Source organism: Symphalangus syndactylus, chromosome 3, assembly GCF_028878055.3.
Source record: "Symphalangus syndactylus isolate Jambi chromosome 3, NHGRI_mSymSyn1-v2.1_pri, whole genome shotgun sequence".
Lineage (NCBI taxonomy): Eukaryota > Metazoa > Chordata > Mammalia > Primates > Hylobatidae > Symphalangus > Symphalangus syndactylus.
In genome coordinates, this window is record NC_072425.2 from 59058997 (window position 1) to 59180892 (window position 121896).

Here is a 121896-nt window from a genome sequence, read left to right on the forward strand (position 1 = left end):
CTTTTGAGGGGAGGAGGCATATGATCTGACTTATGCTTTAACAGGATCAGTCTGGTTCCCATGTTGAGAGTCAAGAAAGGACAGAAGAGTGCACAGGAAGACTAGGTAGGGGCCCATAACAGGAATCCAGGTGAGAGATGATGGTGGCTCAGACCTGGGTAGGAGCCATGTGTTGTGAGAAGGGGTCAGATTTTGGATGTATATCGAAGGTAGAGAATACAGTTCTTTGATGAATTAGATAAGAAAAAGGAGTTAGGAATAACTCCAAGGTTTTTGGCCTGAGTCACTGGAAAGATGGAGTTTGCATCATTTGAGATGGAAAGGTTGCAGTTGGAATGGGTTTTGTGAGGAAGAGCCAAAGTTCAGGTTTGGACATGCTCAGTTTGAGGAGCCCACCAGGTAACCAAGCAATGGTGTTGAATAGGCTGTTGAATATATCAGTCTAAAGTTCCAAAGAAAGAATGGAGCTGGAAATAAAAATTTGGAAATTGTTGGCATAGAGAGCATGTCCTATGTGCCAGATATCATGCTAGGTGCTAGGAATACACGGTGAATAAGATGAACTCAAGATCTTGTGCAAAGTTTTCCAAACTATGCTTTCCAACCATGGTTCTGCATAGGTTAATGAGTATTCTGAGGGGGGAAAAAAGCTCTATAGTCAAATAAATTGCAGAAATGTTACGTGTCAGTCTTTGGATTCATAATGCATATGAACGTCTTAAAGGCTTTGAGAAGTACTGTGCTAAAGAAATCTGTTTAAATGTGTTGAACCCAGATTTCCCCAAATTTATTCTTCATTGCATTTTTCATTCCCTTTTGTAGACATACATATTACCCTCTGAAGATAACAAATTTGGAAATCCTGAACTGGCACAATTGATAATGCAAATAACTAATTATATTGTGATGTGACAAGGGTTTCAAGTGAGATGTTCACTAAGTTTTATGGAAGACAAACGTAATATTTTTCCACCTGGAAAGGCAAGGAGAGGCTTTTATCCATATTTGTTAAACCTCAGAACAATAGACTCATGCCTTATGGATGAGGTCCAAATACAGCCCCAACAATAATAAGTTCTGATTCACTGGATGAGCCAGAGTAAGTTACATTTCTGTTTCTTTCTCAACTGGAAAATTAAGACAGAAATATTGACCTATACATCAAGGATACCATAAAAAGCAGTTATCTGTTTTGCAAGCATTATATTTGATTAAATTGCATTCACTTCTTGGGAAATACATTTGTTAAGAGTAAGTTGTCAATTATTGATTAATAAGCACACTTTACTTAGCCTAATTACCCCTGCATTCATGACTTTAATTAGCACCCAAAATGAATTAATTAGAGGATAAGGGTGGTACAGTTTATGGCAGCCCAGTTTAGTTTGATCAGAGAATGGTGCTAGCCTGAGAGATTTTAGAAAACTTGTAAGTTTTGAAGGAGTTGAACTGCATAGAATGCATCACAGGTGGGTTGTAATTGCCTCGTCCTTTTGATATTAATATGTGGAGTACGCACAGAGGGGAGCTGTACTTAGATTCTATTATTGACATCCTCCTAAACGTTCCCACCCACAAACTCAATGAGGAATCCCACAAGACTTTGCTCAATTCTTTCTTCCCAGATGATGTGCTAATTTAAAAAAAAATTACTTGCTGAGACGTATGACTTCATTACGTTATGTAACATAGGTTCAGTTGCAACTAAAAGTGCTGAATGGAATGGAAGAAATGGGATGATGGAAGAACAGATTTGGGCAATTAATGATTACATTTGCACCAACAACCATCGGCTTTCATTTTAGGCTTAGTCTCAAAGGTAGTTGTTTCCACCTGTTTTTTCTCCCATTCCTTTTTACCCCAATCTTGCTTCGCGTTTCTCATGTTGAGAAATGTCTGACAATCATGACTTTTAATATATAGCCTTATCTCCTATCCTACCAGTGCAAAATCAGAATAATAGATTGAACATCTTTGTTTTGTTTTTCTTTCCCTTATTTTAATTAGAATGTGATTTCAAAAAGCATTGCCTGTATTTCCCCATTTTATCGAACACAATATTATTTTTCCTGTTTTGCCTGCCGTGCTTGGTGTGCCTACCTTTATGTCTTCTACAGTTTCGAAACACTTCTAATTTCCGCACTGGAATGGCAATGTGTGCTGCAGCTCTTAAAAACATCTCCACACTTGAGAAGTTGGGAAGAAATGTACAGACAATTGAATTGTCACGCCATGACCTAGTTTAATGAAACAATATCATTCCGATTACATAATTTCTAATGCAATCTCAAGAAGGAAAAGTGAAAAATTGGAGGCAGGAGATGTCAAGAGGTATCATAATAGAAACTGGAAACTGTCTTCAAGGGAAGTTGGTACATGAATATATATTTGGAAGTGATCAAACCTCCTGGCCACTGGCAGTACCAAAAGCTGACTTATCTAACAGTAGATTTCTCAAAGTAGCCCAGTGGACTTGCTTTTGAATTTACCAATAATTCTCTCTTTAAGCACCTAACTCAAGATGACTATGATCGAAATCATAATTACTACCGTCATCTCCCATTTTCCTTATCCCTCTTTTCAGTGTTTTTCCCCTTGGTGAACGGAACCAACATCCACTTGGTAGCACAAGACCAAATCCTTTGAGTGACTCTCTAGTGCCCAATGGAAAGACTTACTTCTTCTCCTCTAGATATTGTTTAAAGACATTTCTTTGTTTCATCGCCACTGTCCTAGTCCAAGCCACCCTCCTCTCTTGTGAGGACCTCTGCGGTAGCCTGCTAATGGTCTCTCTTGCATTTTTACCTTCAGTCTGATTCCTGTGCTACAGCTGGAATTAGCATATGCATCAAAATGCCAATCTTTTTTAGAAAGCCTGTAAGCTTCTATTAGCATATGCATCAAAATGCCAATCTTAGGACATGTCCCCCTTTCCCCTGGTAAAACACTTCAGTGGCTCCCTATCACTTTAAAATTCAGCAACAAGTCCTTTTAACAACAGTATACCTCCCCCTACTCTGGCTTCCTCTCACCTCCACTGCTCCTTTCTCCCTGATCCCCAGCCAGGCCGCTTTCTTTCAGGCCCTTGCACCAACCCTGTTCCCTCTTGTCCTGTGGACATGCTGGTCTCTGCCTGTAACCTCTTTCCTCATCTTTGCTCCAATCCTGTGTACCCTTTAGGTTCCAGGTCAATCACCATGTCCTCACTGCAGCTTTTTAACCCCCAGACCAGGTCATTCCTCCCTGCCCATTACATGGTCTTACTCACCTGCCCCTCCTTCACAGCACTTCACTTAATTGTGATTTTATAAGTATTTCTGTGATGACTTAATTCATATTCATCTCTACCACTAGGCTATAATTGCCATGAGTCAAGGGCCATCTGTCTCTCCATCATCTATCAATCATCTATCTATCCATCTTCTATCTTTAAAATATATGTATTCAAATTCAGAAATACACATTCAAAAATATATATTCAAAATTATACATCAGTTTTTTTTCTTTTAACACAGATCCTAGCACAAGTAGGAGCTTGACACATATTTGGGAAATTGATCATTTTTAATTTTCTACCTGGTTTACAAAGTTTTCCCAGAATGAACAACTCCACTGCGTCAAAGCAGGAAGCAAACTGCTTCTCACCCATCTGCTATTTTCTAAGAATTTTTAGGGTAAAACCTAAGACCATTAGTTGGTTTTACTTCAACTTTCTTTTGTCTATATTTTCTCTGCGGTCTTTCTTTGTATTCTCTCCTTTTTTTCTCATTCATGCCTTCTAAATTATGTTAAAATCTCATAAAAGCTGTGCCTTTGGTTTTATTGCTCTCTTTTTGTAGTGTGTATCACTGCAGCCTGAGCAGAAAGGTGCTGTTAAGTGATTAAAAAAAATTTATGATGGGAATGACAAAAGCATTGCTCCACCAATGTGTTCCACTCTCAATAACTTTACCTCCTCCTGGATACTGAGACAGTATCAGTGGACATATAATTTCTCTATCATGAGATCAGACTCCAACCATTCCCACCCAATAGCTTCCTTCATGTGCCATAGTGTGTGTGTGTGTGTGTGGGCGTTACCAGAGTAGCTTGATTATGGTAATGACTCATAGGGAGAGTCATTCAGCTTCTCATATCTGAAAAATGATCAATGACTTAATTAACACATTGCTCCTCCAAGTTCCCAGGGGTAAATATATGCATATGGACAAAATAAACTAATCCATAACGTCAATGATCATTTCAGTACATTCATATGGAATTTCACATAAAAAGTTGAAAATATGAAATGGCTTATAAACAATATTCTCTAACGAAACTTTAAATTTAAGTTAGCAGGATGAAAAATAAAGTAACGTTTGTTTGTTCAGCTGAATCTTTGAGGCAGTTTGGTAACACGATGAGCACTAGTCCCTGAGTTAGATCTGGGCTTAATTTTTGGTTCCTTGTTTTCTATGCAGTTGATCTTAGGCGAGAGATCTACCTGGACCTCATTTTCCTCTTCAGTAAAATTAGAAGCACAATGCCTCTCACACAGGAATGTTTTTATAAAACACAGAACACCATATTGTTCGTGCTGTTATTGCTAATTACCAAGTGAAAGCAGTCTGAAGGTCGTTTGTCAAAATGTTATAGCCTCCAAGTGTGAGGATGATCTCAGGAATAAAGTGGTCTCAGGAATCTGCCTTTCCTTTAGTAAGATCCAGTAATAATCATGAGGAGTGGCAAAGTGGGTGCATGACTCATTCATTCAGACACATCCAGGAAAGAACCAAATCAGCAAACCAGCCTGTGTGTCTGAGTGCATGTGTGTGCATGTAAGTGTGTGTGTAAGTCTATGTGTGAAGACTGCTGATTCCTTCACTTCAATCACTGTCACAAAGTGGGTGTCATAAAAATGAAGCCAAATGCTTTCCTGGTTCAGGAAGAAATAAACCCAGGCAGCTAAAATGAGTCCACAAAAAGCAGTAATATTGCAGTTAAGTGTTGGAATGAGCAAGACTTCTGCAATTGATTCCTAGTTAGAGAATGAAGACATTCTTTTCTTTCCCTAAATGTGAAAAGATAATTTTCAAAAATCTAAAAACAGGACTCATTCAAATATAGAATGAACAAATAACAAAATATATTAATTCATTACTAAGGGAACAAGTAAGTTGATGAAACTGCAAGGAACGTTTAAGAAACTGGGGTTCGCACAGATCTTTAGGGAGGGCACACTGAAATCTGGACACTATCCTACAGGGCCATGCAACTATAACCTTTGAGGGCATTTTTTTTTTCCTACTGAATAGAAGTAATTTGCATTTTCACCAGACTAAAATCTACAATTTAGCATATAACATCACAGTGTCTGGGCTCTAATCAATAGTAAACAGAAATGTCAACAGAGGCACATTCTCTTAGAGATTTAACCCCTACTGGGCCAGCTGAACAATGCTTCAGTGTTTCAGAATGGCATTAAAGAGTTTGCAGCCACCATCTTCGCTCTGTTTCCAAGTTTGCATACATTTTCTTAACACAAGTGGTTACTTAAATCTAATTTTCTGATTTTTCCAATGTAGGGGAACACCTCCAGCAACCTGATATCCTCTCGTATGCTGGCTGTGAGCAGGAGTTCAGCATTGTGTCAGCAACACAGCTGACGTTGAAGACTTTGGTGGTGTGGCTGGCAGTCATTCTGCCCCGAGCAACGCAGATACGGGAGAGTATCAGGTTGAGCCCTCATTTTAAAGCTGAGGAAACGGAGGCCATAGAGGGAAGTGATTGTCTGGCATTTCTTTTCCTGCCTTGTTTTTTAAGGTCCAACTCAAGAATTCTCTTTCTTTTGAAATCGTCTCTGACACCTAATGCCCAAACCCTACCCACCTTAACAGAAAATAGGGCATCCCCACCACTGTGATCCCATAGAATTGTATTCGTATCTCTACCATCATGTGTGCCATATTGCTTTATACCCATTTGTTTGTTTGCTTATCTCCCTGGCTAGGCTTGGGGTATTTCAGTGTAGGAAGAGTGTCATATTCATTTTTGTATGCTAGTGTTGAGTTCTGTGCCTGACATATAATAAATGCTCAATAAGTGTTTATTGATTTGAATTGAAATTGTCTGAGATTCAACAAGTTTAGTGGCAGAGTTGTGAGAGGACCCACCTCTCCTATATTTCAGACCATCACTCCTTCTGTGACATCTCGGTATCCCTAAACAAGGCAGCACTGTGTTATCGTAAATGAATGCCTAGTGTCATGGACTGTGTAATAAGTGATACAAAGAGGAATTTTGAACAGATGAAATCTTTCTTTCTTTAGGCTTTCCATTTGCTTTAGTACTCAGGAAAGTAGCGCAGAAAGGACAGGAAACACCCTTCCCCACTTCTCACTGCCTTAGAGTGGGAGGTCCTCCTGCCTTTCAAGTCTCACGGCCTTGCTAGCGTACATGAGCACGCAGCTCTGGCTGCAGGGCTAACGGCCTTCAGGGAATATACGTGGTATCTGGTGTCTAGGCATAGCTTCTCAGTGAAAGGCAGCTTTTTATCTTTTCTAGAATTCCCAATTTTCATAACAATTTTATATATTTCATTCAGCCCTCTATATCCTGCAGGTTTCTCATCTGTGGATTCAACCAACTGCAGCTCAAAAATATTTAAAAACACACAGTAAAAACAACAATGCAACAATAAATAATAAAAATTTTAAAATACAATATAATAACTATATTACAAAGCATTTACATTGCATTATGTATTATAAATAATCTAGAGATAATTGAAAGTATACAGGAGGATGTACGTAGGTTATATGCGAATACAATGCCATTTGATATCTAGGGACATAAGCATCTGAGGATTTTGGTATCCACTGGAGTCCTGGAACAATCCCCTATGGATACCAAGGGAAGACTGTAAAATTATCTGATGAACGTGTAGATAATTCTTATTGGAGAAAATCTCAAAACTATTAGAGAAAAGCAGAGCATTAAATCACCTAAAATTTCATTGTTAAAAGCTAACTACTTGTAACACTTTGGTGTAAATTCTTAACATATTGTTCTATACACCTGTATCTATCTATCTATATGAATTATTTAACCAAATTGTGATCACACAGTCTTTAGTTTTTATAATTGCATTTTATAACTTAACTATATATATGAGCTTACTGCCCTGTTGGAAAGTAGAGTTGTATATATAATTTGTAATCACTGCATATCATGCCATTGTCTAGCTGACCATTATTTAGCCATTTAAAAAATATTGTTGGCCATACTGGCTGTTTCTAATTTATGATAATTATAAACAATCTCAAGATAAATATCATTGAGGCTAAATCTTGGCATACAACATTTAAAATAATATTTCTTGTACGGGGATTTTATTATTATTATTATTTGTGTGGTTTTTATTTTTTTGAGACAGGCTCTCGTTCTCTCACCCAGGCTGGAGTACAGTGGCACAATCATGGCTCACTTCTGCCTAGGCCTCCTGGGTTCAAGTGATCCTCCCACCTCAGCCCGCTGAGTAGCTAGAACTACAGGCACATGCCATTGTGCCAGACTAAGTTTTTAAACTTTTTGGAAGAGATGGGGTCTCACTATGTTGCCCAGGCTCGTCTCCAACTCCTGGGCTCAAGTGATCCTCCTGTCTCAGCCTCCCAAAGTGCTGGGATTATAGGCATGAGCCACTCGGTATTTGTTCTCTGTTTACAAAATTTAGTTTCCTTATTTCTTGCTTCAGTTCTCTCTACCTTAGTGTCTCACGTTTTTGTTTCTCTGAATGCCTTGGCCCAGATGGAGTTAAGAGAAGTAATATGCCTCTCTTTGCTTCCCTGGTCCCATTTGCTGGTTCTCTTTATTTGAAAAGAAGTAACATCAAAATGAATAAGGAGAGATGAAGTCTCTGGTTCACCATGGTTCCTCTGTTCTTTCTTATCTATTTTTCACATTCTCTTCACCTCCTTCCCTTTTCTTCAATTTAATTCAGGGCTACCCTTCTGAATGGTCAGAAACCTGGAGGAATAACAAAACAACACGATAGCCATGGCCAGCAGACAGGCCACATGCCACTGATGGCCACCATCAAGATATTTCATCTCCATTGATGTTATCTGTGCTTCTTCAAGAAGAAAAAAACTAAACAACCCAAAATTCCCTAAGAAAGAACCATATGCTTTTAACTGTTAATGAATCATTGAAAACTATTATTTTAACAATATTCCTGGGAGTGAAATGTTTTCCATATGTGTGATTGTCCAAGACATCTTGATAGCTCCTGCCATCTGGAATGGTTATTTGGGATCTCTAGCTATGCAGCTTTCCCAACTCTTTGTGACATCTCCAGAAACCTTGCTTGTCTTGAAATGCTTATTTCTCTGAATTTTAATTAACAACGTAACAGCTGAGAACATGGTTGATTGGAGAGGAGAGCTGTGAGAGTTCTGCTCTGTCTGGGTGTCCTGATGTCAGGCGTGACAGCAAAACTGTCCTATCACCTTCTTTTCTCCTCTTCTGCTCTGCACGGTTAGCTTGTTGTCTGCACAAGGCCCTCTTCCTTTCAGAAGGCATCACTCTGACATCATGTATAGGACCGGCAATGTCAAATTCATACAGTTGTGAAAGATTAGAACTGACAGAAGAGTGGGGGTGAGGTGGTAGGGAAACCATCACGCGTGATTACTAGCTTCCTCATACATATTTCATTAAACTGCAGATTGGTGGTCTTCCCTGCTTTTCCTTTCTGCTGACCCTCCTTGGAAGGTGAAGAAAGGTTGTGTGTGTGTGTGTGTGTGTGTGTGTGTGTGTGTCTGAGACAGGATTATTACAAAAGGGATTCTGTCTTAGAGTTGGCTGAAGGCACACAAGAATTGGTGTCAACATATTCACATTCCAAAGCCAGGTGCTCTCTCAGCCTCCTAAGCTGACATTTAGGTACTGATATAGAGACCACTGACTCCCATCTACAAGAAGTTGGAGATGCCACAAAAGAGGTTGAAGATGAGGTCAAGAATTTCTTTGGAGAGAGAACTTTGTGTTGGGTCCCATTCCCATCCCTCATGGAGGAGGGCTGGGGGTGTTCCTCTCTTTCCTAGTGACCTGGGCTTCAAGAGACCATTGGAGACCTTGGTCTGGAGGGGATAGTGTTGATTCAGGATGGCTCATACAGTCTGTGTGAATTAGTCTGTTTTCATGCTGCTGATAAAAACATACCCAAGACTGGCCAATTTACAAAGGAAAGAGGTTTAATTGGATTCACAGTTCCTCGTGACTGGGAAGACCTCACAATCATGGCAGAAGGCAAGGAGGAGCAAGTCATGTCTTACATGGATGGCAGCAGGCAAAAAGAGAGCTTGTATGGGAAACTCCCATTTTTAAAACCATCAGATCTCATGAGACCCATTCACTATCACAAGAACAGCACAGGATAGACCCACCTCCATGATTCAGTGATCTCTCACCAGTTCCCTCCCACAACATGTGAGAATTATGGGAGCTACAAATGAGATTTGGGTGGGGACACAGAGCCAAACCATATCACAGTGTTAGTAGAGTGGAAGCTCCCATTAAGCAGCGGGACCCCCAGAGTGAAAGGTAGTGTGCAGGTAACTGGCAGGGAAAACATGATGTCATCCTGCCAGAGACCTACGGGTAGGGGAGTCCAGTGAATGAGTGTCCCCAAACCAGCAAAGCACCCCATGAGAGGGCAATTCCCACAGCCAGAAAACCCTGGCACAAGACCAAAGTTGGTGACATAAGTATTTTTCTCTCTTTACTTCTCCCCATCCTCTTCCTACCTTCACCCTTCCCACCCCCAAAGGGTTAGAAGCAGCTTGGTAGGTGGAGGGTTTGCAGAGAATATAAGTGAGGGAAATCAAGAAGCTGACTGTGAGCTCCTGCCCCATGAGCTTTCTGCCTGAAGCAGGCCTAGACTGGAAAAGGAAGAAGCTTAATTTGTAAGTGAAGTTTAGCATTTGATTATTATGTTGGACTGGGTATCTAAATACTGAAATGAGATAGATTGGGAGATTAAAGTGACAGAGGTTGTTTTATTACCCAAGGGGAGCAGGTAAGCCCTGATACCTGATGGAGATTTTTTGCAGGGCAAGGGAAGAAGTAGCCATACAGCGGATTTGATCAGGCAGTGGGAAAAATAAAGCTGCCTTATGATTTGATAATATGCGTCTTACTCTTTCAACATCCAAGTTAATGTTATTTGTCTGAAAAAAACTTTAGCCTTAAAGAGACACTAACATGCTTATTTTGCATTATGAAAGGGCCATGACTTTTGTACCTTCCCTGCTACAGAGTCCAAGAATTACTCAGGTTATAATAAATGTAAGAAATCTTGACAAAATCTGTGAATTACAACACTCTCTACACATAAGAACATACTTGTTTTTATTATTGGGAAACTCCTCCAAGATAAAATTAGAGTCCAATCATCCATGAATGACAAAGCTACTGGATAGGCCTACCTCTTATTAACAAATATTTAATATCAAAATGTTCTTTTCCTCTATTATAAGGAAATGGCCCAAAGCAATTATTCTTGTGTGAGGCAGTGTATTGATTGGCTAATTACTGTTGCATGACAAACTCAATGACCTAAAGCAACAAGCTTTTATTGTCGGCCAGTGTGAGTGGACCTAGCCTGGCCTCGACTGGGTGGCTGGGTGGCTCTATTCTGGGCTGGCTCTCATGCCTGTGGCTTGGTGAGGGGTCAGTTCATCTTGGCAGGGCTCAGCTGGCCAGATCTGCTTCTCAGGATAGGTCTAGGGGAGAGATGGCGCAGTTCTGCCTCAAGCTGCCATGGTAGGGGCAGTTCTGCTCCATTGTTCCATCCTCCTCCTGGGACCAGTGGGCTATCCCAGGCATGTTCTCATGGCAACAGCAAAGGCACCAGATGACACATGGAAAAATGTGCGAGGTCTCTTAAGACCTGGGCTCAAAACTGGTACATTGCCACTTCTGGTCCCATGCCCTTGACCAGAGCTAGTCACATGTCCAAGTCCAAAGTCAAGGGGCAGGGGTAGATGCTTCATCTATGATGGGACCAAATGTAGAGATGCAGCAAGTGATAAAGAAAGGGGGACCCAAAATACAATCACCATCAACTGAGCTCTGGGAAACGATGAAGACCAGGGACTCAGCATTGCGTGCTGGAGACAAGCAAACACCTCTCGTTTCTGCGTTGCTTGTCCCTTTAGTGCAGATCTGCCTTGGGCGCAGTAGGTCTCAAAAGCACTGAGGGGGCCGGGCGCAGTGGCTCACGCCTGTAATCCCAGCACTTTGGGAGGCCGAGGCGGGCGGATCACAAGGTCAGGAGATCGAGACCGTCCTGGCTAACACGGTGAAACCCCGTCTCTACTAAAAATAAAAAAATTAGCCGGGCGCAGCGGCGGGTGCCTGTAGTCCCAGCTACTGGGGAGGCTGAGGCAGGAGAATGGCTGAACCTGGGAGGCGGAGCTTGCAGTGAGCTGAGATCGTGCCACTGCACTCCAGCCTGGGCTACAGAGGGAGACTCCATCTCAAAAAAAAAAAAAAAAAAAAAAAAGGCATTGAGGGAGGGAGGAGACTTGGTGAACTGCTCACAGGGTGGGAATTATCTTGGGGGCGTGTTCTTAGCAGGGAGCTGAGGAAACTGCATCCCATCCTCTACTAACTCTTCCAAGGAGAATAACCTTGGAAAACTGAACAGATCATGTCAGCCAGTAAGGGCCAAGAACAGCTGGTTGAGCCTTGGGGTGTCCACTGAAGGAAAGCAAAAGGGGAAATTATTATAATAATAATTATTATTGTTGAGACGGAGTCTAGCTCTGTCACCAGGCTGGAGTGCCGTGGTGTGATCTCAGCTCACTGCAACCTCCACCTCTTGGGTTCAAGTGATTCTCCTCCCTCAGCCTCCCGAATAGCTGGGACTACAGGTGCATGCCACCATGCCAGGCTAATTTTTGTATTTTTAGTAAAGACAGGGTTTCACCATGTTGGCCAGGATGGTCTCCATCTCCTGGCCTCATGATCTGCCCGCCTTGGCCTCCCAAAGTGCTGGGATTACAGGCGTGAGCCACTGCACCTGGCCAGGGGAAACTATTATTTATTGAATACCTGCTATATTCCAGGAACTATGGTAGATGTTTTCGTGGAGCATCTGATTTCATCTTCACCAAAACTACACTGTGTGGTAGTCATTGATATTCCCATTTAATAAATGAGGAAACTGATGCAAAAAGAAGCGAGTCACCTTCCCAGGGTCACATCATTAGTACATGACTGAGGCAAATGAAGTCGGTAATCTGTGCTACATTCACTGCTGCAATTAAGGCCCGAGATAAGGAATCTGGTGTAGAAAGGGGTCCTCAGTGTCCCCAGAGCTATGGGCTCACATTCTTGCACTACTTCCCACATTCTTACTGAGATCCAGGGGTAAAAAAAAGTGCACAGAGAGAGACAGGGAAGGCACATGTGTATTGATTGCCTTCTCAAGATGAGGCATGTGACGGGGGCTGGTTGGATCATCTAGCTGAGGCTCATATGTAACACTTCCAGAAATATCTAGCTTCCTAATCGTTATGAAATCTTGCCTCTTAAACTGAGGCTTTCGGTCTCCCTGAATGAAAATTTGAATCCATGCCTGGTTTATTTTTCAGGAAGAGAGTAACTTTCCCTTTTCAAAATCCCAGACATCTTGACGTGATTTCTGCCTATGGCAGGACGGGAGGCAGGCTCCCCTTGTGCAGCACCCTTCATTATTTTCCAAGAAATGAAAACACGGACTCTGCATCTCACTGTCATCTTTCATAGGCCCAATGCAGGACACTGTCACCATGGCAACTGCAGCAGAATTTAGGACATAGAGGATATTTAGGCCTTGCTTCATCTTTGACCAAAAGTTATGCCATGCGACTGTTACAGCATTGTAACTGGCTACCTGTCTCCCCTCTCACAGTTAAAAGCATTTGGGTGAATCACTTTCTCTTTTTGGATACTTGGCACTCACAGTTGCTACCTAGTTTCACATTCAACTCACGAATCAGGAAGCAATATTTCAAATGTTTGATTGCCAGGCCAGCAGCAGAGGACAACATATATGTGTCTTCTGTTGTGTGCTGTTTTCCGTCTCTTCTTACTGACCTCTCCCAAAGTCTTCCCTACCACCTTCTCCAAGACAGACTCTGAAATATCAGTCACATATAGGACTTCAAATGTCAGTGACTGAATTGAGTTATCTTTGAAGGATTTCTCAAAATAATTTTCTTAAGCTATGTTAATTTTATCTTTGGGGCAACCACGGGAAATTTGAATGTGAATTGGGTATTTGATGTGGTGAAAATTAATTGACACTAAAGTGGTGATCGTTAAGATCTGGTAGCATATACACTAAAATGTTAGTAGTATTAGTCTCTGTTTATGAGGATATGGTGTATTTGTTTTCAAATTTTTGCTTCATTTTTTTTACAGGGAACATCTACTGCTTTTGTAATTATAAAAATTAAAAAAGAAAATGTCAGTGTCCTTTTTTAATGCTATTAAAATTTCAAACCAGTTAAAGTTTGTGGCAAAAAAAAATATATCAAAGGAGTGGGTTAAAATTCTGCTTTCTTTTCACACTACACTTGCATCCCCAGAAATTCTGATCTGTAACCACTACAGAATCACTTTTGAATATATGAAAAGAGAAAAACAAAGGAGATGGTAGAAATAGATTCTCTTCCATAGATTGTTATCTTTCCTTCCAGCCAAGAGCCTAAGATACTCTAAGTCCATGAGAGAGTGAACAGTGAATCCACATCCACATCCTCTAAAGGGCCACAGCTTCCACCAGTCTGGCTTATTGCCCAGTTGGGCCCTTAGCAAGGAAAAATGTCTTGAAATCTTGCTCCTGACCCTGAATGTGAGAACCAGCAGCATCTGCATCATCTGGGAGCTTATTAACAAAGCAGAAACTCCGGCCCCACCCAGACCTGCTACATCAGACCGCGTATTTGGCAAGATTGAAAGGAGACTCAAGAGAATATTAAAATTTGAGAAACACTGCTTTCTATACCACCTCTGGGCTCAAGGATGTTTTTTATTTCCCATTAATTGGGGACCCAGGAATTCTTGACTACAGCTCATACCTCATCAGATACATAGAATGCCCTGTGAATGGGTACTAGTTATCAGTTGCTGCATTCCAAATTACACCACAACGTAGTGACTGAACACAACAACAAGCATTTGTTATCTTGCAGCTTCTGTGGGTCAGGAAAGCCCAATACAGCTTAGCCGACTGGGTGCCTCTGACTCAAGGTCTAGGGTTGTCAGATTTAGCAAATTAAGATGCAGGATGCCCAGTTAAATTTGAATTTCAGGCCAGGCATGGTGGCTCATGTTTGTAACCCCAGCACTTTGTGAGGCTGAAACAGGAGAATTGCTTGAGCTCAGGAGTTCGAGACAAGCCTGGGCAACAGGGTGAGACTCCTGTCTCTACAAAAATAAAAATAAAAATAATTGGCTGGGCACGGTGGCGCATGCCTGTAGTCCCAGCTACTCTGGAGGCTGAGGCGGGAGTACCCTGTGGGTTCAGGGGGTGTAAACTGCAGTGAGCCATGATCATTCCACTGTGCTCCAGCCTGGGCGACAGTGAGACCCTATCTAAAACAAAAATGTGAATTTAGGATAAATAATGGATAATGTTTAAGTCCTATTTAATATTTGAGACATTTCTAACAAAAAGTTATTTGTTGCAGCCCTGTCAAGGTCTCTCATTAGGTTACAGTTAAGCCGTCAACCAGGACTCTAGTCATCTCAAAGGTCTCTGTGATAGTTAATTTTATGGGTCAACTTGGCCAGAGTATGGAGAATGCAGACATGTGGTCAAACATTATTCTGGATGTTTCTGTGAGGGTATTTTGGGCTGAGATTAACATTGGAATCAGTAGACTGAGTAAAGCAGATTGCACTGTCTACCACAGATGGCTCTCATCCCATCAGTGGTGACATGGCTTGGCTGTATCCTCACCTAAATCTCATCTTGAATTGTATAATAGTTCCCAGAATCCTCATGTGTCATGGGAGGGAAACAGTGGGAGGTAATTGAATCATAGGGGCGGTTACCTTCATGTTGCTCTTGTAATAATGAGTTCTCACGAGATCTGATGGTTTTATAAGGGGCTTTTTCCCCTTTTGCTCAGCACTTCTTCTTCCTGCCACCATGTGAGGAGGACGTGTTTGCTTCCCCTTCCATCATGATTGTAAGTTTCCTGAGGCCTCCTCAGCCCTGTGGAACTGTGAGTCAATTAAACCTCTTTCCTTTTAAATTACTCAGTCTCAGCCTATTCTGGAAGGGCCATCCACGAAAAAATAAGAGAGAGCACACACCCAGTATGGAAACCAGTCTTCTTACAACCTAAACTTGGAAGTGATATCCCACACCTCAATTCTTTCTTTTTAAATTACTCAGTCTCAGGCAGTTCTTTATAGCAGTGTGAGAACTGACAAAAACAAGCGGGAAGGCTGAAGAGAACGAAACGGCTACCCCTCTTGCAATTAAAGCAGAACTCCTCCTGCCTGACTACCTTGAGCTGGGACATCATATTTTTTCCTGCCTTTAGATTTGAACTGAAATATTGACTATTCTTGGGTTTTGAACCTGCTGGCTTTCAGACTTGAACTACACCGTTGGCTCTCCTGGGTCTCAGGCCTTAGGACTTGGGCTGGAACTACACAATTGGCTGTCCTGGGTCTTAAGCCTTAAGACTTGGACTGGAACTATACTTCTGGCTCTCCTGGTTCCTGGATCTCTAGCTGGCCAACTGCAGATTTGGGGACTTCTCAGCTTCCATAGCTGCATAAGCCAATTGCTTATCATAAATCTGTGTATATACTCTCGATTCAGTTTCTCCGGAGAATCTGACTCATAGAATCTGGCACATGGTTGTTGGCTTTGGACACTTGCCATGTGTGTCTCTTCCCAGGAATGCCTCCTGACATGGCAGTTAGCCAATTCTGGAAGGGCCATCCATGAAAAGATAAGAGAGGGCACACACCCAGCATGGAAACCAGTCTTCTTACAACCTAAACTTGGAAGTGATATCCCACACCCCAATACTTCTGCCACGTTCTAATCACAAGTCAGTGTGTCCAGCTCTCACACAAAGGGAGATTACCGAAAGATGTGAAAATCAGGAAGTAGGAATTACTGGAGGCTGTATTAGAGACTGCCTACCATATCCTTACTTCTTCCCAACAGCATGGAATTATGGGTTGGAAGGGGACACAGGTACTCTCATTTGTAATGTATATTTGAGCAGCTTATAAAACTTGCAAGAAGGTAGCAGAGAAGTTTGAACCTTACTCAAAAGATGACGGTCATTCCAATGAGGACAATACAAAGAACTCTGAAAAACATGGATTCAGAAATTAAGCTAGTGGGCGGCCCTCTAAGTCCTGTTGGTTCCCTGCCTAGGGACCTGCTGCACCACCACTCATGTCCTGACTCAGCCACCAAGACCTCTGCTGAGTTTCACTTGGAGGCTGTGATAGACCGCCTGGTCTTCTCAGTCCTGTCAAAATTACATGCTAGTGTTGAAAGGGAAATGTCCCAATAAAATTTATTTCGCACTTTGAAAACAAGATGTCTTTAGACGGTGGAGGAAACAGACTAGGATTGGGGCAGAGGATGTATTCTAGATAAAGCCATCCAGAAGAATCCTTCTTTTAAATTGGCTTTCCAGAGCTCTTTTCCACAAGAGAGAAAAGGGACTGTTTTCCTTCTACGTGCCTTTTTTCTCTCTCTCTGCTCATAAAGAGAGGGGTCACAGATGTTGCTGTGCCATAAGCCAGCCTAATTCTGAATCCAATCATGCTTAGAGCATTTTATGGTCGGAGAAAGTGGGATCAAATATAAAGGGAGAAATAAAATGGTAGTAATAAAAGGCTTTGAGCCAAAAGCACCATTAAAATAAGAGCATGAAATAAACTACATTTCACCATCTTAAGGTCTTTTTGTTTCTGTTGTGTGGGCTTTCTTTTTTTCCTTTTTTAAAAAATAACTATACTATGCAAACATTAAGAAAATTGTTTGCACAGAACTCAGCTTCATTTGAAGCAGTTATGTAGAGCCAACTCCTAATAATTATAAGGCAATCTCACAAAATAAAGCTAATTCCATGGCAGCATATCAATTTAAATTTTTGTGAAACAAAATGTCTTTCCAAAGTTTCCATTAAGCATGGGCTGGCCTTGTAAGCATATATGTATTTGATTTAAAAAAATAGAGTAGAAATTGAACTAAGTGGCTTTTGCATTGAATTCTCCCAGCATTTTGTACATTGTATAACATCATCTGTATCCCAAAAGTAGGCTACTCATTTAAGTTTCATAGGATGAAATTGGAAACAGGTTCACTGTGGTGATATCCTCAGTGACCAGAGAATTTTCCTTTTATTTATATTACAAAATTGGATAACATCCCTTGTTTAAACATATTACAGAAACAATGCTTATTGAGGACTTCTAACTCCTAGTGATTCTTGTCAGAAAAAAAAAAAATTTTTTTTTGTGGAGTTTAAGTGGTATTGCATACTTGGTTTGGCTGAGTACACTGGCCTTGGCATTTTCAAAAGGGGCAAGGAAAAAAACGTGGGTTTTGTTTTTTTAATAGAGTTATATACAACTTATGTTTTCCTCTCAGGATCGCTTCCACCCAATTTAGCACTTATAAAAAAAGATTAAGCATTGAGTTTAAATATATTTATCATGTTGAAGGCACTGTCTTAGGAAAAACAGAAGAAAGAGGCTGGGTGTGGTGGCTCATGCCTATAATCCCAGCACTTTGGGAGGCTGAGGCAGGCAGATCATGAGGTCAGGAGTTCAAGACCAGCCTGGCCAACATGGTGAAGTCCTGTCTCTACTAAAAATACAAAAATTAGCCAGGTGTGGTGCTGTGCACCTGTAGCTCCAGCTACTGGGGAGACTGAGGCAGGAGAATTGCTTGAACCTGGGAGGCAGACCTTGCAGTGAGCCACGATTGCACCACTGCACTCCAGCCCAGGTGACAGTGCAAGACTCCGTCTCACAAAAAAAAAAAGAGATGGATATGATGCCATCTCTGCCCTCGAGGAAGCCCTCCACGTGATAGTGGGGATCAGGCAAATGCACCAAGCTGTGGTGATTGTTGTCTTTCTTGGTATCTTCATCTATGTTCCGGGGTCTGTTTCTGGTGCTTTATGTGAAACAACTCATTTAATTTCTATAACAGCCATGTGAAGCAAGTTTCGTTACCATCCTCATTTTAGGGATAAGGTAACCAAGGCTAACTGAGATGTTAAGAACTCTTCCCAAGATGAAATACCCGGATGGTGGTATGGACAGTGTTATGGGCTCAATTGTGTCCTTCCTTCTCCCTCTGTATCTATATGCTGAAGTCCTAATCCCAGGACCTTGGAAAATGACTCTATTTGGATATCGAATCTTTAAAGAGGTAATTAAATTAAAATGAGGTCATTAACATGGGCCCCAATCCAATGACTGGTCTCCTTATAACGAGAGGAAATTAGGACACAGATAGGTACAGAGAGAAGAACATGTGAAGACACAGAAAGAGGATGACCTTATACAAGCCAAGCAGGGAGGCCTCAGAAAAAAACCAACCCTGCTGACACCTTGGTATTGGACTTCTAGACTCCAGAATTATGAGTGGCCGGATGTGGTGGCTCACACCTGTAATTCCAGAACTTTGGGAGGCTGAGGCTGATGGATCACCTGAGGTCAGGAGTTCGAGACCAGTCTGGCCAACATAGTGAAACCCCGTCTCTACTAAAAATACAAAAATTAGCCAGGCATGGTGGTGCACACCTGTAATCCCAGCTACTGAGGCGGGGGTGCGGGGGTTGGGGGTGCCGGGGCTGAAGCAGGAAAATCGCTTGAACCCTGGAGGCGGAGGTTGCAGTGAGCCAAGATCACACCACTGGACTCCAGCCTGGGCAACAAGAGTGAAACTCCGTCTTAAAAAAAAATAAAAACAAAAAACAAGGAAATAAGTTTCTGTTGTTGAAGCCACTCATCTGTGATACTTTGTTATGTCAGCCTCAGCAAACTCACACAGACAGGATTCAGACTCAAACTGGCTGGTGTGAGAGTTCTTTACCATCCTGTGCTTGGCTCTGTTGCCTCCTTTAACTTAAGAGCAACACAGGAGAGATGCAAGCATGTGGCAATGAGATGCAAAAGATGCAGCAATTGCCTCTTTTGTTTGGGAAAAAAAAAAAGGTTCCTATGTGAAGAAGCACTTGATATGATCCTTGCAAGTGAGAAGAATTTGGACAGATTTTAACAGCTGGGAAAAGGCATTTCACAGGCCACAAACAGAAGAAACAAGAGTGCTTCTGTTGGGACAACTATTTGTGTGAAAAAGTGAATGGATACTTGGAGTGCTGTGCTTGGAAAGCTTGAGACAAACTCATCACACCAGGAGCTGACCTGGCCTGGCTAGTGTTGAGTACAGGTAGGTGTCTAGATCAGGGGGTCTTAAACTTTTCTGTGTATGTGGCATGTAACTCTTTAGCAATAGGGTGAATTCTGTGAACGCTTGTGTAGATTAATGTTTTTAATTACATAAAAAATACAAAAAATTGTTTAATAGCAGTCATCAAAATAAATATTAAAAAATTAGGGTATGTAATAAATAATACATGTGCTTCTTTATTAATGCATTAGAATACTAAATCTAGTGGCAGGTCTAAGAACTCTCATAATTTTGAAGTAGTACTTAACACATTTGATCTTTTGAGATGTCTGCCATACCTGCAGTGCAATTGGAAAACATCCTTAATTTCTACTGATAGCAAAATCATAGGCACTACAATTAATTATGTGCTTTGCAGCCTACGTTCACAAAGAAAAGAAATGCTAAAGTTCAGTTAGAGGTTAGTAGAAATAAAGATTCACTTTTTCCATCTAAATTTACAGACCTCTGGCACAAAGCAATAGTTTTTCGTCTCTTTGGGTTTCTTCCCTCTTTCTGGAATCTGATGTTAGTTGTAGATTTTCCTGCCTCTCACCTATACAAGAAAAAAGAAAGCCCATGTAAGTCCACGGAGGATTTTCAGAAGAAAAGAATGCAATTGAGGACGTGATGTCAGAAGACTTATGATAAACGATTTCTTTAAAAGTGAAATACTCTGTTTTTAATGGTTCCTTAATTTAGTTTTTACAAATGTATGAATCTTCTAAATACCTGTAGAATCTGAATAATGCATTTTGCATGTGATTTCTTAGTAATGCAATGTTATTGCTTACAAACTTTGTGAGGGGAATCAATAGTCGAAGAAGCTCTGGCAGGGCCTGCAGCAAAGGCATTGGAGACCACCGTATTTCAGGTGTTGTGTGCGTGGCAAGGGCTGAGCACGGAGCCATTGATCAACTGCCAAGCATTCAATCCAATTTATTTGTTGAAATGGCCGGAACAACTAGGCAAGTGCCACTACAAATGCTTAACCACAGAGCTGGTGTAACCACTCATCCATCAGTTGATTTTTTTTAGCCCTTATGACAGCTGGGAAACATAAGAATAATCTCCCAACAGTTCATTCATTGCCATTCCTCAGACTTGGCTGCTCCAAGGAGCAGGGGCCCTTCCTTTTCTGCCTGGTGCCAACCGTAGTGGTTCTCAGGACTCAGAGCGACCCTCCTGGAGGGAGCCCCTCACAGTCTCTGAGGGTTGTGATGGTCCGTAAGATATCTTGATGCAGCAGCCATAACTCAAAACTCCGTCCCTCAGGGCTCAGCCTTCCACAGCACTCATGGTCAAGGCAATAGTCCTGTACAAGTTAGCCAAATCCTTTCAGACTTGCACTCTGAAAAAGCCACGTGGGGATCCACAGGAGCTCATGCAGGCAGCCCTGGCTTCTGTCGACTTCCGGCACGCCCTGGAGAGGTTCTTTTACATTGTCTTCACCATCACCCACCAAACCTCTCTCAACTTTTAGGCCTGTTCTGCTTCTATCTCCTTCTTCCATTCTCTCCATTTCTTTGTTTTTTGTTTGTTTCTCATTGACACATAATAATTGTACCTATTTATGGGGTACAATGTAAAGTTTTGATACACATATTCATTGTGTAATAATCAAATCAGAGTAATTGGCATAACCATATTACCTTGCACACTCGTGACTTCTTTGTGGTGACATCATTCAAATTTCTCTCTTCTAGCCATTTGGAAGTATACAGTACATTATTGTTGACTGCAGTGACCCTAATGTGCAATGCAACACCAGAAATTATTCCTCCTAACTAACTTTGTACCTGTTGACAAACTCTCCCAATCCACCTCCCCACTACTTTCCCGAGGCTCTGGTAACCATTACATATCCAAAGAAAATGAAATCAGTATGTCGAAGAGATATTTGCATACCTACATTATTGCAGCACTGTTCACAGTAGCCAAGATATGGAATCAACCGAAGTGTCTATCAACAGATCAACAGACAAAATATGGTATAGATACACAATGGAATACTATTCAGCTGTAAAAAAAAAAGAAGGAAATATTGTCATTTGTGACAACATGGATGAACCTGGAGGACATTATGATAGGAGATATAAGCCAGGCACAGCAGAACAAATACCACATGTGGAATCAAAAATGTTGATTTTAATCTTTACTATGTAGGCTGACAGACTTTCTCCAGCAGGGAGGAATTCTTCCTCTTTCGAAGCGGGGTGGAAGGAGGAGAGATGAAATCTGTGCTGGCAGTTGCAGTGCTCCCTTTGGAGGCCTGGGTAATGAGGAAGGCTGGGAACAATCCCACAGTAGTCATTTTTGCCCTTGTTTCATAGTCAAAGACCTTCAGTCTTCATGTGGTCAAAGTTGAGCAAAGCCTTGGGAGCCATCATTTTAAAGGTGATCATAGAGAGGACTCACGAGAGGTAAAACGACTTATCTGACTCTTGTGACAGAAGAATTTGAACTGGCTTGAGTCAGAAAAGGGAATGTGTTGGCTTTTGTAACTAAAAAGCCTGGGCATGTCTCCTCTTCAAGAATAGCTCGATCTAGATATTCACATGATATTATTACCAGGATAGTTTGTTTCATCGTTCTGTTCTCCGTTGCCCCTATTTTCTGGGCAGCTTCTTCCTAACTGCTGGCAAAGTGGGTCAGCAACAGCTTCAGGTTACAGTCTCAGCAGAAAGAGTGTGGTTCCCCCTTCGTAGTTCCAGGTAAAGTCTGAGAGCCCAGAGTAGGCCTCAGGGCCATACCTGATGCAATCTCTATGACTGCCACTGGCTGTGACTAATTCTTGCTTTTTTCCCTGGAACTGGGATGGACTGAAAGTGTGTGCACTGGGGAGAGAGTGGTGGGCTTCCAAAGAAACCTACATGCTATTACCACACAAAGGGTTCAAAGGATATTTGGCAGTAAGGAAAAGAAAAAAAAAAAGAGCCCAACGTCCTGCAGGCCAGTTGCTGGTATAGGATTACAACCAGAACAAGATGGCGCCAACACCCCTCAGTGCAGTTTGTTACGGTCCTGCTGTGGTCCCTGATGGATCCTAGCGAGTCGGCTGAAGTACCAAGGACTTACGTGGAACTCAGGATTGCCCCTTCCAAATACTAAACCACTGAGTTAGCTTCTTGCTGAGTTAGCTGGAAACCTGAAGTCCCCCTGTTCTCAACTATAGGACATTGCCATCTGCCTGGGAACTATTTCCTGCCTAATTCTTTCTGGCCCCATCCTCCAGGTCTTAGGCCTCTCTTTGGTGTTTCTTGGACGTGATGCTTGCGCTGTTTGACACCCTGCCTGTTCCACACTGCACTTCTGAAACAGCTTCACCAGGCCTGTTTGATTCATTTTCCCTGTATTTTGACATCTTTCTGCAATTGGATTAGTTTTCCTGCACCTTTGCTTGGACCAAAATGTAATTTATTAAGTTTTGTTCTCCCCAAATCGCCCCTATGTGGCTTTCTACCCCTCTGACTTTATTCCAAGTGCCTCATGCCAGGGTTCTGGTACACATCTGGGAGCCAATGCCAACATTACTCTGCTGCAAACAGAACTCACTCATTCAATAAACACAACCAGTTTTGCTTTAGAGTTCCATAATGGTGTTGTGAGGAAAACAACTTCTGAAAACTATGAACCGCTTATTGTGACTTTCAAGGCCCCTCTTTCTTATCTCTCCCATCCCTCAGCGTGTTAATCCATTATTGCTGCACACTATGCAATCACATTTCAGCAGTACACACTAACAAGCATTCACTCCATGCCTGTAGGCTGGCTGGGGCTTGCTCTTCCAGGTTGGGCTTGGCTGCAAGCTGTAGACTATGTCCTGGTTCAGTCCACATGATTCTTATCCTCCTTAAACCAACGGTTCTTCATGGCATGCCATTCTTATGGTAAAATGCAGGAGTAAAAGAGGACAAGCCCATCTTCATAAGCAAATATTAAACCTTTGATCATGTCATGTTGGCTAAATACAATTGACCAAAGCAAGTCATGTGACAAAGATCTAAATCAAGTATCAGGAAAATACATTCTATCCATGAAGATGGGGTAGGGAGAATAAATATTTTCTAGACAGTAATCAAATCTTTTTTTTTCTTGAGACCGAGTTTTGTTCTTGTTGCCCAGGCTTTGGAATGCAGTGGCACGATCTCAACTCACTGCAATCTCCGCCTCCCGGGTTCAAGCAATTCTTTTGCCTCAGCTTCCCAAGTAGCTGGGATTACGAGCATGCACCACCATGCCTGGCTAATTTTGTATTTTTAGTAGAGACGAGGTTTCACCATGTTGGTCAGGCTGGCCTTGAACTCCTGACTTCAGGTGATCCGCCTGTCTCGTTCTCCCAAAGTGCTGGGAGATAGTAATCTAATCTACTGCTCTCCTGTCTTATGACTACACCCACTCTGGACCTCTTTCTGCTCTTTGAATCCACAAAATTCATTCCTGCCTTGGGGTCTTTGCACTTATGCTTTCCTCTGCCTTTCCCAAATTGCTTCTTTCTTTTATCTATGACTTGCTTCAAGTGCTACCCATCCAAGGAGATCTTCCCTAACTAACCTCCCTCACCCCGTCACTTATTAGATCAATTTTCATATATTTTCTTAGCACTTATTGCATTTGAAATTATATTTTTCTACCCATCTCCCCTTTACCCATGCTCCATGTGCAAGAACATCAGCTCCATAAACCTAGCCTTGTTCACACTGTATTCCCAGTGCTAGAACAGCAGCTGGTCCTCAGACAGCTTGAAGTAAACATTTGCTGAATAAAGAAAGGGATTATAAAAATAATGCAAAGTTTGATCAAAATGAACAAAAACAAGCTTAAATGCTTCCTTACCTGTCCTTTATTTTACACACTGAAGTGCCCCCTCTCTGCTACCTCCTTTGAGCTTGACTTCGTTGGCTTCTTCTGCTGGTAGCTCAATTCAAAGCCACCAGAGTTAAGCAGAAGCACATGGTGACAGCTGAGCAGCAGCTCCTCAAACCAAGAAGCTATATGCCCTGTGATGTCTGAACTACAGCTAAGCCATGGTCTTGGTTTGCAATCAAAATAGCTTTATAATATGGACACTATACAGTGTCCCTATGTGAATAAGAAAAAGTGCCACCTCCGGGCACAGCCATAATATGGCAAGCTGACCACACATTTATGCCAAGAAAAAAGTGTCCCTTCCTCTGGGCAACACTGCCCTGTTCCAGACCACTCAGCCGGGCATGTGGAGCATGAACTAAACTTCAGCTCTTCTCACCCCATTCTGCTGAATACCTTTGTGCTCTGCTCCCATTCAGCAACTGTGCCTAGCTGCCTGGGATGCATGTAAAGCAAATCATATTTCTTAATTCATAGATTGCATTAAATCCAGATCAGGTTAGGAAATCCCATGCTGTAGGAGAATTGTTTGCATTTACTGGGTTGTCTGCCATATGCCAGACACTGTGCTAAGCACCATGAATATAGCAGTACCTGACCTAGAAATGTTAGAGGGTATTGAAGAAAATGTGCAAGAAAATACTTATCATTGATTAATTATAGTTCTAATAGTACTCTAGGGCCTTATTCATCCAGCCAGGTTTATGGCAGAGTCCCTAGCACTTAGCATCATGGCCTGTGATTGCTAGCCTCTCTGGATGCGCACCATGAAGGCCAGACCCCACTCCCCTTGCCAGCCCAGTTCATCTTTTTTTTTTTTTTTTTGAGATGGAGTCTCGCTCTGTCACCCAGGCTGGAGTGCAGTGGCGCGATCTCGGCTCACTGCAAGCTGTGCCTCCTGGGTTCATGCCATTCTCCTGCCTCAGCCTCCAGAGTAGCTGGGACTATAGGCGCCCGCCACCCTGCCCGGCTAATTTTTTGTATTTTTAGTAGAGACGGGGTTTCACCGTGTTAGCCAGGATGGTCTCCATCTCCTGACCTCGTGATCCGCCCGCCTTGGCCTCCCAAAATGCTGGGATTACAGATGTGAGCCACCTCACCTGGCCCAGCCCAGTTCATCTTAAACACTGTGCATGAGATCTCTAGGCAGTCAGGTCAGTTTCTGCAGGAAGCTGGCTTCCTCCAGCCACACACTTTCTCATTTCCTCTAGCCTGCATTGCGTGGCTAAACCGATCTGAATAACGGTGTTGAGGGCACAGGTGTGAAAAGGCAGCATTCCCCATGATTAGAGCGTCAGCCCTATGAACAGGAGGCAGACATTTCTTTCCTTTGTTCTCCCTGCAGCAGGGTAATTTCAAGTGTTGCACTGCCTGTTGCTTGTGGTTAAGGTCGTGCCCAGGGTGCAAGATCTCCTGGTGGGCTTGGAGGGCCTGAGGGTCACCGTCTGAAGCAGGTCTTAAAAATGTTGTTCTGAGAAGCCCCTTCTTTAGGTTCCCAGAGTAAGTGTGAAATCTTCCCTGCTAGCTTTTCCTCTAGCTTGTTAGTCTTTGCATTTCCAGAATAATATATTTAGTAGACAGAGACGTAAGCCCAGAGTTCTGTACTTTGCCCTGTAATCCTGATGTGGGGAGACAGAGGGGTCCTTCCGGCAAGCTCCTGAGTTTTGAACATCCCATTCCATCTCTTTTTTTCCCCAATTCCAGGGGCGGTAACGGCATGCTGAAGTTTCTAATATCTGGCTACTCCAGCAACCTCATTTTGCTCTTTCAGTATTCCAATCATACAATCCATTCTTTGTATTAAATCTACTCTCTGAAATGTCTAGCATGGTTTCAGCTTTTCTAATTGGACCCTGACTGATACGAAAAAAGTCAATATAAATGTGTTTCGATCTCAAATGAACTCGATCTCTCTGTGTTTAACAGCTGTTAGGTAAGGATATTTTGGGGGAGAAATGGATTCTTATTGCAGCTCAGCCAATATTTCACAATTTGACCTTAGGCCAACCACTTAACCTCTGAGGGTTTCCATTTTTTTACCCAACTCCGTGGGTCTTCATTGACAAAATGAAGTTGAATTCTATCACCTCTAGATTTCCTTCCACCTTAACACTCTGTGATGCTGTGGTTTAATCATTTCAGTTTCATCCCAAATTTCTTGTGAACAGTCCTCTAGATCTCTAAATTCTTTCTTTAGTGGATCTCTTTATATATTTTAATCACGTTGAAAATGTCTTCTGTTTTACAGACATTGCTTTTATTTCCCAGGGCAGCCTCCCTGTAGCCTAATTCCAGTTAAGACATTTCTTCGCTAGACTGGTTTTCCCAGGGAGAATTTAACCATCCCAAACAACATTACCTCTTTCTCTCTAAGGCAGCTTAAGAATGGCCTTGCCTCATGTTCTGGCACAATGAACTCCTAAACTCTCCTCCAACCCTGTAAGTTTTGTGCTAAACCACTTTCTCTCTTAATACAATGCTGCATATTTTAGCTATTAATGCTATCAATTCAATATTTTATCTACACACTCTTCCTGACATGGGGCGATAATAACAGTAATAAAAAGAATAGACTAAATCTGTAACAGATGCCCAAAAGCAACTTGAGGTGAATAATTGTGGATACGAAACTGTCATCACTTACCTCACAAACATCCAGCTGGTATCTGAGACATAATTTATATGAAAATGTGGAACACATCCTCAACCAACCTCAGGTATCAAAATGAAAGAAATATGGGGCCTTAGTGTTGGAGAAACTAATAGTACACTGGGTCCCCTGGCCCCTGCCACACACAACAGTTTCAAGCACATATTCCTGCTAGAAGTTGGTTCGTCTCTGTGCCAAATTGGTCCAATTCTTATGTTTTGGAAACAATGGCAGCATCTTGGGCCAGAAAGGCTGAAGCAGTTGGGTCTGGGGTGCTCTTCAATGAACTGTATCCTTTAATGAGATCACATGGGCCTTCCACTGAAACCACACCCACTACTAAGCTAGAGACTAAAATTATTGTTGAGAGAATGAGAAAGAAGAGAAAAACAGAATGCAACCTTGGATAATGCTGGTGATATTTTCTATTTTTAAGCATCATGTAATCACTCTTTTCCATTGATGAATAACTCCTATTTCCAGGAAATAACAGTGGAAGAATGTGCTTTTTTGTGGTCCAATTGAGATCTCTCAAACAATGTTTTTGGTGTGCTCCATTCATTGTCCTGAGATGACAGATGAGGAAGCACACGCACCCAGTGAGGACCCTCTGCTTCCTCATCTCCTGGGCTGAGCACAACCCCACTGTTAGCATTTCAGAGGGTTCTTCAAGAGCCACTTGACTCCTTTGCCGGGCTACTGAGGACTGGGGAGAGCATCAAAAGGAGAAGGTACTTGAGTGCAGATGCCAAACACTAAGATAACTTTTCCAGCTTTAGAGTCATGACCAGGGCAATGGCTTATGTGATCATGTCTGCTCTCATTTTGGAGAGAGATCTTGCTTCCTTTCATTTTCATCCTCATCTTACAATTCATTTCATTTCCAACCATTCTATCAGGAAATGACTTAGAATTCATTGATATCAAATACCGTGAAATGCATTTATGGCATCCGCTCTTGTTTAAATGAGTAACTGTCTGGTGGTCTGCGAGGTGGGTCATGGTACCCCTCAAACAGAAAGAGACACTGTGGTGCTAAGCATTGAGTCCCACTTTCAGGTCCAGACTTGGGTAAAATTTTTCTGAGAGTAAAGTTTATTGTCTGCCTATTAGTCTTCTTTTCATTTTATCCCTTAGAGGACCTCTTATCTCCTTTCCTTCTCTCTTAGACTGGTATCTTCATTTCTGTCCTTCCTTTAAAAATCTCCTTTCAATAGTGGATTTAATAAAGTCATTTACATTGAGTTATGTAGGGCAGATGAAGCTTAATGTGTCCATTATCATAATCAGTTAAGGGAAAAAGATAAGAAAACATGAGAGGGGGAAATATCCAGAGTAGTTTACATTTAAAAGGAAATAAACCCATAAATGGAAGAAATATATATCTAATTGCACAACTGAAGATGTCAGTGAGGTGGTCAGGAACCTTTTTAAATCCTAGTCATTCCATCTCCATGACCACCAATTCATGGTTAATCTTGCCCAACTCTGAAGGTCCCAACAACAGACATCAAGATGGACATCTCTAATCTTAAGAGTTTGGCGTTTTGAGTGTTCTTCACTCTGGCTTGATATTGTAAGAATTTGCATTTCCAGTAGGATGAAGCTGGTCTAATTTTACATGGGAAAGGCATTGGTCTCATTATATACATAAATGACATACTAAACAAGCACAAATTGTGATGTAATCAAACACAAGGGCATTTTTTTTTGTCTCCTACTTCACCTTTAAAGTATATATTTTGGAGGAATCTTTTATAATGTTCCTAGATGAAAACTTTCCAAGTTCCTGGACTTTTTCAGTCATTCTTAGATAATAGACATCCCTCTAGTAACTTTGAGTCATGAAAATGATCTCAGTCCAGTAACAGAATGTCTAGGAGAAAACATTTATGTAAACTATGGAGCTGATTTAAAATAAAATTATTTCTGCATTTGCAACTCTAAGGAAGAGGAAGTTCCCTGAAGGGCTCCAAGTGGTCCCACAAAAGCGCTCCTCACTGGGATTTAGGTAAAGAAGGCAACACTCCTTTCCCTCTCCCATAGGGAAATAGAGACTCAGAATGACAACACCTCTTTCCAAAGAAACATCCTTATTCTCTTTACATGATGTCCATGTTTATGACCTTGATATTGTTGGAGGGGTCAAGAGTCATGGAACTAGCTCTCCATCATACTTTGTAAATTATGCATTTAAGTATTTGTCTCACATCCACTATGATAAATTGTATGTATTCTAGAGATCCTTCAGTTGAAATTAAGACATGAATAGATGCACTCTAAATCCCCTTATATCAATAAACTGATATTGCCCTTACTGGTTTCAATTTGAAAGTTGAGGCTTGGTAGGGCCCCACTGATCAGAAATGTTAGAGATTCTCTATCCTGTAGCTGCAAACACAGAATGCAGAAGTGGTACTTTCTGCCCAAACAATAGATACATGGATTGAGAAAGGCAGTTATTGATTGGACATCTGTTAGAGATCATAAAGCCTTGTATTTACTGCTAATTTAAACTTTCCTTCCTTCATCAAAGGCCCACAGGACAGTCTGTCAAGTCTTTATAATCATGTCATGTTTCTGTAAGTCTTATTCTTTCTTTCTCCCTGGAAAACCAAATAGTAAGAACTATTTTAGCTGTGATCCTGCAGACAGAGAGTGAAGCAGGGATGCTCTTTCCACTGTGCAAGACAATGAAAAAAGTACCAAAATCAACCCACAGTCTCATTCCACCAGTGGTTTATTTCACCAGCCTACACCTCATTAGACTCCATGTCAACATAGGTATATTACTATTCTACTTAACAGCTGCAGTGCTCTGGGTGGTAGTAATGGTGAGAGTGAGACAATCGCTATAACCTGTCAGGAATGCAAAATAGAATGTAGGAGCAAAAGTGCCACACTCCTTCCTACTAGGTCATTGGTCAACATGAGTGCTTCTCTTTCATTCTTCCCCATCTCATCTTTTACCTTTGTAAAGGACCATTTTCTAGAATTCTGCAAATATGTGGCATGACTGTTGATTTCCTAAAATTTATCACAACTCCTTTGTGTTTTCTCATGTATCTGTTGATAAATCTTTTATTAAACATAGCCTAGTGGGACTGACTAATTCAGTGAACCCTCCAAGAGGTTGGGCTTAGTTCTGAAGAAACTGGCATTTGAAATTCTTATTCAGCAGGGCACTTGGTAAAGTCCTTTGTTGATACTAATATTTGGCTTTATTATAGATAAATATAGCCTCTTATCCTTAATATGGCTCTACTTTTATTACTTGCTTTTATATGCTTTCTCATTATGAAAGATATTCCTCTAGTAATCAAAAGACCTCCAAGGCTGGTGGTGAGGTGATCAGCACCAGGTCAATGCAATCAGTTGAAATTAAGAGATGAGAAAACATAATGAACTGACTTACGAGACAGTAAGTCTTTTGATGCAATGAATGCCTGAACAGTGAATTCACATACTACTAATGATGGCTTTAAAGAATGTCCACAAATTCTATGATACTCCTTCTTTCAAGAAGTGGAGTTTAATTCTGTTCTCTTTGAGTATGGGGAATTAGTGACTCACTTCCAATGAAAGCACATGTTGGACACATTGTGGGTAACTTCATAAAATGCACTGCAACTTCAGCCTTTCTTTCTCACATCATTCCCCCTAAGGAAGACAACATAATGGCATCAAGCAGCTGTGGAAGGGCCTGCAGGGTGAGGCACTCGGTCTTTCTGTCAAAAGCCATGTAAGTGAGCCATCTTGGAAGCAGCCCCATTCAAGCATAATTCAGATTATCGCAGCCCCATCCAACATTTTGACTACAATGTCAAGAGAGACTCAGAGCCAGAACTCTCCAGCTAAACTTTTCTTGATTTCCTGCCCCACAGAAACCATGAGAAAATAATTGTTAAGAAGACTCTTAAGTTCTGAGGGTAAGTTGTTATGCAGCAATAGATAATTAACACACCTCTGAGCCAAGGAATGCTTTCTGCATGTCTCTGAAACATTGAAGATGAGAACCTCTTGATAATATGGAGGAAAAGGTGTTCATTGCAAGCAATAGATGGTTTCATCACTTTAAGAAGAGAAGTGGTTGGCATAAAAATGAAGTCCTCGGGGAAGCTGCTAACAGGAGTAAAAAGCATTTGAGAATTTTCCAGTGAAGGTAACTGAAATCAATAAAGAAGGCTACTGTTAACAAGAAGTGTTTGATGTTGATGGAAAAGGAACCAAGGGAAAAACAAGACACTGTGAAAATGCCCTTCCCTAGCGCTTACTAAAAACAGAATCTTGGGGCACTCACATGTGTGGATTTGGCAGTAAACATTTTCAAAATAGAAAAGCTTAATTCGAACCAAGTTTGATTATCCTAGCAAGAATAAGGAATGTCTATACGTATTGTAAGAAGATTATTCTTCCTTAGCGCCTAGGGTTCTGCACTACCCCTTGAGATGTCTCTTTACTTTGCCTACACTTTTGTAAATAGGTGCTCTGTTCATCTCTCCTTGACCTGCTTAATTTGAGAGTATCACCTCTCTCTCTCTCTCTCTCTTTTTGCTGGCAGCATCCTTGGAGGTCTTCCTGAGACCCCCACAATGTTGGGCCTTTGCTTTTGAGGGGCAGGGTCACATCATTTTCATTTTTGCTCCCAGCAGAGTGCCTAGACCCACAGTAGGTGGTCAATACAGTTTAATAAGTATGTGCACAAACAAATCCAAATAAGGATAAAGGAGGGGTGAGAAAGCCCCTTCATTATATAAATGTATTTTGCAACTGGGGAATAGGAGGGAAAGTTGCACAGCTTTAGTTTTTTTTTTTTTTTTTTTTTTTTTTAAGACATAGGGTCTTGCTATGTTGCTGGACTTGAACTTCTAGGCTTATGTGATCCTTTCACCTCAGCCTCCTGAGTAGCTGGGACTACAAGCTTTAGATTCTTTTGAGATGAAACTTGACCTGTAAGACATCTGGAGAGAGGGCAAGTTTTGTGTTTAGGGACCAAGGCTTTGAAATCAGGCAGACCTTGCTGAATCCTTATTCTTCTTTCCTAGTTTCAGAAACTTAAGCAAGTCATTTAAACTTGTAGCTTCACTTTCTTTATCTATAAAGTGAAGATAATAATTCTTACCTCTAAGTGTTGTTATAAAAATTAAATGATATCTGAAAAAGAAGAGATCATGTCTTTTATGGGAACATGGGTGGAACTGGAGGCTATTATCCTTGGCAAACTAATGCAGGAGCAGAAAACCAAATACCACATGTGCTGCTTATAAGTGGGAGCTAAATAAGAACTTATGAACACAAAGAAGGAAATGTCAGACACTGAGGTCTACTTGAGAGGAAAGGTTGGGGGGAAGAAGAGGAGCAGAAAAGATAACTATTGGGTACTCGGCTTAAGAACAGGGTGATGAAATAATATGTACAACAACCTGTAATCCCAGCACTTTGGGAGGCCGAGGCAGGTGGATCACTTGAGGTCAGCAGTTTCAGACAAGCCTGGCCAACATAGAGAAACCCTATCTCTACTAAAAATACAAAAATTAGCCAGGCATGGTGGCCCACCACTGTAGTCCCAGCTACTTGGGAGGTTGAGGCAGGAGAATTGCTTGAACTCAGGAGGAAGAGGTTGCAGTGAACGGAGATTGTGCCACTGCACTCCAGCTTGGGTGACAGAGCGAGACTCTGTCTCAAAAAAGAAAAAAACAAAGTACAACAAACCCCTCTGACATGTGTTTACCTGTGCAACAAACTTTCACATGTACCCCCAAACCTAAAGTAAAAGTTAAAAAAAAATTAATGAGCTCATATCTGCAATGGCCTTAGAGTAGGGTCAGACACTGGGACAGAGGTCAATGAATGAAAGCTTTTATGTTTGTTTTTTGAAGGCGTTGTTCACCATTGAGTCCCAGTGCATAGAACAGTGCCTGACACCTAATGGGTACTCAATAAATTCTTGAAGAATGAATAAATGAATGGATGGATGAAATCCTAAGAGTTACAAGGATAACAGTGTATGATGTCATACCCTAACTATATATTACAATCTACTTACCTGCACTTGTTTTTTTAATTCTTCCCACCTGGAATATCCTAATGATATGTCTTAATTATATTAATCTTCAACTCCCAGTTCATGCCCCAAATTTTCCAGAAAGATTTGTTCCATCAGTGCAGTTTACACATTTCTTCTCTGACATCACTTAGGACAGATCCTAATTAATGAGAAATGATAGAACAAGAAAACCACATGACTGATTTCTGATGGCAAGGAGGGCTATTTGTGCAGTGGAGGCAGTATCTATTAAGCTTCTTCAACCTAGTAGCCTCGTGACTAATAATAAGTACCCATAAACTCACCTGGTGTTTGCTGCTATGTTTTCCTCTTAGAGTCTTCTGTGCTGGCACATCAGGTGTGGGGTACACGAACTGGCCAAATCAGTTTTAACTGGTACCTGAATCCTGTGGAATTCATTCCAAATGCCTCGTCTGTTCAGTTAACATAAATCTGCCCAGGCTTTGAAGATAAATACACTTGCTTTCTGGTGAGATAGGAAAAGAATATTTAAGTCGTCACAATTCTATTTTAGACTCTGAAGGCCTAGGAAATGACTCAGTCATCATGCAATGAGAGGTGAAGAGGACAGGATGCATTTCCAAGAACCATGTAATAGACAGAAAATTGGCCCTAGAATCAAGTCTGGGTTCAAATCCTGCCTTTGTTTCTTACAAACTCTTTGTTCTTGAGAAAATTGCTTAATCTTTCTGAATCTCAGATTTTTTCCTTTGAAAATGGGAACAGTAGTTGGCCATCTTACCATACAGGGGTGTTCTAAGGATCAAATGTCTTACTCTATGTGAAATGGCTTATCAGGCTACAAAGAGCTTTTAAAATTAAGTGAAATGGCCAGGCGCGGTGGCTTATGCCTGTAATCCCAGCACTTTGGGAGGCCGAGGTGGGTGGATCACGAGGTCAGGAGATCGAGACCATCCTGGCTAACATGGTGAAACCCTGTCTTTACTAAAAATACAAAAAAATTAGCTGGGCGTGGTGGCGGGTGCCTGTAGTCCCAGCTACCCGGGAGGTTTAGGCAGGAGAATGGCATGAACCCGGGAGGTGGAGCTTGCAGTGAGCCGAGATAGCGCCACTGCATTCCAGCCTGGGCGACAGAGTGAGACTCCGTCTCAAAAAAAAAAAAAAAAAAATTGAAGTGAAATATGCCCTAGCTCTTGTGCCCAGCTGCTGTAGTCTTACCAGCTGTGGTTCCCTGTGCTTAGGCAATGACTGTCAGTGTGGTTAGTGCTACAACAGACCTTAAAGCTGATGGATTCATTTAATAGTGCTCTCATAACAAAGTGCCACAACTGAGTGACTTAAACAACAGAAATTTATTGTCTCAAAGTTCTGGAGGTGAGAAGTCCAAGATCAAGGTGTTTGCAGCCTTGGCTCCTTCTGAGAGCTGCAAAGGGAACCCGCTCCACACCTCTCCCCTGTCTCCTGATGGTTTGCTGGCAATCTTTGGTGTTGCTTGGCTTCTTGAAGCATCACCCTGATCTCTGCCTTCATCTTCATGTGCTATTCTTCCTGTATGTGTCTCTATGCTCAAATTTCCCCTTTTTTATAAGAACGCCGGTCACAATGGGGATGGGACCACTCTAATAAACTCATCTTGATAAATTACATCTGAAACAACTCAATTCCAAATAAGGTGATGCTCTGAGGTTCTGGAGTTAGAACTTCAACTTACTAATTTTGTGGGGGACACAATTTGACCCCTAACAAACACTGATGTACCCAGAATCCCTTGCCTGATCTGATTACAGAGAGGCAAAGCGTTGTTTCTGGGTTAACCTAACTCATCTTTCCTGAGGGTATTATATTTCTTCTAGCCCACTGCCAGTAGGCCTCTGCGTCACCTTCCCTTTGGTTCTCAGACATCTCCTCCAATGTGGAATTAGATGGGAGTGGTCTGCCCTAGAAGGGATGAAGATTTTTATCACTCACGTTGTTCAGAACTGCTGATGCAAGGCAATTATGAAAAGCAGACTAACTTTTACTTGGTTTTATTATTGGTGTTAAATTCTCTATAGACAATGCATTGCTTTGTTGCCAGCATCAAGGGCAGATTGCTCTCACTGCCCTGACCTTGATAAGCCATTGTCTGACCTACCCCTATAAATCTCAGCCCGCAGTGGGAACAGCACACATTATTTCCCAGAAGGCTCCTCAACCCCTATGCAAATAGAATTTCACCAAGCTCATCCACAAATGAGCAAACATGCCCAGATATGCTTGTTAAGAAAAAATTATTCAAAACTTGCATAAAGGCCAAGAGAATGCAACACAGCCTCTCAAAGACAAGCTGGGGTGTGATTTAACAAGCCCACCCAAGGATTACTTAACTGTCTATGGGAGTGTATTGTCTATGGCTCAGCTATTTATTATTAATTAAAGACTCCAACTCCGTGAAGTTGTAGGTTAACTTGTAGGTTTTGTCCAGAGATGCAAATAGTTTTGTGCACTAAAAAAGATAACCCCTTAAGCCATTAACCTGGTATTCTTATTCTTTCTTCCTTAAATGTCTATAAAGTCCAGTTCCTTGAAATAATATTTTAATCAAATTTACCGTCTATGTGGGTCTGTCATTAATGAGTTAACATCTTTATCACCCATCAAAATGCACCAATCAGCAGTAGAAGGTTATGGCTCAAGCTGCATTCCAATTTCTACAGTATGTGGCTTATTTCCACTGTAATTCTCAGTGTTCCAAAGTCTGGTTGACAGAGACACTGATATTTCTTGTGTGGAAATTATTTCTACCTCTTCTTCCCTTTTCATTTGTGCCCTTGTTAAAGCCTCCTCTACTCACTGCTACACATTTTTTTTTCTCAGTTTGAGAAAAAGAACTAGAGGGAGGAGGAGGAAAAGTTTTGTTCAAACATGTACAAGAAGAATTAGAAGTTAACTTTTGAGTAGAAAGTACGGTGGAATGTCTTTCAGTTGTACTATATACCTGCAGCACAACAAGATCACTGTGGGCTGAGATCTATCCGTATAGATGGAAGGTCAGACAATGACTTATCAAAGGCAGGACAGTGAGAGCGATCTGCCCTGGATGCTGGCAATAAAGCAATGTATTGTCCGTAGAGAACTTAACATCAATAATAAAACCAAGTAAAAGTTAACCTGCTTTTCATAATTGCCTTGCAGCAGCAGTTCTGGACTCTGGGTGCCTGAACAGAGAGGAGTCATGAGCTCTCACTGGTAAAAAAAACCCCACAAAAAACAAAACAGAAACAAACAAACAAACAAAAAACTGGGAGGGCTCTCTCGCTGGAAATTCATTCTCTCTAAGACTTTTTCTAGGATTCCTACATATGCAATTTCTTGTTTTTTCAAAACCTAACTAACAAGAGATTATGAGGAAGGATGGTAAATTCCTTGTTTCACTAAAATTAAAATTTCTTTTTAAAGCCCCAAAGTTGCTCATTGCTGTGTTCATTTCCAGGTTTGGGTTATGTAAAAAGATGTTAAAATGGAAGATTTGGCAGAGACCCTTATGAAAGAGATATTAGATATTTAATTGAGTTGCAAAGCAGATCGCCTTTCTTTTAGAGAAGAGAATTAAAAGTCAATTACTTCCCTAACCTTTATCAGGAATATAAAAGAGTCTAGATAGGTAGAAACGAAGGGAGCACTTAGGACAAGGATTTCTTTGAAGAGAGCTGTGTCGTGAGTCCCACTCACCATCCCTTTCCCAAAAGTAGGGGCAGGAATGTTCCTTGGAGAGCTTATGTCCTCTGAATTGAGGGGACACAGTGGTTCTTGGATGTAAAAGATTAGATTATTAAAAAATAATCAGTCCTTCCCTCTCCATCTCTATGGGAGTAGAGATGCCCTTGACTTATTACCCTACCGTGTGACTTGATTTGCCAGTGGGATGGTAGTAGATGTGATTCAAGCAGGGGCTTGGAATGTGCTTACACAGTGAGTATGACATTTGAGTTTGTGCCTCTGCCATTGTCATGAGAAGAACATGCCTAGCTGGACACCCTGTCCAAGGAGAATAACAGACTCTCAGATTAGATCTGCTGTTCCAACCAGCCCACAGGTATGAGAATAATCTATTATTATTTTAGTCCACAGAGACTTGGGGGGCTTATTATGCAGCATCATTGTGGTCATAGCTGATGGATATTGTTGGCTAACTGCTCTGATGGCAGAGAAAAGGAGAGTTGTTACTTGCTGTATTGGAATCAGCCCTCTGAGTTTGTCCAGGCAAAGATACACCTGAATGTTTCCTGTGGATCAGATGTGTGCTCTGTGCTAGAAAGAGACTTGGCATGGGGGTTATCAAGCATGACTGACAGATTTGGCTGGGAAAGAAACAATGGGCTCTTATTTGATTTAAACAGTTTATTACTCACATAGACAGCAAAAGCAAGAGTACCAGCCCTTTGGGTCCTTTGTTCCACGGGATAGCACCAGAACAAAAGGGGCAGGATGACTGCAACGTGAGTGGTGGAATATCCTGTTGCTGAAGAGCCCATGCCATGCTGAAGCAAGCAGTTTTATAGCCTGCAGCTGCACCCTGAGTGGGAGTGCGACAGAGAGCCTCCTGCCTTGTCAGGCTCCAGGAGGCAATAACGAACTGTTTCCTGGCAGCCTTTTAAGAAGATACGGAGGCAAGTTAGAGATGGCCTTGTAGTAAGTAGCTCCTTCCACACTCTATATTACCGTTAGTCTTCTGCTCACAAAAGTGTTTGAATGTACTGCTACCAGAGTATTTCCAGATTCCAAAATTGCAAGCAAATTTTCAAGTGCCGAGATGAAATCAACCGCAGTAACAAAAATATACTAGCTCCATTTATTATTACCCAGATTATCAAAGATCTTTTTTAAGGTGTAGCCACTGATGCAAGTAATCATGATACAGAAAAAAATATCACTTTGATTGTGCAATTTTTTTTGTTACTTTTAAAAAGCTTGCTTATAAGGCTACTGTGAATAAATGCCCTTCCAGATGAGAACTCAAAAATAACAGCAAATTTTTGCAGAGACTCTCTGGTTGAGTTAGGACTTAAAGAGAAAAATTTTACTGCTTTTGGGGAAAGCAATACAAATACAAATTTTGTGAATTTGCTTATGCACCTTTATAGATATAGACAGTACTTATTAAACATTGAAGCAAAGCATGAATGATTCTATGGAAAGTGTTGGCTGTCCTGTTCATATCCTGCATAAAGCTGCTCACACAGCATCTGATGTCCTTTCTATTGACACTGAAGTAATTGTCATGAAATTCTTGTACTTTGGCATTTATATTGTTTGTGCAATTAAAGGATTTTTGTAATTGGTATTTGGTATTCTTCAGTTCTCTTGCATTCCAAAGCCCATTGGATCTCTTTAACAAATGCAGTTGAGAGACTCCCTAGTTCGTTTGAAACACTGAAGTTATATTTTAATTCTAATGGAAAGGCCTCCAAATTTTAAATAATCTGATGAATGAAAGCCTACTTCATTTTTTATTTCTTATCACTCACAGTTTTCAAGATCTCTTCAGCAATATGATTATGCAAATCGAAACAAAACCCAACAGTATTATTGAAGACTGTTTCTTGAAGAAAGCTGTGGAACGTGTTAGAGAAAGAAATGATAGAAAATTTATCCCTTTAAGTATCATGGCTGTTCTTCAAGGGACAAATTTACTATGAACGGGAAAATAAATACCAAACTGAAGAGGATAATTATTACATCACTTGTCATGACTATTTTTTATAAATGGATTTTATCCCTTGAAGAATTTAATTGTTTTATAGGGATTATACTAAATACTCTTTCAGCATGTGTAGGGTTGAAGAAGAAAGGATTTAAAATTGATGACCATGCTTTTTTTTTATGTTTCAGAATTTAAAAATTGTTGATCAAGAGATTTATTTTAATGCTGAAGAATGGAAAAGCAAGTTATGCCATGAAAGATGGCATTTTGTGTGGCAACAAATAAAATTTAAAGAGCAATTTTTAGAGTTGTTAACTTTATGCCAGTATGTGTTCAGTAACTTTATGCCAGTATGTGTTCAGTATATCAACTCATAATGCTAGTACTGAGAGTGGCTTCTCATTAATGAATATTCAGTGAACAAAAGAACAATATAAGTTGGATGTGTCCACTGTTGAAGCGACGTTACAGTGTAATGGGAACATATACTATAATTGCAAGAAATTTTGTAAGCAAATTCTGCAAAACAAGCAGCTGCTGGGGACAGCCAAATCATAAAGGAAAGGCGATTTTTAAGAGGTATGTCATTTAAATTTTTATCAGCTATTTCAGATAAACTTGAGGTAATTTTTAGTACAATATATCATTTCTAATACTTTTTAAAATTTCAATCTGCAATGCATAAGAAATTCAGAATAATTCAAATGTACCTGAGTGTCTCATATTTTTATTTGTGTAATCATACAAACCTAGCTAGGGGTCCAGTGAAAGATGATCCAAGACCTTCCAAAGTGAACTAATTTACTTAGGAGCCAATCTTTCACACAAGCAGACCGTGAACTAAAGAGGAAAATATCCAAGGTAAATGGAGGTTCCTCAGGTAAATCCTAAAATCCTAGAGATTGCCTAGAGCCAAGAGAAGAAATCCCATCACTAATTCAGCCCTGCGTCAATAGCCTAACAGCTGGAAAGACGCACAGAAAGACAGTCAATCCATTTGTTGTACAAATTTCTGAATACTTTGCAAGCTGTTATTAAAAATGACAGTTTACATAAAAGTCACTTGTGGTTCTTGCCAACTACAGACAAAACTAGCACTGACCCCTTGAAGATGCTTCCCTCAGAGGAGTTTGGTTTGCTTTGAGCACCCACAGAATGTGTAATCAATCTGCCCAAGGCCCCCCGGTCCCTGGGGGCGGCTAGAAGACTCTGGTTCCATTCTTAGTGTTTCTTAAGTAGCAGCAGCACTTCCATTAACATATTCCCTACTTAGAAGGTAAACTTCATTCATACAAATATTCTCTGGGGTTTTTCTTTCTTTCTAAAGCACTTCTTGTAATGGCCTCTCAAAAAATTTTTACATTTTCTGTCCTTGTTTTCTTTTTTTTCTTTTATTTATTAATTATTATTATTATTATTTTTGAGATGGTGTCTTGCTGTGTTGCCCGGACTGCAGGGCAGTGGCATGATTTCGGCTCACTGCAACCTCCGCCTCCCGGGTTCAAGCAATTCTTCTGCCCTAGCCTCCCGAGTAGCTGGGATTACAGGCGTACGTCACCGCGCCCTGCTAATTTTTGTATTTATAGTAAAGATGGCATTTCACCATATTGGCCAGGCCGGTCTTGAACTTCTGACCTCAGGTGATCCACCCGCCTTGACCTTCCGAAGCGCTGCGATTACAGGCAAGAGCCACTGCGCCCAGCCCCTTGTTTTCATTTTACACCAAGAAGCATGTTGCTGTATCCAGCCCTTTTACAAGGGCTCTACTTTTCATCCATGGCAGTGCGTGAATGTAATTAGCTAAATCCCAAGACTGTTCTTTTGCTTCCAGGCTACCTTTAGGACAGGTGATAAGGAATAGCAGCAGCAGGTGGGATTGCTGGCAGTACTAGGCCAGCACTCCAGGTAGCAACAGTGCTTCAACAATGGGATGGTTACTGAGGAAGAATCTGAAGCTGCACTAAGTGGACTCTAGAAGATGCCCTAGAGGCAACTCACCAACCTGAGTTCAGCTTCATGAAGTAAAATTCATGATGCACTTCTACTAAAACAACAACACCACAATGGAAGGCTTTAGTGGAAAAAGCAGTGGATTTATACTCTTACAGATTTATGTTATGATAGGTCTGAGTTCAAGTTTTCACCATAAAGAAATCAGTCTTTTAAAATTGGTTTCCTCTTCTGAAAAAAGAGGTGGCTGGGGGAATGCCTTTCTCATAATATTGTTATAAAATATTTAACACACAGCAGGCTCCCAATAAATGTTATTTGTTTCCCCCCTTCATTTATTCATACCTCTCTATAATTATTCAATACACACATATTTACTGAGCATCCAGTAGGCATCTGTATTCTGGTAGGTGCTAAAGATCCAATGAAAAACAAAACAGAAGCAAACCCCCCAACCCCAAGATTCTTGCCCTTATGGTATTTAAATTAGAGGAGGCAAATGTTAGTTAGACACAAAATAATTATAACTGTGACAGTGGGTATGTAGGGCGTTTTATTAAAGATGCTATACTTATTAGGGGCTTCAGGTAAGCTTTCTCTCTAGAAATTAAAATTGAGGGTAGGTCCAAAGGCTAAGTAAGAGATAATTGGGACCAGCACGTACAAAGTTGGGAGGGAGCATGGGGCATTCTGGGGAAGGAAAAAAGTCACCAAGGATAGAGCATTTTGGAAAGTATAAAGAAAAACAGAGAGAGCTAGCATTTGGATTGATCTTATGTGCAAGACCGAAGTAGATGACATCACAACTCTCCGCTTAGCCCTAAAATTCAGTGCATATAACTTCATGTTCCACCACACCGGCGATTTGTGGACTGACTCAGTGCATAGTCATCGATTAGATTTTCTTTAATGGCCATTCAATTCAATTATTCATTGGGCAAAGTAACCAGATCATAAACAATTATTTCAGTCTTCTTAATAACACATTAGCTTGATTACAGCAATAATTGGGAAAGAAGACCCAGTTAATTGGCTTAGGGGAAAATGGGTTTCCCCGTATATACAGGGCTTAATGTAACCTAATATGGTTTGGTTAGAATCTAGTTGGAAATGGAAAGATGTGTTCATGACAAGCTAGTTTAGGCTTTAAAATTATGTCTTTGTTTATGATCTTGTTGTACTGATCTCATGTTGACCTGGCATGACCTGATATATTATGCATGGCTTCTAGTAGCCAATGATATGTCCATATATCTGTCGGAGAACCTTCATCAGCAGCTCAAACCTCAAGTGTTTAACAGAGCAAAATACTGTGCTGTGATGTGAGCAAACCAAGACATATAAGAGATCATTTCTGAAGTGTTTATCCCCAAGTGCAATTTAGTAGAGCAAGCATGAGATTTGGAATTACTCAATCTAGGTTTTGAAGCCAAGCTTGGCCATGAGCTGTGTGGCTTTGGCAAATGACCCAAGCCATCTGAATCCTCAGGCTCCTCATCTCTAAAATGGGGATTATAGTATCCATTCCTCAAGATCGAATGAGATCTGATACACAGGCCAACACATATCACATTCTGATATAGCCAACATATCACAATCTGATATAGCCAACACATATCACATTCTTTCCTTCCTTTATAAGTTAGCTGAGGAGGTTGAACATGCACAATGAGAGAACTTACGGCCCCAAACAGCAGCTCCAAGTGCCTAAAGGGGCTCCACAGATAATAGCAGCAGAGTCCAGTGGAGGGGATGTCAGGACAGGACTCTAGAGGGAGAGGGAACGGTCTCTGGGTTTGAAGGATTATGCCACCTAGAGATGGGGACATATACAGGGGTCACTATATGTATCCATCAGACTCATCTGCAAAGAGGCTGGTGTGTATGAGAATCATAAAATAATTAAGAATGTGTGTGGCTGCCATAGTCTGTTCTGCTATTGAAAAATGTCACAGACTGGGTAATTTATAAATAATAGAAATTTATTTCTCCCAGATATGAAGGCTGGGAAGTCCAAGATCAAGGCACTGGCATTCAGTGTCTGGTGAGGACTTTCTTGCCCTCATGTGGTAGAAGGGATAAACATTGCGTCCTCACATGGCCAAAGGCGACAGGGTAAAGGGAGATGGAAGGGGAGAGCTCACTCTCTCACGGGCTCTACTTCCACCCATGGGGGTGCCACCCTCATGACCTAATCACCTGCTAAAAGTCCCACCTCTTAATACTATCATATTGGCAATTAAGTTTCAACGGACGAATTTTGGGGGATACTTTCAGGCCACAGCAGTGAATAAAAAGACCAATGTGCAAACAGCTGTCCTTTGCTTTTTATACACAAAAAGCACCTGCTCAACAAATTATTTCATTTCTTCAGCTCAAAAGACACCAACTCCAAAGGCAGGAGGGGACCAGATCTGCCAGAACTGGTTATTGCTGTGCTAAGAGGACCTACGCGGGGGAACCGGCTACACTTGTTATCGTCATCTCAGAAAGAAACTGAACTCCCATTCTGAGAAGTCCAGTATCTGTTTTCCAAAGTCCTATGCACCCCTCAGGTTGCAAGAGAATTCTGTCGGTGCCTACTTGAAGCTGGTTGCAATCTCCTGTTAAAATCATGATCCCATTAGTCGTAGCACTATTAATCTTCTTATAGACTGTGAGACAGAAAAACCACAGGCAGTGAAATAACAGCTGGTTGGGAGTGATGAAACTTAAAAAGACACAGTGGAGAGGCCTGGTGTGAAACCACACTAAAGCCCAGCCTTCAAACAGCAAACCCGATTGCTATCCCCCACAGGCTGGCTGAAACACGTTCAGAACTGAAAAGATCCACTAGGTGGGTGTGAGAAGCCTGACATGCCCGTTACTCGTGTCACTCACTGCTTAAGCCCTGGAAGAAGCAGCCAAAAAATACAATCTCTGGGCTCACAAATATTCTGACCAGCCCACAACATGTTTCTCTCCCTTCACTTCCCACACTGACCCATTGTCAGCGGTGACACAGCCATTGGCAAGTTGCCTAGAGAAAGATCTGGGTGCAGGTTAGAAGCTTTCTTACTCTCTCAAGACTCAAATTTTTCTCGGTACCTGGTCTGGGCTTAAGCTATGTGCTAGCTTCAAGAGGTATATTATTTAAGTGAAAGGAGAGTAACAGTAGCCAATCAGGTCAGCCCCAGGGCATGGTGGTGTGAAGGACAGGAGGGCTGCCAAATTTCTCAGCTCCCAATGAGCCAGGCCTGGATATGAAAGTTGGACTTATTGCAGGTATGAAATCATCCCAGCCTCCTCCCACGAGCCAGGCTAAAAGATCAATGAGAAAAAGCAAGTTCTGATATTCAGCTGGAAATTATTGTCACATGTGGGGCTGCAGAGTGCAGTCAAAACAGTGCTGCTTGAGAAAGAACCAGCAGACCCCAGTGTCATCGATGTAGGACAGTGTTTTCCCAGTGACTTATGAGATGTATGACATGGTGACTAAGCTTTGCTTTCACAGATGTTTTCTTTTTATGTTTTGCAAACAAAAAAAACCTCTTTTATGAGGATGAGGGGAAATTGAAACCCTTCTACATGGCTGGTGAAGAAGATACTTTGAAAACAGCCTGGCAGTTCCTTAAAAAGTTAAATATAGAGTTACCATACGACCCAGAACTTTACTCCTAGGTACATACACAAGGGAATTGAAAACATGTGTCCACAAAAAAAAAAAAAAAAAATACATGAAAGCTTGTAACAATGTTATTCACAATAGCCAAAAAAAAATAAATAAATAAAAAGAAAGGACAGCCCAAAGATCTAACAGATGAACAGATAGACAAAATGTTTACCCACACAATGAAATATCATTCAGCCATCAAAAGGAATGAAGTATGCTACAGGTTAAAACATGGATGAAATGGGAAAACATTACATGATAGAAGCCAAATACGAAAGGCCCCACAGTGTATGATTCCATTTAAATGAAATGTTCAGAAGAGACAGATATATAGAGACGAAAAGTAGAAATTGTTTGCCAAGAAATGGAGGGTGGAAATGTGAGAAAACATTCTAGAAATTGATAGCTAAGGGATAGAATTTAGGTTTGTGTTCAGAAATTTACATACTTAGTTTGCACCTTGGCTAGACATGTTTGATTTTGAGCACTCTATGATGTATATAAAAGGGTACTTTTTAAAAAGGGCAAAATTGTAAACCTTATACAAATATAAAATGAACATATACAGAGCCTTTATTTAATTCATTGATTAATGAGGGAAACTAGTAAGATGACATAAGTTCAAAGGGAAAGTCAAAGAAAGAAATACGTGGGCAAAAAGGCATGATAAAACGAACTTCCAAATAAATGTAAAACTAGTCTGTCCTCAGGACAATGATCAACCACAATTCACAGACATAATTTATTTGCATTTCTATGGGCAAGAATCATTTGCATTATCAATTATTGTAAATTCTCCAATTTACAGCATTGTAAAATAGCTCAGTCCATAAAATGCAGAGAAGACCCCAAAGGGTGTGCTAGAGAAGACATCTAGAAATTAAAACTTTTTTCCCATTTCAAAATTCAAACATTTTCCCGGGTTGTCTGAGATATTGTAAGTACTTTATAAGGTTAAATAAAAGAATGAATGAATGCTACTGTTTTCATCATCAGTATTCAGACTTATAGATTCCATAATAAATGGCATCATGTCAATCATTATCTGGTTGATGGATATTTATTAATTGCTACTATGTGCCAGGCCAGGAGCTTTACAAGTTAGTCAGTGGTGGGGTGGGTGGGAGGCACACAAAGCATGGGAATATGAAAGTGATTAGCTACTTAATGAGAAACACTGGCAGTGCATGTGGGAGTCCAGAGGGAGGAGAAACCATTGTGGGATGGAAAAATCTTAGACAAGAAGGGCACTGTGAGCTGGACCTCCAACACACAACAAATATTTAGGGATCAATTAAATTGATTGTTGTTGCAGGCAATACAGTAGTAAGACAAAGGCTTAGGTTCAGGAGCCACCCAACCTGGGTTGAATCCCAATTTTATTTAACGTGTGTTATCGTGGGCATGTTGTATCTCCTTTCTGAACGTCGATTTGCTCATTTTCAAAACAGCGCTAATAAATGTAACTTATCTCATAGATTGCTCATGAGGATTAAATGAGATAGGAAATGTAAAATGCTGCAGCCCATACCCTGCACATAGTACTCAATAAATGTTACTTATGTCCATTAAACTGTTACTGAGGTCCATTTGTTGCCCTAAAACAGCTCGGTCAAGAGGGGAGATACCTGTTACACAGGGACAAGGCACTAGTGAGTTAAAATGCCTATAAAGTGAAGGCTCAACCTAACAGTTTTATACACATTATCTGCCCCAATTCTTATGACAAATGTATGAATTAAATATTATTATAATCTTCTTAAAGTTTAGGAAAACGAGGCCCACAGAATTGACCAATCTTGGACTGAGAATAATGGGTTCTGTGCTCAGAGCAGAGATGAATGTACCTTGTTTTGAGACAGTACAGAGGAGAAGACCAATTAGCACATGTAACAATGACAAGAGAGAGGAAAGACTAATAATAACTTCATGTTGGATGCAAACGCACAAGAAGAAGAAGCTGAAGCCTGAGAGTAGTGCTCTCAGAATGAGCGTGTAAAACAGCTTTAACTCCCTCAAGCCTTGCCGTTTCCCTTAGATAGGTGTCATCAAGCATTTCATTATAACAGCAAGGCCTTTTGTTCAAACACAACCTGAGACAATTCAGTTGAAAATGGACCCCTGATGGAAACTGGGTGGGGGCCTGGAGTCTCACCCACTTTGCCTTCCTTGCCTGTACTTGTCCAAAGACAGCAGCTGAGGCAAGTCTTTGGGGCCACAGGATTTTCCAGAGCTTTCTGGTTCATGGAGAACTCAATGAAACATTGTGCAAAAAGCCACTGAGTTACGTAAAAATAATAATTGATCAAAAAGCAGCCTGGAATTGTATACCCTTGTGACGCCTGTCTGAGGTCGAAGATGGGTGATATTAATGGTGGTAAAGGCAATGATTTCAGGCCACAGGGGAGAGAGTGACGTAACTCACAGCACAAAAAGTGTAGGTCAGAACTGTTCAATCAAGGTGGTAGCCTGGAGTTCAACAATGTAGAATCCAGGTCAGGGGCAGAAGTACCAACGAATGGGGCATCACTCCTGGAATCTTTGAGTTGCAATAGATATTTGTGGGCATCTGATGACTTTTATACCCATGACAGCTTGACCATCTGGCTTAGTAACTTTGTCTGAACATCTCTATCTGAACATGTAGTCTACCGTCCATGTCAGAGACAGAGTTACATCTTGGTATTCACAAGGGGATGTAGCAGGAGAGCCACCAATCCCAGGGAATTCATCACATTGAACTAGGAGGGTGGTTTAAGCTTCAGGGTTTGCACCACAGCCTCCTCATCATCTGAACATCCTTTGCTGAGGAGCTTGAGGTCTCTTAACTCAGAATCTTGACAAAGGACACTATCGGTTAAAAGTTACTCGGTGTCTGAAGGGTTCAACTAATATTAACCAATAGAAACATACCCACTGTATTTGATGGGTCATGACTTTGGGTCCAAGCCTGGATGATCTCAAGGTCACAGTGCCCCTGGTTTTTATTTTCAGATTTTCCTTAATGAAGAGCCTTTAGAGAATCAATAGAAACTGTTCTAGTCGGGTTGCTGCTGAGATAAATCGCTTTCAGTTATGAAAGGAAAATACAGATTGGACTTTCACATAGCAAAGGAGAGCCTAGTTTATGGAATTTTCTTTGCAAATGTGGATGTCATTGTATTCAGTAATTTGTATAATATACATTAAGGATTATTAGAATCTGATAAGCTTCTTTGTTGCTTATGAACAGGCACTGCATGCTGAGAGTAACAATCTAATTATCCTAACTGCTGGTATCCAAGACACTGTCTCCCAAGATTAATGTGTTTGCATTATGAGTTTCCCTCTGAGTGAGAGACAGTGGTCCTAAATAAATTGCACTGAATTGCTGTAACAAACAATGAAAATAAATCAACTTCTCATGTCAATTCTAGACTCGGGTGATTTCCACTGTGGATAGAGCAAGGCTGGTCTTCTTGTATGTTAGAATCAAAGCAATTTTGAGGACCATAAACAACCATGACAATCCTTCTTAGCTAACTTGCTGCTCTTCTCAAAGCTCTGTCACTTGAAATTGTCTTTTTTTCTATGCCTTTCTTCTGGTGTTCATTTCACCCTGTGGCTTTTCATCCTGCCCAGATGCATTAGGGTAGTCCCACAGGCCACCCACCAGGGGCAGAGATGTCTTGACATTGGGGTTGTCTCTAACTAAGTGATTAAAAAGTAGCTCTGGAGGCACATTGCTCAGGTTCAAATCCCAACTTCTCTACTTATTTACTTTGCAACTTTGGAAAGTACTTAATCATTCTGTGCTTCAGTTTTATTGTCTGTAAATGAGGATGATATTGCAAAAATATTCTATGGTTTTGTGTGAGGATAAAATGCATTACAACATATAAAATGCATAGAACTGTGCCTGACACATGATAATGTTAGTATTATTATCTTAGTTATTACTATGTGAAATGATGGAAAGAGTCCTGTATATGGAATTTTTAAAAAAATCAACATACCTGAGTACGAGTTTTAGTTCTACTACTAGGATTCCAGATACATAAATTTGGGAAAATTTATTTCAACTCTTAAGTCTGTTTTCCATCTATGAAAGGCAAGAACATCTACCTCATGGGCTACCTATGAGCATTCAGTAGAAAAGCATGTGGCTGCAGGGGTAATGTTACATCATGGTAAAGGGCATACATTGTGGAGCCTTAATGACATAGGTACAAATCTCAGCTAGCGATGAGACCTCGGGTAAGTTTTTTTCCTTTTTAAATCTTAGATCCATTGTCTGTAAATAGGCACAATACTGTCATTTCTTTTTGTGGAAATAAAATGGTGTGACAGTTTCTGGCCTGTGTTCCATTGAGCAGTGAGCAGTATGATTAATAAAGCTCCTGACCAATGACTGGCCAATAGCTGATACTCAGGGCATCCATCTGCCATCTCCCATTCCTTGGGATTCCTCCCTCTTCCTCCCCCAGCACCTGATTAGGACCTGCTGTACAGGAAGAAAGCTTTAAGGTAGACATAGCTCTCAGACCTCTTCTCCCCAATGTAAACCCCATCTGCCCCTGTGGGAGGGAACTTATCATGAGATCTGAGCAAACAGCATCCCTGTCCTGGGCCTTCTGCAAATGAAGAGTCAAAACAGAAAGGAATGTGTTCTATCATGGATCAGACCCAAGTCTTTGTTTCTCCTCCTGGCAAGAGAGCAGACACTCTGCTGATGGCTCTTAGCAAAAGTAGTTCTCAGTGGCTTTGGAAAGATAAAGCTTACCCAAGGCTGACATGTATTTTATTTCAGTGGCCTTGACTGGTGGAAGTTGCTCTTGTTTTTCCTACTTGTTTTAACTCAGGGAACAACACTTGCCATTTTTTGTAATGCTCTGCTCTTCCCAAAGGGTTTGTATGACAATAAAACCCTGTAGGATGCAGGTGTTTCTTAGCACCATTCAACAGGTCAAGAAGTGTGGGCAATGACACATTTATTGAGGGTTTAGGATGTGTCAGACACTCATGAAATAGATATGATGACCCTGTTCTTACAGACAAGGAAGTTAGATCTGAGCAGGATGAGGGCCCTGCTCACAGTAACACAGATGAGGAGAGCCGCCGAGGAAATTCATCTAGTCTGTCTGATTCCCAAACCTCGAAGCTTAACCCAAAGCACAGACAGAATCAAGGACTTGCCACAAGTGCATTACTAATAAGATTTTGCAGGGAGAGGGATGGTCCACAGATTATTTGGATGCAGCATTTGTTTTCTGGATTAAAAAAGTAGAGTGAAAAGTCCTGAATAAGTCAAGAACCTGCCTCTGAGAAACGTGGGGTCCATGAAAGTCATTTGTGTCACAGGGGGAAACATCCACATGACTCTAGCCTGCCCCAGTTCTGAAAGAAATTTCCAGTAAAATCTAAGCCTGCATTGTGCAATAAGGTAGCCACTAGCTGTATGTGAATACTTTTAAGTTTTAATCAATTAAAATTAAATACAGTTAATGCTATGCTATCTGGGTCTCTTGCCAATGCTGCCTTCATCGAGAGCTGGGGAAAATTATGCCCTACAGGAGCCTGTCATTGAAGAATCTGCATTGTCTAGCAGTGAAGAATTTCAGAAACATGCTTGGCTGGAGACTGGTAAGTGAGGTACCCTGGGACCAGGGAAAGAAACCGTTTCTTCTTCCAGAGCCTCTCTCAGAAAATACAGACGGAACATGAGAAAACTTTTGAGATATGGAACTATCTGGTTGATTGTGGCAGTGACTTTACGGGTGTATACATCTCTCAAAGCTCATCAAATCATGTATTTTAGATGGATACCATTTCTTATATGTACATTGTACCTCAATAAAATTGATTTTAAAGCTATGATAAACACTAAACAGGATTTTCTCTCTCTCTCACACACAAACAGGATAGCTGAAATGAAGAAGATAATAAATATCAACTTTGGTGAAGATGTGGAACAACTGAATTCTTTTTATACTGCTGGTAGGAAGGTAAAATGCACAACATTGGAAACCTCTTTTGCAGGCCCTGTTAAAGCTGAAAAACATATGCATGCCTTTGACCCAACAGTTCTGTTCCTAGTAAATAACTGAAAGAAATGTGAACATACATTCACTAAAAGATGTATAGTAGAATATTCATAGTAGAAATGGAATGTTTGTAGCTTCAAATTGGAAAATATCCAAGTGGCCATAATAGGAAAATGGGTCAGTTGCTATACATTAATACAATAGAATACTAAACATTAATGGAATTGAATAAATTATATGTACACACAATAGTGTGAATGAATCTCTCAAATATAATATTGAAAATAAGGAGCTCAACACAAAAGAGTAAAAATAGCATAATATAACTTAAATACATATAACTTAAACACAGAAAGAGAATGCAAGCGAGAGGTTTCTGGGGCTGCTGCTACTGTATTTCTCTCTTAATGTGGGTAATGTTAATAGTGTATATTCAGTTTGTGAAAATTCATTGCATGGTACCCTTTTGGCTTATGCTGTTTCCTGCATGTAGATGATACTTCAATAACATTTACTTAAATCTAAGCACTCCTTAGTACACTCAGGGTTCTTCATTTGGGTTTGAATGTGTTGTAGGAGGCTTGGGCTTCTGCAGAGGGAGTGTGCTGTTACCACTTTGATATGCAATGAATCTGTTCACTTTGGGTGTGACCCAAGAAGCCTCTGCAAGAACATACATGGTCATTACAAGCAGGACGATATAACTTCTCTTCAACACCTTGTTGATAGGCAGAGGAGGGGCTCGGTTGCATCAGAGAAAGCATTGCTGGTTGAAGGCTGAGAAACTCTGGAAGGGGAGCAAGTGAGACTTCTTCGCTTCGGTAGATGTGTAAAGGGAAGAAGCCTTTAGGTTTCTTTTCTCTTCTTGTCTTTTCTTTTGTTTTCTTTTCTTTCTTTCCTTTTCTTTTTTCTTTTCTTTCTTTTTCTTTTTTGAACTTTACTTTGTTCTCTTAGCTCGCTGTCTTTCTAGTTGGTGCATTAAGGAGAGCAAAGACTTGAGGCTATGCCAATGACATTGGTGTAAGCCTGGGTCTTGGATGATAGAAATACATCATGGGTAACAAAGGGAGCTTGGGCCTTGGAGACACAGGGGCCTGATTTGACTGTGAGTCATCACTTGGTATATCTGGGTGAACGTGGAGAAAGTTGTGAAATCTTTCAGAGTCCCAGATTTCTTTACTTTTTTTTTTTTTTTTTAGAATACAATGAATTGCTGTCATTTTGATACACATTCATATTTCAGCATTTAGTGGTCCTGAACAGAAAGTGGAAAAATTCAGCAATTTGCTGGGAAGTCAAGCTGGCCAATTCTGGGGATCTGCTGGGCACACTAAGTTCTTTCTTAATCCCTGCTGAAACTGTGAGAAGCAGCAGCACCAAAACCAGAGTATGTGCTGAATTCAAGGTTCTTTTTGTGCCAGTTGTCAGATTCTGAATGGACCCAAATGGATTGCAAGAACAACCAACTGAGAGTTCTGTTTAAAACTTCTTCAATTTTTAAAAGCAAAAACAATGGTAGGGAATGAAAGCAATTCAGAAAGGTCATGCATGTTTACAAGTGTCTTTGTGTGGTCTTTTCCAGGTTTAGCCACCAGAGACTCTGAAGCTGGCAAGTCTGAGTAACCCGGTGACTCTGTTTTCCCTTCATCACAACATGAGCTAAAAAACACATTGATTTAAATATGGAACCGATGTGTTTTTTAGCTTGTGTTGTGATGAAAGGAAAGCAGAGTCACTGGGTTACTCAGACTTGCCGGCTCTCAGAGTCTCTGGTGGCTAAACCTGGAAAAGGCCACACAAAGGCACTTGCAAACACAAAGAGCCAGTATAGCCAAGACAATCCTAAGCAAAAAGAACAAAGCTGGAGGTATCATGCTACCTGACTTCAAACTATACTACAAGGCTACAGTGACCAAAACAGCATGGTACTGGTACCAAAACAGATATATATACCAATGAAACAGAACACAGGCCTCAGAAATAATGCCACACATCTGCAACTTAAACACATTGATTTAAATATGGAACCAATGTGTTCTTTTTTTTTTTTTTGAGATGGAGTCTCGCTCTGCTGCTCCCGGCCCAATGCGTTCTTTAGCTCATGTTGTGATGAAAGGAAAGCAGAGTCACCAGGTTACTCAGATTTGCTGGCTCTGAGTCTCTAGTGGCTAAACCTGGAAAAGGCCACACAGAGAAACTGGAATCAGAAGAGCCCATATAGCCAAGACAATCCTAAGCAAAAAGAACAAAGCTGGAGGTATGCTACCTGACTTCAAACTATACTACAAGGCTACAGTAACCAAAACAGCATGGTACTGGTACCAAAACAGATATATAGACCAATGGAACAGAACAGAGGCCTCAGAAGTAATGCCACACATCTACAACCATCTGATCTTTGACACACCTGACAAAAACAAGCAATAAGGAAAGAATTCGCTAGTTAACAAATGGTGTTGGGAAAACTGGCTAGCCATATGCGGAAAACTGAAACTGGACCCCTTCCTTACGCCTTATACAAAAATTAACTCAAGATGGATTAAAGAGGGAAATGTAAGACCTAAAACCATAAAAACCCTAGAAGGAAAGCTAGGCAATACAATTCAGGACATAGGCATGGACAAAGATTTCATGACTAAAACACCAAAAGCAATTGCCGCAAAAGCCAAAATTGACAAATGGGATCGAATTAAACTAAAGAGCTTCTGCACAGCAAAAGAAACTATCATCGGAGTGAGCAGGCAACCTGCAGAATGGGAGAAAATTTTTGCAATCTCTTCATCTGACAAAGGGCTAATATCCAGAATCTACAAGGAACTTAAACAAATTTACAAGAAAAAAAAAAAACCCATCAAAAAGTGGGAGAAAGATATAAACAGACACTTCTCAAAAGAAGATATTTATGTGGCCAACAAACATATGAAAAAAAGCTCATCATCACTGGTCATTAGAGAAATGCAAATCAAAACCACAGTGAGATACCATCTCACACCAGTTAGAATGGCGATCATTAAAAAGTCAGGAAACAACAGATGCTGGAAAGGATGTGGAGAAATAGGAACGCTTTTACACTGTTGGTGGGAGTGTAAATTAGTTCAACCATTGGGGAAGACAGTGTGGCAATTTCTCAAGGATCTGGAACCAGAAATAACATTTGACCCAGCAATCCCATTACTGGGTATATACCCAAAGGATTATAAATTATGCTGCTATAAAGACACATGCACACATATGTTGATTGCAGTACTGTTCACAATAGCAAAGACTTGGAACCAACCCAAATGCCTATCAATGATAGATTGGATAGAGAAAATGTGGTACATATATCACATATATACCACGGAATACTATGCAGCCATAAAAAAGGATGAGTTCCTGTCCTTTGCAGGAACGTGAATGACACTGGAACCATCACTCTCAGCAAACTAACACAAGAACAGAAAACCAAACACCACATGTTCTCACTCGTAAGTGGGAGTTGAACAATGAGAACACATGGACCAGGGAGGGGAACATCACACACCAGGGCCTGTCAGGGTATAGGGGGCTAGGGGAGGGATAGCATTAGGAGAAATACCTAATGAAGATGACAGGTTGATGCGTGCAGCAAACCACCATGGTGTGTGTATACTTATGTAACAAACCTGTACATTTACCCCAGAACTTAAAGTATAATAATAATAATAAAAATAGAAAACAGCATTTGCAAAGCGATTTGTTTATTCAAAAATAGTGCCTGTTATACTAAAAAAAAAATTGGCTGATGATGCTGGCAGAGGGTGGCAGGGCCCAATATTTGCGTCCCAGGCTGAGCAAGAGTGAATAAATGTGATTCCAAAACCAAATAAGAGAAGTCAGAGGCTCTTTCCAACCTTGCCTGGTGGGCTTCTGGCCACAGCAAGAAGTGCCATGGAAAGTGTTGGGTGGTGATGATGCAAAATGGAACTTGAGCAGGAGAGAGGAAAAAGCAGTACCCCTTGAAAAAGGTGCAGAGAGAAGATATGGGGAAAGCCCCAAATTCCTCACCAAAGGCCAGCCTCAGGGTTTATCATTGGTGCCTCGGCCCAGGGCGGGAGTGGAGGAGTGTAGAGACAGGGCTATGGCTTGGACAAAGGCATCATTAAAGAATTAAGAAACAAGGGGTTCAGGCAAAGCACCTCCACACGCAGCAGGTCCACAGGTTGAAAACTTCACATCTATTCTAACAAACCCCCAGGCTTGAGGGCTGCTGCAGGGAGGGTGGGAGGCGGGGGAGGAAAACGGGGAGAAGGCAGAGATCCCAGGCCACATAACCAGCAGCAAGGCAAATGTGTGATGCGCCTTTTCACCATCGAGTTAGATGTGCCTCCCTGGTTATGATGGGAATCAATTCAAATATACTTTCTTGATCAGTTCAACTACATGGAAAGTGGTCACATGTGACAGAATGATTTGTTATAGCACAACTTACATATTTCAAGTGGACTAAAAATTAGCATCATTTATAGTATCTTAAGATAAATAACCTTTGACTAGAAGCTTCCTTTCCAATACTTTAAGGTCTACAAGAGGCATCCAGAACATTTACTACTGTGGAAAATGAAGACCAGTTAAATCGAATGGAAGGAAAGAAGGGCGTGTGGTTTTTCTTTTTGATGAATTGCTGTAACACTGTCCTTCAGGTGGCTGAGGGAGTTTTATATGTGCTTTAGACATGACTAGGTGCTGAAGCTCTTGCAGAACAACTATGATACTGTGTGAATTCTGCCCTTTTGCTGGTGCTAATATGGCTTTTGGGTCCACCACTACATTAGAGCTATCAACTCCATTTGTATTAATTTTTGTTACAATCTTACAAAGGTGAGTGTTTTTGGGTGTTTCAGGTCTACATTCTATTTTAAGACTGTGTGTTCTGTTTTCATAAATTGTCTTGAGCCCAAAGTAGTGTCCAGAGCCCCAGATTTGTTATATAAAACAGAAGAGATACATTCTAAAGTATTAGCATTAGTAAAGTCAGTTTTATACTTTTTAAACCATGATCTTCATTAAGATAAACATTTTACATCAAGATCAAGTACCAGTTCACAACGTGTGCACACACACAAAGAAATATTTTACAAAAGAGTATTCTGTAATATTACAAAGCAATTATTACAAAATAATTATCTGTAATGGACTCAGATGTTTCCAATTCTATTGTATTTATTTTTAAAACAAAATGTGCCAGTTACAATGATCTAAATCTATTTCATCACCTCCCAGTAAGCCACCACCCACAGTCTGAAAACCACCAGTGTGCAAGGCACAAGGTAGTCAGGAGTAAATGATACCACCATAAAGATTGGATCAAATAGCTTTCTGTTCACTAGCAAAAATTGGATCTTTCCAAAGCAGAAGAAGCACCTGAAAGTAGTGGTTCCTAGTGGAACTCCTGAATTTAGTAGTAGTTTTCAACCTTAGCTCTGTATTAGAATCACCTCTTGTGTTTTAGAAACTCCCTGGCCTGAAGCCAACACCCCAGGCCAATTAAATCAAAATTCCTGAAGGTGAGACCCAGTGATTGCTAGAGTGTCTCAAGGGATTTTAATGTGCAGGCAAAGCTGTGAACCACTGGTCTACTGGGAGATAGTTGTTTTCTAGATAGATGCTCTCCTCAAAAAAACTCTCCTTGGAAGAATCAGCCCATCCCTACTCCAGCTCACTCCTCTTCCTCATGGGGTCAGAGACACCTGGACACTCAGCCTCCCATTTTTTCTAGGCCCAGATACCAGGCAGGAACATCACTGATGCCCTAGTGATAATACATTGATACCCACTGTTTGGAGAGGAGTGAGAACTTCCTTTCTTTGGCTCTAAAGCAGAGACTAAAATTTGTAGTTATCTATGAATTCATCTGAAATGACATGAATGGGCAGCCTGCCACCCACCTCAGGTTCCTGCTGGGATTAGCAGGCTAATGTTGATAAAGCACACTGAGGTCTTCACACCAAATGACCAAGAGATTATGCTAAGAAAGCTGTGCTATATGTAGTTTGCTATTAAGGAGGGCAAAAAAGATAAGGTAGTTTCTTCTGTTGGGGTGTGTTCAAATCAAGCATCTTTGCTGCTGCTACTTTAGCCCATAAAATGTCTCATCCAGGTTGTACAGGGATTTAATTACATAGGAGACCAGACTTTGCCTTTTCACCTGCATTCTGAAATATGCTTTTAACCAAAACATCTATGGCTCCCGAGACATTTTTCCAATCACATCTGAACATAATTATAAAGATGACCTAAATTTCCAATCTAATTGCTGCACTTAGTCCTGCCAGAAATCTCTCTCTGTTAAATATGGCTGGAAAATGACACGGCAGAAACACTCAGCAAGTTTTCTTCTCTTGATTTTTGCAAGATACCAGGGTTTAACCTCTAGCAAATATGCATTTAATAACAAAGGCTTATTTGAGTATTTCTTATATGAAATATATGTATCTCCATTTAGCATTTTTTAGTAGAGCTAAACCACAGGGAGGGAGGGAAAGAGGAGGGAGAGCGCAGAGAGGATGTCAGTCTCTCCTGTGCATTTCTGATCAATCATCCCATTTATCACATGATACTAGGCCCGGGAGTTATCAATCATCCCATTTATCACATGATACTAGGCCCGGGAGTTATCTCATTATAGGGCTTATCGAGCTCAGATCTTTGCGACCCCATATGTTATTCCAGAAGTATGTGCTCTGGTTAATAATAGATGGTTAGCCACATAGTTAAGTAGAATGATTGGCACCTTTTATTGGTGGTCTTTAAGAATAATTTAAAGAAAATGGCTGACCAGAGAGCAGAGCTTTATTGTTGCACTGGCTAACAAACGCCTGCTTGTTTGTAAACAAAGAAACTCCTCCTTCCAAAGATTAAGCTCCTGGACCTATCTGGAAATCTGCTCTATTGTAAGTGGTGTTCAAATCCTCTTAGAAACTACGGGTCCTGAATCTTCCCTTCCTTTTTCTCTAAGGATATTTAATTCTTTTTGGGAACTGTCAAAACTTGATGCTAATACATCTATCCCTCAAAGCAGGCAAATTAATTAGAAATTAACCACTAATTTAGTGCCAGTGTCCGATGGGCCAGGTAAAGTTTGGGAAGAACAGGCTGAAGTTTGATTGCTAAAAGCTCCACTAAGGAATGTAGAGTGAATAAACACTTAAGCCAAAACCTAAAAATCAACCACACATAAATAGAAAGCCTGACATAGAAAGCGAGCATTATGCGCATGTGCAAGTTTGTATTTGGAGATCTCTACTGAATGTGGGGCAGGGACTGTGGCTGCAAGACTGTGAGTTTCTCTTTGAGAGGTGGGGAGTGGGGAGGGTTTAGAGGAATTAATGTTTACTGAACTCCTACTGTGTGTCAGGCATGGGCAGGTTTTTACAAACTAACTTAATTCATGCTCATACCTTCCTTGGTGGTATCTATGCTGGGTATCTTCTATATCCTCTCCCACCTCCCCACCCCAGACCCACTACTACCTTGTTCTGTCCCCCCAGGAGGCTGACCTGTATGAACTGCATCAACCAGCTCCTTGTTCTAGCACTTTCATTTGGACACGGCCAGTAGTTTAGCATCAGTAGAAAATCAGAGAGCAGGGAAAAGTAGTTAATTGACTCTCTGGTCTGTTCCTGTGTAGTATCTGCAGAGTGATGCTCTCTGGTTCCTGGAAACCATTCCCTCCCTCAGCCCATTAGGTGAGCCTGACTGCTAATGATTCTCTCCTGCAGGTCCGAGGATGGTATCAGCCCTTGCTGGCTTCCCCAAACCTTGCTCACACCTGGTAAGTAATCCCTTTATTGAAATCTCCCACCACCCAGCTTGAGTGTGTCATCTGATACCTGCTTAGGCCCTGATGGAGACAGTATCCTTGGCCCCATTTGTAGACATGAGGAATTGGAAATTCAGATTAACTAAGTAACTGGGTTGAGCACATGCAGAGAATAATTGTTGAAATTGTGCTCTCCCCTTTATGCACATAAAGCAAAGTATCCTCAGACATTGCTGTAGTTATAGAACACAGCTGTGGCTACAAGGGTTCTAACAGGGGACTGGATGACAATTCAGGTGGGCTTAGGAATCCAAGTGAGGAAGGCAGGTGTGCTGGTCAGATCTCTGATGCTTCCCATGTCCAGTCACCCACCCTGATTTAAAGGGATAGTAAGCAGAGGGATGAGGCATCAGCACACCTCAGCACTATGGGCTCCACTAGACACCTGAAGCCAAACTGGAGCCCCTCAGAGATATGGGCCCAAGTCTGGTTATTGCTTTGGAAACCACCACTGCAGTAGGCTGGCATTTGCCCTTGTACTCTCAGCTCTCTGGCAACTCACCATAGGATTCTAATTTTCCCCTAGCATTTTCCTAAAATGTTTTCAGTCCAACAGGAATTAAAGATGAACAGGAGTGCAAAACTTGTGCTGGGAGAGCTACTCACCCCATTAAAAAAAATACAACTGATATTTAGCTTGTGGCTCTTATATGCTAGATGATATCAAATAATAACTGAGTGTACAATCTTCTGGTAATGTTCCCATTTCACAGATGAGAAGACTGGATTATAGAGAAATTCAGAAACTTGCCTAACATCTTACAGCTAATCAATGGTAGAACTGGGGCTTAAATCCAAGTCTGTTTGATATAAATATCTTTGCTTTGAACTATTATGCTATGTAGGTAGCTGAATTTGTTCTTTTCCTTGCTGTTTTTCCTCTGAGATAGGTAGCACAGTTGCAACCATCAGCTAAGTATTTTCCACCTCCTTCTTAATACACTTTTTCTCATTTCTTCCCAAGCACCCAAAAGATGCTTTTCATGGTGGAAGCCCTCTTTTCTCCTGGCTTAAGCAAGAACCTGTCTTTGATCTTCCATAGCTTTGAAATGATCGAATCTAGATGTTGTCCAGCTCTCCTGTTCATTCTTTAATTGGAGAGGGCAGGTTCATACTAAATGTTAAAAGTAATGGATCACCATTTAAGAAACACTAAGAGCTCTTCCATTCCATATTTTCCCAGAACATAGAAGTATTTCCAATTATCCTGCTTTTCTTCAACCTAAAATCAACAAATGAATAACAGATGTCAGCTCCCATGGAAGGCTACTTACGGAATACTGGCTGTTCTTGCTTATTGAAAACCCTTTAGCATGGGTTTCTTTCTGTTTCTGTTACCATGACAATATTTGGCCCCTTCCCATATTTAGTTTTTCCAGATCTGAGGCACACTTCACACAAGTAGACTGATCATTACAACAGGTAGTATTCACCATGTACGATAACAGTTTTAAGTGGATTTAATTTATTGTTCATTATTACGGTCCTGTTGCCCATATGTTTACTTCAGTTCACCAAGTTATGGCACTTAGTACAGTTGATATTTCAACTATTCATGGTGCAGATTTCAGCTCAAAGATCACTTACTTCAAACTACTTTTCTGATTCTCCAAGACTACACTAGACTGCTGAGTTCCCTGCATAATCTCTTTCATTGCATTTTCTACAATCAGAGTAGTTTTATTTTGTTGCTTTTTAAATAGCTTTATTTTTTAGAGCAGTTTTAGGTTCACACCAAAATTGAGCAGAAGGTACACAGAATTCTCATATATGCTCTGCCCCTATGCGGGCACAACTTCTCCCACTACTGACATCACCCACCACAAGGGAATATTTGCTACAATTGATGAACCGACACTGAGACACCATCACTGCAAGTCCATAGCTTTCACAGTAGGGTTCACTCCTGTTGTACTTTCTATGGGTTTTGATGTATGTATAATGATATGTGTCCATCATCGTAGTATCACATAGAGTAGTTTCATTGCCCTGAAAGTCATCTGTGCTCTGCCTATCATCCCTCCCTTCCCCAACCCCTGGAAACCACTGATCTTTTTATTGTCTTCATAGTTTCGCTTTTCCAAGAGTGTCAGAGTTGGAATCACACAGTATGTGGCATTTTCATATTGGCTTCTTTTACTTAGTAATATGCATTTAAGATTCCTCCATGTCTTCCCATGGCTTAATAGCTCACTTAATTTTTTTGTGCTAAATAATATTCAATTGTGTGTATGTACCATAGTTTATTTATCTATTCATCTACTGCTATGGGTTGAGTGTGCCCCCAGAACACATGTTTGGAAATTTGGTCCCCAGTGGGGTGGTATTGGAAGGTGGGGTCTTTAAGAGAGGATTAGATCATTAACAGGAATGAATGCTACTTTCTTGGGGTGGCATTTATTGTCATGGGAGTGAGTGAGTTCTGGCTCTTGAGGTGCTCAATTAGTTACCATGAGAGTGGGTTGTTATCAAGTGAGGTCACCCCTCTTGATTTGCCCTTTTCACATGTGTCCACTTCCCCTTCTGCTTCCCCACCATATTACAAGGCAGCATGAGGCCTTCACCAGAGGCTGGCCAGATGCGGGCTCCCAATCTCGGACTTCTCAGCCTACAGAACCATGAGCCTAAGTGAACCTCTTTTCTGTAGAAATTACCCAGTCTCAAGTACTCTGTTCTAGTAACAGAGAATGGATTAAGACACCTTCTGAAGGGCTTCTTGGTTGCATCAAAGTTATGGCAGTTATGTATAAAGCTGCTGTAAGTATCCATGCGCAGGTTTCTGTGTAGACCTAGGTTTTCAACACCTTTGGGTAAATACCAAGGAGCATAATTGCTGTATCATGTGGTACGATTATGTTTAGTTTTGTAAGAAACCACCAACTGTCTTCCAAAGTGGCTGTATCATTTTGCATTCTCACCAGCATTGAATGAGAGTTTCTGTTGGTCCACACTCTGTCCAGCATTTGGTGTCAGTGATCTAGATTCTGGCCATTCTAATAAGTGTATCTGGCATCTTATTTTAATTTAAAATTCCCTAATACTATATGATATGGAGCATCTTTTTATTTTACTTTACTTTTCTTACTTTACGTCTTACTTTACTTTTCAATTAAGATGGCTTACTTGCCATCTGTATATCTTCCGTGATGAGGTGTCTGTTTAGACTTTCTGCCCAATTTTTAATCAGTTGTGCATTTTCCAATGTCTGTGTTTGCTGAAGAAATATAAATCCCTTGAATGCAAAGGTGATGCCTTTTGTATTACTGCTGTGCTCTCTGCACCTAGCTCCAGCCACAAGGGTACAACAAGAGTTTGTTTAATGAAAGAACACATATGTGCATAAACTTGAACACTGCTCCGTGAGGCAGTCAGCCTAGCATTGTTGATACTGATATTGGCTAATTTGCTAACTTTGCGGCCATGAGTGACTTAGCCTCTTCAAGTCTCAGTGTCCTCATCTCTAAAGTGAATATAGTAAGTCCAGGCACAATGGCTCACGCCTGTAATTCCAGCACTTTGGGAGGCTGAGGCAGGTGGGTCACCTGAGGTCAGGACCGGCCTGGCCAAAATGGTGAAACCCCATCTCTACTAAAAATAAAAGAATTAACAGGGCTTGGTGGCACATGCCTGTAATCTCAGGTACTTGGGAGGCTGAGGCAGGAGAATCGCTTGAACCCTGGAGGCGGAGGTTGCAGTGAGCCAAGATCATGCCACTGCATTCCAGCCTGGGCAATAAGAGTGAAATTCCATCTCAAAAAATAAATAAATATAAAAATAAAAAAATAAAGTGAGTATAATAATACTATCAAACTTTCTGGCAGTTGTGAGAATTACATGGGACAATAAATGTGAAAACAGTTTGTGAACTGTAGTTCTAGATATTTATAAGGAATTACTCATGATAAAATCTGGCAAATTGGACCCTAAATAAGCATTTCAGGAAAACTTTCAGCACAGGATAACTGTCACCTACTTCAATATTTACAGTTGATGACATTAGCACTTAATTGTAGCTACTGTTAAATGAATGTGTTTCGAATGTCAAGTGTTTGCCACACGTGATTACAACCACCATCCACCATAAGTATTATGTCTTCTCTTTCAGAGATAAATAATTTAAAGCTCAAACAAGATTACAGTGACTGAGCAAGAATTTGAATCAGGGTAGGTTTGACAGCAAACAAGAAATGCTTTCTACTTGCCCCGAATGACCTCTGACAGCTTAACTAAATTTGCCAAAATAACAACCTCTAGTATGCACATTTTTTAATTTTTCTAAAATAATTCTATCTGAGCAAGAGATAATTGGGAAGCAAGAACATGTCACTGGCTGCTCTGGGCAGTCTTTGTGAAAGCATCTCTACCCATGCCCTCTGCATAGATGGGCACAGGGGCTCACGCAGGGATTGTAGCCCTGCCTTGGCCTTGCTATGAGGCCAGCTCTTAATGTCAAATATGAACAGTGATGCTTTGCCTGGTGGGGTTGCATGTGTCAGCTCGAGGACTAGATACAAAGGCATGAATATATTTGTCCCTTACCCCCAGGCCCACACAAGTCAGAGATTAGCCTTAACTTGATGGAACTTTCTTTATTAAGGACAACCAGACGTTGGTTTCTGTTTCTGGTGACTAGAAGACGACTATGGAGAGTTGTTTTCTCAGTGACACTTCCCCCCATCTTGCTACGTCCATAGAACTCCAGCAGAAAGATTTCAGAGGCCACCTGGAGAACAGGATAGCTTGGAAAGCGGGTTGGAGCTGTATCTATTCCCGCATACTCAGTCACAACACAACAGATGTAGATCTAAAGGAGTCTGTTAGAATCAGTCCCCAGCAAATTTTAGGAATTCGACAATTGCTAGGGTTTCTATTTTAGTCTAGAGTCTGAAAATGTGTTTAGTGCTTATTCTGCTGCCTAGGTACAGTAATCCCCCATAGAATGCTGGTTCTTGCCCTAGTTTTTCTTTCCTAAAATCTCTTGGAGGCAGAAATATGTCTCTTCTCTATATTGCTATATATTTCTTCATATGAAATGTATCACTTCAGCTATTATAAAACTAGGGAATAGTAAAAGCTCTGCCACTATTGAAGGGCTACTAACAAAAATGACCTTTCTTCCCCACTCTCTCCCCAACCCTTTGCCCCTGGCCTGTCCATCACTCTTGTCCTAAGATATTTGATGAGGTCTTTTAGGACCACAAATGTGAAAGGTTGTCCCCATCACTAGGTCTGACTTCTGCCCTACCTCAGTGCATTTTATTACCCTTATCTGCTTATTGGATTACCATTAGCTACTTATCTTGACAAATGCACAACCATAAATATAATTTACTGGATTTTGAAACCGTAAGCCATGGCTTGTTTATATCATTCTTTGTTTCCAGGCAGGATTTAGTAGCACATATGTTTATTAAGGAATCCTTCCCGTTCCCTACTCTGAGCAAGGGAATATATTTCCCAGTTTCTTTCCCCTTTATTTCCCTGCCAAAGAGGCCCAAATAGAAGCTGCTTCTTGGTTTATATCCTTTTTTATTTTTTCTTGGAACAGAAGGATATGGCGTTTGAGCAAAATATGGTACTTCCTTCACAGAAATTTATGTTATTGATGAGTGTGAGCCAAGGAAAAATTCAAAAATATCCTTGACACCTATGTCTCATGTATGTGCCAGTGAAGTTTTAGACAAGAATTCACGAAGTAAAGAATCCTCTGATCATTTATACTTAATAAATGCATACATTTCTTCATCTGAGCAACATCTTAAGTAGTTCATATTTCATTGAGCCTTCAAAGACAAAGCACCTACAATTTAGGTTCTAGCTGCCAGAATTGGAGTCTGAGAATGGCTAAACATACTCCTGCCTCGATGTCAACTCCGGAACTTTGTTGAAATGCCTCTTTTACTTGTTCTAAAATCACGAATGACACTGTACCCTTTTCCTGTGAATGTTTCTTCCCTGGTTAATTGACATTTCTATCTGAAATGCTTTTCTGAAATTTGAGGGGGGAACCTGGGGGCAGGATATGATCCCCTGAATTAAAAATTTTTATTTGGAGTTGAAGGCAAATTCAGAGCTAGAATTCACTGGCTCAGGCATGGAAGGACTTCAAGAGCCTGAAGCCTCTGTTAATGGACTCTGCGGTCATCACTTTTAAGACCTCTCATCCAGCTACTCATAAAAGAGCAGGGAAGACCTGCCCTTTGTGCACCAAACAGATGCTCTCTGTACTTCAGCTTTCAGATCCCCTCAAGGGCCCCCGAGGCACTAGGATGGCTGCCCTCTGGCCTCTGAAGCTGTTGGGTTATCCTGATGTTCTCTCTGGAGTTGGGAGCAGGTATATCTCATACATTCACACAGACAGATGCATGGAAAAGTGCATTTGTGAGTGATTTTATTGTTTTGACCAAGTGCACTTAAGAAAACAGAATACTCAATTCAAACAGACTCCAGATTCTCCATCCAAGTGTCTCAAACGTCTAGGGTGGCCATTTATCTTAGTACTCAAGTACAGTGACTCAAGCCCCCACCTCACCTTCTATGTGCTACTCCTTTCAATATTCCAGGAGATTTCTTGGTCTCCTGGTAAGTCTGCATAGCATCTAGCTTGATAACATGGCTTTAGGTTTTATCATGTAGGCTTCCTTCAGCCCACATTGCAACCACTCCAAAACCTTTCTCCCCTCAGAGGGCTACTAAAACTTTTGCAGAAAGTTTGAAATAAAAGGAGCTGTTGCATAGCTCTGTACAGGTACAAATTTCACTTTGGGTATTAGACATCACTTTCTGGAGACTCCATGAGCCATCGCTCACCACAGATGACTTATCAGTGGCCATATTGTCCCCATCTTGTCACAATCTTTTGGGGCCTCCTCCTTTCTGAATAGCTTCTTTTCTTCTCTGCTGTCTGTCTTTAAAACATAAATTCTTCATATGTCAGTCAAGCTCTTAACTTCCTAGTTCACATTAGTTTACAGATACCTCTGCTAGCCAAAAACTCATTGAGTTGTTCAGAAAAGCAAAGAATATTCTACTCCTTCCAGCTATCCATATTTTGTCGGCACAAATCAGGGGGCATGTTAAAATAATAATAAACCACCGATACAGCATGGCCTTGATCAATCAGAGTGCTGGCCATAAACCTCCATGTGGCAGACCACTGAAAATCAACTACGGGGCAAAAAGCGTGAGCAAAGATTATGAAATTGTGGTTTTCCTAGGCAGGAGATTCTGTGACACTTCGGCAGGCTCTACAAGCCCAAGAAGAGTTGAAAGCTATACTTTCCCACTGACCAGGGAACGTCTCCTGTTTTATTTTCTCCTCCCAATTATACTGATAAAATTGTTATTGTTGATCAGTCCGTGGAACACCTAGAAGTGGAAAGTGAGCATTCATTAGGTGCCTACTATAGGCTGAGTGCCAAACATTATTATTTAAATCTCATACACCAATGCTTGGAGGCGGGTAACATAATCCACGTTTAATGAAGGGAGAATGGAAGGCTCAAAGACCCCAAGGTGCTAAGTAACTTGCCCAAGGTAACTCTCCTGATAAGAGATGGGGCTGGGATTTGATCCAAGGTCTGGCTGAGTTCTCAGTCTGTGCTTTTCCCTTGCCTTTTGGGTAGGCAGAGATCGTAATCCCAGCAGCTGAAGAACTTAAGAAGCCGATGGCTCCTGGTAGGGTCTGCCCCTGCCTTCCTTTTTCCAAATACACACTGAACTCCTTAGAGAAAAAGTTTACTCCCCTGTTTATAAAAGTCCTAAAGTTCTCCAAAGCTTCGCAGCTGTGTGAAGCACATTATGCTCTCCTCCCCAAATCCTGCTATGGAACAGGCACTTCATATAGGCTTGCACTTCATCTATAAACACTCATTGCATTTTATCCCAAGCAGCCATCAGTACAATTCATTAATATACCCCCATTGTTGTGAATATTCCAGGTGAATATTATAATAAAGAAAATGGGACAGGGCACGGTGGCTCACGCCTATAATCCCAGCACTTTGGGAGGCCGAGGAGGGCGGATCACGAGGTCAGGAGTTCAAGACCAGCCTGACCAACATGGTGAAACCCCGTCCCTACTAAAAATACAAAAATTAGCCAGGCATGGTGGTGAGCGCCTGTAATCCCAGCTACTCAGGAGACTGAGGGAGGAGAATCACTTGAACCTGGGAGGCAGAGTTTGCAGTGAGCCGAGTTCACTCCACTGCACTCCAGCCTGGCTGACAGAACAAGACCCTGTCTCAAAATAGATACATAAATAAATAAATAAATAAATAAATAAAATGACCTAGAATATAGAAATGGAATAATTTCCCCACTCAAGTAGAAGTTGATCTATTTTCTCCTGCTCTCCCAAGTTTCCTACACTTGGGAGACTTGTGGGAAAGTCAAGTCAAAATCCATCCTTGGGAGGGCTACAAGGCCAGGGGCTTGTCTGCCCATTTGAAATAATGATGAGTTTACTAGTGGCCATGTTGGGGAGGTGGAGATCAGAGACAAATCTGAATGCTATGGGTTTCTCCTTGTTCCCGGGCACTTCCAATGACACTTGCATCCATTGCCTGATGCGGACCTGCTGGCTCACACCAACGGAGAAACAAGAAACCTTGGTCTTTTTGCTTAGCATCTTAGAGATAACAAGTTTCTCAAGAACTTCTCTGCTGGGGAAAAAGCAGAAATGATTCTCTGACAGATCAGACCAGAATTAGCTGTTTAATAAAGAGATTCTGGACTTCATCAATTGACATTCATGAAAGGTATCTTTCCCTTGCCAAGGAGTTTCAAAAGAGTCAACAGAAATCCCAGGACACTGATGGGACAAAATCATGGCAGATGCCACCCTGCTCTGCCACCTGGATGAGTGCATCTGCCTCCTAGCTTTTCTCCTGGCCCTCACTCTGTGGGGGTGGTTGGGTAGGAGAAGAGGGGGGTGAGCGGCTTAGGGAGTTAAGACCACCCTCAGGCTTTTTTTTTCTTTCTTTTTTTTTTGGAGCGTGCAAGGTTTGAGCAAACAAGACCTCCTGAATTAACCCTCTCCTGCCCACCCTCACACTTCCCTTGAGTCTATTCTTTATATAGCCAGGAGATCCTCTTTAAAATTGAAGTCAGACCACATCACTCCTCTGTTCAGAACCATCTACGATCTTCCTTCAGTAAATTCATCTCCACAACTCCACATGATCTGGGCCCCTATCATGCCTTTCTTTATGTCATCTCTGCTCCAGCCACACTGACCTCTTCCCTGGTCCTCAAAAGTACAGACACACTCCCGTTTCAGGGCATTGGCCCCCACTGTTCTCTGTCCCTAGATGCTCTTTCCCAAATATACACATGGCTTCCTTCCCTGGCGGCCTTATCTAACATCCTTCCAGAACATCACATATCTTATCTCTGCTTCCTTATTCCTCCTTATCACTTATCTTCAACTATCATATGCTGTAACTTAATTTATTATTCATCTTTGGTGTCTTACCTAGACTATAAACTCCATAAATGTTTTATCTGTTTGCTCCCTGTTGTATCCCTAATGCCTACACCCAGTGTCTGGCACACTCAGTAATGTTTGTTGAATGAATACATTAAATGAGGCAAAGGTGGCTGCATTCGTCTTTATCCTCAGTAGGTAGGAAACTAGCAGCAGCAGCAGCAGCAATAAAGGTTTAGTTTTTTGTCATTTTCCCACTGTCAAAGAGTTTTCACGTCCATCAACCATCTGATCTCCTCTCCCTGTGAGACGGTTATAACACATGTTGATTCCTACTTCTACACCAATGGGGGGTGTGGGAGAAGGCAAGTGGAAGAAAAGGCAGGAAGATGCAGACCAAAGAATGTTGGATCCAACGTCAGAACATTTTGAGTCTTTCACAAACTTCCCCTCGATGGGGCTTAACATGAGTCACTTTATCATTATGGATCCAGTTTCTTCTTGTTTATAAAATAACAAGGTTGAACTTGTATTGGGTAGTTTTAAGTCTTCTGCTTTCTGGAAGCTGGGTGTAAAGTTCCAGTTTTATGACCTCCAATGTGTTTCTTTCAACTCATACTGAATGTCTCTCTTTCTGAGAAGTGGTATCTTGACTCTATCCCTTTCTTCAGTCCCTGTGATTGTAGCTAGACCTGTCCGTGGGTTCACTTTAAGCTTTCTACGGCAATCCTTGTAGTTCCAAATATGAAGGTCATTAAATCCCTTTTAAATCTATCCCTTCATTCTATCTGGGAGTCATCTGTGCTCTCTAACATGCAATAATTTTTTAATATCACAGAGAAATGCTTATGTTATCTCTGCTCCAGCCACACTGATCTTTCTACATGTTACTAAGTGTAAAAAGCAGAATCTAAAATAAATAAATAAAACAAAACAGTATGGTTTCAATTACACAAAATATGTATAACAAAAAGACTGGAAAAAAAGATGCAAAAGGTAAATTGTGGCTTCCTTTGCATAGGTAATTTACAGTTTTTCTCACCTGTTTGTTCATTTAGGTATTTTTCCAATATTCTCAAATAAATGTGTTTTGCTTACTGACATTATTTCCTTCATTAAAAAATTTAAGACAAATCAAAAAATAAGAAAAAACATAAAACATAAGAGACATAATTTAGAGCAACTATTTTTATTTTCTAAGAAAATATTTTTGAGATTCTGAACATAGCCTACCTCAAATTTTTTTTTTTTTTTTTTGAGATGGAGTTTCACTCTTGTTGTCCAGGCTGGAGTGCAATGGTGCAATCTCGGCTCACCCCAACCTCCGCCTCCCAGGTTCAAGTGATTCTCCTACCTCAGCCTCCCGTGTAGCTGAGATTACAGGCATGCGCCACCACGCCCAGCTAATTTTTTGTATTTTTATTAGAGATGGGGTTTCACCATGTTGGTCAGGCTGGTCTCGAACTCATGACCTCAGGTGATTGCCATCTTCTCTTGTTCTTCTGATGCTCTTTTTGAGTGATGGCAAGAGCTGTGTGAATTCTCAGGGTGAGCTCTTTGTGTACAGGTTTGGTATAGATAAAGTTTCTGGTGAGCAAAGGGAGTTTTTACTAAGCCCTTGGCCAGCACAAGACCACCTGCGCTATGCTAAATGAAGTTTCTACATGCCAGTCAGGCACCCTGGGAGGAAATTTCAAAGCCAAAGGCATTTGGAGTTATGGAATGGCCAGTCACAAGACTTAGAGAATGAGATTGAAATGCTTTTGAGTCACCATCAGAATAGGTCCACTTTCCTATTTGCAAGGTGTGTCTGGAGCCTAGGGAGAACGTTTCTTTATTTTGAATATTGGCTTTGAACTTTAGGCCCACTTATTGAACTGTAGGCCCACTTATGGAAACCCTCCAGGCCATTTAAAAGCCCCCCAGGGGATGAGAGCTCCAGTGTTTGCAGATTGAGCTCTGTACAATTCGAGACCACCATTCTGAGAGCAGTAGTTCAAGACAATGGTCTTTCTTTAACTCATTTTTTTCTATTATTCATAGCAGATAACTCAGTTGTCAACAGTGTGTTAATCAAATCGTTTTAGAGTGAACATTTTATTTTATTTTATTTTATTTTTGAGACAGTCTTGCTCTGTTGCCCAGGCTGAAGTACAGTGGCATGATCTCAGCTCACTGCAACCTCTGCCTCCCAGGTTCAAATAAGAGGCTCATGCCTTAGCCTCCCGAGTAGCTGGGATTACAGGCACCTGCCACCAGGCTAATTTTTTTGTATTTTTAGTAGAGATGGGGTTTCACCACGTTGGCCAAGCTGGTCTCAAACTCCTGGCCTCAAGTGATCCACCAGCCTCGGCCTCCCAAAGTGCTCGGATTACAGGTGTGAGCCACTGTGTCCGGCCTAGAATGAACATTTTAAAAGCAGACACATTGTGTGGCATGTCCCTTAATGTATATTCTGGTGCACATGAAAGCCTACAAACAAAGCTATGCCTTCAGTCCCGTTCCTTCCTTTGCTCTAGAAATGCAACATGCTGGGGTGGCTTAAAAGGAAGGTCTTGCTGTGCTTTATTGATCACCTTGGTCTTTCCTGCTCATAGGCAGCTGGTGATCTTGGAAACACATCTTACATTTATGGAAAACAGGAGGACTGAGAAGGTCCTTTGGAAACTGTAGGAATGAGGCACTCTGAGAGCTCCATGTATCCAAAATACTGCTCTCGTAGGTGGGAATGAGGTTGCAAATTTGGAGGAGAAAGACTGGGAATGAACAAAATGACTCCTTCTCAGCAGAGACCATGTCACTCCTTCTTGGGAAGCTGGAGGCTCATTCCCAGCCTTTCCTCAGCCCCAGCCTGCTCCAGCACAGGTGATCTTGTGATGGCCAAGGGCTTGGGAAGAACTACCTTTGCTCACCTGAACGCTTATTTACACCAAACCTGTACACAAAGGGCTCACCCTGAGAACTCACATAGCTCTTGCCATCACTCAAAAAGAGCATTAGAAAGAAGGCAAGCCTGAGTGTGTCCATCCATGAGCAGTGGAGACTTGAGAAAAACAGCCACTTTGGAGACCACATGGCCGGCCAAATGCAGGGAATTCAGAGTCCAAATGTGCTGTTGCTCTTCCCAAACAGGAACTGGCCACGCAACTTCATGCCTGTGGTTTCTGTCAAGTCCTTTCTTCTGAAGATTGTATTTTCTTGGTGCTTTCATTGGAAAGAGCTGGACTTGAGACATGGTTGGTTGTTAATCAACACCACAGTCCATGTCACTATTTACTTAAAATGAGACTATCATCCTTTACATACTGAGCAGCCACATGAAATGAAACACGCTTGTGCAGACAAGGCTCAAGGATTTGTGTAACTTGGGCTGTCTGCATCTCTTTTTCCTGATGAAGCAGCCTCACTTCTGGTTTTCTGTGTATGACTGAGTTTGGGAAAAGCACACGCCAGCTTTCCCCTGAAGGAACAGGCTGCTGAAACTCCTCAGCGCTTTGCTTTCTTTCTCTCCCTTTGCTGAATTGCTCCTTATTCCATGGCAGAGGAGGAACCAATCTGGGTGGAAATAAACTTAAAATGCAGTCTTTGACTCTATTCCTTACATTTGCAATTTCTTTCCCCCTGAACTTTCTGGATGTGCCACACTCTGTATTGTGCAATGCTATCTTTGATGTTTGCTGATTTTCATGTGCAGACAGTCTTAAACATGTCGTGGTTGTATTCATTAAGGTCACCTACCAGCTTTTTGTTTGGACCCAGAATGAGTTCCCTTCCCATTGAAACAATGTTGTGCTTGGAAGCTGGATTCCAAGACAAGTTCACCAAGGCCTGATGTCCCCTGTGATGGTGACAGTTTTGAACACAGTAGCGGGGAGAGAATGGGTATCAATATTCTGAGTTCCAACTTGCTATGGCAGGAATGTGAGGTTTTGCAAAGAGGTGGAAATGCTTCTATCAGGATGTGAGAGAAAGATGTGTTTGGGCTGGAGAAGGGATGAAATAATTGAGAAGCCGAGGGGTGGGGCTGACAGACATTTGATCCAAGTTATTTCCCTCCATTTTTTCTTTACCTTAGCTGAGTGCTGAAGAGAAGTAAATGTGAAATGAATTGAGTGACCTATGCTCTTCCAGACAGACAGATGGCAGTATAGGTGACTTTTTCCTCCACCAATTTGTTTTTCTCCCTATGGCTCTCTATTACCTTCATAGGCCAATGCTTCCAACAGGAAAGTTTGCATCTCTGCAGTTAGTTTTAGGCAGTACGGCTTTCAAGGGAAGTGTTACGAAGTGAGAGTTCCTCCCAGATGATGCCAATTCTCATCATCAAGATGGCTGCAGCCTGCAACAATCTCCAGTGGGGTCAACCACTTTGGAGGACAGGTGGGACATTAGCAAGGTAGAGATGTCATTGGTCAGGAGGGAAACCATACATAAAAGAATTTCTTCTTTCGATGAGCATTCTTTTCCCCAGTTGCCCCACTGCTGGCTTCCTGGAGTGGCAGTCGAAGCCTTGGCACCAGCTCACTGGGCCCTGGAACTGTACATTGCTCAAGACTTTGGAATGGCTTGGCATCCTGTCAACATGCACATCTGGGTGTGCAGCTGGATTCAGAAATTTCCAGTGGACTCTGGCACTTGGCACAGTTTTAGGCCTTTTTGCATTGACTCGGGCTTGGGAGGGGTCACAGTATATCTTTTCTCAGTGAGTGCTTTTCAATCCATCAACACCTGTACCCAAGGAGGGAGAAGGAGCCTCTACTCACTCAGGCATAGAAAGTGAGGTCATGATTAAGTTCAATGAATAAGCACAGCACAGAAAATCCAGATGTCTGTCAGCCATGGGATGACGTCTTCTATCCGTGAGCTACAGAAACTGAGAGAAGAGTGTTTGCAAGTCCCTCTGGTTGCAGAAGCAAGATGGGCAGATGAAGCCATTCCTACCCTCTCTTCCTGTCTTCCAGTTTCCTTAGTGTGTCTGACTCCTGAGCAATAGCAACAAGCATTTGTTTAATATTTATTAGATGCCAGGAACTGTGGATACACCAGCTCATTTAACATTTACAACAATCCAATGATGTATTACTTACTCAATTTTTAAGCAAAGGAAACCTAGCTCAGATATTTTAATTACCTTGGCCATGGAGACACAGCTAGGAAGTGGCCAAGTAAAATTCAGGGTCGGTTCTATCATACTTCAAAGTGCACACTCTTCATGGATATGTCATGCCACTTCCCAAACCTCTTTAGCTCTATTTTCCAAGGGTTTTGATAGGAGTTAAAGCAGTAGCCATAGCATCTAAGTACCTGGATTATCTAGGATACAGTGTGACTGCATTAGGATCCAAGAGTAGCTTACACAAATTAAAAGTGTATTTTTTCTCAATCTGAGCCAAAACAATTCAAGACTAATGTGGCAGCTCCATATTGTTAAGTAGGCAGTACAGTTCTCTTCTCATCCATGTGGTTCAATATGGCTCTTTACGATGTCTGTTTCCAATGGGAAAGACAAAGAAAAACAGGGCAAGCCAGGGCCCACCCCTAAAATGGCAGACACAACTTCCACTCGCATCCAGTTGACCAACACTTAGTCATAGGGCCACGCATAGCAATTAGGGTAGCTTGAAAATTAGCCTTTACTCTGAACATTCATGTGAATGTCTAAAGTCTAGTACCAAAGAAGCATAGAAGGCAAGAATGGATATTGGGACACAACTCTTGGTCTTTGCCACATGCCTTGATGGCCAATTTGACTTTCAGAATGGAAAGAAGTGTTATGCTTCAAATTCAAAGGCAGCTGGGACATCCTGGAGAGAACTAATGAAGGATAATAGGAGCCTGAGGTATAGCCAAGTCATACTCCTAGAGAGAGAGAGAGACAGATCAGGGGAGAGAAAGGAGGGAGGAAAAAGACTTGTAAAGGCCCTGGTGATTTATATCTCACTCACTTCTGCTCACAGACCATTAACTATTGGATAGAATGGTCACATGGCCCCACACCTGACTGCAGTGGAAGGAGGCTGGGAAATACAGGGAGCTCATGGACTTGAAGTGAGCATCAATTGTCCCTGCCATGGAAACTTCATGTACAGAAAAGAATTTCCGACTTCTCTTGGAAAATCAAATGTAGCAAACTTAGCCCAACTTTCTACTGGGCAAGATCCACTGGAGCTTCTCAGCTGCCCACTATAGTCAGAGGACTCAGTTTCCAGTGTGCCTCACTTACCTTTTAACACCCCACTTTTGGGGCCTGATGACTTGAGAATATAGTTTACAGTGATTTCAGGAGCCTTTTCCTAAGTCGTTCTTGACAAGCCAGTGTATTCCCTTTTACAACCAAAGTTACAACTAATGCACTTTTCCCTAAAAGCATTGCCTTACATTTCTCTCAATGACTGTCTATGTTTCCCCTTTGTGAGAATGGCCTTAATATATCCCTGTAAGGTTAATACTTTATACTCAACTATTGTGGGGGCTATCTGGTGTGGGCTTTATATATAAATATAAGAAACATTTTCATTTTGCACATTTTAATCAAAGCTTCATGAAAGATTGATGGTGTCTTCTCTTTTAATTCTATTTATAGAAGGTGGATGGAATTTATAATCTAAAAGTTTCATTTGAAGTCTTGGTCCTATGACTTAACTATCTGACCATGGATACATCTCTTAACCTCTTGTTGCATTTATAAAATACTCAGTACAAAGGTTGACATGAATAAGTGAGATAACGTTTATGAAGGGATTCAACACTAATTCGGTTTCCAGTTTGGCTGTCTTTCAAGTTTTGTTGCTTTACATTTTTTCTACATTTTTAATGATTCAGTATCCTCTATTTTTATTTTACTTTATTTTGTTTTACTTAAGAAAAAGAAGTCAGCTGGTTGCGGTGGCTCATGCCTGTAATCTCAGCACTTTGGGAGGCTGAGGCAAGTGAATCAGCTGAGGTCAGGAGTTCGAGACCAGCCTGGCCAACATGGTGAAACCCTGTCTCTACTAAAAATACAAAAATTAGCGGGGCTTGATGGTAGTGCACCTGTAATCCCTGTTACTTGGGAGGCTGAGGCAGGAGAATCACTTGAACATGGGAGGCGGAGGTTGCAGTGAGCTGAGATCACACCACTGCACTCCATCCTGGGCAACACGAGTACAAGAGTGAAACTCCATCCCTGCCCCAACTCCCGCAAAAAAAGAGAAAAAGAAACCAAGAACTCAAATACAGTTCTAGACATGTAGAAGGAAAAGGAATAATCTTCCTCCTATACAGTCAAAGAAACTCAAGAACAAGTAGACTTACAGAGAGTCAAAGTGCCAAGGCAGATCAAAAGTTGAAAGATTATGGCAAAATTGAATGGAAAACCAAATACAGTGTTTCCTCCTTATTTGTGGATTCCATTTTTGCTAATTCACCTACTCACTAAAATTTACTTATAACTCCAAAATGGATATTCCTGGTGCTTTTTTTTTTTGAGATGGAATTTCACTCTTGTTGCCCACACTGGAGTGCAATGGCACATGATCTCGGCTCACTGCAACCTCCGCCTCCTGGATTCAAGCGATTCTCCTGCCTCAGCTTCTCTATTGGGTGGGATTACAGGCACCCGCCACCATGCCAAGCAAATTTTTGTGTTTTTAGTAGAGACATGCTTTCACCTTGTTGGCCAGGCAGGTCTCGAATTCCTGACCTCAGGTGATCTGCCTGCCTTGGCCTCCCAAAGTGCTGGGATTACAGGCATGAGCCACCACGCCTGGCGGGTGATTTTATAGTTATTTGAAGACATACAGAGTGGCAAAAAATTTGAGTCACCCCAATGCACATGTTCCTAGCTGAGGTCAAAGAAAATGACACACTGGCTTCTTGTTTCAGTTCTCATGCTTCTTGCTGTAAACAAGTGTTCTTTTTGTAGTTTGTCACATATTTTGTGCTTTTTATTGGTGCTTTCATAGTTTAAACTGGTCCTCAAACAGTATTGCAGTGTTTTCCAGTGTTCCTAAATGCAAGTAGAATATGATATGCCTTAGAGAGAAAGTATGTGTACGATATGAGCTTCATTCAGACATGAGTTATATTACTGTTGGCTGTGAGTTAAATGTTAATGAATCACACACACACACACACACACACAGACACACAAGGTGTTTGAATAGAAACATAAAACAAGCTTATATGTACTTCAGTTGATGAAAATGTTGTGACTACAGGCTTGCAAGAACTTAACTCTTCCTCCTAGAAACAATAGTTCAGTATTAGCTAATTTTGTGTTTGAGGCAACTTTACAGAACATAATTACCATGAATAATGAGAATCAACCGTACATTGCTAAGTGTAGAACATTTACCTAATTCAAAAGTTTTAACAACATTGCTTTCATTTCAAGCCCCCTTCATGTATAGTGAAACAACCAGTGAAAAGTTTTGTATCTTCATGGGCACCCTTGACATGCCACTGAACAACAGCCAACTTTGGAAATATGTAGTCTAGCTACAGGTCATTTTTGGTTCCATAACTCCAAAATTCAGGATTTAGGTTTTAAACTCAGAACTGAATGCATTTAATTTGTCTCAGCCTCGTAGTCAAAATGAGGTAGAAGTTGAGTAATTGGTGAGTTTGGTTAATGGGACAAGAAATTATGGAACACTCAAATTCCTTATCTCCTCTTGAAACGGTTATGTTTCAAGACCTGTTGAAATTGATCTTTTTGCCTTTTTTTCTGTTTTTTTCTTTTCTTTCTTCTTTCACTTTTCTACTCAGTTATCACCACCTTTTTCTGTCTTACTCCCTTTCTATTTTCTTCTTTCCCTTCTACCTTCTCCCCCATTGCCCCTTTCATTTCCCTTCTCCTGTACCCACAGCACAAAGCAAAATAGAGACTTGCCAATTAGTCATTTAGTTTTATGAATACAGACAGCTAGCACATCAAACCCACTGTGAGAACTCTCAAAACTCACGGACCAAAGACAATTTAGAAGAAGTTGTGTTTTGAGACAACTCTAAAAGCTTCAATTTGTTTTTCTCATAGCTCAAGGCAAGTGAATGAGAAATAATGGGACTATATCTCAAAGAAATCCCTAAGAATATCCCTGTATTTATAGGTAATTTAGATCCCAAACTTAACTTTTAAAAACATAATTAGATATTGACTGCATTGAACAAAGCCTGATAATGAAATGAAAAGATGATTTCACTTGAAGACTTAGTTAGGAATTAAGTAAATGTGGGGCTTGGTTTTGTCCTTTATAGAATTTCTGCTTGGTGTGCATTTTGAGCCATATTTCACATTTTAATAATTAGCATGGCTTTGTTAAGGATGTGTGCACATTGACGGTAATGTGTTTGATCTAGTTTAGACCTGTTGGGGCACTCCCTTGTTCCCTCTTAGACACAGATGTTTTCAGTTCATCATCCCAGGATAAGAGCTAGGGAGCTTTTAGCGGACGAGCAGCCATTCAGCGCATCTGAAGGAAGTCTCACGGCTGCTTCTCAGTTTGCCTGGAGTCACTTTAACGATGCAAGTCAGCACATAATGCACTTTACCCTGACGTTTCACTACTTTAGGCACTAACCCACTGTCAGATCCACCATCAATATCTTATTAAATTCATCATTATGTCTTTGACATTATTTTAATAGCACTGGCAACTGCATGATAGAAATAAATAAATCACAAGCAAGCGGTACAGAGCTCAAATTTTCTTTTACGTGACTCTGACTCAATCCACTAATCACTTTTCCTTTAGTTATAAAAATACTTAAGCCATCCGTCACTCTTTTTCAGTTGGGAGCACTAAGATAGAAGCTTTCCATAGTTGCTTTATGAACTTTGGCTTTAATAGTGCAGATTTACCCATAGAGCCAAACTCTTGAACACTGGGGACAAAGCGTGTTTGATTGACCACGGTATAATGAGAAGTTGGCCACAGCATTCTCCAAATGCAAGCACCAATTCCAGGTACCTGCTAGAAGCACACGGTCTCACGATTTTTCCACATAGGTAGAGTGTGGATCTAAATGCTTTCTTCCATCCTTGCTAGATGGGAGCAGAATTACTATTTTGAGTTTCACCAGCAGTCTGGATTTCTATATTTACAAGCTTGAATAAATCGAACATCTCATTCTGAGAAGTTCTCTGCCCTTTTCTTTCTCTTCCTTTTTTTCCCCCTCTAGCAACAGATGAGCCTTTACATTTTTTCAGCATTTACTGATGCAAACTGCGGATTTTTTTTTTAGAACTATGCTGTGGCTAGCTTCCTCAGGCTATAAATACTCCAGCCTGGCTGTTTTAGAGACAGATAATTTATAAATTTTGTGAAAACCAGGGTAAGATAAGGGTCCTATTAGATTATATTATGGTCAAGGGGCCACAGTTCCCAAAATCAAACTTCTAGAGCACTCACCCTTCCATGGAATATGCCTGAGAAGCAGATGTAACCACAGCGTGACAATCTGCAAATAGAAGACAAAGTAACACTATTTTTAGCTGGCCCCATTCTGATGAAAAACTTGAATAAGGTGGAGTGGGTCATGAGAAAGCACCTTTTTCTTCTGCAAGTTATATCCATGGTTCTCAAACTTAAGCATGCATCAGAATCATCTGGAAACCTGATTAAAATACAGATTTCTGGACACATCATCAGAGTAGCAGATCTAGGGCAGGGCCTTCAAATTTGCATTTCTCACATTTCCAGGGTGGATTGCTGCAGCTGCTCTGGACACCCCACTTTGAAATGCACTGAGTTAGATCTTCATTAGCTCAAGATAAACAAACAAACAAACAAAAAACATAAGGTCCGATTTGCCTATACCATCTCAAAACCTGTACCCAAGTTTTTTTATTTTACCTTACCCTTATGGAACTAAGAGGTCCCCCCTCAGTGCCTAGCTTTGAGCTGGTCCCAGCCTAGCATCCTGGCCATCTCATAGCATTTACGTAGTTCCAAGCCTGCCTGATAGATGAGAAAAGTTCACTACTGGACTTCAAGAGTAGAAAAGGAGAAATAAGACAGTGCTGTTTCCTCATCCACCATCCCTGACTGTCTTTCAGAAGCTCTGTTCTTCAGAATGTGGCCGACAGTCCAGGTGATGGTACCTGACTGATGAGCTCAGTCCCTTTTCTGCATGATAAGCCTCAAAGGACAAGAGCAGAGGAGGGCTCCAAACTTCCTCCTTTTAGAAGAGAAAATTATATCCCCATGTCTTTCTTCATTAGCTAGCTTCCTTTGATAAATCTTAGCCTGAGATAACTCCTGTATATTTCATGGCCCACCTGTGCCAATGAATCCTCTCTGCACCTGTGCTTCTATATAAATAGCAGAGGTATGCCAGAAAGTTGCACACTTATCTCTGAAAACAGACTTAAATTCCGCATGCATTTGCAGAAAATATCATTTAAAAAATTCCTACAATGAGTATTTTTGCCAAATATACCCTGCTATAGTTTTACTGTATCCCCAAAAGTTTATGTGTTGGAAACTTATTCCCAAAGCATGTGTTGAGAAATGGAACCTTTAAGAGGTGATTAAGTCATAAAGGCTTTGCCTTTACAAATGTATTAATGCCATTATCATAGGAGTGGGTTAGTTATCATTGGAGTGGGTTTCTGATAAAAAGGATTAATTTGGCCTTTTTCCCCCCTCTGTCTTGAACACGTGCTGTATTAGTCTATTTCATACTGCTATGAAGAAATACCTGAGACTGACTAATTTATAAAGAAAAAGAGGTTTAATGGACTCACAGTTTCACATGGCTGGGGAGGCCTCACAATCATGGTGGAAGGCAAAGGATGAGCAAAGGCATGTTTTACATGGTGGCAGGAAACAGAGTGTATGCAGGGTATCAGTCCTTTACAAAACCATTGGATTTCATGAGATTTATTCACTGTCATGAGATGAGCACAGGAAAAACCCACCCTGCTGATAAAGTTACCTCCCACTGGGTTCCTCCCATGACATGTGACATGTTAGGATTATGGGAGCTACAACTGAAGATGAGATTTGGGTGCGGACATAGTCAAACCATATCAAGTGCTTTCTTTTGCTTCCATCTTCCACTATGGGATGACAGCACAGTGGCCCTCACCAGTTGATTTTGGATTTCCTAGCCTCCAGAACAGTTAGTCAAATATATCTTTTCTTTTTTAATTACCCAGTCTCTGGTATTCTGTTACAGCAGCACAAAACAGACTAAGATATACCCTTTCCTTTTAATGAATACATTTTATATAGTCATACTCTCATTTAGAAGGTCTGCTTCAAGTGAGGCAATTAAATTTGCACCTATTTACCTGTTGTTTATTATTGTTGCTAACATTTTATTGTGGGAATTTTCAAACATACTTTCATTGTTCAATTTATAAAATGTTCTTCACTTTAAAAAATGGTTTTAGTCGACTTTTCTATTGTTTCAACATTGGTACTGAGGGAGACAAAACTGTACAAATTTCTCCATAAAATTTACTCTCAAAATGATATTCTTCCTATCCCACAGTATTTCCTCTATGAGGCTTCAGTGCTGGGGAAACTATGCTTGACTTGAGTGACTGGTCTGTTTTAATTGCGCAAATAATGTGAATCTTGCTCTGATTGTGTTTGCCTCTTTAGCTTGAGGACACTTAGACTAAATTTGCAATCAACTTCTAGCTGTTGTGCTAAACCTTGGGGCACTCATTTCGGAGTGTTACATTTGTCCTTAATTTCTCTTTCCTGTCTCTTTTTAAATTCTACTTTATTTTAAACATTGCAGTGCAGTGGTGCAGTCTCTGCAACCTCTGCCTCGTGGGCTCAAGTGGTTCTTGTGCCTCAGCCTCCCAAGTAGCTGGAACTACAGATGTGCACCACCATGCCCCGCTAATTTTTGTATTGTGAGTAGAGACAGGATTTTGCCATATTGGTCAAGCTGGTCTTGAATTCCTGGCCTCAGGTGATCCTCCCACCTCAACCTCCTAAATAGCTGGAACTATGAGCACATGCCACCATGCCTGGCTATTTTTTTTTTTTTTTTTTTTTTTTGAGGCAGAGTTTTGCTCTTGTTGCGCAGGCTGGAGTGCAATGGCGCGATCTCGACTCACTGGAACCTCTGCCTCCTGGGTTCAAGTGATTCTCCTGCCTCAGCCTCCCAAGTAGCTGGGATTATAGGCACCCACAACCACACCTGGCTAATTTTTTGTATTTTTAGTGGAGACGGGGTTTTGCTATTGGCCAGGCTGGTCTTGAACTCTTGACCTCAGGTGATCTGCCCGCCTCGGCCTCCCAAAGTGCTGGGATTACAGGGGTTAGCCACAGTGCCCGGCCATCTGGCTTTTTTTTTTTTTTTAATTTTTTGTAGAGATGAGGTTTCTCTATATCACCCGGGCTGGCCTCAAACTCCTGGAGTCAAGCAATGCTCCTGTCTTGACCTCCCAAAATGCTGGGATTACAGATGTGAGCCACTTTACCTGGCTTAAACTTTAATTTTATTCTTTGAAAAAGGAGATGGTATAAAAATACACAAATGATTTTTTTTATAGAAAGGCACTATCTTCCTGTCCTTAATATAAACTATAGGATGAAATCTGTGTGCTGTACAGAAAAAGTGTTGGATTTCACCAAAAGAAAAGTTGTGTTTGGAAGCAACCTGATAAGCTGATCCCATGAACATCAATGGCCATGACGAGAATGAATTCTTATGGCCAAGCCTTGATGCCTTTCACATTGGTGTGTTTGAAAGTGTCCATTATCCCTTTTTATTTTGAGACACAGTCTTGCTCTTTCACCCAGGCTGGAGTGCAATGATGCCATCTTGGCTCACTGCAACCTCCACCTCCCAGGTTCAAGCGATTCTTCTGCCCCAGCCTCCTGAGTAGCTGGAACTACAGGTGCATGCCACCACACCTGGCTAATTTTTGTATTTTTAGTTTTTTGGAGCTCATTCACTTGATTGAGCTCTCTTGAATGAAATGGCCTTTCAAGTATACTCTGTTCTAACATTCAATAGGCTGTGATTCTCTCAAGTTCTACTATTTTTTGTTGGTAGAACTATTATTAAGGTTAAAAAACTGGACATGATTGTTTGTAATATATAAAGAGCTCCTACAAATCCATACAAAAAGACAACCATTAGAAAAATGGCATTGGATTGAACAAGCAATTCACAGAACTAAAAATGACCACAAATGTACAAGAAAATTCTGGTCAACCTCATTCAAAATAGAGGACAAGCAAATCAGATGACTGATGATAAAATTTGACTGACTAGATTGGCAATGTTTTAGGAAAAGTAATATAGGGGAGCCAGAGGTTACCTCCAATTCCCCTTAGTTGTTATGTAGACTCTTCAACTGGATCTAGAAACCAAACTGACACCAGGCAGATTAACAAGTGAAAAACAAAGAAATTGTTTTTATTTAAATTGTCTCTTCACAATAGAGTGAGTCTGAAGAGGTGTCCAAAACAAGATTTTTTTTTAATGCTTTAATGTCTAGGGTACATGAGCACAATGTGCAGGTTTGTTACATAGGTATACATGTGCCATGTTAGTTTGCTGTACCCAGTAACTTGTCATTTACATTAGGTATTTCTCCTAATGCTATCCCTCCCCCAGACCCCTACCCTCTGACAGGTCCCGGTGTGTGATGTTGCCCGCCCTGTGTCCAAGTGTTCTCATTGTTCACTTCCCACCTATGCGTGAGAACATGCAGTGTTTGGTTTTCTGTCCTTGTGATAGTTTGCTCAGAATGATGGTTTCCAGCTTCATCCATGTCCCTGCAAAGGACATGAACTCATCATTTTTTATGGCTGCATAGTATTCCATGGTATATATGTGCTATATTTTCTTAATCCAGTCTAATATTGATGAACATTTGGGTTGGTTCCAAGTTTTTGCTATTGTGAATAGTGCCACAATAAACATAAGTGTGCATGTGTCTTTATAATAGCATGATTTACAGTCCTTTGGGTATATACCCAGTAATGGGATAGCTGGGTCAAATGGTATTCCTAGTTCTAGATCCCTGAGGAATCACCACACTGTCTTTCCCAATGGTTGAACTAGTTTATACTCCCACCAACAGTGTAAAAGCGTTCCTATTTCTCCACATCCTCTCCAGCTTCTGTTGTTTCCTGACTTTTTAATGATTGCCATTCTAACTGGTGTGAGATAGTATCTCACTGTGGCTTTGATTTGCATTTCTCTGATGACCAGTGATGATGAGCTTGTTTTCATGTGTCTGTTGGCTGCATAAATGTCTTTTTTTGAGAAGTGTCTGTTCATAGGCATTGCCCACTTTTTGATGGGGTTGTTATTTTCTTGCAAATTTGTTTAAGTTCTTTGTAGATTCTGGATATTAGCCCTTTGTCAGATGGGTAGATTGCAAAAATTTTCTCTCATTCTGTAGGTTGCCTGTTCACTCTGATAGTAGTTTCTTTTGCTGTGCAGAAGCTCTTTAGTTTAACAGATGTTTTTATACTTTTTAGACCTAGAACAATTAATTGGAGAAAAAAATGACAGGATAAAGGCGATCTGGCTAGGGTAGTATATTTCCAGAAGAGTCACTTAGAGATATGAGAGGAGGTGTAAAACTAGTGGAAGATAAGGGTTACTTCAGTAAGTATTTTTATTCTGGTCCACTGCAGCCCTCAATTCCCAGTTGCTGGTGATTAGGGTTATTTTCTCATTCTGGAACAGGAAGAGTATCCCTCTTAGAGGAATCTTTACAGCTTACTGAGTGTAGAAAGAGACAGGTCCATTAGCCTTTTACGAAACTACAATTTCTGTAATGTTGTCAATGTGAAATAATCAATGTATCAATTTGGCATATTTCGGGATGGCATGTCCTTCACTGCGTCACAGGACAGAGTGTGGGAAATGAATACTTTCAATCACTTATTTGAGAAAGAGTATGGGAATTGGGAATACTCTCCATGAATACTCAATTAACGTGATTATAAATTGTCATTGACTGGAGGAAAAGTTGGAAGGCATTATCAAAAACGTAAACAGAGACTGTGCTGGGAATTACTCTTTTAGGGGTTTATCCTACACAAATATTCACATATGTGCATGGAGGCATGTATATAGATGTCATTGCCTTTTGAACCATAATATTGAAGAAGGGGAATAATTAAACTAAGTGACAGTAGGAAAAGGATTAAATAAATTGTGATGTATATATATATATATATATATATATATATATATATATATATATAGGATGGAATACTATGCAGCAGTTTAATGAGCATGGTGGTTCCTATGTGCCAGCCTGGAAAACTCTTCAAAACATATGGTTAAAAGGATGAAAGCAAGATGCAGAACAATATGAGAAGAGTATGAATCCATATATGTATCAAATAAACTATCCTAGGCAATATGTTTGTGTATGTATATATAAGAATGCAAATAGATAAAGGCGTTTTATAGCATTGCCTGGGTAGAATAGAGGGCTAGGGAGAATGCGGGTGAAGAAAGATTTTCTTTTTTTATCCTGTACAGTCCTAAACTGTTTGAACTTTTGAATATTTGCATCCCTGCATTGTGCAGTTACAAAAAAACAACCCTTTAAAATAGTAAGAAAAACGAAGATAAAAGAACTAAATAGTTCCATATCAAAATATAATCTGGGTAATAAGATTATGAATACTTTTTGTTTCATTTGACCCATTGTTTTCCAAATTTTTTACAATGGATATATATTTTATTTTGTAATCAGACAAAACATTTGTTCAGATTAATATAGTTTCACTCCTTCCTTTCTGAAGATGTAAGAAAGCAAGATGACATAATGTATTTCAATCACTCTGACTTCCTTTCTCATTGTTTCAACCACAAACATCATTAGAGGGCATCTCCTCTTCTGTTTCCTTACTTCCGTTAATACTTCTGACATAAGGTTCCTTGGTCAGGCTCTCTTTGACTAGCCCAGCACTTGGAAGAAGTTTCAGCACAGACAACCTCTTATTCTTAGAGATGCTCAGTCAACTCCGCCTTCCTCCAGGAGGCTGTTGGGGAAGACGCTGAGTGGTTTTGCAATTTGTCTTTCCGATGGTAACATCATTATGCATCCCAAAGTCCCATCTCCTGTGGATTTACCTGAATACTTGGAAATTTCTTTTTTAAAGGAAATATGTTTTCCTCCCAGCTATGCTCTCATGGGCAATCCCCATCTCCATTTGATCCAGAGTTTTGACAAGCGGAATTCCTGACAGTCTCCCTTGGATCCTTAGATCAGCTCAGTCATGCTTTCTTCATAACACGCCATATGGAGTACCTGTGAATGATTTCCCATGGCCTGCTTATCTTTCATTACAAGCAAGTCAAGGCATCCATGTGCAGTACCCGTTTTCAAGAGAGAAGAGTATTTTGCAGAAACAAATACATCAACAGTCTTCCCTTCTCCGCTGCTCCCCAGCCTTTTCCCCTAACTGGATCTTATAAGCATACAACATGTTTTTTTTAGGGCAGGCTTCTCAAGCTGCTAAGTGCATGCAAATCACCTGGGCATCTTGTTAAAATGCAGATTCTAATTCAGAAGGTCTAGAATGGGGTCCAAGAATTTGCATTTCTAACATGCTCACAGGCAATGCTAATTCTGCTGATCCCTTTACAGGCCACACTTTGAGTGGCATGGTTCTAAGGAACATGGAATTAGTCCCATCAAAACCTTGTAAGGGTGAGATGAGACGGGCTTATTTGCAAAAAGGAAACTCTCTGTGCAATAGTGAATGAGAATTAAAGATGTTTTTGAATGTATGGATATAGATTTCATTCACATTTACGTTCTTAAGAAGAAATCAAGTGGTTCACAATTATATAGAAAGACCTGGCTGTGAAATTGCAGATCCCAGAATCACAGGGCTGGAAGAGCAGCCCAGAAGCGTGTATCTAGAGACTTAACAGAAACTGGGGACTCCAAAAGGTGGAGATGGTGGGAGGAAGTAAGTGTTGAAAAATTACCTGTTGGGTACCATGTTCACTACTTGCGTGGTAGGTACACTAGAAGCCCAAACTCCACCATTATGTAATATATACATGCAACAAACCTGCATATATACCCCTGAATCTACAAAAATAAAAATAAACTGTAAAAGTTACGAAAAATTAAGCCATGTGCTGAGCAGGCCATGCTTTTCTGTGGCCTGAGGGAGAGTAGTTGTCAGTGCAGTGAACTGTGAATTGCGGGGGGAGGTGGGAAGGGAAGGCAGAGAAGCTGTGCATGTAAAAGGGCTTCTAGGTTAAAAGCCCAGCTCTGAAGTGGGGAGGCAGGTAGGTGGGTTGTGGGCAGCTGAGAGAGGCAGTGGCATGACTCTAAGCAGTGGTGTGGGGGCCAAGGTGAACTGCTGCGTCTTAACTAGCATCGGTGTCCTTGTCCTTTGGTACCCAGCTGGAAAGCTAAGGCAATCCTGACATCAAGGATTTCGAAAGGTAATAATATATGTTTCGGAAGATAAAAAAGGATTTCATCATCCTACTCGCCTCTCTATCCTGCTCCCAGTACAGGGAGAAGAGAGGTCTTTAGCCTGTTCCTAGCCTATTTCAGCCTTACCCTTTAGCCTGTCCCTAGCCTTTCTCACTCTTCAGCCTGTTTAGCCTATTTCAGCAGTAAAATAGGTTAGGGACAGGTTAGGGCAGTAGACAGCCCTACCAGCTGTCTGATGGCTATCTGAAATGACATCGGAAAGACACATAGGTGTGAGTCCCAGCTCTCTGGGAACTTGGATATATGTCATACATTTTTAAAAACTCTTTTCCTCCTCAAATAATTTTTTAAAATGTAGTCATTGGAACAGATAAATCATTTACATGTTTTGAGCATCAAAACTATAAAATGGTACAATAAATACAGAAGGACCTTCATCTTCTTAGTTCCCATCCTCCACTCCTAGCCAGGTGACAATTATTGTGTTTCTTGTTTACCTTTCCCAAGAATTTCATGTTTATACAACTTTATACAGGTATATATTATTTATTAATGCCACTTTCTCATGCAAATGGGAACATACTATGTGTATTTTAGTAGGTTGCTCTTTCCAGTTAAAATATATCTTGAAGGACTTTTGTTATTAATGCATAGTATCTTCCTTATTTTTTCTTTCTTTCTTTTTTTTTTTTTTTTTTTTTCTGGAGTCAAGAGTCTCACTCTGTCGCCCAGGCTAGAGTGCAGTGGTGCAATCTTGGCTCACTGCAACCTCTGACTCCCAGGTTCAAGCAATTCTCCTGCCTCAGCCTCCTGAGTAGCTGGGGTTACCGGCATGCTCCACCACGCCTAGCTAATTTTTGTATTTTTAGTAGAGACGGTTTTTCACCAAGTTGGCCAGTCTAGTCTCAAACTCCTGACCTCAGGTGATCCACCCGCTTCGGCCTCCCAGAGTGCTGGGATTATAGACGTGAGCCACCAGGCCTGGCATCCTTATTCTTTCTTAACAGCTGCATAGCGGTTCAATATATAGATGAGCCACAGTTGATTCATCTTTTTTTTGCCTTGAAAACTCAGATTGTTTTTGATGTTTTGCTAGTGTATATATAGATACAGAATTTCACATGTGTGCAAGAATAGCCTTAGGATAAATTTCTGGAAGTAAAATTGCTGGATACTGGATACTTTCCCAAATCACCTTTGTTGGGCTTATAAATCAAATAAAATGATCAAGGTGAATCTCAATCATTTTAGGAGGTTTATTTGCCAAGGTTATGGACACACCCAGGAAAGATCATACATCCACAGGAAAAATTGTGGCCCATGCTTTTTCTGAAGAGGGCCTGGGGACCTCAATATTTAAAGGGAAAACACAGATATTGGGGGAAGAGGAATAAATTTTTTTTTTTTTTTTTGAGACGGAGTCTCGCCCTCGCCCAGGCTGGAGTGCAGTGGCGCCATCTCGGCTCACTGCAAGCTCCGTCTCCCGGGTTCATGCCATTCTCCTGCCTCAGCCTCCGGAGTGGCGGGGACTACAGGGCCCAGGCTAATTTTTTGTGTTTTTAGTAGATACGGGGTTTCACCGTGTTAGCCAGGATGGTCTTGATCTCCTGACCTTGTGATCCGCCCACCTCGGCCTCCCAAAGTGCTGGGATTACAGGCGTGAGCCACCGCACCCAGCTGGAATAAATTTTTAAAACAATGTGAGTAGATAAGAGGCAAGCCATTGTATCCTTTTGAGTTTTGGGCCAGCCTTTCACTGAAGACACAATTTATATGTGCTAGGTAGGTAGAGGAATACTCACTTATGCCTTCCTCTAGCTCAGTGAATCTGCATTTTTACGTAATATAAAGTAAGCATAGGACAAAGGAAGCAATCAGATACGCATTTGTCTCAGGTGAGCAGAGGTAAGACTTTGAGTTCTGTCCTTTGTCCTGTACCTGTGAAGATAAGCTATCAAATCACATTGCCAGGGGTGGATTCAACAGAACTGTCTTATGGTAAAGCTCATGGAGCCCACAAGATCTTGGGCAAATTGTGAGAAAGGTATGTAACTTTAAAAAAAAAAATCTTTGTAACTATCTTATTTAGGAACAAAATAGAAGCAGGTTTGCGCAACCCAGTTCTTAGCTTGGTCTTTCCCTTTGGCTTAGTGTGTTTGGGGTCCCGAGATTTGTTTTCCTTTCACAGATTTAATACCAATTTATTCTCTGACCAATAATGTCTAAGAGTCACACCTTCCTTGTAGCCTAACAAACAATTCATGCTATCCAATATTTTGAATAATTGCCAGCTGGATAAGTGAAAAAGCTTATCTCATTTTAAAACCTTTTTCTTCAAGTCTAACACACATGTAGAAAAGTGCACAAATCTCAAGTACACACTTGGACGTGAATTTTCAACGTGAACACACATGTGACTAGCACACATATATTTAAAAACACAGTACCCAGAAGACCCTGTATGACCTGTTCAGTTATATTCCTCTCCCAAGTGTCAATAAAAAGAGTCAAACTCTGTAAAATATTTGAAGAGATTTATTCTGTGCCAAATATGAGTGACCATGGCCCATGGCACAGCCCTCAGGAGATCCTGAGACCATATGCCCAAGGTGGTCCTGCCACAGCCAAGTTTTATACATTTTAGGGCGACATGAGACATCAATCAAACACATGTAAGATTTACATTGATTTGATCTGGAAGAGTGGGACAACTTGAAGAATGGGCTTCCAGGTCGTGGGTAGATTTAAAAATTTTCTGATTGGCAATTGGTTGAAAGAGTTATTATCCATAGAGAGGAATGTCTAGGTTACAATAAGGGGTTGTGGAGACCAAGGTTTTATCATGCAGATGAAGCCTCCAAGGAGCAAGCTTCAGAGACAATAGATTGTAAATGCTGGTTGGCTCTTCCTGAATTCAAAAAGGGAAGAGGGCATAATGAGACAGTCCAACTCCTGCTTCCATTACGGCTGTATTAGTCCATTTTCACACTGCTGATAAAGACATACCCAAGACTGAGCAATTTACAAAAGAAAGAGGTTTATTGGACTTACAGTTTCACATGGCTGGGGGGGCCTCACAATCATGATGGAAGGCAAGGAGGAGCAAGTCTCATCTTACATGGATGGCAGCAGGCAAAAAAAAAAAAAAGTTTCTGCAGGGAAGCTCCTCTTTTTAAAACCATCAAATCTTGTGAGACCTGTTCACTATCATGAGAACAGCATGGGAAAGGACTGCCCCCATGATTCAATTACCTCTTACCAGGTCCCTCCCACAACATGTGGGAATTCAAGATGAGATTTGGGTAGGGACACAGCCAAACAATATCAATAGCCTGAACAGAACAAGCTTTTTGGGTTAACTTTGGAATGCCCTTGGCTGAGAGGAGGGGTCCATTCAGAAGCTTGGGGAGCCTTAGAATTTTATTTTTGCTGTACACAAGTAAATCTCTCCTGTGTGATAATACCATAGATTAATTTGACTGTTCTTAAGCTTCATACAAATGAAAGCACATTGTATGTGCTCTTGTGGATCTGGCATCTTATGGTGAACAATAGCTTTATGAGATTCAATTATATTGTTGGAAATAGTCCTTAAAGATAAAGCACCTACCATTCAGCTTTCCAGCTGCTAAGCTTAGAATCTATAGATGGAGAAACTAATGTTTCACTTCAATGTTAGGTTCTGAAAGTCCTTTGAAATGCCTGTTTCACTTGTGCTAAAGCTTCTGATAACTGCATCCTCTTTACCTGTGAATGCCATTCCCCCGGTAAGAACTTGTCACGTCTGAAACACTTTCTTGCACTCTGACATAGGAGACAGGAGCAGGAAAAGGGATAACTAGCTTTCAGAATTTACATGCAGTTGGAGGCACATCCAGAAATAGAATTTGGTGGCTGGTGTACTTTAAGCCTTGTGAGCCTGCAAACTCTACTAATGGACTGAGCAATTGCTGTTTTTAAGACCTCCCCTCTAATTACTATTCATAAATAAGCAGTAGAAGACTTACCTTCCCACATGCACCAAAAGGATGCTGTAGAAGCATTTGCATATGATTGTTTTCACAAAATGTGCTTAAGAAAACAGATTCTCCATTCAAAGGAATCCCTGAGTCTACTATTCAAAAGTCACCTCTCACTTTCAGTGGTTGCTTTTTATCTTAATATCCCATTTCACTCCTTGTGATTTGTGTCTTCCTAACACTTCTATGGATTTCCGGCGAACTTCTTTTCTTCTGACAAATCCACAGGGTATTCTAATTCTAAACATTGCTTAGTTTCTTTCTTATTGGCTAGCTTCATAATGATAACCACTCTCATTTCCATCTCACCAAGAAATGCCAGTGAGTGAGATGAAATGTCATTTCATACCTTTACATGCAATTTTTATTTCATTTTTCATAAATTCTGTTGCATCTTATGCCCATTCTATTCTATTGTTCTATTGCTTTGTTATCTTTTAAAAAAGTATTTGAAGTTTTAGTACTTATTTCCACTTATTTACATTTTTGTGGTCTTTTTTCCTATTTCTAGGATCTTTTTTTATATTAAGGAGATTAGCTCTTTGTCCATAATATGTCTTTTGCATATTTTTCTAAATTTTCACTTGTGTTCTAACTTTACTTTTAGTGTTCTTTGCCATAATAAAGTTTTGGAATTTTATATCCTCAATTTAACAGTCTTTTCCTTAAGAGTTTCTGGATTAGTGTAATAATTAGAAGGACCATTCCCAGTGTAAGTTTATAAGATACAGTGCTATGTGTTCATATAGTTTTTATGAGTTAGCTTATTACAATTCATTTTTGATGCACTTACAATTCATTCTGGGTATCATATGAGGTGTGGAATCAAATTAATTTTTTTCCCACGTACATCATTCCCATTAATTCTATTTACTAAGTGGATCATTTTTTTTCCCACATTGATTTGGGTGAAACCTTTGTTATATATTAAAGTCTCCTATATTAGAATGTATTTCCAAATTTTTAAAATTCTGTTCCATTGGTCTATGCATGCATCAATAATATTCTGTTTTTAATTACTAAAACTTCAGTGCAAGTTTTAATGCCTGAAATACACTATCATTACTTTTTATTTTTAGAATTTCCCTATTTGTACTAATTTTGGCGTATGAACTTTAGGATTGACCTGTCTAGTTTGAAAACACAACAAACAAAAATCACAACCACTAGAGATTATTCTTGTCTTATTCCTGACTTCAGTAGGAATGCTTCTAATGTTGTCCCGTTAAAAAATGCTGTAAATGGAATGAATGAGCAATTTTAGAATCATTTTTCAAAAGTATTCGTTGGATTATTTCTTTTATAAATGGATGCTATATTTTGTTAAATGCTATTTAGTTGTTGTAGAAAACTGTGTGTGTGTATGTATGTTTTCCCTCAGATCAATAAATGTCCTGAATTTAATTAATTGTTCTCTTCATATGAAAACTTCCTTAAAATCTTGAAATAAATCCCATGTGGACATACTATATTCATTTATGATGCTACTTCTGCCTGCTATTATTTTCTTTTAGATTTTTTTAAAACTCATTGTTTTTGCTCATCAATTTTGATATCACAATTATGCTTGCCTCATAACACGAATTTTAAACTTTCACTTCTTTTTCTATGTTCTGGAATATTAAATAAATTATCTGCTTTTTATAGACTTGGCTGATTTCCTGTGGTACCATCTGGATGTAGCACTTTTTTCAAATTTATTATATTCTATGAAAATCAGTCTGTTGAGATTTTCTGTCTCTTCTGAGGTCAATTTTGCTAAACATTTTTTTCCAGACCTAGTCTGTTCCCCCAAGTTTTAACATATGGCATAGAGTTGAACAAAGTTGTATCTTAGGATTTTCCTTTTTTTTTTTTTTTTTGAGACAGAGTCTCACTCTGTTGCCCAGACTAGAGTACAATGGCACGATCTTGACTTACTGCAACCTCTGCCTCCCGGGTTCAAGCGATTCTCCTGCCTCAGCCTCCCGAGTAGCTGGGATTACAGTCACCCACCATCATGCCCAGCTAATTTTTTTGTGTTTTTGTAGAGACAGGGTTTCAACACGTTGGCCAGGCTGGTCTCGAACTCCTGACTCCAGATGATCCGCCTGCCTTGGCCTCCCAAAGTGCTGGGATTACAGGAGTGAGCCACCACGCCCAGCCAGGATTTTTCTTTAATATCCTAATTTATGTGGCTAATTTTCTCTTCCCTTATTTTGTATAATTATACCTTTTTCTTTTTTAGATTTTCTTTTGATTTATCAGTTTTGTTAGTTTTTAAACAGTTTTAGGTTTTGAAAATTTTTATTAATTTTAGTATTTTTCTGTTTTCAAATTTTGCTATTTTTTATCTTCATTCATTTTTCCTTCTGTTCTCATTTGGTTTAAATGTTCTGTTTTTTTTCAAAATTTTCTAGTTGAATCATTTCATTATTGTCTACTGACATTATTTAAGGCCGTGAACTTTGAGCAGGTTTATTTAGCATATCTAATTATTCTAACAAGTGATGTTTGAATTAGAAAACATTTTGGTTGGCATTTCCTTTTTGATCTATGAGTTGTTTCATGACCTTGCTGTTAATTTTTAGTTTTATTGCACTATGATCAGAGATCATAATTAAACTAATAATGAAGATAAAACTAATTTTTAGTTTTATTGCACTATGATCTGTACTATTTGACATTTTAGAATATGTCAATGTTTTCTTTATTGTCTCAACTTTTAAGGTCAATTTTTAAGACTGGACTGTGGGCACTAGAAAAACAGTTTTTTCTCTATTTTCAGAGTATGTAATTTTAAATATAACAAATTAATTATATTATTTAGTTCCTTTGAAGGTTTGCTTTTTTTTTGTCATTGATCATCATTGACTGGGAAAGGTAAATTAAGGTTCAAACTAAGTATGCGTTTCTTTTTCTCTTTGTGTCTTTTGAAGTCTTTTAAATTCATAAATGCTGAATCTATGTTATTTGGAGGATATACGTTCTTAATCATAATTGCATATTGTAAATGCCCACTTTAGCATAATGAAGTTCTCTTCCTTGTCTTAATTTTGTGACATAAATTCTACCTTCTCCCATATTAATATTATGGCAACTTTTTTGGTATATGTATCTGGTATACATTTCCTGTCCATTTACTTATGTCTTAATATATTTTTAAATGTTGAAATAGTTATAGATTCATAGATACACAGAAATGTACAAGTGATTCACTGAACCTTTCACTCAGCCTTCTCCAGTGGTAACATCTCGCATAAGTGTAGTATAATATAAAACCAGGAACAATCCACAGAGCTTACTCAGGTGTTGTCAATTATATATGCATTCATTACTGTGAGCATGCACGTAGGTTTACCTAATTTTATCATGTGTATAGTTTCATGTATGGACCATCACAATCAAGATAAAAAATGCACAAGCACCATAAAACTTCTTTGTACTACTTTTTTATTCCCCCCATCTTCACCCTATCTTTAACCTCTAGTAGCTAACTTATCTGTTCTCCACCTCTGTAATTTTGAGAATGTTATCATTAAAATAATACAGTATGTAAATTTGAGATCAGCTACTTTTACTCACTTGAGGTTTATTCAGCTACTTTCACTAACTTGAGGTTTATTCAATTGTTATAAACGAGGTTTATACAAGTTGTTGAATATAAAAGGAGTTTGTTCCCTTTTATTGCTGACTTGTATTTCATGATGTGAGTGTGCCATTTTTGTTTAACCATTCACAAACTGAAGAACATTTCAGTAGTTCCCAGATTTCGGCTATTATGAATAAAGTTGATGCTATGGTTTGAATGTGCCCTTCAAAGTTCATGTGTTGGTAACTTCATCTCCAATGCAACAGTATTGAGAGTGGGAACTTTAAGAGGTGATTAGATGGCTGGGAGCAGTGGCTCATGCCTGTAATCCCAGCACTTTGGGATGCTGAGGCAGGTGGATCACGAGATCAGAAGATTGAGACCATCCTGGCCAACATGGTGAAACCCTGTCTCTACTAAAATACAACAAATTAGCCAGACGTGGTGGTGCATACCTGTAGTCCCAGCTACTCGGGAGGCTGAGGCAGGGGAATCACTTGAATCCAGGAGGCAGAGGTTGCAGTGAGCCGAGATCATGCCATTGCACTCCAGCCTGGCAACAGAGCAAGACTCCATCTCAAAAGAAAAAAAAAAAAAGAGGTGATTAGGTATTGAGGGCTCTGCCCTCATTAATGTCATTATCATGAGTGTGGGTATGTTATCTTGAGAGTGAGTTTCTTATAAAAATGAGTTCAGTCCCATCTTGCTCTCTCTTTTTCTTCCTCTCTCTTTCTCTTCCTCTCTCTTTTTCTTCCTCTCTCTTTCTCTTCCTCTCTCTCTTCATGCACATCAGTGAACACTCTCTTGCCTTTCCACCTTCTACCATGGGATGATGCTGCAAGAAGACCCTCCAAGATGCCAGCTCCTCAGTGTTAGATTTCCCAGCCTCCAGAATCGTGAGAAATAAATATCTGTTTATTAGAAATTACCCAGTCTGTGATACTCTGTTACAGCAGCACAAAATAAACTAAGACAGAAAATTGGCATAGATAAGTGGGGCTGTTGCTATAACAAATACCTGAAAATGTGAAAGTGGCTTTGGAACTGAGTAATTGGTAGAAGCTGGAAGAATTTTGAGGAGCAGGCTATAAAATGCCTAGATTGCCATACACGGAGCATTAAGGGTGATTCTGGTGACGACTCAGAGGGAGAACAAGAGGTGTAAGGAGAGCCTGAATCTTCTTAGGCATTACTAAGTGTTCATGACCAGAATGTTGGTGGAAAAATGGACAGTAAAGGCTATTTGCATGAATTCTTAAATGGAAATGAGGGACAAGATATTGGAAACTGGAACAAAGCCATCCACGTCATAAAGCAGAAAAGAACTTAGCTTAATTGTGTTCAGGTTTGAAGGTGTTGTGGCAGGCAGAACTTAAGAGCAATGAAGTAGAATATCTGCTGAAAGAAATTTCTAAACAAAATATTGAAGGAGCTGTGTGGCTTCTTTTAACTGCTTACAATAAAATGAGAAAGGAGAGTAATGCTTAAAGATGGAATTTATAATTTAAAGGAAACCAGAACGTAATGTTTGCAGCCTAGCCATACAAAGAACAAAAAAAGAGTGTGGCCAAGCAACCCTTTGATAAAGGAATTAGTATAAATAGAAAGAAGACAAGGTAGTTTTGTACCTTAGTAATATGTACAAAGGAATATGTACCTTATCCGCTAGTATCAATATTTAACCACTTAAAAGTGAAGTATAGAAACCTTGCTTCTGCTTAGCTCCCTTTGATCTCTCCAATTTTTTTGTTGTGGCAAAATACAAATAACATACAAGTTACCATTATTATCAATTAGCACATTCATAATATCGTGCAACCATTACCACAACCTAGTCCTAGCACACTTTCATCACCCCCAAAGGAAACTCTGTACCCATTAAGCAGCCACTCTTCATTCTTCCTCTTTCTAGTCCCCAGAAATCACTAATCTACTTTCTGTCTCTATGGATTTGCCTATGCTAGATATCTCTATAAATGGAATCATGTAATTTTATGTCTATTATAGTGTAATGTTTTCAAGGTTTATTCATGAGCCGCCTCAGCACCCCCTTCTTTTTTATGGCTGAATCATATCCTAGTTCAACTGCTTTGTGAAAGAGAAGCTTCAGCTGCTAAGTCATTATATATTTGTGTCCATTTAGGGATGGGACTATGATGAAGTGAATGAGTCAAGTGAGGCATTTATTTCCAGCCCTAAATGTAAAAGGGTGCCAAAAAACTCAGTAACCATGATAAATAATACCTTAATATAACATTAAAAAATTGATTCAAAAGACATCTGCTGAACAAAATATCACAATTTTAAATAAAGACACTATCAATACACTGATGTTTCCTTTTGACTTTGTCTCTAGTATGCTTGGCACATCACTTTTATTGGGGCTACATTTACTGAAAATTTTGAAATTTTGTTCATCATGCATTTTTACATTAATTTTGATTTTAAAAAATACGATATTTAAGAACAGTATTTATCTTGATAGCTGAGTTTTTGGTGCCACCTTAAATTTGGCATGAGAGGAGACTGTCTCATTTGCCTTGTCTTAACCTGGTCCCTTGTCTATTTGTCCCTGCAAACTAGCTTGCCCTTATATATGCTAATAAAACAAAATAGGATACCAGAAGGAAGAAACAAAGAACAAGATAAGATGATTTCTGAAATGAAATTAAACTGAATTAAAAATTTAGTGAAAGTCTTGAAAAATAAAGCCCAATCTTCTAGAACATATAACAAAGGCAATGATATAAAAATATGAGAGAAAATATTTTTTAAAAAATTAGGAAAATACATTAGGAAATCTAATATCAGACTATTAGAAATTCCAGAAGAACAAAATGAAAAAGCCAATGGAGCAGAAGTATTTATTAAATAAGTTATATCAAAAAATTTATAAGACCTCAAAGACACATTCCCCTCCTAGAAAGGCCCAACAAATATCTATCTCAACAAATAAGAAAAGATTCAAACTTAGTGATATCATTGTGAAACTTCAAAGCACCAACAATAAAAATATATCAAGGGAGAAAAGGCGAAACAAATTACAAACAAAGGAATGAGCATCAGAATGTCATCAGGTTATTGAAAGGACACGTTAGGAACAGCCAGGGCATCGCTTGTTTGCCCTCCAAGATACTCTGCCCCATGCTGGATACGTGCTGTGACTCATTGTGAATGAATGAATTATGTCTGACAATAAAAATACAATAAAGTTAAATGACACTTGTGGATAAGGTTACAGCGATAAATGTGAACCAGATAGTCTCCAACTAAAATTGCAATTGAGATTCTGAAATACTCAGATCAGGTGGGAGGTGAGTCCTATCCTTAGAATGCTGTGTGAACAGGACTTTCCCTTTGTCCACATGGTTTCTTTCACAATTATACACAGTATAAGCTCACAGGAGCTGGGACCTGGTCTATGTGTTCATTAAGGTATATGTAGCAATGATTACATGGCAACAATTAGTCTTTTGTAATAACTTATTAAATGAATATGTGAATGAGCATTTAATCTTTAAGGCTCATCACTCATTGTCCTATAAGGAAGGCAGGTACCATATAAACAAACTGTTCGTAGGTAAGCTGGAAGTGAGGAGAATCCTGGCGTGGCATGAATCGGAACTGGCAAAGATCACAGAGGCATCCAATCTTTTCAAGTGCATGTTGAGAATTTGGATGTTTTTCTTTGGCCCAATTCGTGGTACACTTTTGATTTTAATTAATAGCATACTTTAATAAAGCATTTGGGAGCACAGAACAATTTAATAACCCCCCAAAATGCTTGCTATGAGGCCTCATTTCTAACACAGGCCCCTTTATTAGTTTTAGGTTTACTTGTATGTCTTCCAACAGTTTAAAATAACTGTTTCCAAGAAAAGTCAACACATCTATTTTCAGGATTTGAAGAAAATATATTTTTGGCATTTATATCGTTTCTGTCTCATTTTGGTGAGTTTCTGGAATATATTTTTGTCTGCTTATTTCTAATTCCTGTAATGAACTGAATCTCTCCTTTCATAGGCAGGTGCCCAGTTCAGTGTTATGAACCCTGGAAGGTCTCAACTAAATGCTTTTTAATTAACTCATTGCCATTTCCATTCCTGGTTTCATTCGGAGTAAGAAGTGTCCTCCTGTCTTTAGCAGATGCCTCAAGGTACTTGACAGCACACTGTTGTGAAAAATTTTAACAGACAAACTAAGTAAAGTGAAGACTTCTTCATTTTACCTAAAAGAAATGTCCCAATTTTAAAACCACTCCCAGATCTATCCCTTCTCTGTCCCCAGGAAGAGGGAGCACAGCAAAGCTGTGTTATGTTTCTGCTTTAAGTCTTATGAATCTGATTTTTCATTATTTTTTTAACGTTTCCCTCTGGTAAATGTAGCAAATAAGTGCATGTGATTGATTCATTTCAGCGACCGAGGCACTTTTGCATTAGAAACAGGCCAAGAAAAGTTTTTTAGAAGACCATTCTGGCAAATTGGACTTAGCACAGGATTTGACTTCAAAGGGCAAAATTAATGGTAAAGTGGGAAAAAACTATTTCCTTATTATTAAAAAGAAAGTGGTATATCGTATATAGACCAGCGCCATCATTCTAATGCAAAAAGTGTTCCTCTCTCCTGCTCTGTTTCTTCATTCTGTGAAGAAAAGGTGGAAGAGAGCAGAACCAATCACATCCCTGGAGTTCTCTTAGCCTAGGAAAACTTTAGGCCAATACTACATATTTTTGCTGTTATTATTATTTTTAATTGATACGTAATAATTATGCATGTTTATGGGGTACAGTATGATATTTCGATACATGCATACAATGTGTAATGGTCAAATCAGAGTAATTTTCATATTCATATCTCAAACATTTCTCATTTCTTTGTGATGTGAACATGCACAAGCTGTTCTTCTAGCTATCTGAAAATATACAATAAATTGTTGTTAATTATAGTCATCCTATAGTGCTATAGAACACTAGAACTCTGGAACAGAATAGAGAACCCAGAAATAAATCTACGTATTTACAGCCAACTGATTTTTAACAAAGACGTCAAGAACATTCATTGGGGAAAGGAAAGTCTTTGCAATAAATGGTGCTGGAAAAACTGGATATTCATATGCAGAAGAATGAAACTAGATTGCTATCTCTCACCATGTACAAAAATCAACTCAAAATGGATTAAAGACTTAAATGTAAGACTCAAACTATGAAACTCTCAGAAGAAGACACTGGAGAAATGCTTCAAGACATTGATCTGAGCAAAGATTTCATGGAGAAGACCTCAAAAACACAGGCAACTTATGCAAAAATAGACAAATGGGGCTGTAAGAAACGAAAAAGCTTCTGCACAGCAAAGAAAACAATCAACAGAGTGAAGAGGCAACCAGCAAAATGAGATAAAATATTTGTAAATTGTTCATCTGACAAGGAATTCATGTCCAGAATATACAAGAAATTCAAACAAAACAAATAATAATCCAACTAAAATGTGGGCAAAGAATCTGAAAAGCATCTCTCAAAAGAAGACATAGAAATGGCCAACAGGTATGTGAAAAAAATGCTTAATATTATTAATCATCAGGCTGATGCAAATCGAAACCATATTGCAATGTCAACTCACCCCAGCTGGAATGGCTATTACCAAAAAGACAAAACATAGCAAGTATAGGACAGGACGTGGAGTAAGGGGAACTCCTATATACTGTTTGTTGGAGTGTAAACTAGTACAGACATTATGGAAAACAGTATGGAGGTTTCTCAACTAAAAATAGAACTACTATGTGATCCAACAATCCTCTCCCTGGGCATATATCTAAAAGAAAGGAAATTGATATAGGGATATCTGCACTTCTGAGTTTATTTGCAGCACTATTCACAATAGCCAAGATATGGAATCAACATAAATGTCCAACAACAGATGAATGGATAAAATGTGGTGCACATATACACACATATATACACACACCATGGAATACATACACTATGGAATACTATTCAGCCATTAAAAAGAAGGAATCCTCTTATTTGCAGGAACGTGGATAAGTTTGGAGGACTATGTTAAGTGAAATAGGCCAGGTGCACAAAGACAAATACTCATAATCTCACCTACATGTGGAAGCTAAAAAAGTTGATCTCATAGAAGTAGAGTGCAGGGTAGTGATTACGAGAGGCTGGGAAAGGTGAAGGTGGAAGAGAGGTTAGCTGGAAGTTGGCTAACAGCCAGTGCTACTTTAAGTGAGATCTGTGAATCAGCTGTCAGTCCTCACAGTGGTGGTTACTGTTAACGAGACAAAGAACTTGCAAGGGAATGTAAATCTATTATTACATCACTAAATACACATTTTGACTCAGCTGAAATTCGCAACAAAACTTTCTTGATGAAGGAAGCAGCGTGTTGATTCACATTCCGGTGCAATCTTCTTACCCCAGTTGAACTGACAGTTTGGATAACACTAGCGTAGTCCATAGTAGAAGGAAAGCTGCTGAGTTGACTCCTGAAGAAGCCACTGGCTAGTTTTAGTTGTCAGCAATAGCGACACACTTAGCATAGGTCAAGAAGAGCTTATTTCACGCATACCAACATGGGACCTCACGGAAGCCCAAGAGGAGGAGCCATCATAGATTTAACCCTCAGAAGCTAGATGCAGAGGCCAGGTCAAGATCCAAAGGACCCTAGCAAAGGCAGCAGCAAAAATGTGTGGACTTGCATGATGTGGAGTTTTCCCCTAATTTGGTCTTCAGGTCTCTCTTTTGAGAGTGGCCATCATCCATGATAGCTACTCTCTAGGAGAGCCCTGACCAGGACAGAAGTTGGGTTCAGGTGTGTTAGTCAGGTGAGACACAGGAGGCAGCACAGCAAAACACATGGAAAAACAGAAGCAGGGTTTTTTGTTTTTTTTTTAATTACTTACAGATTCCAGAGATAACAGGGCTGCACACCTTACAGGGCCAAGGGCAGGGAAGAGCTGGGCAGGATATGCACACTCAATCAGGCAGGTGGGGAGTGAGAGAGAGAGAGAGAGTGAGGGACCTGAGAGCGAACGCCTTTACTGGGGTCCCAGGCATGACTCAAGCAGGTTTCCCATGGGGAGTTCTAAGGAGTTCTTGTTGGTGGGATTGAAGGAAGCAGGCACAAGCTCCAGGGAGACATGCTGTGACTGCGAGGGGGTCACTGTGAAATATCTATGCAGTCCATGGGAACTATGGGGGTCAGTGGGGTGTCAAGTAGGTTGTATCTAGTTGTCCCATACAAGGGTGCTCACCCGAAGGTGGTTACGTAAAGCAGGTGTCTGACCACCTTGAGGAACTGGGAGGAGGTGCAGAATGGGAGACTGTGTGAAGGATGACTGATTCCTGCTTCTAGTATGAGAAAGTCTAACTTAGAATGAATCCTGAGGCAACATAAAATTATAAGAATTCACTACACATACTTAATATGGTTCAATTAACCTGATTTTGAGGCATTTCACTTTTTTACTTTTTCTGACGGTTTCTGCTCTCCCCTGACTCTGGATCTTATAGTGCCCAGCACTTAATGAATTGAATCTAAAGACAATATTTGAGGTCATCTTTTTTCTTAATGACTTGCATCAGAAGGTAAAGGGAATTTGGAGTCATTAAACCTCTGCAGAGGGATTTTGGGAAATACAAGGGCTTAGGTGATGTATTGGCAGAATCCTTTACTTTCCATTGGCAGTGATTTCAAATAACACTTGAAGAAGGTATAGAGAACAGTGCCAGTCACTATAGGTAAGAGAAGGATGAAAAAGAAATGATTGAAATAGACCAAATTAATTACTTGAAGGACAGATCTACCTTGCAATTTGCTTTATCTGGCCTGCATGTTGCCTTTACACACACACAAACACACACACACACACACCTTTCCACACACAAATACACGTGTGGGTTTATGTAAACATACTATTTGTGTTGTGTGTGTGTGTGTGTGTAGTGAAAGGGAAATAAAAACTTGGGACCCCAATTCACTCTGCCAAAAGGAAAAAATTAAGCTGAAAGCTGAGTCATGCAAGAAGCTGCCTTTCCTTTTGTTCCTAAGCAGAGAGCTTACAGATCAAAGGTTAAATATCTGCACAGGTAGCCATGTGTGTTCACCTTATCTTATGTAAAGTGCAGATTTACTGAGCGTCAGAGAAATACATCATTGACTATTCCCCTACCTGTTGCTTTTCCCTTGCAACATGTGGATTCAGTAATGTGACCACACCCTCCCTCTTTCTCCTTCAGCCTGCTTTTCCCCTTTAAATGCTGAAGCCCTCAAATTATCTTTGGAGAAAGGCACAGACCTGTTTCCTGGGCGTGCGTCCTTAACCTTGGCAAAATACACTTCTAAATTGATTGAGAACTGTCTCAGACACTTTTTGGTTCTCTCTATAAAAATATATAGAACCATATATATGTGTATATATAATCAAATATATATATAATCAACTATATATAATCAAATATACATAATATATAATCAAATATATATAATATATAATCAAATATATATTATATCTATAATAAATATATATATATTTGAATTTGCCCATATTCTATTGAGTTGACCTGTATGGTTTCATTTCCTGTGGCTACTGTAACAAACTAACAAACTTGGTGTCCTGAAACAACATACATTTATTTTCTCACAACGCTGGAGGGCAAAAGTCTGAAATCAGTTTCACTGGGCTGAAATCCAGATGTCTCCAGGGCTGCACTCTCTCCAGAGACTCTAGGGGAGAATCTATTCCTTGAGTCTTCCAGCTTCGGGTGGCTCTGGCCCTCCTTGACTTATGGTCACATGTCTCCAATCTCTGCCTCTGTGGCCCACGTCCTCCTCTTCTGTGTGAAATCTCCCTCTCTTCCCAGTTATAGAGACACTCATCACTGCACTTAGGGCCCATCCAGGTAATCAGGATAACTTCCCATTTCAAGAAGCTTAATTTAATCACATCTGCAAAGACCCTTTTATTTTTTTCATATGAGGCATATGCTCAGGTCCCAGAGATATTTTTGGGGACCATTGTTTAGCCTACCATACTATATGAAATTATTATTTGACTGTTTTTAATTTGTAAAAATAACTTTCATATGGTAAAACCTAACACTTGCCAGCAAATAACTCAAATGTTCTGTGAAATACAGGTTTCTGACTTTTCTTGAATAGTGGGAAGATCTGGACACACCCGGTCCCAGTCCTGAGTAGGAACATAGCTGGATGTTGGCAGCATCTGCTTACCCATGACTTCCACTCCGTTGTCCTGTCCATTTGCAGGACTTATTTGACCTCTGAATGGGTATCAGTTTGTACCCTTGACTTTGGAGCCAGGCAAAGTTGCAACATTCGCACACATTTATAATACAAAGCATCAGGAACACCCTCAAAGGAAAGATATGGTTCTCATGGGTTAATCAGGCAGAGATTGGGGTGGGGTAGAGGTGAAGGCCTTCTAATTAGGTGAGCACGGCATGGAGGTTGGAACGTGTTAGCTGCTAAGCCACCTCAGGGCACTGGAATCTTCACTTCGTTAACCCTGGACCAGAATCAACCGAATCGGCAGCTGGCCCATTCTCCATGCTTTTGGAAAGCACAGGACATTTGTTCCAACAGCAACTTGCAGACACAAATAATAATGCAAGAAATAATAATTCTCATTGAGGATGTAAAAGAAATACATAATTTTGATTGCGTTTCTTGTGGTTCCTAAAATACTGTTTGATGAGGTTTCATATCATAATAATGTCAAACTCTATTATTTTTTGAAATTATAAATTATGTCTTATTGAAAATCTGTGGAGGACTAAATACATTTCATTTCAAAGAGGTAATATGCTTTTCAAAAAATGTATTGTCAATCACTAACAAGTGAGTTTAGCTAAGGTCAGGTTGACATTTTTGTAGCTTCTTCATTGAATCAAAGGGAAGAAAAGGGAGCAAAGATATGTAGCTTTTTCTCCCAGGTGAACTGGTGTCTTTGAGAAGAGGGGGAGTTATACAACTCCCTTGTTTCTTCCTTACCCTCCTTCCTGCTATGCTCTTTCTGTTCTCATGCCTGAAACAAATCTAGCCCATGAACTGGGGGAAGGGGAAAATAAGGGAGGAAAAAGCCTTGATGTTTTTAATTAAATTATTTGGGTTTGAATAATCAAAGCTCTGAGGAGACAAGGTAAGCACCCCCTCAACTCAGGATCCTGGACAAGAGAGCTCAACAGCAAAAGGTCATGGCTATGATTTAATTAACTGTTTTCCCTTGAGAATTATAGTGTGGGTGTTAAGAGTCAAGTTTACAGGTTCTTCTCTGGGAAAAAATAAGAGATCAAAGATACAGTTTGCCAAAGCCTTGAGCATGAAAACATACGGTTTTGTCTTTCCTTTCGCCTCCATCACACTTTCAGTTACTAGCTTTTAATTTTTTTATTCATTAAGTCAACAGATATTTCATGATTATCTATGCCTGCCTAGCACTGGATATGGTGGTAGAGATACTGCAGTGAAGAGAATTAGAATGGTGGTTCCCAGGGGCTGGGGGAGGGGCAATGGGGAGATTTCATTTCTTCACATGGAAGAGTTTTAGTTTTAAAAGGTGAAAAAAGAGCTCTGGAGATGGATGGTGATGGTTGCACAACAGTATACATGCATTTAATACCACAAAACTCTACACTAAAAAACAGTTAAGATGACACATTTTATGCTATGTGCATTTTACCCTAATAAAAATAATTGGGAAAACCTTTAAAAATATTCCGTGAAATGTGGAGATTATATTCTAGCAGGAAGAACAGATAATGAACAATAAGCCAAGTAAGTAAGAGAATAGTCTGGTACATCAGAAGATAGGTGCCATGGGGGAGAGTGATAGGAGTTATGGTGCTGGGGGATGAGTTGCAGCTTTAAGTGGGGTAACAAGATGGACCTCACTGAGAAAGTGGTATCTGTGTGAAGACTTAGAGCAGCAGATCAAGTGAGCCATATGGATATCTGCGGAAAGAAGGAAGAGTGTGTTCTACAGAGGACAAAGGCCCTGGGATGGGGAGCACCCTAGTGTGTTCCAGGAGCAGCCAGGAGGCCAGTGTGCCTGGAGGAACAGAGAAAGTATAATAAGAAATAAAGTGAAAGCAGGTGCCTTACGAGCTGTGAGGAGAGTTTGATTCTGACTCTAATGAGATGGGATAATATGGGGGATTTTGAGTGGAGAAGTATTATGATCTGATTTGTGTTTAACAGGCTCGCTCTAGTTGCTATTTAGGGATTGGATGATAGTTCCTTCAGAGTGGTAACAGGAAGATCAGATAGGAGGCTGGTGCAAAGAGCCTCACAAGAGAGGGCAGTGGCCACCTTAGTGGTAGGAGTGGACACAGATGCAGTTTTGAAGGTAGAGTTAGCAGAATGTCCCCACAAAGATCATATACTAATTAGAACCAAGAACATTTACTTTCATTTTATCCCAAGTTAATATAATAAAGCTTCAGGGGAAGGACCATGGCACAGAACAACAATAAAATGCTACACCATCCTGCAAATATAATAAAATGAGCAAAACAGGTTTAAAAATGAGAAAATATAATAATAGCACTGAAACTATGCATAGCTCCTATGCAGTGACCTCATTATTCACAGGATCTCTACCACGATGCTCTAAGTGACATTATTTCTCAGCCTTCCCCAACTAAATAAAGGAAACAGTGCCACATGCATTAGTAAATGTTACTGAAAATTCCCTGGGAAAACAGGAAAGAGTATTTACATCTCATGCACAAATTCTAAGAGAGATTTCTTAATTTTATTTTTGCCCATTGATTGCAAGATTCTTCATCCTCATTCTCTGACCTCCCCTGATCCTCACTAAGGTCCTTTTACTGTTCTCAAGAGTTAAGGTCTGACTCTTAGCTTAGAATCCTCTCAAAAAAAAAAAAAGAAAAAAAAAACACCCAAAAAACCACACAAAAGCTAGTTGGTTGTCCCCTTGCTCCTTAACTGCAGCAAATATCAACTGCTACTCTTATTCAAATATGACTCCAAGTTCTAATTCTCTATTCCAAGCAGTTTATTAAAGCATTAACCCACCAAATGCAGGTTTTTTCTTGGATTGGGGATACTGCTGCTAAAAAAGTATAACATTTTCTATATATTGTTACAAAAGGAAGTTTGCAACTTTATATCATAATTATAGATCATCAAACACATTGGAAAGTTTCTTCCAGAAATAGAAGAGTCCATAAAATGACACAGAGCTAGTGGTTTCCTGGAGCCAGCTCATACTGGCTCATGAGAGCCCTTTGTATACAGTTCTTCCCAACTTCACATTCAGTGATATCATGTTGGAGCTTGACATCAACCATGGTGACAGTGTTTACACTACAGGAATCATAGCACTGCAGATCAAGACTTCTTCCCCCCCCCCCCCCCAGAATTGATTTACCAACATACCACTGCATCCAGTTCTTGCTAGAAGAGATGGTAGCAAAAATTATAAAAGCCTCACTTTTACTCCCCAACTTGGAATGAAGCAGATTGAGAAGTCTCAGGAAAAAGTCTAGATAAAAATAGAATAGAAATCAAATATGAAAAGCTGTGTGTTGAGTCCATCTAAATATAGAATGAAAATTAAATGACTTGAGACTTCTGGTTCTTCCAAGATGCAGTAGCCCATTTCTCCTAGGTCTTTGGACATAATGCAAAGATACAAAATTTCTCAAAGGTGAAAATAAGGCATGCCCACGACTCAGGATTTGAGGAACAACATGGAATTTGAGGACCAACATGAAGGTGAATTCCCTGGGTTTCCTTGATGCCTCCCATGTTCTCCTGACAGGACACTGCAGCGGCCTCCAACCCAACATCATCAGTAGACACAGGTGCATATTCCCCTGGCCAAAAAATTGGGGAAGTGGTGACCCCTATTTACAAAAAATCTGTTTGATAATACATGCCCTGCTTCTGGTAAAACACAAATGGAACAACTGCACCTCCCTTTCTGGGGGTTCATTGTGCATTGTGCAGGAACTTTATGTTGCAAAAACCTCACCTTCCACAAAAGCAGGGTGGCATGCTCCGATTCCCCTACCAGGTGGTATCTGCAGGGCTGAGCATGGAGATAATCTTCCCTTCTCCCACCTGGGAGAAGGAGGTCATGGCAACATGACTGTTGTGTGAGCAGCTGATCTTACACTTCCTGCCTGGTGGAAGCAGGCCATGCTACACATCCCTAGTCAGGGTATTGTTAATGGAATCCAGTGGGGAGCTGAGGCTTCACCTCCACTTGGCAGCAATGGGATTTGATAAGAGGCTCACTAGGCAAAGGTAGTTACCATTTGGTTTCTCCATCCTCCCTCCTGTGTCACCAGGGCCCAGTGAAGAGTCTTTACTCCAACTTGGCTAAACAAGACTAAACAAGATGGTACAAAGCAGAGCTGGTCAGCACACCTATTCTCCACCTCCACCCTGCCCATGAGTGTGGCCCAGTGGGGAGCTGATACTTTACCCAATGCAGGATCAAGACAAGAGAAAGTGGTGTGATGCAGCACTCTGTTTCTACCCCCCACGCATCACCATGTCTTGTGGGGAGCAGAAACTCCACTTCTCCCTAAAATCTGTAGGGCTGAATGAGCTTAGAGAAAGCAGGGCTAGTTGGCACTCTGTTTGCCCTCTCCCTGTGGTGCTAGTGGGGAACTGAGGTTCTGGACTCGCCTTTCAGCAGTAAAGCAGTGTGAGTAAGCTCTCTGCTTCCCCCTCCCTGGTGGCAGTGAAGCCCACCAGGGAGTTGATCTGATCCCCTTGCTCAAAGGTAATGTGGTATGTGAGGCAGTGCCCCACTTTCCCTAGGAAAGTATTAGGGGGGCTGAACTCCCGCACAACACATCTTCATTGAGGCAGTTTGAGTCAGTGCCCCACTTTTGCAAGGGTGGGGTCAGCATTGCTCTGTGGGAAGCTGAACACACTTACCCACCCAGCCCTCCTGCTACACTCCAACAAGGGCACTACCTGCTATTAAAAAAAAAAAAAAAAAAGATTAAATAGGATCCTGTGTCTCTAAATATAATATCTATAATATCCAAGATATACTTTTTAAAAAAATCACTAGTCATGCCAAGAATCAGGAAAATGACACCATGAATGAGAAAAGATAATCAGCAGATGCTAACAATAAGATGAATCCAATGCCAAATAATCTAAAAAGAATTTTAAAGAAGTCATCATAAAACTGCTTCAAAAAGCAATTATAAATTTTCTGGAGTTGATGAAAGATTAGAATATCTCAGCAAAGAAACAGAAGCTATAAAAAAAGAACCCAATGAAGTTATCAGACAGAAAAATATAATAACTGAAAAAAGACTTTACCAGATAGGTTCATTATAGAATGGAGATTACATAGAATGCTTCAGTGAACTTGAGGGCAGATTGATAGAATTTACTCAGTCAGAACAACAAAACTAAAATTGACTGACAGAAGAAGAACAAAATCTCAGGAACCTGCAGGACAATAACAAAAGATCTAATATACATGTTGTTGAAGTCTCAAAAGCAAAGTAGATATAGAAAGGTACTAAAAAGTTATTCAGAGTAATATGGCTATTTCACAAAATTTGGGAAAGACATAACACATTACTTTTAGGGAAATACTTTTTTTTTTTTAAAGAAACAGGGTCTTACTATTGCCCAGGCTGAACTCAAATACCCAGGCTCAAGTAATCCTCCCACATCAGCCTCCCGAGTATCTGGGACTACAGATGCACCTCACTGGACCCAGCTAATAAAACATTGATTTACATGATAGCAAGTTTCTCATCTGAAACCATGGAGACCAGAGGAAGTTGCACATTTTTCAAATTTGGAAAGGAAAACAATTGTGAATCTTGAAAATGTGTCCGGTAGGCCGGGCATGGTGGCTCACGCCTGTAATCCCAGCACTTTGGGAGGCTAAGGCAGGCAGATCACAAGGTCAGGAGATCAAGACAATCTTGGCTAAAACGGTGAAACCCCATCTCTACTTAAAAAATACAAAAAATTTGTTGGGCTCGGTGGCACGCACCTGTAGTCACAGCTACTCGGTAGGCTGAGGCAGGAGACTCACTTGAACCCGGGAGGCAGAGGTTGTAGTGAGCAGAGATTGTGCCACTGCACTCCAGCCTGGGCGACAAAGGAAGACTTTGTCTCAAAAAAAAAAAAAAAAAAGAAACAAAGAAAAGAAAATGTGTCTGGTGAAAATATCTTCCAGGAATAAAGCAGACATAAAGGCATCTTAAGGCAAATGAAAACCTAAATAATTTATTGTTTAAGAGGATTGGTTTATCCCCTTAAAAATGGCTAAAGGAAGTTTTCTAAACAGAAAGGAAACAATAATAGAAAATGTGGAACTTCAGAAAGGAAAGAAGAACACTGGAATGAGTAAAAATTGGGGAAAATTTTATAGACTATTCCACTTCACATGTGTTACTTAACTCATATGTGGCTACTGAAGCAAAAATAATAAAACCATCTGATGTGGTATTTAATGAGGTATTTATTTAATGTGGTATTTGATGAGGAAAAACTCAATATAATTAGATTTTGCAGGGGAGGAAAGTAAAGGAAACTAAGTGAAAGTAAGGCTTGAAGTGGTGAAACTTCAATACCAGTAGACTATAATAAGGTATATATGTATATTATAACATCTAGAGCACTCACTAGAAAACTATAAAAAACTATATATTCAAAATGAGTATACATAAATCAAAATGGAATCCTAAAAATATAAATAACTCACAAAAAGGTAAGAAAACAAAGGAGTGAGAATTAGAGGGAACAAACAGGAATTAAATCATGAAATGAGAAGTTAAATCCTAACTTTTAACAATTAACTTAAACAGTTTAAATATACACTGGTTAAAAACATACCTCGATGCAATGTGGATAAACAACATGCTGTCTACATGAAGCGTATTTCGAATATAATGAAATGTTAATTATAAATAAAAGGATGGAAAAATACCACGCAAACATTTCATTTTTTCAAAAAACAGGAATGACTACATTACTAACACATTAAGTAGGCTTTGGAGCAAAGAAAATTACCACAGACGGAGGAATATTACATAATGATGAAAGGATTAATCCATCAGGAAAAAATAAAGATGTCAAATGTACCAAAAAGTGGAACTTCAAAATACACGAAACAAAAACTGATAGAACTGTATGGAAAATTAGGCAAATCTGCAAGTATAGTTGGGGACTTCAACAATCATTCAGCCATTGATAGAACTACTAGACAGAATATTAGAAGAGATTTTTTTATTTTTATTTTTATTTTTATTTTTTTTTTGAGACGGAGTCTCGCTCTGTCGCCCAGGCTGGAGTGCAGTGGCGCAATCTCGGCTCACTGCAAGCTCCGCCTCCCGGGTTCACGCCATTCTCCTGCCTCAGCCTCTCCGAGTAGCTGGGACTACAGGCGCCTGCCACCACGCCCGGCTAATTTTTTTTGTATTTTTAGTAGAGACGGGGTTTCACCATGGTCTCGATCTCCTGACCTCATGATCCGCCCGCCTCGGCCTCCCAAAGTGCTGGGATTACAAGCGTGAGCCACCGCGCCCGGCCATAGAAGAGATTTTTTTTAAAAACGCATACTATCAACCAACAGGACTTAATTGGCATATATAGAACGTACCACTCCAACAGCAAAATACACATTTTTCTTCAAGTGCCCATGGGATCCTCACCAAGATAAATCATGCCCTGTGCCTCAGTATAAGAATTAAAATCATAGCATGTTCTCTGAACACCATAAAATCAAACCAAAAATAATAACAGAAAATAAACAGAAAAATCTTCAAACACTTGGAAATTAAACAACACATTTTAAAATAATTAATGGGTCAAGGTGGAACTCTCAAAAGAAACAAACTTAAAAACATTGAACAGAATAAAAATGAAACACACCATATGAAAATGTGTAGGATGCAGCTAAAACAGTGTTAAAATTGAAATGTATAGGTAAATGCTTACACTAGAAAATAGAAAACCTCTCAAATTAACAAAGTTCCTACCTCAAAAAAAAATAGAAAAAGATGAGAAAAATAAACCCAATGTGAGAAGAAGGAAAGAAATAGCAAAGAGTGGAATCAATAAAACTAAGAACAAGAAAACAATAGAAAATAGAAAACAAAAGAAACAGAAAGCTGACTTTTTGAAAAAAAAAAATTAACTTCTAGCAAGCCTGACAAACATAGAAAGAGAAACAAATAATCGGCATCAGGAATAAAACAGGAGATATTTCTACAGATCCTGCAGCAATTAAAAGTATAATAAGGAAATACCATAATCAACTTTTAGCTCATAAATTTGACAACTGAAAACAAATTGCACCAATTGGACCAATTCCCCAAAAGCCAGAAATAACTAAAACTCAGTAGATAATTTGAATATTCCTATAAACAGATAATCTGAATATTCCTATAAACATTAAAGAAATTGAATTTGCAATTTAAAATCTCCCGCCAAAGAAGTCATTAGGCTTAAGTTGTTTTTACTAGAGGATTCTACCTAACATTTAAAGACGAATTAACATTAATTTTCCACAATCTCTTTCAGAAAATAGAATAGTAGAAAACACTTTCCACTCATTTTGCTAGGCTAGTATTACCCAGATAACAAAACCAGATAGTACAAAAAAAAGTGAGAGAATACTAAAGTCCAGTATCCTTCATGAACATAGAAATAAAAATCTTCTACAAAGTTTGAGCAAATTAAATCTAGCAATGTATAAAAATAAGTATATGTCATGGCCAAGTGAGATTTATTCTAAGCATGTAAGTCTGGTACAATCTTCGAAAAATATCAATCGATATAATCCATCATACCAACAATCTAAAAAGGGAAATTATATGGTCATACTAGTAGGCGAAGGAAAAGTATTTGACAAAAACCAACACCAATTTATGATAAAATGACTCCACAAATGAAATAGAGGATGAACTTTCTTAACAAAATGAAGAGCATCTATTAAAAAAAAAAACCTACAGCTAACATCATACTAAATGTTAATAGATTGCATGCTTTACCTCTCAGATCAGCAACAAGGCAAGTATGTTTGCTCTCTCCACTCCTACTTGCCATAGTACTGGAAGTTCTAGCCAGCATTTAAGATAAGAAAAGAAGCCGGGCGAGGTGGCTCACGCCTGTAATCCCAGCACTTTGGGAGGCCGAGGCAGGCGGATCACGAGGTCAGGAGATCGAGACCATCCTGGCTAACATGGTGAAACCCTGTCTCTACTAAAAATACAAAAAATTAGCCAGGCGAGGTAGCGGGCGCCTGTAGTCCCAGCTACTCGGGAGGCTGAGGCAGGAGAATGGCGCGAACCCGGGGGGCGGAGCCTGCAGTGAGCAGAGATCGCGCCACTGCACTCCAGCCTGGGTGAAAGAGCGAGACTCCTTCTCAAAAAAAAAAAAAAAAAAAAAAAAAAAAAAAAAAAAGACAGGAAAAGAATTAAAAGGCAGGAAAGGAAAGAAAGAAATTAAACTGTTTCTGTTTGTAGATAATATGATTGCTTACATAGAAAATTCCAAGAAACCTACACAAAAATAACAACACTCAAACTCCTAGAACTAATAAGTGAGTGCAGCAAGTTTGTAGGATACAAGGTCAATATGTGAAAGACAACTGCATTTCTATGTACTGTGAACCAGCAAGTGGAGACTAATGTAAAATGCATAATATAATTTTCAATTGCTCAAAAAAATGAAATACTTAGGTACACATCTAACAAAACATATACAGAATGTGTATACTAAAAATTACAAAATACTGTTAAAAAAAGTTTTTAAAAGACCTAAATAATTATAGTGACACACCATGTTCATGAACTGGAAGACTCAAAATGCTAAAGATGTTATTTCTCCACAAACTGACCTACAGGTTTAATGCAATTCCTATAAGGGTCTTTTTGGAGGCATAGGCAAGCTTATTCTAAAATGTATATAGATAGGTAAAGATCCTAAAAGACTGAAGACAATCTTGAAAAAGAAGAATAATATGGGAGAAGTAACTCTTGCTGCACTAATAAAGAGTGTTGTATTAGTGTTGCATTAGCAGGGAGATAGACATGTAAATTAATGGAACTGCATAGTGAACCCAGAAATAGACCTGCAAAAATATGCCCAACTGATTTTTTGACAAAGGTGCAAAAACAAATCAATGGAGGAAAAGATAGACTTTTCAACAAATGTTGCTGGAGCAATTTCATATCCTGGACTAAAAGAAAATGAACCTCAACCTAAACCTCACACTTTATGCAAAAGTTAATTCAGAATTGATCACAAACTTAAATGTAAAATCTGGGTTCTGGGCTAGGCAAAAACTTCTTAGACTTGACACCAAAAGCATAATTTATAGAAGGAAAAATTGATAAATTAGATCTCATTAAAATTAAAAACTTTTATTCTATGAAAAACCCTGTTGGATGAAAAGACAAGCTACACAGAAGGGTAACATATTTGCAAATCATGTATCCAGAAAAGAACTAGTGTCTAGAATCTATAAAGAGCTCTCAAAATTCAGTTGTAAAAAATACCAAAATATTCAATTAGAATGAGTAAAGGTCATAAATAGACATTTAACCGAAGATGATAAAATTGATCAACATCATTAACCATTAGGGAAATGCAAGTTAAAATACCAATGAACTATCACTATGCACATGTTAGAAAGGTAATATTTTAAAAATTACAAAATCAAATGACAAATATGTAGACACTAGATTGCTCATATATTGCTGATGAGAATATGAAATGATTTAACCACTAATACAAATATACAGATTCAACCACTGTGGATTAGTACACAGCACTTTCTTATATAACTAGTTAGACTTTGGAAACTTTTTTGAGAGAAAAAGAAATCTATATTAATGCAAAAACCTGTGTGTAAATATTAATAGAAATTTTATTTGTAATAGCCAAAAACAGAAAATAACCCAGATGTCTTTCAATAGGTAATTGATTAAACATACAGTGGTTTATCCATGTCATGGAACACTATTCTATGACAAAAAGGCATAAATGATTAATGCATATACAGTAACCTGAACTAATCTCCAGAGAATTATGCTGAATTAATATAGTCAATCCCAAAATGTCACATACTGTATGATTCCACTTATATAGAATTCTTGAAATAACAAAATTACAAAAGTGGAGAACAGATTACTGGTTGGTTAGGGTCATGGGTAGGAGGAAGGAGGATGTGGCTATAAAAGAGCAACATGAAGAATTATCATGGTGGTGGAACTGTTCTGTGTAAATGTCAATATCCAGGTTGTGATATTGTTCCATAGCTTAATAAGACATTGCCATTGCGGGAAAGTTGTTAAAGAGTACAGGGAATCTCTCTGTATTCTTTTTAACAAATGTATGTAAATCTCTAATTATATCAAAGTAGAAAGTTTAACTTAAAAAATTTGATGGAAAAAACCACTCTGGGATTATGATTATAGAATAGAACATAAATTGTAAAATAGTCATGAAGTAAAAATAATGTAATTTGGAAATGAGAAGTCTTTACTGAGGATGAAGAAGAGAGTTTAAGAGCACTAATTTTAGCATTTTTCAATTAATTTTAGAAGCTTCTTCAAAGAAATAATACATAATAAGGTGATAAACATTATGTATGGATCAACAACTTTATTTTTATTGTTAAATTTAAGTAAATTAAGACAATTTCTATTTAAAATGCAACATCTGGGCTGGGTGTGGTGGCTAACATCTGTAATCCCCACACTTTGGGAGGCCAAGGCAGGTGGATCACTTGAGGCCAGGAGTTCGAGATCAGCCTAGCCAACATGGTGAAACCCCATCTGTACTAAACACACATACACACTCACACACACACACACACACACACAAATTAGGCAGGTGTGGTGGTACACACCGGTAATCCCAGCTACTTGGGAGGCTGAGGCATGAGAATCACTTGAACCTGGGAGGTGGAGGTTGCAGTGAACTGAGACTGCACCACTGTACTCCAGCCTGGGTGACAGAGTGAGACTCTGTCTGAAAAAATAAAAATAAAAATAAAATAAAATAATAAAATAAAATAAAATGCAACATGTGTAGTTTGATCCCATGTTGATTATTTTTGTATCTGCCCATTTATCCTAATTTGGGCAATGAATGATGTTTAATTCCTCTTAATAATAGAAATTTAGAGAGAGTCAGATTTAGGATGAACTTTTACTTTGTAATTTTCTGTGATATTTGAATTAGTCATACAAAAATGTCTTACTTTTCCAAAAGAGTCACTGAATAGAGATCAAAGTAAAAAAAAAAATCAATTTGCAAAGTAACAGAAAAATAAATAAATAAAATACCTAGGTATAAACATAAATGACTTAGAAATAGATATCTCAATCATCTTGATATTGAAATTAGCATAAAAAGAATTTAAAATAGTTGAGTAGTCTGTTCAGGAAATTAGAGGAAAACAATTGAGTTTCATCAGAGATTTAGTATGTTTTTAAAAAGATCAAATAAGAAATTTAGAACTGAAAAATACACATCTGATATTAGGAACTCAATGATGTGTTTAAAAGCAAAACAGATACAGCCAGACAAGACTGGTAAATGAAGTCAGTGAAAAAGAATTCAAATTAAAGTTCAGAGAGAGAGAGAGAAAAGGTAAGAACTATAGAAAAAAAAACCTGTGAGAGCTACTTGGAAAACAGTAGGCGTAGTGTAAAATATATGAAATTTGACTGGGCGCGGTGGCTCACGCCTATAATCCTAGCACTTTGGGGGGCCAAGGTGGGTGGATCATGAGGTCAGGAGATCAAGCCCATCCTGGCTAACACGGTGAAACCCTGTCTCTACTAAAAATACAAAAAATTAGCCAGGCGTGGTGACGGGTGCCTGTAGTCCCAGCTACTCGGGAGGCTGAGGCAGGAGAATGGTGTGAACCTGGGAGGCAGAGCTTGCAGTGAGCCAAGATTGCACTGCTGCACTACAGCCTGGGCGACAGAGCGAGACTGTCTCAAAATAAATAAATAAATAAATAAAATAAAAAAATATATTTATATGAAATTCAAGTCCCAAAAAGCAGCTCAAGTGGGAGTAAAATATTATCTTCAAAGAAGCAACAATTAGATTAACAACTACTTTTTCAATAGAATGACATCTTCTACTAATTAATATATTAAAGAAATATTTTAAGAAAAAAGCAAAATGAGTTCAGAGAGAAACATAGAAATTCAGAGAAAAAAACAACAATAGAAAAGGCAAATGTAAATGAATATTAACTAAATAACACAATAATGGTAATGTTTTCCTCTGTTTGAAATATATTTAGAATGAGATGCATTATAACCATACATTAAAAAAATGACAAAGCAAATGTGCTTAAAGCATTACCAGAGAGGTAGTAAAAGTAATAATTTGCATTTTCAACTTAGTAATAAGTACCAATAAGCTAGTCTACACATGCTCATCTACAGAATAGCTACTTAAAGAAAAGTAGAAAAGAAAATGTATAACTATTAGAACAATGGAGGAAAAAAATGGAATAATAAAAACAATGTTTTATTAATCCAAAAGACATCAAGACATGAGAACAAAGGAACAGAAAACCAAGATTAAGATGGTGGTTGTAAATGCAAATATATTAGTAATTTAGTGAAAATAAAATACTCTTCAGGTTAGTATTTAAAAGAGAATCATTTGTTTAGATTAGTATATGTAAATTTGGAGGATACATAAGAGTTCATCTTTTTTGTTGTTTTGTTTTCATTTCAATAAACTAATTTTATCTTAAAAAAAGAGAGAAAGAAAGTGGACTAAATACTCTAATTAAAAATCCCAGGCTGGGGGCTTTGACTCATGCCTGTAATCCCAGCACTTTGGGAAGCTGAGGTGGGCGGATCACCTCAGCTCGGCAGTTCAAGACCAGCCTGGCCAACATGGTGAAATCCCCCTCTACTAAAAATACAAAAATTAGCTGAGTGTGGTGGCAGGCACCTGTAATACCAGCTACTCAGGAGGCTGATGCACGAGAATCACTTTTACATGGGAGGCAGAGGTTGCAGTGATCCGAGATTGTGCTGCTACTGCACTCCATCCTGGGCGACAAAGGGAGACTCTGCCTCAAAAAAAAAAAAAAATCCCAGAGTGTCAGACTGAAGAAAAATATAAAACTACGTATATGCCACTTATAAAACACACATCTTAAATATTAGTAAAATGATATTTTAAAACACATCAAACACAAACCAAAAGAAAGCTGAGGTAGGTAGCCCATGCTAGTATCAGACAAATCAGAATTAAGGCAAGAAGGATTTCTAGAGATAAAGCAAGTTATTTCATTATGATAAACATGTCAATCTACCAGGAAAATATAACAGTTCTAAATCTGTAGAATGTTCTAATTACTGAACATAGCATGACTTCAAGATATATAAAGGAAAAACTGACTCAATTAAAAAGAGAGACAAATCTACAATCATGGTGGGAGACTTATAAAACTTCTCTCAGTAGTTAGTAAAACAGACCAAAAAAATCAATAATGTTATAGAAGATCTTAACAACGTGACCAATAAACACAGAATACTGGAACTGAAACAATGAAATACAGTTTGTTTTCTAGTTACATGAAATACTTACCAAAATTTCTAAGAAAATAGTAAATATGTAAGGGTTTAAAATATACAATGTAAGTTTCCATTTCAGGCAGCCAGGAAAAGAATAGCAAAAGAAATTCAAAGGAAGTAGATGGAAGAACATAATAAAAACACAAATTCGTGAAATAGATATAAAATAAAGAAAATATACAGTCAACACTAATTCTTTGAAAAAAATTAATGAAGATGATAAACTTCTAATGACACTGATGAAGAAAAAAAGTACTAGTAACAGGAATAAAATAAGAACATCTGTGTATATCCTACAACTATTAGAAAGATTATAAGAGGATAGCCCAAACAATTTCACTTCATTAAATTTAAAAATTTAGATGCAACGGACAAATTCCTCAACAAACAAGAGTTGTCAAACCTGACCTATGGAGAAACAGAAAATCTAAATAATTTTTAAAAAATGTTTAAATAAATTAAATAATATCCTTGCCAGAAGGAAAACTCCAGGCCCATATGGCTTCATCAGTGAAATTTTCCAAATATTCAAGGAAGAAATAATACCAATTTCATATAAGCTCTTCCCGACCAAAGAAAAGATGGAGCACACCCAAACTTGTTTTCAGAGGGCAGTTCAATTTTGATACGAAACCCTGACAAGGATCCTAGAAGAAGGAATATTGCAGACCAATGTCACTCATGAACATAGACATGAAAATCTTAAATGGAAAATTATACATCAATGAAATTACTGCATAAGGGTGGTTTAACATTTAAAACATTAACCAGTATAATTCACCACATTAACAGAAAATAGAGAATTATTTCACAATTCTTATTGGAAGAAAGAAAACAATGAAGAAAATTCAACACCCATGATTTTCAAAAAATCCTTTTAACGAACTAGAAATAGAACAGTTCTTCTTTAAGTTGAAAAAGACTTCCACAGAATCTTACAGTAAACATTGTACTTAATAGTAAAATATGAAAAATCCTTGCTCCGAGATGGAATAAAACAAAGATGCTCGGTTTACATCTTCTATTATTCAACGTATACTGGAGATTCTATCAAGTATAATCAGGCCAGAAAATTAAGAGGCATGTTAAAGATTGGAAAAGAAAAAAATACTCTTATTATTTAAAGATATTATAAGTGTGTACATAGAAAATTCAAAAGAATGTGCAAACAATTAGAATTAATGATTTAACTTAGCAAAGTGACTGGATACAAGGTCAATATAAAAATCGTTTGTTTCCATACAAGAAACAAATAGACAATTAAAATGGTAGAATCTATATACTATTCAAATTAATGTTTGTATTTAGCAAGATAAAAAGGAAAATTATAAATAGAAAATTAAGGAAGCATCAATGTGCTTAGAAGTAGATGTAACAACATTTGTGAAAATCTCTACACTATAAACCATAAAACATTATTGAAGGAAATTAAAGATCTAAACAAATTGAACAATATGCCATATTTGTGGACTGGAAGACTCAATATTATAAACATGCCAATTTCTCTAAATCTTATCAACAGATTCAGTTCAGTCTTAATCAAAATCCCAGCAGGGGTGTGGGCATGTGTGTCTACCTGTGTAAATTGAAAAGCTGATTCTAAAATGGATATGGAAATGTAAATGGGCAAGAATTATTAAGGCATTCCTGAAGAGCAAAAAAGCTGGAGGACCCATACTAACAGACACCAAGAATTGTTATCTATGGTGATTAATATAGTGTGATACTGACACAACGATAGACATACTGGCCAGTGTAATAGAAGAGAGAATCCATAAACAGACCTACACATATATGATGTCCTGGTTAATGACAGTGACATTGCAATAAATCGAGGAAAGAATGGTCTTTTTAATAAATGGTATTGTGTCAACTGAATATCCACATGGAGAAAAAATAAATCTTGACTTTTATTTCACCCCTTACACAAAAATCAATTCCAGATGGATTGCAGATGAAAATATGAATGGTATAACAATAAAGCTTTTAGAAAAATGTCTTCATGATTTAGAAGGATGTCTTCATGATATCTTAAGTGTAACACAAAAAGTACCAGTCATAAATCAAAAAATTTTGATATACTGGACCACATTAATAATACAAACGTTTGTTCTATGAAAAGATACTATTATGGGAGTGAAAAGACAAGACACAGAGTGGAGTTACAAATTTGCAAAACAAGGAATTCATGTGCATAATAGATAAACAGATTGCATGTATTTTATATATCTTCATATACATATATGTATATATTAATCCTAGTAATCAATAAAAAGGCAAGAAAAAACAATAGAAGAAAAGAGCAAAAGACTTGAACAGCCCCTTACAGAAGAAGATGTCCAAATGGTGAATAAACATATGAAAAAGTGCTCAACTTCATCAGGCATCAGGGAAATACGAAAGTAAAACCATGACACAATACTTCAACATACCCACCAGAATGATTAAAATGAAAAAGACAAGAAAAAAATCATGTTGGTTGGATCAATTGTATTTCTCCTTGCATTGCTGGTGGGGCTCCTAAGTTGGCAAAGACATTGGAAAACTACAAGTATCTGCTAAATTCAAATACGCAGATCCTGTGAGAGAAGAGTTCCACTTTTAGGTATATATGTCTAACAGAAATGTAAACACATCTTCACCACGAGCATGTATGAGGATGTTCATAGGAGTACTATTTGCAGGTCAGGTGCAGTGGCTCACGCCTGTAATCCCAGTACTTTGGAAGGTTGAGGCGGGCGAATCACTTGAGGCCAGGGGTTCGAGACCAGCCTGGCCAATATGGTGAAACCCTGTCTCTACTAAAAATTAGCCAGGTGTGGCAGCAGGCACTTGTAATCCCAGCTTCTCAGGAGGCTGAGGCAGGAGAATCTCTTGAATCCGGGAGATTGAGGTTGCAGTGAGCTGAGATCATGCCACTGCATTCCAGCCTGGCAGACAGAGTGATACTCCATCCAAAAAAAAAAAGAAAGAAGTACTATTTGTAGTAGCTCGATATTAAAAATAACCTGAGTGTCCATCGAAGCTGGCTGACCTGAAGATGAGTCTTGGACCCATTAAACAATAAATCTCCATTTTAACCTTCCCCCAGCCCCTGGAAACCACCATTCTGCTTTCTGTCTCTATGAATTTGAACTACTCTACGTGGCTCATGGCTCCACCCAGAAGTGGAATTCTTGGATCATACCATAACTCTATCTTTAATTTTTGAGAAACCGCCATATTGTCTTTGACAGAGGCTGCACCATTTTACATGGAATAATTCAGAGTAAGCTTTTAAGTGAAAAGGAAATTTAAGATAGAAGCTGAATTCAATTGAAGAAAAACAAAGAAAATTACATTTATTTTCCACACCTGTGTTTGTCAACTGAAGAAATGCATACCTGCTATAGTAGTTTGAATGATGGATTCTGCTGTCTCCCTTTTGAAGTCTGGTTTTAATAACTTGCCCCTTGAAAGGGGCCGGGCGGAGACCAAACTACACCGGTCGCGGGCAAGAGCTCTTTATTGGAGGTATCGAGCGGCACCACGCAAGGAGAAGGAAGAGAAGAGAGAGAGGGCTGCTGGTGTGCTGGGTTTTATATCCCTTGGGCCTACATGGATTGGGCTAGGGGTGGGCCAAAGGGAAGGCGGGAGATGCTTCTTTCTGATTGGCCCTCCTTTGGCGGGTTCAGACAGTGCCCGGTCAAGGAGGGGAGAAGAACCCGGAACCGGCCCCATCTTAAGGTACGGCGCCGTTTTAAGGTACCCCATGTTACCTAACACCCCTTATTATTTTCTCATCTGCAGAATGCCTATAAGGCTGACTAGCATGAATCTGTCACTTTATATCCTGTGCCTCCACGTGATAGAAATATAGGCATTCCTTTCCTTTTCATGGACTAAGAAGTAAGCAGCAGCTTTATTTATTTATTTGGAGACGGGGTTTCGCTCTGTCGCCCACGCTGGAGTGCAATGGCACTATCTCAGCTCACTGCAACCTCTGCCTCCCGGGTTCAAGCGATTCTTCTGCCTCAGCCTCCTGAGTAGCTGGGATTACAAGCATGTGCCACCACGCCTGGCTAATTGTGTATTTTTTTAGTAGAGATGGGGTTTCACCATGTTGGTCAGGCTGGTCTCGAACTCCTGACCTCAGATGATCCACCCGCCTCGGCCTCCCAAAGTGCTGGGATTACAAGCGTGAGCCACTGCACCCGGCCGTAAGCAGCAGCTTTAACCAGGGACATGTATTATTTTCCCCTCCTCTAGCTCGTCTCTTCATGGACATCATTATAGCACTGTCCATTGCTCACCAGCCTTTCTGCTCTCCATTCCATGCCACCTTGTGCTGCTGGGATCATCTTCCCAGAACACAGCCACAATCAGATCACATGCTATCATGTGTTACACAGCATGCAGTACACGCTACCACACAGTCATATTACATGTCGTCATGTGCTACGGGGCACGCAGTACACACTGCCACACAGTCATATCATATACCATCATCATATATCACATGTCACACAGTAAATGGTTCTTCTGTTTTCTTAGATTCTGTATTTGTCTATTAGGCATCCATTCACAACAGGGCCAATTATTTAACTATATTTTTTTAATCTTCCGTATTCTTGATGCTCTGGTACATGGGGGCCCTACAGACCCAGGGAGAGACTGCCCTTCCGAAGGAAGGCCAATTCTTAGAGATAGCAAAGGGCTCAGCCTGGAGTGCACCTTTCA

At 39.9% G+C, this 121896-nt stretch overlaps 2 long non-coding RNA genes across 3 annotated transcripts; one reads left to right on the forward strand and one right to left on the reverse strand.

Moving 5' to 3' along the window:
* Nucleotides 1-33416: 33416 nt before the first annotated feature.
* LOC134736202 (uncharacterized) lies at nucleotides 33417-121463 on the reverse strand. 2 transcript variants are annotated; one of them, XR_010120048.1, is made up of 3 exons: nucleotides 120561-121463; nucleotides 77991-78039; nucleotides 33417-33529 (listed from the first exon to the last, which is right to left on the reverse strand). It is a non-coding gene; the product is annotated as an uncharacterized lncRNA (long non-coding RNA). The 2 variants fall into 2 exon arrangements; XR_010120049.1 differs by lacking the exon at nucleotides 33417-33529 and adding an exon at nucleotides 65271-65540.
* On the forward strand, nucleotides 57602-95128 carry LOC134736201 (uncharacterized). Its single transcript, XR_010120047.1, has 3 exons — nucleotides 57602-57629; nucleotides 58072-58124; nucleotides 94368-95128. It is a non-coding gene; the product is annotated as an uncharacterized lncRNA (long non-coding RNA).
* Nucleotides 121464-121896: the final 433 nt, after the last annotated feature.